Source organism: Mesoplodon bidens (assembly GCF_964165515.1).
Source record: "Mesoplodon bidens genome assembly, chromosome: 2".
Lineage (NCBI taxonomy): Eukaryota > Metazoa > Chordata > Mammalia > Artiodactyla > Ziphiidae > Mesoplodon > Mesoplodon bidens.
In genome coordinates, this window is record NC_138177.1 from 112,083,423 (window position 1) to 112,227,601 (window position 144,179).

At 38.6% G+C, this 144,179-nt stretch overlaps 5 protein-coding genes across 5 annotated transcripts; 2 read left to right on the forward strand and 3 right to left on the reverse strand.

Annotated features, from left to right (window-relative positions):
- Positions 1-29,156: 29,156 nt before the first annotated feature.
- LOC308628522 (dolichyl-diphosphooligosaccharide--protein glycosyltransferase subunit TMEM258-like) lies at positions 29,157-80,627 on the reverse strand. Its single transcript, XM_081255530.1, has 2 exons — positions 80,530-80,627; positions 29,157-32,236 (listed from the first exon to the last, which is right to left on the reverse strand). The coding sequence occupies exon 2, from the start codon at positions 32,111-32,113 to the stop codon at positions 31,874-31,876; it is 240 nt and encodes a 79-aa protein (XP_081111656.1). The 5' UTR covers positions 32,114-32,236; positions 80,530-80,627; the 3' UTR covers positions 29,157-31,873.
- Positions 37,875-49,079, forward strand: CTBS (chitobiase; the record flags this gene model as incomplete). The annotated part of the gene is given in 6 exon segments (XM_081258943.1): positions 37,875-38,030; positions 38,032-38,055; positions 40,842-41,019; positions 44,263-44,336; positions 45,822-45,993; positions 49,051-49,079. Coding segments are annotated over 6 exon segments (633 nt in total).
- On the reverse strand, positions 64,168-80,594 carry SPATA1 (spermatogenesis associated 1; the record flags this gene model as incomplete). The annotated part of the gene is given in 8 exon segments (XM_081258957.1): positions 64,168-64,965; positions 65,057-65,110; positions 67,995-68,109; positions 69,652-69,686; positions 69,688-69,765; positions 73,873-74,014; positions 80,215-80,307; positions 80,530-80,594. Coding segments are annotated over 8 exon segments (900 nt in total). The 3' UTR covers positions 64,168-64,647.
- A 138-nt stretch (positions 80,628-80,765) lies between the features above and the next one.
- On the forward strand, positions 80,766-88,633 carry GNG5 (G protein subunit gamma 5). Its single transcript, XM_081255543.1, has 3 exons — positions 80,766-80,970; positions 84,579-84,723; positions 88,422-88,633. The coding sequence occupies exons 1-2, from the start codon at positions 80,890-80,892 to the stop codon at positions 84,702-84,704; spliced, it is 207 nt and encodes a 68-aa protein (XP_081111669.1). The 5' UTR covers positions 80,766-80,889; the 3' UTR covers positions 84,705-84,723; positions 88,422-88,633.
- An 824-nt stretch (positions 88,634-89,457) lies between these two features.
- RPF1 (ribosome production factor 1 homolog) lies at positions 89,458-108,441 on the reverse strand. The gene is made up of 9 exons (XM_081255517.1): positions 108,164-108,441; positions 107,296-107,352; positions 105,151-105,231; positions 97,126-97,221; positions 96,391-96,544; positions 91,247-91,329; positions 90,683-90,864; positions 90,383-90,509; positions 89,458-89,685 (listed from the first exon to the last, which is right to left on the reverse strand). The coding sequence occupies exons 1-9, from the start codon at positions 108,389-108,391 to the stop codon at positions 89,644-89,646; spliced, it is 1,050 nt and encodes a 349-aa protein (XP_081111643.1). The 5' UTR covers positions 108,392-108,441; the 3' UTR covers positions 89,458-89,643.
- Positions 108,442-144,179: the final 35,738 nt, after the last annotated feature.

Sequence of the window (144,179 nt, forward strand, 5' to 3'; positions counted from 1 at the left end):
CAAATGTCCACTGTCCCAGGGTGACCTCATCTCCCCAGACCCTGCACCTGGGGTCACATGTCCCCTTGTTCAGGACACCATGGCTCTGCTGGTGGCTCCCCTACTGTGGAAACAAGCTGGGTCCCTGGGACTTCCTGGGATGGGAAAAAGTGTAAGGTGGGTCTCCTCTCCCCACACTTGTTCCAGAGAAGTCCTCCTCTTTTCACTTTGGTTCTGTTGATTTTACCTGTTTTTAAAGGTTTCATGCTAGACTTGAACACATGACCTTTGTTCTGGCAGGCTCAGTCCTTTCTCATCTCACTTACATGTTGAGAAAACTCACAGGACAGCAGGGCTGAAAGCCGAGGGGCAGCTCTGGACTCTGCTGAGTGGGGACGGTAGACTGGAAGGAGAGCTCAACAGCAGCTTCAGCTGTTACCCATCGGCCTCTTGCCCGATCTGCGTGCCCTGCAATCAATTCACCAGCTAAACCTGCCTCCCTACGCACCATGCATGTGCTGGTGAATTGGAATTATTGTCAGGTAGCCCTCCTGCGGATTCTCCATGAGCCCCAGGGAAGGTGAACCTTGCAGGGATTAAGACTAAGGCCCCGACAATAGCACTGACCCTTGGGAGGACCAGGTAACCACACTCAGAAGAGAGGCTGTTATGTAGACAAGCCCACCTCAGCTCCAGACCCCAGACATCTAAGCACTGACCTTCAGATGCAGGCATGGAGCTTCCCAGTCCTGAGGCCAGGCCGGGTTTCTACCCAGGTTCCCATAGTCCTAGCGTACACAGAATATGGCCAGGTCTAAATCTTCTTATTATAGACAACACATGGTCAGCTCTAAACATGATCAATAGACAGGACATGCAGAGGTCTAAATCTACCGTGTAGACAGAACTTGATCATGTTTAAACTAGCTTAGGGCTGATCTCATAGGAGGTACAGATCACACACATGTGTCTCTCATCTTTGGACACCCACACCAGGAAACTGAACCAAATCTTTCTCATTAAACATTTCAACAGGCAAAACCGAAATGTTACCAATATCTCTGGCCACCTGATGGTCAGGATCCACTGGTGAGACACGAACTTCTTAGAGTGCAGCCCCGTCTGCTGCCAGGACAGACAAGAAGTGGCCTGATTCCAGCCTCCCAGGCTTCCAGAAGGAGGCGGCCGCACTGGAAGCCCAGGCAGGACAGTCAGTCCTGCATGGTCTGGGCCGGGAGATCCTGTCTGTCCATTCCGCTGGCTGATTCCGGGGGTGGCGCTCAGGGCTGCTGAGAGCCCTGCACTCAGGTCCTGCTTCCCTGCAGTGTGTGCGTGTGTGTGTGCGTGTGCGTGTTTGTGTGTGTACAGGGGATGGTGGCTGACGGTTCCAATGGCTCTGGTCCCGGGCACTGCGCTGTCTTCGAGGGGAGGCACGGGGAGAGGTAGGGGCACAGAAGCCATTGGAGAGGAGAACCCACCGCGGAACTCCTTGCAAACTGGCTCCCCCTACCTGGTGACCCGCCTGCCCATCGCGGGCCGCATGTCACCACCCAGCCCCCACCCCCGAGGGCAGGGCACCTGCTCTTTCAAAAGCACAAGGTCTCACATGAAGGAGACCCAGTGGGGTCGGTCACGCCCCCACTCCTGATGCTGAGATTGGGAGAATGAGCCCCCTTGACTGGGCTATGGGACCCTGTGAGGAAAGAGGTGGTGGCCCCATCCAAGTGGGGGCCTGGCTGGAGATGGGAACACAGGAGCCAAGTGCAGGACCTGGAGGCCAGGCCAACAGGAGGAGCACCCCCAGCCTTGGCCGGGCTCTCCAACTGTGACATTGTAGATTTAGGGGACCTGGGGCAGGTGACTGAATGTAATGGGGGTTTAAACTGGACCCTGAATGGGGCTTAAAGAAGGTGTGAAGGATGTTACTGAGACAGTGACAGTCACTGGAAGACAGACTCTGTGTCAGGACATCCTGCTCCATCCATTTAAATCCCCGAGATCTGTGACCTTTATGTGGCTATGCAGGATTGTTAGAGCAGCTGCATGTGGATATATCTGCAAGTGGTTCCAGCAAACACACAGTTGTGCACACAGGCAGGCACAGCACACACACAAACATGTGCAGGTGCACAGCACAAATATATTCACACACTAGCATATGAACACACATGCACGCATATGCCCATGCACACACTAACATGACCAAGTACACACTAACTAACATGTGCAAGTGCACATACCTATGCACGAGAACACCTATGACTAATTTTCTCTGGACCCCTACCCAGAATGCACAGCATATGTATGCAAACAGGCACATACACACGCATATACATAGCACACACACAGGGAATAAAGTGAATCCATAAAGTGAATCTGTAAAGCATTGAGTCCTGAACACAAGTGAAGCTGACATGTATTTTTCCCTTTTCTTAGCTTTGAGGTTTTTCACAATAAAAAGCTTAAGAAAAAAGTTAATGGCAAATGACTTTTGATTCATAGGACTTTCTGATGTTATTCCACAAATATTATGACAGGAGAAATGAATGTAGATATTACATGTGTCCACTAATGGACAAATGGAGAAGAAAAACATGGTCCATCAATACAAGGGAATGTTATTCAGCCTAAAAAGGAAGGCAATTCTGACACAGGCTGCAGCAGGGATGAACCTTGAGGGCATTATTCTCAGTGATGTAAGCTAGACACAAAAAAACAAACAGTGCTTGATCCACTCATACAAGGCCCCTAGAGCAGTCGGAAACATAGAGACAGAATGTAAGATGTTGAGTGCCAGGGGCTGAGGGAGGGACAATGGGGACTGAGTGTTTAATGGGGACTGTTTCAATTTTGCAGGATGGAAAAGTTCTGGAGGACGATAGCGGTCAGGTTTGCACAACAGTGTGAATTACTTCTTGACCCTGAAATGTGCACTTAAAAATGGTTAAGATAGCAAAGTTTATGTTTTGTGTATTTGACCACAATTTTTAAAACTTTTTAAAAAACAACAGGAAGTAATCCATGGATACTTCACTAACAACCGATGGATTAAAACCATAAGAAAACTACTGTGCACACACCTACCAGAATGGCAGACATGAAGACACAGTACCAAATATGACCAGGATGTGGAGCAATGGAGAGCCTGGTGCGCAGCGGGTGGTGCAACCACTTCTGAAACAATCGGGCCTCAGAGAGCGAAGTCCGTGCACACAGACCCACACAGTTCCTCCCAGGTGAACACAAACCCCACAGCCCTGCACCAGGACACACGGACATGGACTCTGTAGCCACAGGAGCCAAACTTCAAAGAACCTGAAGGCCATCACAAGTGAATGCAGAAATGAACTATGCACACTCCTATGAAGAATATTCCACAGCAATGGAGTACATTTTGTTTAAAGGTAGTAAAACTATAAAAATTATTTTTTTAAAAAAACTATATTCACAAGATGAAAGAATCTATAATTCTGGCACCTAGGGATTGTCGAATGCTCCTAAAAATAGATTGTTGTGGAAATGTTTATTGTAAGGAAATTGACTTATTCTCTAGGAAGGACGGGGTGAATGGGCCTGCTACATTTTCTACATTGAAGACATATACAGGTTTTGATTCTACTTCTGTTAAGTCAAGTGGGGCTTCATTGGATTTCTGCTACTGCGGAGATCATCAAATTCTGGGTAGGGGTCCGGAGAAAATTAGTCATAGGTTTTCTCGTGTAATAATTACTGCTGAAAGTGTAAATGATCCATTTATCAGTAAGACTGAGAATAGAATAACTGCTACATTACTTCATATGAGATTGTGTGTGCTACTGTCCCTAGGGCTCCAGTGAGTGAGTATTTTGAATGTGAAGCTCATCCAGATCTGAGGGTGGAATAAATGGCTAGGTGTGATATGGCTAATATAAATAGTATGCCTACATTTATATGAATTCGTGGATAAGATATGGGAAGAGGAATTCATGTTGTGAGAGCCAGGGTTAAGGCTAGCATTGGGGCAATAATATATAAATTGATGATGTTGATGGACATAGTGGTTCTTTAATAAGAAATTTAAATGCCTCAGCAATGGGTTGCAATAATCCATGGGGGCTGATGATTTTTGGCCCTTTCTGGATTTGTATATAGCCTAGGATTTTCCATTAAGTTAATATGAGGAATGCTATAGTGAATTAAAATGGGTCACTTGTGAAAGAATGTTGATTATAAACATATTCTTAGGAAGAGGACTTGAACCAGTGCAGATAAAGGTTTCAGTTTTACATAATTACCGGGCACTGCCAGCGTAACAAACCTGGTTCTACAGTAGTGTATGTATAAATTAATTGAATGTAGATTATACCATCATTTAGTTTGCAGACATTTTGTAAAGTAAGCCATATTGCTCTTGTCCTTTCACACTGGAAGAAATCTGCAATAGACAGCAAGCAACCAGGATGACTCCAGTCTGAACTCAGATCACATGTGACTTTAACTGTTGAACAAACAGATAATTAATAGCAGTTATGCTATTGAAATGTCGTGATCCAGCATCAAGGTCATAAACTATATTGCCCAAATGAACTCCAGAATACAATTACACTGTTATCCCTCGTAAAACTTGTTCCATTGATCAGTGTTTTAGAAGAACAGGTGATAAAGCATTTTGACTAGCTGGTCTAAGTTTTAATCACTCAGAGGTGGTTTTATTCTCCAAAAACTAAATGGCACACGGGCTCAAGGCGCACCGGCTTCAGTAGTTTTGGCGCACAGGCTCAGTAGTTGTGGCCCACTGGCTTAGTTGCTCCGTGGCACGTGGGATCTTCCCAGACCGGGGATCGAACCCATGTCCCCTGCATTGGCAGGCGAATTCTTAACCACTGCATCACCAGGGAAGTCCCAGAATTGAAGTCTCCCCTTTAGTATACCTTAAGCCCAAAGATTCCATGGAAAATTGTTACAGAAAATAAGAAAATAAAATATTGTAAGGACTATAACAGAAGCGTATAGTACACAGTTCATATAGACACATCCCAAGCAGTTACAAAGTATATTAAAATGGAGGCCGCAATTTTATTATTTTTTAAATTATTTTCTTAACATCTTTATTGGAGTATAATTGCTTTATAATGATGTGTTATTTTCTGCTTTTTAACAAAGTGAATCAGTTATACATATGTATATGTTCCCATATTTCTTCCCGCTTGCATCTCCCTTCCTCCCACCCTCCCTATCCCCCCCTCTACGTGGTCACAAAGCACCAAGCTGCTCTCCCTGTGCTATGCGGATGAGGGAGGCTGCAATTTTAAAAGAATAAGACAAATTATACCCACAAACTCCCAATCTTTCCTGAAACATTGCAATCTGGAACCCTACTGTAGGAAGCAGAAGATTCCAGAAGACATTCTACAAATGAAGGACTCTAAACCCTGTGGTTGGATAAGGAATTCTGGAAGGAAGGTATCCTCACCCAAGGAGAGTAGGTTCCTATACTTCTCTAACATCACATTCCTGTACAATTTACACTGATCTTGGTCCAGGCATTCTCACTCCTCTTGAGAGAAGTCTACGGCCATATCCTGGAATGTGAGCAGTCCCTGAAATTAAAAGTACACATGCCATGTGGCCACGGGAAGAGTTCATAATGTGACCCAAGAAGAAAACAGCAAGTTAAGAGAACTGGTTTTAATTTAGAAAAGTGTCTTCAATTATCCACTAATAAATAAATAAATAAATAAATAAATAAATAAATAAATAAATATTACAAAGTAACTTTCTCTACCTTATTTCTAACTACAAGAAAAGAGTGTGGCATGTGATCCACAAAACCAGTATAGAGACTATACTTATCTGGAAAAGAAATGGTAAAATGATGGTTTCAACACAGGCATATGCATTTTTGAGTGTTTTATTTATATCAAATTGGATAAAATGTGCATACAGCTCAGACAGAAAATACATGTCGAGGTAGAAATGTACCTTTCAAATCTTCATGGGTACACAAGTACACTGGGAAGATTGTAAAAGTGCAGACTGTGATTCAGTAGGTCCTGTGGGACGGAGTTCTATTTTTTTAACAACTCATTTTAAACTAGTGATGCCACAGTCTCTGATTCATTAACGACAACTGTGAATAGCAGAGACATAATTAGAAAGGTAAAAATTCATATTTACTTTTGAACTTAAAGTGTTTTATGGATTTTACACCTTTAATAGGATAGTAAACACAGCAGCAACAATCATTTGTGAATATTTACTATAGACCGTGTATCTTTCTAACATTTTTGTGTAGGATTCCAGGAAACAGGCCTGGGCTGCGGTCAGAGTGGGCGGGGCCCCCAGGCCGGGCCGCCCCTCCAGGAACCCCGCTGGGGCCCTGCGCTCCTGGCGGCTCCCTCCACCGCCGCCCCCCTCCCTCCCGGGAGGCCTCGGTGCAGAGCCGACCCACCCCCTGCGCCCAGAACGGAGCCCGCGTTTCCGCAGAGCTGGAACCCTCGGCTCAGGGTCTCTTCCCTCCGCCGTCACGGAACTGCCCCGGAGCCCGAAGGGAGGGCGGCCTCACTGAGGCTGCCGGCTGTGGAGGGGCCCCGGCGACCGAAGCCGCGACAGTCGTGCGGACGGCGGGCCGGGTAAGTGGGCGCCTACCCTCCGCCTGGTCCGGTGGGAGGGCGGCAGCGCAAGACCAGCTTCTGAGGAGCAGGGGTTCGCTGCCACCTGCCGCTGCTGTGCAGAAAGAGCGGCCCCCAGTGTCTGGTCCCGGGGAACTTCGGTCCCTCCTCTTGCCCCTGCCCTCGGCCTGGCTCGCGGGGCCTGGGGGGCGTGGGGAGGGGGTCGGCCTGAGCGTCCTGAGGGGAAACGGGGCAAGGGAGGCGCAGGGTCCGGCTGCAGCGTCAGCGCCCCTCCTCCCGACTGCGGGGCAAGCGGCTGAAAACTCCTCCCGAGGCTCGCAGGCCCCTTATTCAGCCGAGTCCCTCTGCGCTCCTTCCTCCCTGAGCTAAAGTACCTGGGGGAGGGCACAGGGCAGGCGACTGGAGCAGGTAATGGGGAACATCAACAGGTGATTGTTAACTAAGGAAAACCAGCTCTCCGACCTGAGGAATGTAGTGCTTTTCTTTGTTTGCGAAGATGCCAGAGTCTGGGCTCACTGAATTCCTTCCTTTCATATGCACCTCAGCGCTCTGGGGCCTGCATTCTGTATTTGCATATCCTGAGTTCCTCAGGGCTCACAGCTCATACTGGAAGGCTGCAAGGACTGATGACTGTGACATCCTTTGTTTACTGAGATGGCAACAAATATTCCATTTCTCACAGGCTTGAGGGGCAGACAGTGAAAAAGAGTCGGAGAATCTCACTCAGCATATACTTTGGTTTACATATAGGTAATATTTACACTTAACTGTGCTAATAGAGGTTCTCAAGTGCAATCAACTTGTACTACTGCCCTCTATGTATTAATTTCATCAATATCATAAGATAAATGCCTATAGAATTGACTTAATCCACTTAAATAGGATAATGATTTTTAAGGGAAACATAATAGAAATATAACAACAAGACCTTTACCACTAAAGGCTGTGTGTGGAACAACCTAAATAAATGTTCCATTTTTAAAATATTGAAAGATGTATTCAATAGAAATATCAACAAAAATGACAAATAATAAGGGCGGCAGAATGTTGAAATGTTCTATCTTTATCATTAAAGTGGCAGAAAATCATGTATTAGTAGGCACTGGGGGCAGAAGATGCCTGATTTTATACCTTTGTCATATTTGTACAGTTGTTTCAACAAGTAACTTAAAGACAAAATGGGAAAAAAAGGAGGTTTGTGCCTGAGACCATGCTGATGTGAAACCAGGGATGGCCACCTTTTGCCAGGTGAGTTAAGTTTACCTGGCAGGTAGACCACAGAGCTCCTGAGAAGCAAGGGTTGGGATTTTTCTGCTCGGTGCCCCTTAGGTTCTGTGACTTGACTGATTGTGAGTCATGTTTCGGGAAAGACCTGATCACAGGAAAAGGGTGGGAATAGAGTGATTTGGGGAGCAGCTAACAACATTCATCACGGCTCATGGCCTGAATGAATTTTAAAGAAACAGGAAAACAAATGCTTCTTATGGAATCAGACAGTGTCCAGCCAGACAATCCCAGAAAATGAGGAACACCCATCCCATTTTCCAGATGAGAAAACAGAGGCCTAGCAAGGTGAAATCCCTCACCCAAGTTGCACCCGTTTCTCCTCCCCCCTACTTGGTTCATGAAAGCAGGACTCTTCCTGTCGTGATCACTGCTGAACCCCAAAAAGGGCCAGGCATTTAGCAGCTGCTCCAAAAATTTTGGTTGACTGTAGGAACAATGCTATTTCTTTCTTTCTCACTCTTATTCAGGATTGTGCCAAGTACTCCCCAGGTTGCAATGTAATTCGATAAATGTAAATATTAATTGAGTTTTGTTGTGATGAGGACTTAGGCTTTGAAGGTAACAGACTTGGTTCAGATCTTGGTTCTGCCACTCAATAGATGTTTGGCTTTGGGAAAATTACAAAACCTCTCTGAGCTTATTTCCTCCTTTGTAAAGTGGGGATAAATGTATCTGAGCCAGCAGAGCACCTGCATGAGAGATGTGCACTAAATATTGATCTTTCTCACTCTCCCACACCATCTCTCTGTTCTTCTCAGAGAAGTTGTACAGAAGGATATGGTACTTTTTAAAATTAATTAATTAATTAATTAATTAAATTGTGGCTGCGTTGGGTCTTCGTTGCTATGCGCGGACTTTCTCTAGCTGTGGCGAGCGGGGTCTACTCTTTGTTGCAGTGTGTGGGCTTCTCATTGCGGTGGCTTCTCTTGCTGCGCTTGTTGTGGAGCACCGGCTCTAGGTGCGCGGGCTTCAGTAGTTGTGGCCTGCAGGCTCAGTAGCTGTGGCGCATGGGCATAGCTACACCACGACATGTGGGATCTTCCCTGACCAGGGCTTGAACCCATGTCCCCTGCGTTGACAGGCATATTCTTAACTACTGCGCCACCAGGGAAGTCCGATATAGTACATTATAAAGAGGGGTTTTAATTTATTTCAGATAGTGTACATTTTTCTTGTAGAAAAGATTTTTCCACTGTAGAAGCATTAACACGCAATGCCACTACAAATGCAGTATTCTATGGGTTAGATATTATCAGTAAATTTTATAAGTAATTGGGCAAATGCCAAAGCACTAGGTACTGGGGAGTAAGAAGACTCAAATCTGGGGTGCCTCCCACCCCAATTTCAAGAGCAGGGTGTGTTTTTCAAATCCATATTTCATCTGGTCTTTGTTTCTCATCCATCCTCTGTGTCTGCCTTTCTCAAGAAGGCTCAGATCCTCCGCTTTCACACCCTCCCGGCTGGCTGTGCCCCAGCTCCCATCCTGGAACCTCTGCACGCATGGGTGTGCCTGCTCTCCCTGTGCATCACCAGCTTTGCCAGGGAGCTGCTGTATCGTGCACTGCTTGCTGTACCCCAGAGTGCCTAGACCCTTCTGGTACATGAAATACACTCTCATCAACATGAGTGAACGCCCATCCCCTTACCTTATATCCTTCCCCTAAGCCAGGTTTGGGGGTGACTACAGTGTGCATTTCAGCATTCTTTTAATTTGCTCCTACTTCTCATTGATTCACAGAGGTAAACATCACTTCATCCATGGATCTGAGTTTTCTCTGATTTCTCATGGTCATTCTCACTAATTCGTCTTGCCTCCTGAAATCTTTAGCAATCCCATTATTCCACAGAAGCAAAAACCTTCCTTGGGCCTTTTCTCTCAGAAGATTGACTATTCCCACATTTTAAATGGGAGATTGCAATAAGTTAGGAGAAAATGCCACAAGGGTCTCTCATTTTTTTTTTTCACATCTTGTATCAGCCTCTGCTTGCACTCTGTGTTCAAAGATTTTTGTACAACACATCAATGGAAGATGCCAGTTGTTTCTGTCCTTGGGGCAAAAGACAGATTAATTACCTGACAAATAAAATAAAGACAGTGTCTTGCTCTGTTCAAATGTTGGACAGGATTGCTTGCATCCTAATTTAAAAGTTGCAGGTGACTGAAGCTTAAGATTCCTAAGCTTTAATCCATACTTGCACCATGCACAGCACACAACAGGACTGCTTTACATAACCCCATGAGACTTTTGTGTGCAAGTGGAACAGATAAAAATATAAAACTCTTGCTGTCTTTTTGTGTCATAAAAATGATTTTTTGTCTCATTTAAAATATTTTTTTTCTAAAATCCAAAAACGTGTCAGGCTAAAATATTGGAATTTCAAATATGGTAAAATCTAAGACCCTTCAAATTTCTTTCCAGTTTTGTTGATGATGGGGTGCTGTCAGAGATATGACTTCATTAAACAAAATATGTAAGATTCCTTCATAGGCCTGATTGGGGAATATGAAAATAATCCCTGGAAAAATCTGGACATTTTCTATTTCTCAAGTATTGGTTAAGATGGTAGAAAGGGCCCTTCATTGTCCTTTGTGTGACTGCAGATCAATTGAGAGTGGTTGGGATAAAACAAGCAGGCTAAATATCCTTTATGTATGTTGTAGTACTAGTAGAAAGAGGAAGGGTCAACATGTCATCATGGTTGATATAGCAAATAAGCTGCTTGAAAGTACACAGAAATATACCTGCTTGTATTTTCTGTGCAGTTACCCTCTCTTTTGGTGTGCCCTGATACCTCCCTCAACTTATGTACCAACTCCATCATCATTAAGCAGAAACCCAAATAAATCTATTCTTTGGAATTATGAGGAAGGGAAGACTGGAAAATTTTATAGCATGCTCTATGCAAGTCTACATGTCACCATCCTTATCTCTGTCATGCCATGCATAGGGGGTCAGTAGGTTCAGGGGTTTCTGGAAGCACGAACATCTGTGGGGTTAATCACAGCGGCATTCATGGGCAGTAAAAGAGAAGGGCCTTATCTTGGTCACTTTCTCAATGCTAGTAGCTACAAAAAGAAGAGGACAGCAGACATCTTAGGGAGAAAAGCCAACATTAAATGAAATGTCCTAATTACTCTGGGCAAACTCTCATGATAGCCTCCCATAGCTCCTCGAATCCCTACATACTTGCACAAGGGATAGTGTAATATTACTGGAGCGTGTGACTGCAGATTAACATTATTTTTGTTGAAAAAAATAAAAGTAGCTTCAAGTGATAGGGTTTGAAAAGGGTTCACAGTGCGGGGGAAACTGTTGTAACAATGTGGACCGAATCTTTGGATGGATTCATCATGGTTTTTTTTGTTTGTTTTTTTGCTGCTTCAGAATCTGTAGTAGAGATTGGTGTGTTCCATGATGCATTCCCGCTTCTTATAAGTTTTAGATGGAATACCTCATTAGGAAGAAGTGCATGTAAGGAAGATTAGTGAGTCAAACTCCTCTGCCCTCTGTCAGCAGTGGGTGCAAAGGGATTTAGACCAAGTGCTTTCATCTTTTGATGTGCAAAGTTTTCACTATATGAATGATGTTTTGTTTGTTTGCAGGCCAGGAGACTTGGTCTCAATATTCCTGTTTGAAAAGTGTTATCACATGTCTGCCAGAAAGAATTGCTGATGATACTGGAAAAAATTGAGAGTTAGCCTTAACAATTAAGGGTTTTGTAGCAACATGGTTGGACCTAGAGATTGTTATACTGAATGAAGCAAGTCAGACACAGAAAGATAGGTATCATTTGATAGTACATATATGGGGAATCTAAAAAAGAAAAAAAAGGTAAAAATGAACTAATTTACACAACAGAAATAGAGTCATGGATATAGAAAACAAACTTATGGTTACCAGGGGATAAGTGGGGAAGGGATAAATTGGGAGATTGGGACTGACCTATACACACTAGTATGTATAAAATAGATAAGTATTGGTAAGGACCTGCTTTATAGCACAGGGAACAGTGGTGTGTACTGGCATATATAGGAAAAGAATCTTAAAAAAACAGCAACAAGGGTTTTGGGATTATAAAATAAATATAAATGTGCAAACCTTTAACATGAAAGGAAAATCAGTTAACTCTGTGGTCCCTGTTATGGTGTAAACGTTTTGTACCTCTAATTTTAAAATTTTGAAACAAAGCTCCCATGTTGATAGTATTAGGAGGTGGGGCTTTTGGGAGGTGATTAGGTCATGAGGCCAGAGACCTGAAACATGGGATTAGTGACCTAATAAATGTAGCACACAGAAGATCTCATGCCCATCACATGATTTCATTGCCGAGCGAGAAGACCCACATTATGAACCAGATATTGTTCCCTCACCAGACACTAAGTCAGCTGGCAACTTGTTCTTTTTTTAAAAAATTAACTAATTAATTAATTAATTAGTTAATTTTTGGCTGCATTGGCTCTTTGTTGCAGTGTGCGGGATTCTCATTGCGTGGCTTCTGTTGTTGCGGAGTATGGGCTCTAGGCATGCGGTTTTCAGTAGTTGTGGCACACGGGCTCAGTAGTTGTGGCCTGTGAGCTCTAGAGTACAGGCTCAGTATTTGTGGTGCATGGGCTTAGTTGTTCCTTGGCATGTGGGATCTTCCTGGACCAGGGCTCGAACCCATGTCCCCTTTATTGGTAGGCAGATTCTTAACCACTGTGCCACCAGGGAAGCCCCTGGTAACTTGTTCTTGAACTTTTCAGCCTCAGCAATTATGAGAAAGCAAAAAATATTCTGTTGTTTATAAAATACCAAGTTTCTTATATTTTGTTTTAGCAGTCAAAGAGCTGGCTGAGGAGAAATATCTGTGAGCTTGAAGACATATCAAGAGAAACCTTTAAATCTCAAAAGAAAAGAGAAAATGGGCAGGAAAGAAATCAACAGAACAGAGTAGTCAATAATTGTGGAACAATGAAAATGCTGTGACCTATACATAATGGGTATAGCAGGAGGAGAATAAAGATAACAAAGAACAGAAAATATTTTTTTAAAAATGACTGAGAATCTCCCCAAATGAATGTCTGACACTAAATCCACAACATCCCAACTTAGAGGAACATATGAATAGTAAAGAAAACTGACCAATATCTCTCAGGGACATCAATGCAAAAATCCTCAACAAAATATTAACAAATCGAATCCAACAATATTTTGAGAGAATTTTATATCATGAATGAGAGGGAATAATCCCAGGAATGCAAGGCTGATTCAACATTCTAAAATCAAATAATTATATCCATCATATCAACACCCTAAAGACAATCATTAGCATATCAATAGATTCAGAAGACCTTTGAAAAAATCTAACACCCATTCTTCATAAAAGCTCTCAGTTAAAGAAGTAGACTGGAACTTTCTCAAGTTGATAACAAAGATCTACAGGAAACTTTATCTTACATCATGATTAATAGTCAAAAACATGAAGCTTTTCCACTAAGTTCAGGTAAAAGCAAGGATGTCCCCTTTCATGACTCCTTTTCCATATTTTACTCCAAGTCCTTGCTAATGCAATAAGGCACAAAAATAAATAAAACAAACACAGATTAGGTAGAAAAAAATGAAAGCCGCCTAAATAAAATGTGGACCAATATACTTTAAGGACACCTCACCAAAGGAAATAGACACTATGCATATAAGTATACAGAAGAATAATCCAGATTATATGCTGCCATGAAAAATCAAATTAATGATACAATTACATATGATTTTAGCCATTAGAATGGCTAAAATGTGAACAATGACAAGAACAAATTCTGTAGGGGATCTGGCACAATAGGAAATGTCATTTGTTATTGGTGGAAATGAAAAATAATACAGCTACTTTGGTAATCTGATTGACACATGCTATAATATTGAACATTCCGTTACTGTACAATCTGGCAAGTGTTCTCATGGATATTTATTGAAAGTAGTTTAAAACATACTTCCAGATGAAAACTTGCATATGGATACTTATAGCACCTAATTCAATATTGCCAAAATGTGAATGAAACTAAGGTGTCTTCCAATAGGTGAATGAAATGATATAGTATTAATATATTCTGGGAATGGGATAATATTGAGCACTAAAAATGTAAGCTATCAAGCCATAAAAATATATGGGAATTCTTTTTTTCTTTTGAAATATAGGTGATTTTCTTTAGTTTGTAATTTAAATTTTATTGGAGTATAGTTGATTTACAATGTTGTGTTCATTTCAGCTGCACAGCAAGTGATTCAGTTACACATATGCATATATTCATTCTTTTTCAGATTCTTTTCTGATAAAGGTATTCCCACAATATTGAGTAGAGTTCACTGTGCTATACAGTAGGTCCTTGTTGCTTATCTATGTTATATAGAGTAGTATTCGTATGCTTACCCCAAGTTCCTGATTTATCCCTACCCCCACCTTTCCCCTTTGGTAACCATAAGTTTGTTTTCCAAGTCTGTGAGTCTGCCTCTGTTTTGTAAGTTAGTTCATTTGTATCAATTTTTAGCTTCCACCTAGAAGTGATATCGTACAATATTTGTCTTACTTTGTCTGACTTACTTCACTTAGTACAATCATCTCTAGATCCATCCATGTTACTGCAATTGGAATTATTTTCTTCTATTTTATGGCTGAGTCATATTCCATAATATATATATGTATCACATATTCTTTACCTATATTCATATGTTGATGGACATTTTGGTTGCTTCCATGTCTTTGCTATTGTAAAGAGTGTTGCAGTGAACATTGGGGAAGATGTGTCTTTTCGATTTATGCTTTCCTCCAGATATGCACACAGGAGTGAACTTGCTGCATCATCTGGTAGCTCTATTTTATTTTATTTTATTTTATTTCATTTCAATTTCAATTTTTTTGGAGTATAGTTGATTTACAATGGTGTGTTACTTTCTGCTGCATAGCAGAGTGAAGCAGCTGTACATATACCCAATCCTTTCTGGATTCCTTTCCCATACAGGTCATTACAGAGTATTGAGTTCCCTGTGCTATACAGCAGGCCATTATTTGTTATCTCTTTTATATATAGTGGTATGTATATGTCAATCCCAATTTCCAGTTTATCCCTCCCACTTCCGCTTACTCTGGTAACCTCCATTCTGTGCTCCACAGTGGCTGTTACCAATTGGCATTGCCACCAGTAACGTAGTATTGGTGGTGCAGTGGTTAAGAATCCGCCTGCTAGTGCAGGGTACACAGGTTCGAGCCCTGGCCCAGGAAGATCCCACACGCCGCAGAGCAACTAAGCCCGTGCACCACAACTACTGAGTCTGTGCTCTAGAGCCCACGAGCCACAACTACTGAGCTCACGTGCCACAACTACTGAAGCCTGTGTGCCTAGAGCCTGTGCTCCACAAGAGAAGCCACCACAAACAGAAGGCTGCGTACCACAACGATGAGTAGCCCCCGCTTGCTGCAACTATAGAAAAGCCGCACGCAGCAACGAAGACCCAACGCAGATTAAAAAATAATAATAATAATAAGTAGTAGGTTTCTCTTTTTTCCACACCCTCTGAAGCATTTATTGTTTCTAGACATTCTGAGGATGGCTATTCTGAGTGGTTCCAGGTGATACATCTTTGTACATCTGATTTGCGTTTGTCTAACATAAAGCAATGGTGAGCATCTTCATATGTGCTTTTTTTTTTTGAACAGTGTGAGTAAAATTTACCCCTTGAAAAAGGGTTATTGAAAGGTTGCCTTGTTTTGAAGTCTATTTCGATTACCTACGCCAAGACATTTTTTGAGGGCTGTTGTCATTTACAGCTCCCCAGGCATTGTGAATATGAAGTGCCTATAACGTCCAGTTTTAGAATTGTTGTTATGGGAAACAGAAGGCTGCAGGATTTCTACTGTCCCTGTCTGGTTACTGACACAACCTTAGATGTAGGGAAAGTCCTGTTCCTGGGTTTTAAATTAGAGTGGAATGTGCCCGACCAAACATGTAAGGGCTTCTGTCCCATTCCTTCTCCCCCCCTTACCCTTCATCCCCCGAACAAGTATAAACCCCTGCAAAATCACCTGTTGAGAGTGCTGTCTTGTAGAGTGGGATGACCCTAACGAAGGAGTCGGGAGGTCCGAACCCAAACATCAGGATATGTTGAGACCAGGTGATTTTCCAAATGTCATCCAGCCCAGAGAGTCCACCATCCTTTGGGTGTCAGAGGGTTGGTTTAGTAGTATGAGGGCACACTTAGATCTGGAGATTGTGATCCCATGCAGAGGGGACCAGGTACTACATGTTCAAGGGGTCGAATTAGCTGGCATATCCTCCCAAGGTCCTCAGGCCCACAACAGTCCAGCCTTGGGACCAAATTGGGTCTGTGTCCAGGGATGTGACACTAGCACGTTCACCATGACTAAACGAATTTAGTGATCATTTTTTTTTTCTATAATTTAATTTTAAATTTATAATGGAGTATAATTGATTTACTATGTTGTGTTCATTTTTGATACACACCAACATGATTCATTTATACAGAGAAGACTATATATTCTTTTTGGAATTATTTTCCCACTGAGGTTAGTAAAGGGTGTTGAGAAGAGTTCCAAGTGCTCTACAGCAGGTCCATGTTGATTACAAGTTTTCTCTCTGTAAATATGTATATACTAACTCCAACCTCATGATTTATGCCTCCAACACACCTTTCCAGTTTGGTAACCATAAGTTTGTGTTCTAAGTCTGGGACTCTGTTTCTGTGTTGTAAGATAGTACCTTTGTATCAATTGTTAGATTACACCAATAAGTAATATTATATGATATTTATCATTGTCTGACTTATGACACTTAGTATGAATGTATCTGTGTCCTTCCGAGGGGCTACAAATGGCCTTATTCCATTCATTTCATGGCTGAGTAATGTTCCGTTGTACATGTCTACCATAATTTCTTTATCCAGTCTTCCTTCCAAGGACGTTTAGGTAGCTTCCAAGTAGAGGCTCTTGTAAACAGGGCTGCATACATCTTGGAGTGCCTGGGTCCTATCAATTTACATTTATTTCCAAGATACAGGCCCAGGAGTGGAAGCGGCGTATGCTCTTAAGCTCTGTTTTTTAGATTTTTAAGGAATCACCACCCACTTCTCCACAGTGGCTGTTAGAAATTTACATTCCCACCATCAGCTTGTCAGGGTTCCCTTTTCTCCACACCCTGTCCTGCAATTCAGGTTTTACACTTTGTGAGCTTGGCCATTCTGACTGGTGCGAAGTGATACCTCTTTATAGTATTAATTTACATTGCCGCCTGTTTTATTGGCCAAAAATGGAGTAAGGGTTTTTTTCTGAATATATTAAGGAATAACGCATACGGCCTTTTTGGCAAACTGCATCATTGGCGATGTTCAGCAGCTTTGCAAGTGCTTTAATGGCGAGTGCAAACTACCTCTTGAAATCCCTTTCCTGCAATTCGGCCTTGCTTACAAGGCCTTTACGAATACTTGGCTCAAGAAATGACTCCATTAGAGTTGTCAATTACAACCCTGCATGTTTTTGAATTGCAGTGCCCCTGAGCACCAGTTTTCAACTTGTTTAGGGAAGCAGCCACAAAGGGGCAGGATTTCTCCAGACCCATTCCAGTTACTGGGGCACCTGAAGGATAGGGGAATTCTTCTTCCAGATTAGGAAACTAGAGTGGCATATGCCTGTCCAAACATCTAGGGCTTGTGTCTCAGTCCATCCCCCCATTCCCCTTCACACAGAAAATTCCAAGCTGTGCAAAACCGGCTGTTGAGTGTGCTGCCTTCCCAAAGTGAGGACACTCTAAGGAAAGGAGCTGGGGAACCCGAATACCAGGAGAAGTGGAGATGATGTGACTTTCCCAAACTCTTCCCGAACAGAAGGTGTACCACCCTCTGGATGTCCCATTCATATTTTAGCTGTAGGAAGGGTCCCTTGCACCTGGTGATATGGGACCCATGGAATGGGGGCCAGGCAGTATTACTCTAAAAGTGCAGCATTTGCTGTCCCATCCTCACCAAGCCTCTCAGACCCATGAGTGTAGAGCCTTAGGTCCCATCCAGCTGTGTGTCTAGATGTGTTCAGTCCAGGTTGCATCACAGCCCTTGAACAAATTTTTAAGAATTTCTCTCTCTCTCACTGTCTTTTTTTGTTGTTGTTGTTCTTGTTATTTAATTTTATAATGGGGTATAGCTGATTTTCAATACTGTGTTTCTTCCTGCTCTACATCTATCCACTTAATTCACTTAAAGAGAGACATCAATAAATTCTTTTACAGATTCTTACCAGTCTTATATATCCTTTTCCGGTGACAACAGTATGCTGAGTCCAGCTGTTTGAGCTATATAGTAGGTCCTGTTGATTACCTATTTTGTTTCTGGAACCGTATCTATGCTAATTCCAACCTCTTGGTTTATGCATCACCCCACCCCATGATTCTCCTTTAGCAGCCATAAGTGTGTTTTCTAGATGTTTCTGTTTCTGTTTTGTAATTGAGTTCATGTATAGCCATTTTTAGATAGCATCTATAAGTGGTACCTTATGATAAGTCTCTTTTTTATGTCTGACTTATGTCACTTAGAATGATCGTACCTCAGTTTCCACGAGTTGCTGCACCTGGCCTTATTTCACTGATTTAATTGCTCAGTAATATTCCATTGTACATAAATACCACATCTTCTTTATAAATTTTTTACTTCCAAGGACATGTAAGTTGTACCCAAGTCGAGGCATTTCTAAACAGAGCAGCACGAAACGTAGGGGTGCCTGTGTCCTGTCGATTTTTGGTTTTCCCATGATATACGCCCAAGAGTGGAAGTGCCATATGCTCTGTAGCTCTGTTTTTTAGATATTTTAGGAAACACCATACAATTCTCCAGAGTGGCCGTTGGCTATTTACATACCCCCACCCCCCCATCAGCGTAACAAGGCTCCTTTTTTTCCATGTCCTGTGCTGCATTTCTGGTTTTACACTTTTCGAGGATGGCCCCTTTGTCGAATGTGAAGAGAGAATTCTTTGTAGTGCTGATTTGCATTTCGCACTTGTTTGGATGGCCAAAAGGGCGTATGCGTTTTTCCTGAATATATTTATTTTTATGATGAGGTTTAGCTGATTTCCACTGCTGTGTTTATGCCGCTTTACACCCACTTGATTCACTTAAGAGAGATATCAATAAATACATTTTAAGATTCTTACTAGTCAGATATACTCTTCTGCGGTGAATACGGTGTGTTGAGTCCAGTTCATTGAGCAACGAGTAGCTCTTCACTCATATATTTGGTTTATGGAATGGTATCTGTGCTAATTTCAAACTCTAATTTTATGCATCACCCCACATCACCTTTCCCCTTAAGCAGGCATAAGTGTGTTTTCTAAATGTGTGAATCTGTTCTGTTTTGTAATTCAGTTCATGTGTAGCGATTTTTACGTTCCTTCTATAAGTGATACCTTATGATAAGTTTCTTTTTCTGTGTGACTCATTTCACTTAGAATCATCATACATAAATCCAGTCATTATGATGCTACTAGCCTTATGACATTATTTCATGGCTGAGTGATATTCCATTGTACATAAGTACCACAACTTCTTTATCCATTTTTCTCTTTCCTGGGATATGTAAGGTGTAGAGAAGTCGAGGTTCTTGTAAACAGAACAGCCATAAATTTTGGGGTGCCTGAGTCCTCTCCATTTTTGGTTTTCGGAAAATATACGCCCATGAGTGGAAGTGCCCTATGCGCTGTAGGTCTGTTTTTTTAGATGTTTTAGGAAACATCATACAGTTCTCCAGAGTGGCTGCTGGCAATTTACATCCTGCCCGTAAGCCTAACAAGGCTCCCTCTTCTCCATGGCCTGTCCTGCATTTCTGGTTTTTACACTTTTTCAGGATGGGCCTTTTGACCCATGCGAAGTGAGACTTCTTTTAGTGCTGATTTGCAGTGCCCGCTTGTTTGGTTGTCCAAAAAGAACGTATGCATTTTTTTCCTGAATATATTCAGGAAAAAATCGCATACGAAAATTTGGCCAACTGCATCATTGTTGAAGTTCTACCGCTTTTCATGTGATTTAAAGGCGAGTCCAATCTACCTCTTGAAAACTGATTCCTGCAATTCTGCATTGCATTCAAATCCTCTTTGTTGCCTTACCTCAATATATTTTTGGATGATAGTAATCATTTATAACCCTGCAGGTTTGTGAATTTCAGTGCCCCTGAGCTCCATTTTTCAAATCGCCTTTTAGGAGGCTGGCTACAAAACCGCAGGATTGCTTCAAATCCTATACTGGTTCCGGGGGGCAGGCTGAGCCTTTGGTTAATTCTTCTTCCTGATGGGAAATTAGACTGATATGTGCCTGTCCAAAAACCTACGGCTAGTCTGTCATTGGCTCCCCCTTTTCCCGTTCACCCTCCAGAGAAATTGCAAACTGTGCGAAACAGGAAGTTAAAGGTGCTGATTCTCCAAGTGGGTACGTTGTTAGTAAAGCGGCTTGAATGGCAAACCCGAGCACCAGGAGATGAAAAACAAGGTGCGTTTTAGAAACCTTTCCCGATCACACGGTGTACCATCCTCTGGGTCTCCCACGCATGTTTTAGCTGTAGTAGGATTCCCTTAAACCTGGGGAGTTGGGACCCATGGAATGGGTAGCGCTCAGTATTGCTTTAAAGGGTCTGCATTTGCTCACGCAACCTCACCAATCCTCTCAGCCCCAAGTGTCCAGCCTTATGTCTCATTCAGTTCTGGGTGTAGATGTCGTTAATCCAGGTTGCACCAGAGCCCCTGAACGAATTTTGTAAGAATTTTGCTGTGTTTGTGCTTTGTTTTTGAAATTTATTTTTATAATGTTGTTTAGCTGATTTTCACTGCTGTGTTTATGCCGCTCTACACACACTTGATTCCCTTACGGAGACATATCAATATATAGGTTTTAAGATTCTTACTAGTCAGATATCTTCCTCTGCGGTGAATAGGGGGTGTTGAGTCCAGTTCATTGAGCAAGGAGTAGGTTTTGTCTATTACATATTTGGTTTATGGAACAGTACCTGTGCTAATTTCAAACTCTGGTTTTATGCATCACCCCACCTCACCTTTCCACTTAAGCAGGCATAAGTGTATTTTCTAAATGTGAGACTCTGTCCTGTTTTGTAATTCAGTTCATGTGTAGCCATGTTTACATTCCCTTCATAAGGGATATCTTATGATAAGTTTCTTTTTCTGTGTGACTTATTTCATTTAGAATCATCGTACCTAAATCAACTCATTATGCTGCTACTGGGCTTATGACATTGATTTCATGGCTGAGGGATATTCCATCGTACGTAAGTACCACCAGTTCTTTATCCACTTTTCTGTTTCCTGGGATATTTAATGTGTACCGAAGTTGAGGTTCTTGTGAACAGATCAGCCCTAAATTTTGGGGTGGCTGTGTTTTGTTGATTTTCAGTTTTCCAAAGGTATACGCCCATGAGTGGACGTGCCCTAGGCTCTGTAGCTCTGTTGTTTAGATGTTTTAGGAAACACCATGCACTTCTCCAGAGTGGCTGTTAGCAATTTACATCGCGCCCATCAGCATAACAAGGCTCCCTGTTCTCCAAGGCCTGTCCTGCCTTTCTGGTTTTTACACTTTTTTCGGATGTCCCTTTTGACCAGTGGGAAGTGAGACTTCTTTGTAGTGCGGATTTGCATTGCCCGCTTGCTTGGCTGGCCAAAAAGGGCGTATGCGCTTTTTCCTGAATATATTCAGGAAAAAACTCATACGCCCTTTTTGGCCAAGTGCATCACTGTCGAAGTTCTGCCGCTTTTCATGTGCTTTAAAGGCGATTCCAATCTTCCTCTTGAAATCTGTTTCCTGCAATTCTGCCTCACTTTCAAGTCCTCCTCGTTGCCTTACCTCAATATATTTTTGGACGTTAGTTGTCCTTTATAACTCTGCAGGTTTGTGAATTGCAGTGTCCCTGAGCTCCATTTTTCAACTCGCTTTTTTGTGAGCTTGCCGCCAAACCGCAGGATTGCTTCTGGCCTTACTCTGGTTCCGGGGCGGCAGGCTGAGCCTTTGGTTAATTCTTCTTCCTGATGGGAATTAGAGTGACATGTGCCCGTGCCAGAGCCCTGACTACCAACCTCTGGAATTTTCTGCCAGAAATAAACTTCTAACGTGGTTAAGCCATTGTCATTTTGAGTCTCTGTCCTTTGATGCTGAAACTAAACATAGCTGACCTAGAATTTGGTACCTGATAGGGGATGCTGCAGGTAACTCCATGCTTATCTTTTTCTTTCTTTATGCTCCAGAGGGACTCAAGGAGCCAGCCAACACCCCAGTGTTTAAAGTCTTCACTCTCTTATTACCATAGCCGCTTGGCCTTCCAACCTTCTGGTTGCATAGATACTTTTTTCCCCAGGCGAGCACAGTGATAATTTCCGTAACTGTTCCGCTGCTGTATACCACACACTGGTAGGTTTTGCAAGTGCATCTATCTGGCAGAATCACATCCAGAACCATACCTTCAAGGCATTCTGGAAATATGGCTTTATTTCCAGTTCTGCAGAGCAGCCAGCACCCTGGGAAGGCATGTGGAGTGCATCAGTCCAGACTGTTCATTCTGCACGTGTCCCTCAATCCAGCCCCGCTTGACAGCTCTTCTTCAGCAGACTTGCCAGGACGTGCTTGCCTTCTTTCCATCATTTCTGCAATTCCTTCTGCCTTGAATCTTGCCTTTCCCCCTCCCTCACTCCTCTGCCCCTGTGAGTTTATGCTTATCTCTCAACCCCTGGCAGAGCAGATCCATCCTGCCTGCTTTGGGATCTGTGCAGCGCTTGGAATAATCCAGTCACTGTCCTTAAGTGAAATATATTATTGGCTCACAGATCCCTCTTCTCCACTAAAAGGTGAGCTTCTCAAGGACCGAATGATAAGGGACTGTCGCATCTGTGCCCTCTTCTGCCTCCTACTTCTATCCCAGTCTGGCAGACGCACTGAGGAAATGTTTGTTGAACTAGTGAACATTGACAATGGCTCCAAACTAAGCTACCTCCTCCCTCAGACTGCAGCGTTCAGAGTAGATTCCAGAACATGTATATGTACGGCTGAGTCCCTTTGCTGTGCACCTGAAACTATCACAGCATTGTTAATCAGCTATACTCCAATATAAAATAAAATGTTAAAAAAAAAAAGTGGACTCCAGAGTAGAACCAGCTGTGTGTGAATCTCAGCTCTGCCGGGTCCCAGCTGGGGCATCCCGGGCACACTATGTGACATCTCTGTGCGTTAGTTTCCTTCTCTGTGACATGAGTTCAATAACACCCACAGGGTTGTTGGGAGGATTAAACGACGGTGCCTGTGAAGCACGTGGTACAGCAGCCAGCACACACATGGAACTAAAACATCAGCTAGTATCATTTTGTGGGTGTCTCTCTCTTGCATGCTCTTCACTTTCCCTTTTTTTCTCCTCTCTCTGTACTTTGCTTATCAGTAACATTTCGACACAACGAACATTTTCCGAGCCCCAGCACTGTGCCAGGACAAACACAGCCTTGGGGAGCATGCTGGCTTTTAGGGAGGCAGACACAAACCATGAGCCCCAGCAAAGCATGGCACTTGAATAAGAGGAGTTTTCACCAGTTTCCATGGAAGCGCAGGGGAGAGAGGCAGTCGCCGCTGTGGATAGGGGGTCGGGGTCGGGGGAGGACTGGTCAGGAAATGATTTACAGAGGGGGATGGTGATTCTTGCGATGGCTTTTAAAAGAGGCATGGGAGGAAGAGGAGACTTCTGGGCAGAGAGAATAGCGTGTGTAAAGGCAGGGAGATGTCCAACACACAGTGTGGCTTAGAGGACTACCAGTAAAACTAGACCAATGGTTCTCACACTTGAGCTTCCATCGGAATCCCCAGGAAGCCTGGATAATATGCAGATTGCTGGGCTCCTCTCCCAGAGTTTCTGCTTCACTAAATCTGGGGTTGGGCCTGAGGTCTTTCATGTCTAGCAAATTCCCAGGTGGTATTCGTGTTGCTGGTCCAGGACCACACTCTGAGAGCACTGGGGGGCCAGAGCATGATGGGGGAGTGGGGAGCAGGGTATAGTGAAAAGGAGAGCTGGGCTTCACAAGCTAGCTCAGGCATGTAGATTTTATAAACAATGACAACAACACTTAAAGAGAAGAGTACACAGGCTTCCCTGGTGGCGCAGTGGTTGAGGGTCCGCCTGCCGATGCAGGGGACACGGGTTCGTGCCCCGGTCCGGGAAGATCCCGCATGCCGCGGAGAGGCTGGGCCCGTGAGCCATGGCCGCTGAGCCTGCGCCTCCGGAGCCTGTGCTCCACAACGGGAGAGGCCACAACAGTGAGAGGCCCACGTACCGCAAAAAAAAAAAAAAAAAAAAAAAAAAAGTACTGACTAAACGTAGTTCCAGGTCCATTTACTTGATTTGATTAGGGGCACAGAGCAGAAAGCCTGTGATCTTAACTCCCATGCTCCCCTTCCCCGAACCCCCCGGAGACTAACCCCCAGTGTGCAGGTAGAGCCGAGCCTGTGCCACATTCCTGAAGGAGCCCAAAATGCCCAGTGAGATGGAGCTGGGGGAGGGTCAGGAAAAGGAGAAGAGGAGGCCTCTCTGTACCCCCAACTCCAACAATCACCCCCAAGCCAAAAGAGAAAATTGGCTGTGTTATTTTTACACTTGAGGCAATTCAGTGAACTCCAGGCCTTTGTCTTACTGGTTTCGTTGCTTTCTCAAGTGCAAAATCTTTAGTGGTTATTTAAAAGCCACTGGAATATTTTCTCCTTAACACTGGTTCCTGCCAACTTGAAATTGGCTTTCTCAGTTCTCTCTTTTTCATCTGGGAGGAACCCAGTCGGATTTCTGCCTACAGATGATAAAACCCTGCCCCATGTCCACACCAGATCTGTCCTCCTAGTCCAGGTTGGGAGGCTGGCTGAAAGCAAGGGTGACTACGGGAACACGGGGATGATCCCAAAGAGCAATTAGGCTGCTGCCCGGGGCCTGGTGCTTCCTGAAGCTCATAGTTTTTCAGAACTTCAGTGGTAGGGAATTGGGGAGGAAACTATGGTAAGTGAAGACCTAAAATGACCTGAATGTCCTCAGGTATAACATGGAAATGTTCTCCAGCTCTCTGAGAGCTATCCCAAGGTTAGCACATTAGGGCCTGGTACCAGAGAGATACTGATAAATACTTATAGGATGAATGAATAGACACACTGCTAGAATGAACTAAACATAAATACTAGGGATGTTCTTTATATTTTCTTTCAAATGTTTTGATTTGAAAAATGTCTTAGCCATTTCCCCCATCTTGTTTCCAGATTCAGTCTCCCCAAGTTGATGAACATGACAGTTACTGGCCCAAAGACCCCTTCATACCATCAAAGCTTCATACCATCAAAGCTGACTGCTATGATGGCATCCCGTCTCTCTGCCCCTGTTAACTTTGAGCATACCAGTGGGAAGGTTGGAAATATTTATGCCCCTGAAAATATGTCGAACACTATAATATTCTCAGGGCTCTCTACCTGCTGCACGTGACCACCAAGAAAACAGTCTATGAACTACAGAGGTGGGTGTGAATGCTTCCCCATACTTGCTGACCTTCCTCCCAGCTGTGAGATGGAGATGATCAGATGACAGGACCTCAGCCTTTGCCAACAGAAGGTTGTGAAGACCAGTGGGACTGGAACATGGCTTCTCAGTCTACACTCCGGGGGTCCCAGGATAAGAGCTTCCCAGCACCTTCCCTGGACCAGCACCCCAGGGGGCATGGCACTCAGTGCCCACTCTCCTTAATCAATGTTGTACTGATTTGATCAGTGGTTTTCAAACTTTGTCCTACACAATCTGAGATGTTCTGCCCAAGAACCATGGTGAAGGATGGTGTGTGAGCAAAAATTCAAGCATTCCCTGTTCTAAATTGAACAGCCCTACTTTTTGTTTTTTAATTGATTTTGTATGTTAGCTTTCTACTGTTTTATGGGAAGGTAATGCTCCATTCTTCAAACAACAATGATAGCTCACGAGGCCAAAGATTAGGGTTCTAATGGTTCTAACATGGGACTCTCCTTCCTATAGGCACTTAACACATGCTCATTCAATTGAAGAGGCACTGCCTTCTCTGAACTTCATTTCCAAATTGAAACATTTGGGACTGAGTTTCCATTCCTGTGACTCACTGTAGGAAAACTGAAAAGAACCTGAAGTCAACCATGTCTTTCTGCTGTTGTTTACCCAAATCATCACCTGTTGTTTACCAAACACCTAGCTTATAGTAAGCACTCAATGCATGTTGTTGAATGGATAAATGACTAAATGAATGATGTGTGATCCTGCATAAGTTACTTGCCCTCAACTGTAAAATGAGCCTAAATCCACCTTTTTTTGCAGTGTATGGTGAAGATATAATGAAAAAAGATGGGTAAATTGTTTATCACACAGTAGGATCAACAAATATTCACTTTATTCTCTTCCCCTTCATGTAAACAGTAGACCTTATTCTCGCTCTATTTTTTTTTTTTTTTTTTTTTTTTCCGTACGCGGGCCTCTCACTGCTGTGGCCTCTCCCGTTGCGGAGCACAGGCTCCGGACTCGCAGGCTGAGCGGCCATGGCTCACGGGCCCAGCCACTCTGCGGCATGTGGGATCTTCCCGGACTGGGGCACGAAACCGTGTCCCCTGCATCGGCAGGTGGACTCTCAGCCACTGTGCCACCAGGGAAGCCCCGACCTTATTCTCTTTGACCCTCTTTTCCTGCCAGGAAATCACTTAATCTGATGGAAATAATTGATGGACCAATCACATCTGATTTCCATAAACAGGGTAGGAGGCCTAGCCTTCAGATTTCTGTCCATACAGAACTTGGCCAGATGCCAATGTAACTAATAAATATACTGAAATACTGTACAAGTTTGGGTTACATAAGATCTTTGAGTGATTACTTTGATGATGGAAAGTTATCATGTGATACCACAGCAATAAAGAAATTTAATTACTTTTCTTCATTTAAAAAAATAGATGGTGGAAACCTTACAACATTTAGATGAGAATAACCACCATGGAATCCATAAAGATGTTGTACATAATTACCTAGAATTGGTACTTCTCACTCACAGATCTACCTGGGAGACCTTAGATAATATTTAGAAGCAGTTTGGGGATAAGATTCAATATAGGTAAAACTAGATTAGGGTTATATCACTTGATCAGGGATTCTTGTAATGGACCATGATGGGATAAATTAACAGAATTCTACAGATGTGGAGGCATTGACAGCTGAGTGCACAGCTAATAGCAGGAATTGGGGACCCATTCAAAGCTCTGAAAGTTAAGCTACATGGTGGTAAACTTAACAACATGGAAACAAGTTTGCTCTTCTCCATGACCTACGATCTTGTCAAGGCTGACGATCAACTGCTACAAGTGGCCACAGTGGATAAATCCTAATTAGGCACCTTTTCAAAAAAGTATAGGCTAACAGGGAACCCAATAGTTCTTTTAGCTTTGAAATGGTTTTTAAATGAAAGTTCAAAGCCAAGTGGACAAAATATGTTTTCTAGCTAACTCTTTAAAATCATACTCTATTCCAAAGGACACTACATCTTTATGAGGATAAGTTATGCTGTGCTTTGAATTTTGGAGGTATTGAGGTTGCAATGTTGGGAGAAGATTATTGTTTGAAAAATTTTACGAAGAACTAAAGAGAGGGGACAGATGTAGAGTTGTTCAGACCAACCTTTCTCTGACACATTTACCTAATTGTGCTAACGTCTTTCCAGATTGTCCCTGTGAATATAAAAAACTGTCAAGTGCCTTGCTGAGAGCCAGGTGCACCCTGTGTGCTTCATCCTCCTGACTTAGAAACCCCATCAGAAGTGGAAATGAGCAGACCGCCTATGAACTGCAGCCAGTGGACCCCTGCTGGTTTTGAGTGATTATCTCTGAAATGCTCTGAAACCATAACCCAGATTTTTTGTGAGGGATGGATGTTGTGCTTGATGAAATAAATTCATATTTTAAAACAAGAGAAATCTAAACAGAAATTTTTTCTCCGCCCATTTGGGCCTCCTCCCTTCCCTACAGTGTGCATTGTTCATCTGCATTATTCATTAACCAGACTTCCCCAATGGCAGAAATACCTGCTCTGCCACAAAGATCAACTTTCTCCTTTCGCCAGCCATGTAACTCCTTAGAAGATAACATTCCTTTCTCAATCCTGTAAGGGGTCACGATGACCCAACACTCACCTTGTGCGTGCAGACTCTTTGGTGAACTTTATGTACAATGCCAACATCTCACTTCCCTTAAAGATAGTGATTGGTGCAGAACAGACGGGTCAGATGACCTGGGGAGACACGGGGCCACATCTTTTGGATGGTCTTAGCTTAAATACTTATGACCTTATTGATGTCACTAGCTATATTACTTGTATTCTGCCTATTTTGCAAGATTATTGCTCCTTGCATTATCAGCTGTGTGACTGAACCACCGATAAAAAAGTAATGACTAGAGGACTTGAAACAATTGACCAAATATAGAGTTCTATAAGATCAATGATTTTAACAGTGTACCTCTAGTTATGGGAAGAAGCAACAAGAGGGAAACATTTCCTGGACCAAAACAGGCTAGGAAAACAGGCTGTCCAGGGGCTTTTAGTTACTGTTAATAGGGCCTAGTCTAGTAACAGCACATTGAATGACCTATCAGTGAAATCCTCGCCTGACCTGGGAATAAGCATTCTTAGCACTGTGGGACAAACCTGTCATAAAATGTTTCCCAAGCCTTGATTGAAATTAAGACCGAAAAGGAAGAAACTGTAAAATAAAGACTATTGCCCACCATCCAGTTCTACAAGAATCAAGTCATTAGCCACTACAGTCACTGACCTACAGTATATCCTGAAAGAATTCAGAGCGAAGATCAGGACGAGGCAATTTGTGTTCTGGAAAAAATGGGAGAACTAGCCCTCACATAGATATATTCAGGAGAAAATTTTATGAACCCAGTTTCTTGCATCTTCCTATACTTAGAAAAGCACTAAAACCTTTAAAGAAGATATCTGTTCCTTGCGAATAGCAGTAACCTTCTACCAAGGGGTGTGCTTGATCGTACATACCCCTTCTCTGAAATCACATATATACTAGCCTCCCCCTTTACATCTTTGGAACAGTCCTCAGAGCTTTCTGAAAGATTGTCTCTTTGGTTATAATCCTCAGGTTGATGTGAATAAAATTTTCCATTTGTTTTTTAGATTGACTGTTGATTAATTTTTCATTGATCTGTTAAATCTCCCAAACTCTATCTTTTATTACTTAAAAATATTTGTGATATTTGCTGCCTCTGGCACAGCTTATGCTCCCGTGATTTCTTAAAAGCTCACCAACAGTGGTTCGTCATCCTTTACATAAGATCACTAACAATAGCTTAGTGCATATTGAGTTCTTAATAGAAGCCGAGTCCTGTTTTAAAAGCTTAATACACTATTAACATATTTAACCCTGTGAACTAGGTACTATTATTGTCCCCATTTTATAGATGAGTCACGTAGTGTATGAAGCACATAGTATATAAAACTTGCCCAAAGGCACACAGGTATCAATAATAAGTAAAGCAAATATTTGAACCCAGGCAATCTGGTGCTGGATCCTATAAGGTGAGCCTTTACACTACACCGTCTCTGTTCAGAAACCTGGGGCAATTGTTTGGCCCTTAACCTCTGTCATATCACCTCCTCCACTGTACTTGCTCGTCCAGCTTTCTTTCCCTCCACCTGAAGTTCGGTGTGAAGCCTTCCTGATGGATGTACCAGTGAATTTCCTTAGAAACACGTCCATTCAGTTGTCTTCTCAGATCCACCTTCTTGTCATTCGTGCTTTACCAAATGAGCCATCTGCAATTCAACCGAGTCTTTCTGGTTCTGACTGTACATTGCTAACTACCATGAAACAACAAAATAGTATCAGTTCATAGGCATCATTGTTAAGTATTGGTCGGAAAAGCTAGTGTTTCAATCAAATTATCTGTGTTATCTAGTTAAGAGTGACCATGAGTGAGCCACTCAAGGCCCTTCTTTCCACCACCCCACTCCCTCTTTGGTGGGAACTGGCGACTACCCCACTAATTTGGAAAGACTCCACTGGCTCTTGTAGGATATGGATCCTCTATATTCAAGTATTGTAAGGTGACTTCATCCTGTCCTAACACTATTCTTTGGGTGATTGGTATCATTCAGATATCAATCACAGATTTTTAAAAGTGGTTGTGAGCCTTCAGAAATCCAGATGTAGAGTCCAGAAATTGCTTCATCTCCAGGGTCTTTACTCTGAGTTTCCAGAGACTGGAAGCTCACAGAATGATCTCTGTACTACCAAATCTGTACAGTGCTCACCCTGTGTAGCCAAGGCACAGTCCCTGATTTTTAGCTAATTTTTGAGTCTATCTTTAGCTGTCCATGCCAAGAAGATCAGAGAAAGCAGGGTTTAGCCTAACATACTCATTCAGACTTTCTTGTTTATAAATGCAAATTCCTACAGACATCAAACAAAAGCAGGGCATTTGAAGGCTTTAAGATGATTTGTATTGCATCTATCCATATTTCTGCAATTTGTTCTATGGCTGCTCTAAATCTTTCCTAATGTTCCAAGTTATATTTTTTCCTTATATGTGCATTGAAGGGGAAGGGTGGATGTGTGTGCGCGCACACACACACACACTCACTTATAATTGCCACCTGGAGGTTTGGGGTTGGTCCTGGAGTAGGGCATCACTTGGTATTTGCTTCATGCCTCGTTGTGTCCCCAATACCCTTTTTATTCTTTCCTTCTCCAAAATCTAATCAAGCTCCTTCAGCGACCTAGAGACACCTGCTGGTAGATGCTGATAATATACAAATACTACTCAAGACAGATGACCCAAGACAAGTCATTCAAAATTAAGCCACAGAAGACCTCTAGAAATGGGGGACTGAGAGGTGGGGTGCTGTACCTAGGCTGTGGCTATGGAGATAAAATAAAAACCCCTGACTTGAGAAAGATTTGAATTGCTAACCCATCTGTCAGTTCACACCCTAAACACTGACTTGGTTTCCTTCCCTTAGAATTAACTAACAACTAGTGTCATCAGCACAGGCAAAGCCATATTTAATGGAGTGCAAATTAGGGCTAGCCGGAAGCTTATGACATTTATTTTGGATAAACTCTGATCCATGTATTACTTATGGGTATTTGGGGGGCCTTTTTAGAGAATTCTAATGGTGGATAATAATAGCATTACCACAAAAGGTAGTTTTGCTTTTGTTTTTGTTTGTTTTTTGTTTGTTTTTGTGTGGTATGCGGGCCTCTCACTGTTCTGGCCTCTCCCGTTGTGGAGCACAGGCTCCGGACGCGCTGGCTCAGCGGCCATGGCTCACGGGCCTAGCCGCTCCACGGCATGTGGGATCTTCCCGGACTGGGGCACGAACCCACGTCCCCTGCATCGGCAGGAGGACTCTCAACCACTGTGCCACCAGGGAAGCCCTGTTTTTGTTTTTTTTTAATGACTCAATCAACAGTGCCTGGCACATAGTAAGTGCTATTATGATTTTTAGTGCCTGATGATGGGCTTGCTTTGCAGGTTTCCATGACTTTGCAGCTGTGGCCCTGAGTAAATGCTATGAGGATGACATGGTCCTAGTTCTGAAGGTCAGGGGCAATGCTGAGCAGTTTACCAGCATCAAACTTATTCTGACGTTCCTATTCAGGATTTCTTTCCTTCCTTCTTCCTTCCTTCCTTCCTTCCTTCCTTCCTCCTTCCCTCCCTCCCTTCCTCCTCTTTCTTTCTTCTTTCTCTCTTTCTTTCTTTTTCTTTCTTTCTTCTTTCTTCTCCTTCTCCTTCTTCTTCTTCTTCTTCTTTCTTCTTTCTTTCTCTTTCCACATCTGCCTTTACTGTGAGCAGCAGATGGGACACTTACAGCAACAGTTAAAAAAATTAATTTACAAAAACCAAGATTCAATGATTCTACCTGGTTGGATCCCTTGGAGCTCATATGTAGATGCCAACCCAGAGTAACAGGAAGAGAACTCCAAAGTCAATGAATAGCAAGGCCACCAAGGAGATGAGAAGCTTTTTGTACATATCATGAGTGTGCTTGGTGGAGGTGGCTTCATAAACAAAGTACCAGCGAGTGAAGAACCAGCCAATAGCCAGCAACCCCATGGTCAGATAGGGGAAGACAGCCAGGTTCCCTGGGATGGTGTATCTGTTCGTGGCCTTGAGCTCCATTTTTCTGGACACAGAGTAATCCACCAGTTTGCCCTGTCTGGGTTTGCATCTGCTGCTTTGGACCTTCCTGTTGGGGTTCAGGCAGAGGCTGTGATGGCATCAGGAAGACTGCCCAGAATGATCCTGTAAAAAAAAAAAAGTGAGCTCTGAATGGGAAAGATGGTAGACAAGACAAAAGTTGTCTTTCAGCATACAGATGGCCAACAGGCACTTGAAAAGATACTGAACATCACTAATCATCAGAGAAATGCAAATCAAAATGATGATATCATCTCGCACATGTCAGAATGGCCATCATCAAAAAGACCACAAATAACAAGTGTTGGCAAGGAGGTAGAGAAAAGGGAACCCTTGTACATTGTTGGAGGAAATGTAAATTGGTACAGCCACTATGGAAAACAGTATGGAGGTTCCTCAAACAACTAAATATAGACCTACCATATGATCCAGCAATTCCACTCTTGGGTATATATCTGAAGAAAACAAAAACACTAATTCCAAAAGGTATAGGCACCCCAGTGTTCACAGCAGCACTATTTACGATAGCCAAGATATGGAAGCAACCCAAGTGTCTATCAACAGATGGATGGATAAAGAAGACATGGTATACACACACACACACACACACACACACACACAATGGAATACTACTCAGCCATATAAAAGAATGAAATTTTGCCATTTGTAACAACATGGATGGACCTGGAGGGTATTATGCTAAGTGAAATAAGTCAGACAGACTTATAACTAGTAACTCACTAGTGGTTACTAGAAAGAGGCAAGGGGGAGGGGCAAGGGGGAGGGGCAAGATAGAGGTAGAGGGTTAAGAGGTACAGCTAATATGTATAAAATAAATAAACTACAAGGATAATGTATAGCACAGGAAATACAGCCAATATTTTATAATAATTATAAATGAAGTATAATCTATAAAAATGCTGAATTACTATGTTGTATACCTAAAACTAATATAATGTAAATCAACTATACCGCCAAAAAATGTTGTCTTTCAGTGAGTTGTTTTTAAAATCTATAAATGTATTTCTGGGAACTTTGAGTGGAGGATTTGCTCAGCAATTTTTAAGAATCTGAATAAATATATGAACACATAAATAACCTGGTGTATGAACTCGCTGCAGACCCAGGGAAAAGCATGGAAGCCACAGAAAAGCAGAAAAAAGTGATCTCCCTTCTCGGTAGAAGCTTCTCCTTGCTCTGGACCCAGCCATTCTTCATGCTCGACCATATGATTTCTACGTTTCAGGGTTTCCCCTGCAGCAAAGCTTACACCCCCTCGTCATATTCTAGGTCTCAGCAACGGGTAAACAGAGATATTCACGAGAAACACAGCATTTCTTTGCTACTGAATGTTGCCACTTTTAGACAGTGTTTTTTTTCCTCAGTTAAACTTAAAACATTGCTCTTGATCAGCGAAAGCTTCTTCCTCTCAGGGCTGCTTTCATCTGCCTTGGATGTGCATTTTAATGTTACCTCATGGTGAGGAGAATTGGGGGCATTTTCCTCCTTGTCCTAAATGATTTCCTAAGAGTTTTAAGATCATTGTGCTTTATGCATAGACTCTACATCTAATCTGGATGTAAAAATTGCTATTATCTATGCATCATGACAACAAGTGGGTTTTTTATAATTTGAGAGGGCTAGATTAGCTTAAGCTACTGAGATAGAAGATGTTATGTATATTTGAGATACAACATAGGGATCTAATTGTTCAGTTTAAATTGGGTCAAAATGCCAGTGAAATGTAAATGACGTTCATATGATATTTTAACATGCCATCTTTTTTCTCTTTTGAAGATGATATTGGCACACCATTGTAATCATGTCTGTCAACAAAATGACCTTGAACTCCATTAAAAAATGGAAATAACTTTGCGCATAGAATTTGATGCCAAGATAAACATGCAAACAAAGAATTTCAGGTTATTATTTCCTGTACCTCAGGATCAGTGATGCACTGATAAATGGTTCTCAAAAAATACATAAAACAAAACACGAAAACAATGCTTATTGATTTGTAATATTTGCCATCTTCCATAATATAAATACTTCTGTTGTGGCCAATTTTGAGCTACCAACAGTTACTAGCTTACAAAATTCCTGAATACTTAACAGTTAGATCTGGTGAACTGGCATGAGCTGCTTCTGGGGCACCACTGTATCTATTTCTCTTTCATGCTCTTTTACCTCTGGGCCTTTGCACCTGCTGTTCTTTTTGCCTGTAATGCTCCAGTGACCTCTCTCCTCACTTTGCAAATTGGCTCTTCACTTAGCATCATTGGAATCCTTAAATGAATTAAACAGTGGTATAAAGCAATTGGAATGATGTCTGGCATACAGTGAACACTATTTAAGAGATGTTTATTAATATTCTTTTCCTTCACTGACCACCTAAGACTGAATTAGGTGTTCTTCTGAGTGCCCAGTCTGCTGTGCTTCTCCTGTGGTACCTCCCTGACTCTGTTGTACTGGCTCCCTTTCCAGCCCTTGTTGGATCAACCTCCATAATAGATGGACTGGCTTTGTTTACTGTTACATCCCTGACTAGCAGAGTGCCTGGAAAGTGGAAGACACTCAATATATATTTGTTAAATAATACAACACAAGAATAAATGAAGTCTCTCGTGATCAGTTTGGGAGTCAATTTACCACAATTTCTCTGGGTTAAAAAAAAATCACTTCTGTGTACCCAAATAACCTGACGTGATATGGAAGTTGTTAATTAGTTGAAAGCATAGGCCCCCTCTCAAAAATTATGTGTAACACTAAGCAATGTGTTCTTTAATTTTTCACCAGCACATAATAAAAAATTTGAATATTGTTTGATCTTCTCAGAATGTTAACTCTACAATATTCTATGACAAACATGTTACTAATAAGAATGCAAAAACATTGCATTACTAATAACGAGAATGCCAAGCATTTGCAAACACTACCAAAAGATGTTGATATTAACTGTCAGATTGTATCCTCCCAGCAACTTCGTGAGTTAAAACTTAGTGTCCTTAAACCGATCTGTAGGCAGAAAATGAGATACTAATCAGTGGAAAACTATATTGAGACTTCTAGTCTCAGTTTTGCACTCATTTCAGTTTGGCTTCCTGTTGAAAAGTAAAATCTCTAGGGAAAAAAAAATTAAGCCTGTGATGTTGGAAACCATCTTGGCACCATAAGGAGAAAATCTACCCGACAACAGAGCCAACTCAGAGAAAAGCAGAGCCAAGAACTGAAGAACTGGAGAATGAGACTGAGAACTAGTGATATGATTAATGTCTCCGGGTCCTGAAGATTTACCCATGAAAGTTCAGTTCCTTAAGATAATAAATTCCCACTTTTATTGCTCAAGTTGAGTTTTCTGTCATTGGTATCAAGTGTCATCCTGATTTGGTTCAGGAAAACTCGATACTTTTATATGCAGAGTTAGCAGCAGGAGTGACAAGATAGCAGTAGGTAAGGAGAATGGGAAGGACCTGAACTGAGGAGGTTTTAAAAATGGGGCATGAGTGAATTGTGGCAGTAAAAGAAATATGAATGCCACTCCAGGAATGTAAATGTAAAACATCACTTCTTAGCCTTATACCTAAGAGCAATCTAGTGGTCCACAGATAAACTAAAAACTGGTTCACAAAATTTGTATGAATATGTATATGCTGTTTTCTGGAGAGAGTTCATAGCTATTCACAGATCCTCAAAAACAAAACAAAACAAAACTGTGAGTTCCCATAATAAGAAATACTGCCCTACTAAATGGGGAAGGCTTCTGAAATAGTGGTGAAATGTAAAATCGAAAAGCTGTACTTTAGAGAGATTATAAAATCACTAATTATGGCAGTGACTCTCAGATTACATACCACAACCACCTGCATCACAGTCACCTGGGGCTCTTGTTTCAAATTCACATTCATAGCCCCCATCCAGACTCAGTGAACCAGAATCCCTGGGGGCAGGGCCTAGAACATTCCATTTGGAGTATATGATAGGTCAATATTTTGAAATTTTACATGACTTTCCCACTTGATTGATAATTCTGCAGAATTTTATGTGGAAAGCATATTCTTTCAGAATTTCAAACACATTGTTTCATTGTCTTTGAGCTTTAGATGTTGCTGTTGAGAAATCTGATGACATTCTGATTCTTAATACTTTGTGATTTTTTTTCTCTCTGGAAGCTCTTAGCATCTATTCTTTGCCCTTTCCTTCTGAAAACTCCTGTCCTTCATTCCTGGAATTTTTCTTGAATTACTTAATTGATGATTTCTTCCCATCTGGACTGCTCTTCCAATTTTCTTCCCGGTGCGGAGCACAGGCTCCAGACGCGCAGGCTCAGCGGCCATGGCTCACGGGCCCAGCCACTCCGCAGCATGTGGGATCTTCCCGGACCGGGGCACATACCCGTGTCCCCTGCATCAGCAGGCGGACTCTCAACCACTGTGCCACCAGGGAAGCCCTGATTTTCTTTCTTTTTGAAGAGTATTTTTGTGTTACTTTGCTCAAATCTTATGTGATTTTTTCCTCATTTCTGTGATCTTCTTTCTAATTTCCAAGAACTCTTTCTAGTCCCACCCTGCTTTTTAAAAAATTTCATCCTGTTGTGGCTTCACCTTCTCTTGCCTTTCTGGGGATATTACTGAGTTTTTTTTTTTTTTTTTTTTAATGTCCTCCCTACAATGTTTGTTTCCTCCATATTCCTTTTTCTGTTGTTCCTTTTATATTATTCAATTGTCTTGTTTGTGTCCATGATTAAAAGTAAGAGATAAAAAGTAGAGAGGGAGCTCTGAGTGGGTGCCTGGTGTTTCTGACTAAATTTTGTTATAGGATGACCTGCGGGCATGTTGTCAATATCTTTGGTTAGGCACAAAGTCAGTTATATCCTATTTTAGGTATGGTACCTGGGCAAGTACCAGATAATTCACCCTCCCCAGAGCATTAAACCTCCAAACTTCAGCCTGGGTGGGAGAGGGGCAGCTGCCCAGAGACATAAGGCTGGAGAAAGGATCTAGAGATTTCACTGCTTCTCAAGCAGCTTTCACCTATTCCTCTTTATTTTCGGACATCTTAACCTCCATCTCCCCTTCACCCCTAATTCCTGAGGCACCTCTTGTAGTTCCGGAACCTTTTGAAGATTCTGAGGTTTAAATTGCGTTGTTTCTCAAGTTTCCGCACCGTTGGGGCCTGGGGCACTTACCCCTCATACTTGTGCTTTCAAGCTTCCAAAATGTTGCTGTCATCTCCCTTCCCTTGAGGGTTGACGTTTTCACTGGAGTTTAAGCATGGGAGGAGGCGAAATTAGAGGCCGTATTCGAACCGCTGTCTTAATTCAACAGATATCTGTGTCTTCAAAATCTTTGGGCCATTCCAACCATGTAGCACAGTCATCCTTTCCAAGGCATCCTACTTCTCCATTTTGAGGACTCCCTCCAGTTTCGGACTCCACAAGGAGGACACAAACAACTATGACACAGAGCCAAAGAGAGGCACATAGATGGTAGGCGATATACACTTGAGTCAACTGTCTGCCGGGCACCGAGGCCCCGGCTCCCTGGGCTTGACGTGCTAGGGGCACCGCGGCCTCTGTCCCTCTCTCCCGCAGCCCCAGATTCCCCCGGACTTGGCGACCGCCCAGCTCCTCCCCTGCCCAGCCGGGGAGCTCGGCCCGGCCCCTCCCCTCCCCTCCATCTCCCCTCCATAAAGCAGGCGCCGCCCGGGAATCCTGGACAGCTCTGCTGATTGGTGAGCCGCTGGCATGCCCTGGCTGCAGCTCCGGAGCCGGCGCCTCGTTCCCACACTGCACGGGGCCCCGGGGCTCGCTCCTCTGCTGCTGCCGCTGCTCCTGGCAGTGCGCGTCTGGCTCGGGGCCGACTGCCAGTGCCAGGCCCCAGCGCTGTGCCGTCCCATCACCCATCGCCCATCGCCCCGACTTCGAGGTCAGTGGCCTCTCTCTCCCCTGACGCTCCAGGTCTGGTCCTCAAGGCCCTAAGAGGAGTTACAGTAGAATAACCGAGCCCGAGAAAGAGGTGTTGGGGGCGCAAAACCAGCTTTGACCACTCGCGGAGGGGCCTTTTTGTCCACGGATTTCCTTCAGCCTTAAAGATGAGGAAATTTTGGCTCAGAGAGATTGAGTAACTCCTCCCAGGTCTCACAGTATTCCAACCCAGATCTGACTCCAAGTGCAAGTTCCTTGCATTGCCCTGCTGTGCCTCTCCCCAGGCAGTCTGACCAGACAAGCAAGGAGGCTGGTAAGGAGATACTCCCTAAGTAGCAACACCCGTTGGTTTCCAAGAGAATCGAAGATGAGTTTGAAGGAATCTCAGCACTCCCACGGTCCAGTGGAAGACTGAATGTTCTGCTTACTTTGCTTTTCTATACCTGCCACACAAGAAGGGGATAAAAATAGGTCTTTAAGTAAAAATTCCATCTACCCACCTAAGAATTTATAAGGCCTTGAGCAGCTTTAAGCAAACACCCTTTCGGAGGTAATATGAAGACCATTTGTCTGCCTATAGAGTTTGATGACTGCACCAGGAACTGGACACATCAGGCAGGTGGAAAAGTTCAGTCCAAAAGAGCAATTCCTGTGTAAACATAGCGACAATTGCCAGTTCTTAATCACGCAGATTACGTTTGAGGCAGGGACATTTAAATGTCAGTTTAAAAAAGTAATATAAATTGCTTAGAAGGAGTAAAAATGGTGGAAGTGTTTATGGAGAACCTGCCTAGTGTGTAAGCCTAACATCTGAAAGACTTTCTGTAGCACCCAATAGCTCTTAGTCAGTTAGGTGGCATCTGGGGGCATTTAGAAAACCAATTATGCAAAGAAGCCAAATTTTGTTCATTTGTATGCTGGTGGTTAATGGTCTTTTCTCTCTACTGACCTATATTTTTCAAAGACAAAGACTAGACTGCATTACTTTTTCCCTTATGTATTCAATTGGTTCATCAAGCTATTTTTTAGTATTTCTTTTATATCACAAGCTCTCTGTATATTTTTAACATATTAAATCTTTGTTATCAGAATTGAAATAGGGGTAAGGTTTGTGACATAAATATGATTCTAAGAAGTCTAAAAACAATGGGTTGTTCAGTTTCACATTTTGTAATTTTTGTTATTTCAGTGGGTAACTGCCTAGTAGAAAAATGGGTTATGCATAGTTAATTCTGAACAATAAACAAAAAACCAAAAAGGAGACAGAAAATTAGGAAAAGCCTGGTTTAATTTTTATAGCTAGCTCTCCCCACCCTCACACATCTATTCTCCTCACAGTGGCCCAGTGATCATAGATATCACTCTCCCTTTCTCTCTCCCCCTCTCCCTGTGTGTCTGTCTGTCTCTCTCATTTTTTAATGCAAATCTTATGATCCTCTGCTTAAAATACTTTAATGCTTCCCATTCATCTCAGGAGAAAACAGAAACTCCTCAGTGGTCTACAAAGCCCTACTTGATCCTGCCACCACCTACCTCAGTAGTTTCATCAGTTTCATCTGTTTCCATGTACTTGCAGGAGTTCTGTGCTCCAGCCTCACTGACCTTCTTTTGGCTCCAGAAATTCAGAATTCTCCTGAGGTATTGAGACCTTTGCCCTTTTTCGTTCCCTCTTCTGAGAATGCTCTTTTTTGTGCATTGGTACCCCTCTGTCCTGTCTAGGTCATTGCCCAGATTTCAGTCCTCCCCTAAAGAGTGTAGTCCTCAGGGAAGTTTTTCTGCCCTACCAGGGTCACAGGTCCCCTTTATATGCTGTCATGGCGCCCTGCATTTCCATGTAGCCCTTAACACTATTGCATTAAATAACCAATGGACCTGGTCTGTGTCACTAATGCCTAACAATATACCCTGCCTATACCTTATTGGGATTCAATAAATATTTGCTAAATCAATGAATTAACACCTTATTTGGGATAAAGTAAAAGTGATCAGTGCTTCTAATATCATGTGGAGAAAAAAATACAGGAGAAACATAACATCAACCACCTTAGTATTTAACTTGAGTACTAGTCTAAGAAGTAAGGTTCACCAGAAATCATTCATAGTAAATGCAGTACCTATGAGTCCATCTGCAGCGGCCAGAAACTTGAGTATTTTCAACCTCCTCCCTTTCTCTTACCTTACTCACTCAGTGGGTCAGAGTCCTGTTAATTTTGCCTTCTTAGGATCTTCCAGATTTATTCATTTATCTCATAGTCTCCGCTGCTCCACAACTTTAGTTGAGGTCACCATCATCTCTTGCCTGCATTCTTCCAAAGCTTTCCTATTAGATATTCTGCCTCCAGTTTTGTCTCTTTAAACCATTTCCCACTTCAGCTGAAGGGATTTTTCTAAAATGCATACCTAAAATATGTATATTCTCTTTTTAAAACCCTTTCCCTTGGGATAATTTCTCAAGAAGGCTTCAAGTCCTTTCATGATTTAATCCTGCCTACCACCCTCAGGTTCTTCACTGTTGTCTCCCTCCAAATTTTAGGCATCAGCCATACAAACCTCCATGCTCTGCCTCAAGGCCTTGACACTTGCCCCTATTTCTTCCTAGCCTACCCTCTCCTACTTTCCAGGCCCCACTAATTTCCTCTGCCACCAATTACTTGGGACCCCTATGTCTTATTCACTGTTGTACTCTCAGTGCCTGGCATATGATCAACGTTTAATTGTTACTTTGGGTGGTCAGCATGATATTCTTCTTGGTTTAAGTGAGGGTGCTTATCCCTGTTGTTTTGGCAGGTCTTTGTGTTTGATGTTGGACATAAAACTTGGAAATATTATGACTGGTCACAGACTACAACTGTGGTACTTTTTTCAAATTATGACTCAGAACTTATGTGCTATGCTCATTCAAAAGGAGCCAGGGTAGTGCTAAAAGGTGAGTTACAGTTTTTACCAGATGTGTCTAAGCCAATTGGTAAGTTATACTTACATCATCTGTTATCTTGAATTTCCAAAAAATTCTTTTCATGTTTATATTTTTAGCATCCTAAAATTAATCTTAGGTACTGTTTAATTCATTTCTCGGGTAGAGATATTTTTAAAGAATTAAGTAAACTACTGTATGGTTTTGAGCAAAATATGAATCCTAATTAGCATGATGACCCTTAGCTAGCCATAGTCCATGATTTCTTCTTTTAATTTGAGAATATTACTAATTATTCATAATGGTTATTTAGAAGATTAATGACTAATGATTTTCTGTGATCTTGATATATTATTTCTTCATTTGGAAAACTTAAATTTTTCCAAATTAAGGTAGGGGGGAGATAAATTAGTAGTTTGGGATTAACATATACACACTACTATATACAAAACAGATAAACAAAAAGGACCTACTGTATGGCACAGGGAACTATATTCAATATCTTGTAATAACCTATAATGGAAAAGAATCTGAAAAAGAATAGGTATATATATATGTACAACTGAATCACTTCACTGTACACCTGAAACTAACACAACACTGTAAATTAACTATACGTCAATAAAAAAGTATATTATAGAAATTATAAAGGAACACATTAGGATGTTTCCTTCTTAAAAAAAAACTATACAATAATTTGTTAGTGGACACATAAAAAATGATGTAAATTTTGACATCCAAAACATAAGATGTCGGGTGGTGGAGTATAAAAATGTAGAGCTTTTGTATGTGGTCTAAGTTGTTAACAGTTTAAAATAGACTGTTGTAACTATAAGATGTTTTAAAAAATTATTTTTTCAGGTGTACAACATAATGATTTGATATTTGTATATATTGCAAAATGATCACCACAATAAGTCTAGTTAACATCCATCACCATACATAGTTACAAAATTTTTTTTTAATGTAAGCCACATGATAACCACAAAGCAAAAACCTACATTAGATATACAAAAGAAAATCAGAAAGGAATCAAGCATGCCACTACAGGGAATCACAAATCCCAAAGGAAGAGAGCAAGAAAAGAAGAAAGGAAAAAAGGAATTAGAAAATAGCCAGAAAACAATTAACAAAATGGCAATATTACATAGAAACCTATCAGTAATTACTTTAAATGGAAATGGACTAAATTCTTGAATCAAAAGACACAGAGTGGCTGAATGGATTAAAAAAAACAAGATCCAACTATACGCCGCCTATAAGAGACTCACTTCAGCTTTAAGGACACAAATAGACTAAAAATGAAAGGATTGAAAAACTAGTTCCAGGCAAATGGAAACCAAAAGTGAGCAGGGTTAGCTATATTTATATCAGACAAAATAGACTTTAAGCAAAAAATGGTAACAAGAGACAAAGTTCATTATATAATTATAAAAGGGTCAGTTCACCAAGAAGATGTAACAATTTCAAATATTTATTGTGGGTGCTCCACATCAGAGCACCCAAATGTATTAAATAAACACTAAGATATCTGAAGGGAGAAACGGACAGCAATATAATTAGTAGAGGACTTTAATACTCCACTTTCAGCAATGGACAGATTATTCAGACATAATCAATAGGGAAACATCAATAAGGAAACTGTAGTTAGATACAGTTAGGCTGGTAAAAGGTATAAACTTTATTGTGAGATGAATAAGGTCTGAGGATTTAGTGCATAACATGATGACTACAGTTGATTGTACTGTATTGTATAATTTGAAATTTGCTAAGAGTAGAATTTTAGTGTTATCACCAAAATAAATAAATAAATAAGGTGACGGCTATGTTAATTAACTTGATGGGAATACTTTTGCATATATATGAATATCATCATATTGTACACTTAAAATATATTACAATTTTACTTGTCTATTATACCTCAGTAAAGCTGAGAAAAAAATGCTAGGCTAGACAGTGAGTTTTTTGAAGGCAGGGACCAGTTCCTTGATGTCTAACACAATGTTTAAAAATTACTTATTGAATATATGAATGATACCTGCCTTTCAAAATTTTAAATCTAGTTAAGTAGGATATATATAATATAAACTAATGACTCTAAATCTATCTCAGAATCACCTGGGAGTGCTTGTTAAAAATATGCCCAGAAATTGATTCTGGCATAGATTCTAGGAACTGTATTTTTACCAACTGTGATAGGTGATTCTGGTGTAGTTGGTCAACATGAGTTTGAGAATCACTGGAAAAATAATAAATGATGTAACGATCAACATCTCTGTGGCTTTATACAAGTAGGGTAGGTTTGTCAGTGTGGAATTCAGCTTTTCAGATGAGTACAATCTAGATCAAGAATAGCAAATACCTGGTATGCAAGCCACCATACTCCTCTCCTCACACATTTTGGTCTCAGAAACTTTTCCTTCATTCTCTAGATTGCTGTTGTTAATAGGGTAGAATTAATGTATGGGAACTTACTTGCTAGTCCTGATTAAGCTATAGTGAAAGAACAAGGGGGAAGAGACTGAGCAAAGACTTTGCAGTAGGAATGTCTATTTCCATGTTTGAGGGGCAAGTAGAGCAATTTGGGCTACTATGTCAAGTTCATGTTAGTTAAGTTAGTGGGAAGTACAGTTGCCAAGATGAACCAGATTGTGGAAGATCCAGGATGTGACACTGAAGAGTATGCATTTTATTCTGTATGTAATGGGTAATGTGTATAGAAAGTATTTGGGGAAGATTATTTATGGTAGTACGTAAAAAAGTCTAGAGGAGAAAGAGAAACCTGTAAGGACTAACCCAGTAATCCAATAACTTGGAATTTATGGTTTGAATTGGGATGATGGCATAACCCTAACACTCAGCAAGTGTTCAGTATTCACTGAATTAATTAATTAATGGAAAGGAATGGGCAGAACAACTGTGAGAGGCCACCCAAAGGAAAATGTGAGATTAGTTATGGGGTGTGAGGGAAGAAGAGTCAGAAAATGGCCCAAAGGTTCTTAAACTGGTGACCAGAAAAAAATGACTAATATAGAGCCCCAGGAAGGAGAAATGAGTTTTTGGGAAAAGATTATAATTTAGGATTATAGAATTTGTGATCACAGAATTAAAGAGCTAGAAGTGCTCTTGAAGAATTCTTTCTACACCTTCATTGTTACATGTGGGAAAACAGATCAGATATTTAAAATGAAATAACCTAGTTATAAGAGAGCCAAGATAAGAACCAAAGTCTTTTGATTTCTTTTCTAATATACTAATGCTGCCTTCTCAAAAATATGAGATTAACCATGACAGGAAACCTAGATGAAAATATTCTCACTACTCAGGAGGAAACCCAGGTGAAAATATTCTCACTGCTCAGGAGAGAGGTAAGGACTTACAAAATGGATTTGAAATTTACCTGCTTAGAGGGAATCACTTTCTCTATTACCTTATTATACTTCCATTTTGTAAGAGGGCACAGCGATAAAATGAAGTCCAATATGTAAAAATTTCACTTTATAACCTATTTTGCTGGAGAGCTTTGGGGAAAGCCTATACTTACAAAGCAGAGCTTCCTTTAGTGTTAATAATGAAAGAATTAGAGAGAGAATTTTGAGAAAGTCCTAAAAAGAGTTAAAGTAGAATAAATTAGCCAAAGTGTAAAAATTTAACTAAAATACCTCAATTTTTTGTAATATTAATCAATACATTTATTGAGAGCCTAATTAAGAAGAAAACTTTTAATGAAGCTTTAGAATGTTTGCAGACCTATATTAATAAAATAAAGCTAATTAATATTCAGTTAAGGCAATAAATCTTTTTTCTTTTACATTAGGTGTCAGAACTTATTTATTTTATAACTGAAAGTCTGACCCTTTGACCAACATCTTAAGGCAATAAATCTTTTTTTTTTTTTTTTTTTTTTTTTTGCGGTACGCGGACCTCTCACTGTTGCGGCCTCTCCCGTTGCGGAGCACAGGCTCCGGACGCGCAGGCTCAGCGGCCATGGCTCACGGGCCCAGCCGCTCCGCGGCATGTGGGATCTTCCCGGACCGGGGCACGAACCCGTGTCCCCTGCATTGGTAGGCGGACTCTTAACCATTGCGCCACCAGAGAAGCCCGGCAATAAATCTTTTAAAGAGATTCATCCTTATTGAGGACTGGCTCACTATTCAAAATGAAAGATAATTTAACACTCAAGTTTTATTTGAATATTTCCATAAAATAAGACCATTTAAGTGATTTGTTCAACATTTTGAGTTGATTAATTTATACTTGTAGCCATAAAACACCACTACTCTTTAACTGTAATGTTGGACTAAACTTACCATGTAAAGTAATTGTAAATCAAGGGCTCAAACTGCCAACACAGTCCAGTAAGCTTGTGCCAAGAGATGACCTATTTAGCTTGCACAATATTTTAAAAAAACTTTTGTATTTGAATTCTTTTAGTGTGCTTTTACTCTCTAGTTGCTTATGGGCCCTACCACACCCTACTGTGATTATACCAGTTTCCTTCAGTCAGTCGAATTGCTAGTCTGTCCTTTGAAGGCATGTGACTTTAAAATTCCTCTTCTACACAGTGCCTTCTCCTGGTCATTGTATATGTCCAAATATGCCTGGGTCCAAATATATGTCCATTATCTAAATATATGTCCAAAACATTGTCCAAAATATATGTCAGTCTGTGTAGGCAAAAAATATATTTCTTAGAATTGTTCTAGTTCCATACATGTCAAAACTTATGTCAGACACATAAGTGGTTCTTTTTGAGGGGGGGGAGTAATATGAGGCAAGAGAATATATAATCAACAAAACATCTGCCATAATATGCATATTTGATCATGTTACATAAAATGGTTTTCCCACAGGTAACCTTTGATGTATCTTGGTCTCCAAACTGCGTAGGTAGGAGGTGCCATAATTATACTGGAATTGCAGATGCTTGTGACTTTCTCTTTGTGATGTCTTATGGTGAACGAAGTCTGGTCTGGTCACAATGTATTGCAGGAGCCAATTCTCCCTATACTAAGACATTAACTGGTAAGAATTCACAAAACAATCATTTATCAGCAATATTAATTCTATAACCTCAAACATTAAGATAATATTTTAGTATTTCTAAGTCATTTGTATACCTTTTCCATTTGTAATGCTTTCTTGAAACATATAAAAACCTCTTAATTTGAGAGCTTTAAAGTTTACAAAAAGTTTTAAAGTTCTGAAGTTTTCAATTACCTCTAAAAAATCTTGGGAGGTAGGTGTATTATATTAACCCTCTATTATAGATAAGATGAAGGGTGTTAAGTTCTCATGATTGCACAGCTATTAAGTATTATATGGTTGGAACTCAAGCAGGTGTTCTAACTTCAAGTCAACACTTGTCAGAAAGTTACACAAAGAAGATATTTGCTTACTTAGAATTTGATGGAATATTTTTGTTGAAATAACCAATGTTAAATAATTTAATAGTAAAGGTAGCTATAATGTGAGTACCTATTATACATGATTGATAGGATTGGCTTTATCTTATTTGGCATTTACTATTAGTACCCATGCTACATTAAAAATTATATTCCTATTAGAATTAAGAGTACTTCTGGGGCTTCCCTGGTGGCGCAGTGGTTGAGAGCCCGCCTGCCGATGCAGGGGACGCAGGTTTGTGCCCCGGTCCGGGAAGATCCCACATGCCACGGAGCGGCTGGGCCCGTGGGCCACGGCCGCTGAGCCTGTGCGTCTGGAGCCTGTGCTCCGCAGGGGGAGAGGCCGCAGCAGTGAGAGGCCTGCGTACCGCAAAAAAAAAAAAAAAAAAAAAAAGAGTAAAATGTTTATTGGATAATAAAAGGACTTGCTTATAAATATAGTAAAATACTGATAAATCCAGGAACCAAAATCAAGTTCTTCTTTAAGCTTGTAATTTGTTTAGAAGATCTTTCTTCAAAATACTACCTACAGCAAGAAGTGTATATTTTTTATTTCAATTACTTTTATCTATAATCTGATTTGAATCCACTATTTATATAATTAAAGCTATGAAAGAAAAGGCAAAATATATTTTTTCAGATTTTCCTTATTTTTCAGCCCCAAAATGACTTGTTTTGTGAAATCAGCTGATTCTGATTCATCATTTATCAACATTATTCCAGGTATATCCCCAAACTTCTGTAGGGCAGAATTTCTTAAACCTGAGACTTCTGGTTTAGAAAATTAGAAATTAAACTCTGCCAGTTTAGGGAATCACTTTGACACCAATGAGATTCTAAATATAAACTAAATATAAACTTAAACTAAATATAAACACAAACTGCATGCTAGTATACCAGAATATGCTTTTATTTCTTTTTTTAAGATTATCGAAGAAATGAAAACACCAAATTTTAAAATTCTATATTATAAAGTGATTTAATTAAAAATATAAAACTATATGGAACTTTTAACTCAAGATTTTAACTATTTTCCTCAGCCCTATATCCAATCCCTCTGCAAGTTTTACTGGTACAACTGCCAAAATACTTTGAGCATCTACCACATTCTCCCTTCTTCAATGCTACATTCCTAGGCAATCCACTATCATCTTTTGAAAGCTGTATTATCTTTCTAACGGTCTCTCTGCTTCCATTCTTGCCCCTCTACAGGCTATTCCATACCGCAGTCATCCTGATCTAAGATATTTTAAAAATCACATAAATCCTTAGTTTAAAAATCCTCTGATGTCTTCCGATATTACTTGTATTGATAATAAAACCCAAACTCCTTGACTTGGCCTATCTGTTCCTTGCTGATCTTTTGATTTTCTCCCTCTAAATTCCTCCTTATTTACCACACTCCAGCCGTACTGGTCTTAGTTCAGGTCCTTAATTCTGCAAGCTTATTTCTATCTCTGTACCTTGATTTTTAGTGTTCCTCCTGTTTGGACTCTTTTTACCCTGTCTCTTCACATGCTTACCATTTTATTAATCAAATCTTAGTGATATCTCCTCAAAGAAGCCTTCCTTGAAAACCGCAGCTAAACCATCTCTCCTGCCCCACCACTCTTTACTGTACTCTTTTAATTGACTTTTCAGCTCTAATCAGTAGCTGACATTGTCTTACTTATTTATTGTTGGTCTCCTCCCATTAGAGGCAAGCTCCTTAAGGGCAGGGCTATGTTTGTCTTGTTTACTGCTGTATCCTCAGCATTTAAAATAATGCTGAGAACTGAGGTATATAGTAGGCTCAATAAATATTTGACGGCTGATACATACCTTTTATCATGAAACATTCCTGTTGAAATAGAAAGTGACCGATGATTCTCATTTTATAAATAGAAGGAGTGAGGCAAAAAGAGGAGAAATAACTTGCCTAAGTATAAGATTATTCTAGTATTAGAATCCTTGTCCTGTGATTTCTAATCCATTGCTCAAATCTGTCTGATAAAATTGCTCTTTTAAACAGCACAACAAGGCCAAATCATTGCCACCACTTCTGGGACAACACTAATATTATGAGGTAGAACATTAAGAAATACCTCCTGACGCTGTCTATAACCTCTAGTCAGATCTAGTACTGAAGCAATAATTTTGCTGTAAACTGAGAATCCTAAAAGCAGTTAATTCCATATATACCTTTTAACCTTTTTATCCTCAAATACAACCCAAAATGCAGGCCTCTCAAATTATTTAACATCGCTCAAACCATTATCCTATACTTTCTCCACCCTGGCTCATTTTTCCATTTCTACCAGTTCTAACAACATTGTTTCTAATTCTATTGCAAGGAAACTGTCTATTTTTCCTACCTCATTTCTCTCATTCATTCACTCATCCAGTCAGTTTAGCAAAGCAGACACACACACATACCACAAAAATTGAGCACCTAGGGGACACTAAGGGACACAAAGAAGGCTTCAAGAGTGGTATCTTAGCTGAGATTGAATGACTGGTAGGAAATAACCAGGAACTGGGAAGAAGGGGGTAGAAGGAGAAGATAGGAAAAGAAGATTTAGGTGGCAGAGGGGAAAGAATGCCTGAAGGCCTACAGCCAAGAGGAGGCACACTTCAGATTCTAGTTCATCTACCACTTTTCCTGCAAGCCTTTCTTGACCTCTTTCATCTAATTTAGGTGTTCTTCCTCTGTACTCCTATGCATAGAATTTGTAATTCCTTTATCATAGCAGTCATCAGTACGTATCACTACTGCTTAACTTGATCATCATTTCCCCACTGGACCATAAGCACTTTGAAGGCAGAGACAAGATTATGTTGGCCTATTAGTATCACCTCAGCCCCTGGAACAGTGACTAAGATCAGTAGGCCCTTAATAAATACTTATTTAATAAATGAATGTTGAAATGAATAAACAAATGTCCATTTTAAAAAATAATTGAATTTTAATAAAAAGCATGGTGCATTTATTGTATAGAGTTGAACAATGATTTCATCTTTCCTATAGTGAATTTATATAAGTAGTGTACCACTTAAACTACAACAGTAAAATAGTAAATATTATCATTTTATCATTTATTCCAAAGGCATAAATTCTGTAAAACGAGTTTCCTTTATAGTGATAAAAGATATGTAATAAACTTTACCATGATATTGCTTTAATTTGCCTTGTTCCAATAGCCTTTCAACCTTTTTTATTAGTTCTTCTCTAATTCTTTCCAGATATCTTCTTTCTTCCTTTACTTGTTTCATTTTTTCAATAATATTCTCTCCTAGAAGATTATAACCCATACTCATCAATGTCTAAAAGCTAAAAGATGGCTCATATCCTAAAATATAGAGTATAAAACTAAAAAATGCTTACAACAGCAAGTATGAATTTTACCCCAAACTCTGGTTTTCTGGCTGCCGTACAGCATGTGCCACGATGGAAAACACTGAGGAGTCATTTCAGTATCTATAGGGGATTTATATATATGTAAACAATACAGTATGTCTCTTCTGCATTTATATACATGTATGGAAACTAGGCAAAGCTCATGTAGTTATACCTCTTGTTTTAATTCTTTAAGTATATTTATCTTGGGACCGAAGTTATTGTACTTAAATCTTACATGGAAAAATGTATATTTTAGAGTACATATTTAAAAAGCAGAAATAATATTAGTGACACACATATGCACTAATCAACATAACAGTCGTAGACTTTAAAATACTTTAACTTCTTGTGGTAAAACATACATAATTGACCATTTTAACCATATTTAAATGTACAGTTCAATGGCGCTGCATGCATTCATAATGTTCCACAACAACCACCACCCCTTTATCGCCAAAACTTTATCTTCCTAAACTGAAACTCTGTATGCATTAAACAATTAACTCCTCATTAACATTATTTAACTTTACCTCACAGAATCATCTGTACTTATATCTGTAATTATGGTATCATCATACTTACTCTCAATCTGTAATAACGACATATCAGTTATTCCTGGAGAAAGAGCAGGTTGACAAGGAACTGAAGGAAAATCAATAAGGTCTGGTAGGCTGATGTACTCTTTTTTAGCTAGCTGTAAGCAAACATGATAATCAGTAAGATCTGGTAGGGTTACACATTGTTTTTCACGTATTTATAAACATCTGGTAATGCACAACAGTAATGCATTTTTTTACTTGTATGGTGATGAACTCCCAAATCTGTCTTTATAACTATAGACCCTCTCTTGTGCTCTAGCTTCTCCATTCCACTGGACATTACTTGGACATTATACCACAGGAGCTTCAAACTTAAATTTCAAAAAGAAGAAAAAAAAAGAATCCATATTCCTTTCTAAACATGATTTTCTTCCAAGATTTCTGATTTCAGTTACTTGTTCTGGCAACTTTGAAATGTTTGTAAGATGGCTATTGAATTTTTTTCATTTTGAGCCAATTTTGATCATGTATATTTGCTTAGAAAATTGGAGATCCTAGCACATTTTTAAACTTTAGCATACGTTTTATTCTGATAAATTTTATCACCTCTGTATTTGTGTTATATTGCCTTAATCTCACCTAATTTTTGTGTTTCTACCCTTTTTTGATGAACTACCTCAAGCCTTACCAATGTTAATGTTTCTGCCACTACCACTTTATAGACCTTGAATTGTTTTCAATTCTACCAGGCTTATAACTTCTGTAACTTATTAGCTTCTACTTTTATCTTCATTAATCCCTTACCCCTACTTTGTTTTATTATTCTTTTTCTATTTTATTGCATTGACCTTAACTTACAAGGTCAGGTTCCCACAGGATAATGGCAGCCACTAAAATCTCTCCACGCATGCTCTCAACTACTATAAAAAGAAAGCAAATACAATCACCCATAATTTATGTCTGTAGAATAACTAGGACACAGAATCCTCTAATTTACATATACTTTAATTTACATGTAAGTGGGGGAAATAAACACCCTAGACCAGCAGAGTGTGCTTAGGAGCTCACACCTGAGCAGAGTCTGATGGGAACTATGCATTAAAGAGCACAATACACAGATAACACAGTAAACATCAACCACAATTTAGTCTTAAAGGAGAAGGTCCTGCATGTGGTGGAAGAATACTGAGTAAGTGTACCAAATGGTAAATCAAAGCTCTTTCTATGAGGAATCTAAAAGAAAGGGGCTTTTAAAATGTAGGGGGCCAGAGGTGGTAATTATGGGAAAACATAGCTACTGGGTGAGAGGAAAATTCTTTGGAAGCAAGAGATGTTCGTCAGGGCTAGGTGGTAAGAGAAAAGAAGGTGGTCAAGTTAAGAGCTCTGCTGAATTAAATTAGCAGGAAAGAATACAAAGAAAAAAGACCACTTCCCTTAAGGCCCCATTTATTTTAAATACATAAATAAATAACTGCATTTCACTATAACAACAGGAGATAGCTTTCCTAATCTATTGATACAAGCTAAAATAAACCACCAGAACACCTGTTTCTCTACAAGAACACCTGTTACTGATTCAGAAAAATCCAACACAAATAAACATACACAAAATCTACAACATAATATAGCATCCATACAAAGTTACTTTTTGAAAACCCTCAAAACTGAGAACTAAAACAAAACAAAACCAGCAGCCAGAAGCATAGAAAAAATTAACAATATTCCCAACACAGATTAAATTAAATTAAATCATATCATTTTAGGTATTAATGAACACCACAAATCACAAATTAAGAAACTCAGAATAAAAATGGAAAAATAACAGGAAGATGTAAAATGGAAATTGACCAAACTGAAGAAAGAAATTAAAGAAAAAACAAAACTGTATCAGAAATGAACAACAGGTATCCACAAAGGAACAGATATGACCAAAAATATAGTAAGCATAATAGAGAACAGAAATAAAAGGAGTAAAGAAAATTAAAGATAAATAAAATAGTACACTAGATCAGAGAGAAAGTAGTAGAGATAAAAGGTAAAGAAGAACTAGGATAAGATCAGTTGAGGTCTTTGAAAAAAAAAAACAACAAAAAAAACCATGGAATGGACCTGCTATTTATATTGTTTTCTAGAGTTATAATTTCTTGAAATAAAAGAAGTCCTGATTTCCATACTGAAAGGGCCCACTGGGTACCCATAAAAACCAGACCTAGAACTCTCAACTGAAATATAGCCTGATAAAACTACTACATATTAAAGGAATCCTCTGGCCTTCCAGACAAAAATAACCAAGCCAATTTACAAAGAAAAGAAAATCAGTTTGGCATCATACTTCTTAACAGTAACATATAAAACAAAACATCAGTAGAGCAACATTTTAATAAACTCAAGGAAAAATTGTGTAAGCCAAGGATGTTACAGCCAATCAAGCTATCCTTCAAGTATCAAGGCTCTAAAGCAGGGATGAGCAAACTTCTTCTGTAAAAGGCCTCAGAGTAAATAATTGAGGTTTTGTGGGCCACATATGGTATTTGTCATAATTCTTTTTTTCAACTTTTTAAAAATGTAAAAAACATTTTTAGGTCCCATGCTTCACAAAACAAGCTGTGGGCCTTGTCTGCCTATTCCTGCTCTAGACAAAATTTTAAATATGTAAGACGTAAGGGAATATTGTACCTGGGAGCTTTTTTTTTTTTATAAGTAGAGCTTTACCCAACGAAGAAATGATTGAAAAATCTTGTGTAAAAGAACTGGCAGTAAGTGTTGAACATATTTAATTATAGATCTAAGACTAAAACAAAGGTGAGGAGGATAAGACAAGAAGCACAGCCCATAAATGTTCTGTTCTTTAACAAAGTAGAAATAACACAACTAAAAGTATATGAGAGGAGAAAGGAGGGGGAAAGATGACTTTTTAATTGCCTTGAATTTAAAGATAGGAGTCAGAGGATAATTTTAGAGGTAACAAATCAAAATCAGAAGCATAAATTTTAAAAAAAGGAAAAAGGAGGGTTAGGAATACTAGCATAAATTTGTATCAGTATAAAGGTAAACACTAGAATGAGATTCAGATTTCCTAAATACCAGGAGTGGGGGGGGAGTGCAAATAAACCACATAGTAACACATAGTAACTATAACATAAAGTAAAATGAGAAATCTGAGGTCAAATATATCAGTCCTATCAAAAACATAAGTGGACATAACTCATCTACTAAATGAAAACGACTTTCAGACTGGCTTACAAAGGGAAACCCAACTCTAGCGTGTCTGTTAAAGACATACCTAAAACAAAGCAATTCAGAAAAGTTGGGAAAAAAAGTAGGGGAGGAGTATAGGGGTATACCAAATAAATGTAAACAAAAAGAAAGGAGAGGTTAGTATCTTGATATGCAGTAAGGGAGAATTCAGGTCAAAAAAGCATTTAATGAGTCAAAGAAGGGCACTTCATAATGCAAAAGTGATAATATTACTATTTGCATGAGAACAACTTTGTGCCAAATAATACATAGAAATCTAAATAAATCAAAAACCACAGGAGATGTAAGGATAAACAGTAACATACTAATAACAGAAGATTCTAATATACTATTCTCAGTCCAAGACATAGAAAGAAAAATGTAGAAAAAAAATAAGGATATGGAACACTTAAACAACATATTAAACAATGTAGATTATGGACAAGGCACAGAGTAGGGGAAGATATTTGCAATGCACATAAGCATCAAAGGACTACCCTCCAAAGTGTATTAAGAACCCCTACTAATCAGAAATATATGGCAGGCAACACAATAGAAATACTTGAAAAGGTAGTTCTCCAACAAGTTATCAAAATGGAGTCTATAAAATATAAAAATATGATCAACTGTATGGGTAATCTGGGAAATGAAAATTCAAGCCACAGTGAAATAGCATTAAGCTCCCACCAGCTGGAAAAATTTTAAAGTGTGAAGACAGCATATTTTATTAATATCTAGCATCAATAAAACAATTATTTGCTGAATATGGCATGCTTCTGCTCCAAAACTCAAAGGCTCTGAGCTGTGATTCTCCTCTCAGGACTTGTCTCAGACTCCATTCAGCATTCCAACCAACATATCATATATAACCAACAACCAACATATGTATTCTAACATATCAAGCATCACTGGACCAGATGGATATTAGCACACAACTGGCAGCACTGCTTGCTGTGCCTCTTGGATCACCTTGTGAGCCTTCTCTTGCTCTGGGCCCACTCAAAGTTGGCAGTCTTTTAGATTACTTGATTAAAAAAAAAAAAAGATTGGAGCCATGCATCCGAATGCAGTAAATCTCCAAATTCCAAACAGGTCCATCAAGTGACTCATTCTTCATGGTAGCTGGGGCAAGATACAAAAACCTGGTTTTTACTTTAAAGGGCATACCTCAACATGTCCCAGATCATGAAACTCCCAGAAATTTCACTGAATTGGCAGGGTCCTGAATTTTGAGGTTTATCTCCCCTACTCTAACATTTAAGGTTAGAAAATTTAAGACATTTTAATCTGCAGTTCCATTTCAATTTCAGTATAAATATTATGGTGCAATACCACATCTAAAAAAATTCAGCACTATTTACAATAGCCAGGTCATGGAAGCAACCTAAATGCCCATCAACAGACGAATGGATAAAGAAGATGTGGTACATGTATACAATGGAATATTACTCAGCCATAAAAAGGAATGAAAATTGGATCATTTGTAGAGATATGGATGGACCTAGAGACTGTCATACAGAGTGAAGTAAGTCAGAAAGAGAAAAAAAACAAATACCATATATTAATGCATATATGTGGAATCTAGAAAAATGGTACAGATGAACTGGTTTGTAAGGCAGAAATAGAGACATAGATGTAGAGAACAAACGTATGGACACAAAAGGAGGAAAGTGGCGTGGGTGATGGTGGTGGTGGGATGAATTGGGAGATTGGGATTGACATATATACACTAACATGTATAAAATAGCTAACTAATAGAACCTGCTGTATAAAAAAATTAAAAAATTTTTTTAAGTTTAAAAATCATACCTGATTGTCCTCTCTTCTAATGATATTAGTTCTATCATCTTCATTTTTCCAAAGAAACTGACTTAAAGGGGAATCACAGATTTGAAAGTCATATTAAAAAATGATTCCATGAATATTAACTTTTCATATTTTTTATTTGATATTCTATAAACACAAATATAACATTAAAAATTTTAAAAGTCTGCTTGAAACCATTATATTATCTTTCAAACTTGTTAATGATCAACATAAACTACATTTAGCATGAGTTATAAAATAATATTTCATTATATTATAGCTAAATTCAAATCATAGTCCAATGTCTATAGCAAGGTAAAATAACTGGAAATTTTGTAAATATACTTTGCTTATAGTTCTTTTGTGAATAATTGTTTATAAAATTCATTATCTTAATTTCAGAAGACTATATGCAAAACTGTTGTCTAAGTACTATAATTTTGAATGAAATGATACCAATGTGAAACTCAAGCATGATTAGTTTACTCAAAACCAGGAATATAAAAGAGGCAGAAAAATTAATTCTAAGAAAGGCAAATGAAGACAGAAATTTTTGTCATTAGGTTGCCCCTGATGACAAAAGGATTATAACAGAATAAATTTAAGCAATAAATTATCCCTCATTATGTTGGAAGGGAATATTAGTATATAACAGTAAACATCAGAATCAAGGTAATTTTAATTAAAAATGTCACTAACTTCACTCATGTCTTTGTTCTAATTAGAAGTCTTTATAATAGTACCCTGGATATCTCACTCTTTTTCTTATAGTCTAGATTATGACACGTAGAATCAACATCCATATTAATTACCTTTTTTGCCACTAAAATAATTATTATCTGAATCTTCCTGTGATCCTGGCAATTCAGAATTTCCAATTTGATTATTTCCAGTCTGATTTTCATTTGGAGTGGCTTTTCCCCCAGCTGATGTTGATGCCCATCCATAGCAAAGAAAGTTCATAATATTAATACTAGAATAAAATTTTGTTTTTTTATGTATATACTATATACTCTTGTCCCATGTTTCAGAATCTCTATGAACTTTACTCTTCCAAACTGAATTTCATGAAACTTTAGTTTATGCAAAAGGAGAATTCTTTGGTAAATTCAGTTTGGGAAAAATTGGATTAAGCAATCCTAACAGAACACAAATTCCCCCCCCCCCCACACACACACCTCTATGGCAGGACTTCTCTGTTTTTATGTACAATATGAATCTGCAAGAGGGGGTAAGTTGGGTTTTATTCAAACTTTGATGTCTTCATAAAGCTTTTGCCAAAAGCATCTTTTAAGAGTATTCTGAGGATCCTTCTCTGGAAAGTGCTGGGTATAAATACAGAGCATATAATGCCATTTGTTATTTCACATACATTTTCATTTATAAAATCTCCCTTCATTTTAACAGAATTTCTCCATATCAGAAAGCCACACAATGTCTTTAAAACATTAACACTAATGTTCCACATGATCTACATGAACAAGAGATCCGTGAACCTGGTAGTATTAATGCAGATTTTTTCCCTTGGGGAAATCAATTTTTTTTAATTTAGTAAAAATTGCAGTCATATTAGTGTTTGAAAAGTCATTTTTACAAGAGTTGCCACAGTATTTTGCAACCTGAAGCCCATATTGGTTTAGTTTTAGTCAGGTTGCTACCACTTATTTCCTATCTGGCACTGGACTTAGTCATATAAAGACAACAAATAGGGATTTTCTAAAAGATATATTCAAGGCAAAGGAACAAAAAATAGATATATCAGCTGTTTAAAACTGATAGTAAAATACCACTCCCCGACCTGCCCCCCAAAAGAAGCAACAACGGAAAACTCAGTAGATTCTGAGTGACATTTTGATAGGAATATATGACATGTATCTCTTATTCCTAATAAGTTTAGAGAATGATGCAATGCACCATTCAATACCTATGCAACTTAATAAGAAAGCAGGTCTATTTACTTTTGAAAAAAATACAGTGTTTTGAGAGCTAGAGTAGATATACATATAAAATGTTATAGATTCACAGAAGAAGGAGTGATAACTGTGAAACTATGTTTTTAACTGTGAGATGTTTGCCTGGCAAAGAAGAGAGAAAGAGGAATTTAAGCAAAGAAAATGGCATTTGCAAGACAAAGTATTGTACTAATGTATATAGCATTTTTGACAATAGTGAAAAGTTCAGTATTACTCTAGAACAGTGTTGTAAAGTATGGGCTTCAGTCAAACACACAAGAGTTCAGGTCCTGGCATTACCACAGTGGGTGTGATCTCAGGTAAGTTATTTCTCTCGCTTCAGTTTCCTTATCTCTAAAATGGCATAGTGCATGTAAAACGCTTTCAGCACAGTACCCAATCCTTAGAAGTCTCTAGACTTCAAGTTCTGATTTCCATTCCATTGCATTTCCTAATTCAGGTCTTTATTACCTCAGTCTAGTCTCCATATTGTCACCTACATTGTTTCTCTAGAACTGAAATCCAATCAAGCCACTCCTGTTAAAAACTTCAGATGGCTTCCCACTGCCTACATTTTAGCTTTGCAAACAAGGATCTTGCAGTTAAATCCCTACCTACCTCCAGTTGTACTACCTGGTACTTCTTCCTCCCCCTCCTACCACCAAACTATAATAATAATACTACTCTTACTAATAACAGCTAGAAATTATTGAACCAGCTACCACATTGAGCAAATCCTGAAAGCTCCATTCATATCATAATCTATGTGAAGAAAGTCTTCTGGAGTTAGGCAGTGAACAACATACATGTCCCAACATTTGCAACTCTGGGTTTGAAGTCAGAGTATGAAGAGCTCTCTATGCCATCTTAAGGATGTGGGCTTTAAGTAGTAATCAGTGAATCTTTCAAGGGTTTTTAAGTAGGGAGATAAATAATCTAACTCGTAACAAGAAGAATGATGCTGACGGCATTCTAGAGGACAGATTAGAAAAAATATAAGCAAGGAGGCTACTTGAGGTGGTTTTTAAGGTTCTTTTAACCTAAGAATCTATCATTCTATTATACAATAAGGAAAGTTTCAAAGCTTGAAGTCTGAACACCAGGAAGAATGATGAAACCAAAGAAATAAGTCAAGAAAGTATACTGGTTTGGAGGCAACAACAGAGTCAAGGATTAAACATGTTAAAGTTGAGGCATGTCAAAAATGTAGAGATGCGTAGCACTGGGAAAGAACAAAAGATAACTAATGAAAGGGACTATCAATTTTAATACATAAAAATAAGTAACACAATACTTCTTTTCTTCTTCATTAAAGGACCTGTAAAACATATTGTGCATATTTTTACCAGTCATATTTGATAATACCACAATGTTAGAGCTCAGATATTTTGTATTTTCATGCACTACTAAAGAGCAATCTGACAATTTTAAGAAACTGCACAACTGTCATCAATAAATGGTAGTGTACATATGGAAAAAATTAAGTAACTCTATCTCACATCACATATAAAAATTAATTCCTGGTATATTAATGAACTAAATGTGAAAAGCTAACCATAACATATTTTTTTTTTTTTTTTTTTTTTTTTTTTTGCGTTATGCGGGCCTCTCACTGTTGCGGCCTCTCCCCTTGCGGAGCACAGGCTCCGGACGTGCAGGCTCAGCGGCCATGGCCCACGGGCCCAGCCGCTCCGCGGCATGTGGGATCCTCCCAGACCGGGGCACGAACCCGTGTCCCCTGCATCTGCAGGCGGACTCTCAACCACTGCGCCACCAGGGAAGCCCCATAACATATTTTTAATATAATACAGGGCCCTATTTTCATGATCTCAGGGTAGAAAAGGGATTTTTAAAGAAGACATAAATAGCACTAACCATAAAAGAAAATGCCAGCAAACTTGACAATATTAAAGAATTGCAGTTCTACTTTTGCTGAGGATGTAGAAAGACAAAACAGTGCACCCACCCAAACAAAGAGAAAAACATAAATATTCTATAAAATAATAATAATTCTTGAACTCATCAGAGAGTTGAGGTTACAAGGAATCAGATACCAATTCCCTTCAAGGAGAAAATAAATTAATTGTTTCATCTTCGGCAGAGCATAGGAGGAAGAGGTAACTCCATTAAAAGAAGAACAAAACACCTAAAATTTTAAGGAATTCTAAAGGCTAATGTGGGCTACCAAGATAGTCTGGAATCTCTAGGATCCCCAGACACAAAAGGCAGTCAATACTTAACAGCAAGCTCCTTTCCATGTACCTGTATCATATGCTCTCAAGAAAGACTGGGGACAGGGCAGGAGACTCAAAAGAACCATCAATGACACGCAGGTATGAAACCCCATCCTTCTTAACACTCTCTCACACAAAGCAAGAGTTTTAAGCCAATGGGGAAGGAGCAGGAAACTCTCCCATTGCAGGGCCCAGACAAAAATCCACTGGCTTTGAAGGAGGAATAGAAGCAAAAGCCATCAAAAAAGCAGGTAACTCCCTTCCCACCAATCTTAGCCTTGTAAAGTCTTACTATTGAGGAGGGGGTTAGGAAACCCTCCCACCGCCAGTCTTAGGCAAAGGCTAAGGAAGGGTAGAAACAAAAGCTGGCAGGATCATTGTGAGCCCAGGATCACAAACGTATACATCATGGGTTTACAACCATTGGGTTAGGGGAAAGAAATTCTCTCCTAAATATAAAAAAGTCATTTTTCCCTTTTTAAAATTTTAATTAAAATTTTTTTTTGGCTGCGTTGGGTCTTCATTGCTGCACGTGGGCTTTCTCTAGCTGCAGTAAGCAGGGGCTACTCTTCGTTGCAGGGCACAGGCTTCTCATTGCAATGGCTTCTCGTTGTGAAGCATGGGCTCTAGGTATGCAGGCTTCAGTAGTTGCAGCACGCAGGCTCAGTAGTTGTGGCACATGGGCCCTAGAGAGCAGGCTCAGTAGTTGTGGCACACGGGCTTAACTGCTCCATGGCATGCGGGACCTTCCCAGACCAGGGATCGAACCCGTGTCCCCTGCATTGGCAGGTGGATTCTTAACCACTGTGTCACCAGGGAAGTCCATGTTTCCCTTATTTTTAATTCCTTTAAAAGATAACTCACAGTATAAAGTAAAAATGGTAAAAATGTATTATGGAGTTTATAACATATATAGAGGTAAGATGTAGAACAACAGTAGCACAAAAGGTTTGAGGAGAAATTAGAAGTATACTGCTGTAATGTTCTTATACTATATATGAAGTTGTATATAATTTGAAAGTGTACTTCAAATTAAAGTTGTATAATGTATATCCTGGAGAAACTTTTTCTTAAAGGGCTAGACAGTAAATATTTCAGGCTTGTAGACCATTACAGTCTTTGTCACAACTACTCAACTCTGCCATTGTAGTGCAAAAGCAGTCACTGACAATATGTAAGTGAAAGTGCATGCATGGCTGTGTTCCAGTAAAAGTTTATTTATAAAAAACAAGCCATAGGGTATGGATTAAAATAAAGCAAAAAAAAAAAAAAAAAGGTGTTTGCTGACCTCCGCCCTATGGTAACCACTAAATGCTTTTTAAAATGAGGAATAACTAATGAGCCAATGGGGGAGATAAAATTGAATCATAAAAAACTACTCAATCAAAAAAAAAAGCCAAGAAAAACAGAGAAAATAGAAGAGATGAGACAAATAGAAAACAAATAATAAAATGGTAGATTTAAAACCAATAATTACGTTAAATGTAAATGGTCTAAAGACTCCTATTAAAAGGCATAGATTATCAAACTGGATTAAAAATTAAGATCTAAAAACATGCTGTCTACAGGAAACCCATTTTGAATATAAAGTCAGACAAAAGTGAAAGAATGGAGAAAGATATACCATGCAAACACCAATCAAAAGAAGACTAGAATGACTATATTAATATCAGACTAAGTGAACTTCAAAATAAAGACCATTACCAGAGATAAAGAGAAACATTACATAACAATATAGGGGTCAATTCATCAAGAAAACATAATAATCCTAAATGTGCATACATCTCATAACAGATCTTCAAAATACATAAAACAAAACTGATAGTTGAAAATGTCAACACTCTTATCTCTGTAAGTGTTAGAGCATGTTGACAAAATTTAAGAATTCCTTTCAGGGCTTCCCTGGTGGCACAGTGGTTGAGAGTCCGCCTGCCGATGCAGGGGATACGGGTTCGTGCCCTGGTCCGGGAGGATCCCACATGCCGCGGAGCGGCTGGGCCCGTGAGCCATGGCCGCTGGGTCTGCGCATCCAGAGCCTGTGCTCCACAACGGGAGAGGCCACAGCAGTGAGAGGCCCGCCTATCGCAAAAAAAAAAAAAAAAAAAAAAAAAGAATTCCTTTCATCAAAATAATCATAATGAGAATAAAAAGACAAGCCACATAGAAACTAACACAACATTATAAAAAACTATACCCCAATTAAAAAAAAAGACAAGCCACAAACTAAAATCTAGAGTGAATTATAAACAAATACACACACACACACACACACACTAGAAAAAACATCTGTACATAAAATGAATCAATATTTAAAAGAATATAAAATGGGCAAAACACGTGAATGAAAATAAATCCAAATGGCCATGAAATGTATGAAAAAATGTTCCAGCAAAGAGAACCACTAGAAAAGAAAAATAAAATATTTGGAATTAAAAATTCAGTGTAAGCGTTTAATAGCAGATTAGACACAGCTAAAGAGAGAATGAGTAAGGTAGGTTTGGAAGAAAGATCTGAACAAATTATCCAGAATGTAGTCTGATACAATGGCGAGATTATGGTTCAAAAGGAACATTCAGACATTGCTGCTGGGTACAACCACTTTGGAAAACACATGGAAATTATACATGTGCATACAATGCTAATCCTAGGTACACTCTCTTGAGACCCTCTTGCACGTGTACATTTAGGAGTCATGTATAAGAATGTAGTAAATAGCGTATTCGTAATATCCCCAAATTGGAAACCAACTGTCCATTAGCAAAATAGGTAAATAAATTATGATACAGTCATACAATAAAATGTTATACAACAGTAAAAAGAAATGAAATAGTATCATACATGACAACATGATTGAATCTTACAATTACAGTATCAAGTAAAAGAAACAAGTCTCAAATAAAATGCTTTCAATATGATTCTGTCTAAATAAAATTCAAAAGAGACAAAACTAAATTATTGTTAAGGAATACATATCCAGGTTGTAAAACTATAAAGAAAAGTAAGAAAATAATTATCTCAGCGAATCAAAGTGGTAGTTATCTCTATTGGGGAAGGAGGAGGATGTGACCAGAAAGAGCCACACAAGGTTGGAAAGTTCTTATAAGAAGCGTAGTGAAATATGCCAGTCAGAGAAAGACAAATACTGTATGTTGTCATTTATATGTGGAATTTAAAAAATAAAACCAATGAATATAAGAATAACAAACAAACAAACACATTACATTAGAAACAGCCACTAAACTTCTAAAAAAAATAACAGGATAAATGCATGAAGCTGTATTTAGAAAAATGTTGCTGCAGCACTATTCATAATAGCAAGAACATTAATACAAGGTTATATAAACAAATATACCACAGGGAATTCTATAATGATGTAGATCTATATTTATTGGTATGAAATGTTTATGATATATTCCAAAATAAGAGGATTTAAAAGAGTTTGTATGTGTCCCCATTTTTTTTTTTTTTTTGCGGTACACGGGCCTCTCACTGTTGTGGCCTCTCCCGTTGCGGAGCGCAGGCTCAGCGGCCATGGCTCACGGACCCAGCTGCTCCACGGCATGTGGGATCTTCCCGGACCGGGGCACGAACCTGTGTCCCCTGCATCGGCAGGTGGACTCTCAACCACTGCGCCACCAGGGAAGCCCTGTGTCCCCATTTTTAAAAAATTAAAAAATAGTTATATGAGCAAGAACTGAAAAAAATTGGAAAAATATACACCAAAATACTAACAGATACTAACAGCTATCTCTGGATGGTGGAATTATTGTTAATCCTTACTTTCTTCTTAATACTCATTGATCATTCTAGAACTTTTAAAAATGAGCATACACTAGGCTCTCACTTAAATTATACTTTTTTTTGGTGTGAAGCACCAAGAAATTAATACTATTTAAAAATTACACTTACACAAAATTCATAGGATTAAATACTCTCAACCAAATATTTTGGGGGGTTTTGTGCAAGTATCAATAGCATAGTTCAAGGACTTGGCCAGTAGCCCCGGGTATAAAATATGATACTACTCACAACTTTATGTAGGGTAACTGCCTACTTCATTAGCTACCTCATCTTGTACTTTTCAGGACTAGTGGGATTCTACTCTGAATTTTTTCCCAGGTGTTTTTTCATTTAATCTCTAATTGATACCATGACTAGAAAGCCATATTTAACATTGCAGGGACATACCTAGATAAAGAAGGAGGTAAAGACTCTCACTGAGCGTATTAAATATACATAAGGTTAAAGAAGGGGTAGGTTTGGAATATCACTAGGTATAGTATAAACTTAGAATGTAATAATTTATAATTGAAGATGAAGAAAAATGCAACTGGTTAAGAATAAGTGTAGTTTGCATCTGTAATGAATGTTGTCATTATTTTGGGGGAGAATTCACTTAATTCATAAATGTTTAGTATATTTGCTTTTCCATCACAATTTATTTGCTGTATGCAGTAAGGTAAAAAAATTCAGCTAACTTTTTTTCAATCGATTCTTAGAGTGTAGTTCCAGCTTTATTTATATGTTTATAAGTTTAATTTTGATTTCTTTAATTACCTACCACTTTTCAAGAACTGAATTATCAGTAAATTGGTGGGTGTAACCATATAAAAAAATTTAAAGTCTTTGAAATACAAATGTCTCCCAACATTAAAGTTGTTTTGCTTTAGTTTGATACTGTTTTCCTGGTTAAGATACTTCTGAACTATAATAATACCAAGATTTTATGAAACAATAACTTCTTCTCTCCTTTAGCCTTAAGTTTATCTGAAACTATTATAAAAGGTGGTAGACTTTATTTAAGTGCTGTAAGTATTTTGACTTTACTTGATTTTTAAATTTTATTTATTTATTTTTGCAGGCTCTAGAGCACAGGGTCAGTAGTTGTGGCGCATGGGCTTGGTTGCTCCGCGGCATGTGGGATCTTCCCAGAACAGGGCTTGAACCTGTGTCCCCTGCATTGGCAGGCGGATTCTTAACCACTGCGCCACTAGGGAAGCCCTGATTTTATTTTTATTTTCGAACAATACTTAAATTGTCTTTTTTTCCTCCCAACTGGTGAAACTATTTTTTAAAATCCCCATATTGAATTGTAGCTTTCCTTTTATACTGCCTATATTCGTAAGGCTAGATTTGCCCAGAATTTGCCCAGACCTGACTGTTAAAATGTACTATAACAACCTCTTTGTCTTTCCCATTCCAGTTGAAATCACCTTCTTCCTGATCCTTGTTAAGAAGCTTTTTCAAAGTGTTTTCTAAACAACTGGGATCTGTTCCAGGTTCTTCCTTTGACAAAGTTACACTAAGTGGTCTGTGTATTATTCCATCAGCCTCAGCAACACCATTATTAGTCTGCTGCACATCTAAAGAAACTGCTGATGATGCTGAATAAATATTTCCTAAATGATCCATTATAGGAAGCAAATATAATTCTGATTGAAGAGCCTAAAACATACAGGAAATTTAAAAAAATTAGTTTATACTTTAAAAAATAAGTTAAAAAATTAGTATAAGTTTAAAATGTCACATTACATACATATGGAGGAGCAAATGATTTGAGTTTCAGTTCTGATTCTTGCTTTGCCTTCACCTGGAAATAAATGAGGAGATAATTAAAGCTTATGTAACGTTTTTCAATTACTTTTACCCTCACTTTTTTGCAGACGGCATACTTCTGTGACATAAAAATCCAGTTAAAAAGCTAGTAACTAAGGCTATATTCTAGAAAATGTAGAATATAATCCTATTTCTATTCACTGTACTAAACATAATAGAAATTCTATGTCATTTAATAATAATAATTATGGCTATCACTTGCATGGACTTACTATGTGCCAGGCATTATTCTAAATGCTTTACATATAAAGCTCAGTTAATCCTCACAATTCCATGTGATAGGCACACATATTGTCCGTAGTTCACAGACAAGAATGAGGCAAAGAGAGGTTAAGCATCTTGCCCAAGATTTTATAAATAGGAAGTTTTCAAGTTGGGATTCAAAACCACATAATCTGGTTCTAGAATCCAACTTTGTAAACTTTATTTCCTAAATATTCAGCCCATAGAGGTAATTTGTTATTCATTCATTCTTTCAACAAATATTGAGGTATACTATGTGTCAGGTAGTGTTCTACATGGTGGGGATACAACTGTAAACAGTGCAAAGTCCCTGCTCTCATGTAGCTTATATTCTACTTGGGAGAGCAGATGTTAAATAAATGTGATTTAAGATAGTGATATGTGGTCTTCCCTGGTGGTGCAGTGGTTGAGAGTCCGTCTCCGATGCAGGGGACACGGGTTCATGCCCCGGTTTGGGAAGATCCCACATGCCGCGGAGCGGCTGGGACCGTGAGCCATGGCTGCTGAGCCTGCGCGTCCGGAGCCTGTGCTCCGCAACGGGAGAGGCCACAACAGTGAGAGGCCCGCATACCACAAAAAAAAGCAAAAAAAAAAAAAAAAAAAAAGATAGTGATATATGATTTATGAAAATAAAACAGAGTGATGTAATAGAGAGGAATTCAGAGAAAGAATATCTGAAAACTAGGTGGTCAGAGAAGGCCATTTTTGAAAGATAGTAATTGGGCTGAGAACTGAATTATGAAAACAAGAAGCAAGCTATTTGAAAATCGGGGGAAGTGATTTCCAGGCAAGTACAAAGATGATAAAATAGAAATGAGTTTGCTGTATGTGAGGACCAAAGGAAGATTTTTGTGGCTAAAGTGTAGAACCAAGGAGAAAATAGTAGTAGATGAAATCTGAGAGGCAGCCTGTTCCTGAGACTCTCCTTATCTCTTGCCAAACCACTGCAAAAGTCTCCTGGTTACAATTCCTGTCTCTAGTTTCTTAAGGCTCTCATCATGTCATCTTTTGCTCAAAAACTCCAAAGCTTCAGAAAAAAAAAAAAATCCAAATTCATTAATCTGGCATTCAAGACCTTCAATAAACAACTTTTACAACTTGTTGTCTACTATTCCCTTTCACACAGTCAATGCTCTAGTAAAAACCGAACCACTCACTTTTCCCTAGAGTTGCCTCCTTTGCGACTTCTGTGCTCATTCTATTTTCTCTGCTCAGAAAGCTTCTCCCACCCAACATCTTTGCAAGATCAAACATTTATCTGTCAAAATCTAAACTGATGATCAGTTTTTCCTTAAAGTTCTCCATCTCCCTTCTTGTCCTGCTGGAAGCAGTCTCTTTTTCTTCTAAATATACAGAATATGCTATTTTAATTATTTATGTATTTTATCTTCACCACTATACTGAATATTCTTTAAGAGCAGGATCCCTAGTCAATTCTTTTTTCTCATTTTGTATACAGAAAAACATCAATAAATATTTGTTGAAAATATTATAATAAAATATTGATATTAGAAGCATTTTAGAAGTTGGCTTAAATTGCCATTAGGTCCCTTCCAATCTGGAATTCTGTGATTGGTATTTTGCAAGTTTACTTATCATGAAAAAGAACAAAAAGTTATGAGGGTTGTTCCTTTCCTTCCCTGATTAAGGAAAACTAACTTAATGATCAGTAAATTAATATTCTGCTATACTAAACAGAACTCTAACGACAAAAACTTTAAATCTACCTACTGAGCCCAAGAATTCCACATAGCAAGTTCCTTTATAGTTCTACTTTGGGGGGAAATTTTTTTTTCCCATTGTCATTCATTATTTAATTTTTTCAATAAACATTTAAATGTCTCTAAGTGCTAAACACCTTGTTAGGCACTGGTTGTAAATACAGTAGTGAATAACATAAAGTCCCTGCTCACAGGGAGCTACAGTCCAATGGCAGAGTTATGTTAAACAAATAATCGCATAAGCAAATACCTAATAATGATATGTTAACTAGCATAGAATAGGAACATACTGCATTTTAAAGGGTTTAAATATGGAAAATCTTGATTAAAGAAATAAACCTTATATAAATATGAAAAACCAGAATCTTTGAGATCTAATGGTTTGCTGGATTGAGAATTTCAGCTTGGAAAACTCTCTATTTAGAGAATCCTGCCACTCAAGCTACAAATAGGAGTATTCAATAGAGAATAGCTGGTTCCCACCCCCTCAAATACAGTATGTTGGAGTCATATCATTTCATATCAAATAAGGCTAGTTGTGACCTCAATGAGAATCCATTTTTTTCCACAACCTAAGTACTTGTTTAAAAAGTTTTTAAACGCTATTATTTAAATTTAAAAATACATGATCACATTTAAAATTAGTCTTTCTTTTCTTCCCAAGGAAATTCACACAAAAAAATACTCCCATATTTTAGTGCCCCATAATATGCCAGAAAGGACCATCTTTTCTTTGATGACCTGTGTGCTTAATGATATTTCCATTTCATTATGATTGAGATCACATATTGCACAGTATGTTAAAGAGTTGAGTTGATAAGCATTTAAGAAATAAAATTTGTTAAGGTATGCTTTTCTTTAATCAAAAGGAAAAAAATTAAGAAAACTTCCTACAGCTAGATTATTTCCAATGCATTTCAGAAATAAAAATTTTTCTGCAACAGGATCTTCACCAAGGAACTCACCAAGTTGCTCCCTCAGCGCTTGTAAAGTAAGGTGAGGAGATACTCTGAAATATCATGACATTGCCTTATAATGTAAAATGAAATATATTTCAGCTGTACTAAAGATTTAATAACTTTAGTCACTTATTGTGAACTAAGACTAATTTTATGTATCATATATAACTTAATATATTGTGTTTCTACATTGCCTGGTACTTTGTAGGCCTGAAGCCTGTAAATATTTTTTTAAATAAATGACTAAAAGTCATTTAATCAATAAAATCATTGTTTTAAAATTATACAAATGAACAGTTTATAAAAGTCCTTTTTGTACTAAAAAGGAAAATGCTTGTCTACTTTTCTCATCTACCTTCATATTTTTTGTTAAAATAAGACTTGGCAATAAAATTTACATAATTTTATACATATATTAAAGGAGGATTTAGCCACAGATATTTTGGAAGTTTGACAGGATTAGCTAGTGCTTAAAATTTTCTTTGATGATCAAATGTTGTCAGATTCCACATCTTTGCTCACTGGGGATACGTCATTCCTCAACCTCTAAAATTTAAAGCCATCACTTATGCTCTTGTTATGAGTTCTTATTTTTCTATGATCTTATGGGAATATTATATAATTAATTCATTCAATTAACAAATATATATTGAGCCCCTCTTTGTGTCAGACATTGTTCTAAGGGCTGGGGATAAGGCAATCAACAAAACAAATATCTTTGCCCTTACAGACCGTACAATCTAATGGTGGGAGTGAAAAATTAACAAAATAAGTAAGAAAAAATTTAATTCATAAGACACTGCTAAGTACTATAGAGAAACATAAAGCAGGGAAGGGAGAGTACCCGCAATTTAAAATACACTGATCAGAGAAGATATACACAAAAAAGTAATATTGGAGCAAAGACGTGAAGGAGATGAGATAGCATATGTAAAGGCAAAAAAAGCATTTTAGACAAAATAAACAGGAAGTACAAGGGTTCTGAGGTAGGATCATGTCTAATGTGTTCCAGAACAGAAAGGAGGTTAGTGTGCTTGAAGAAAATGATGGGGAAAATTAGGAAGATTGAGGTGTCCTCAAGAAAAATAACAACAGGCAGTTAGATCACACAGTATCATGTGTGTTTCTGTGAATGTGAAAAAAAAATGTATATATATATATATATATATATATACATATATATACACACACACGTGTGTGTGTGTGTGTGTGTATTCTGTTTCTATTTTTAAATAGTTCAGTGAAACAGTCATGGTAGATATACTGGTTTAATCGCTATTCACAGCTCTTCAACAGGTTTCTAATTTCAGATAATTTCTCTCTTAATTCTCTTTGGGTATAGCCATAGTAATACACAGGTTATACTCTGTTTTCTAGGTGGCAGTACTATGGCTAAGTGACATCTGTTCCTATAGTACTTTTTAACTGTTATATAGCACTACCTATTTATAGTATTCATTAAGTCAGGGACTGGATCCATCATATGAATAAGATATTTTTCACTTAGAATTTTTGAATTTCCAGAAAGCATTTTTCTCTGCAGAAAAAAAAAAAAAAAGATTGCTTTTTCAGGCACATTGTAACATGACTACAAAATATTTGCCTTATAAATCCAGCTAAAATTAGTTAACAACTTCTATTGAAATGGTATTTAACTGATAGTTCCAAGATCCTTCAGGGACATAAAAAACATGAAGTTCCACCAACTGAATAAATTGAGAATAAAATCAGTTAAAATATTTTTAAAGTGAAAAAAATCAACTGATGTCCTCTAGAATTTTAAGTTTAATAAACATACTTGAAATAAACATGGAATACATGTATCCTTCTGAACAAACACAAAAAAAACAAAATGAAGAGCCAAAAATTTGTTAGGTTGGCTACTTGGCACTTGGAGCACATTTTCCCTTGGAAACAATGTCATAGCTGTGGTTCTAGAGTTCCTTAACATACTGACATACAATGCTTGTTTTGTGGCTTGCAGTAAGGATACCAGATTGCCAAGATCAGTTTTCTTATTACCAACCTTTCCTTCTCCCTGACCTCTACCTATACAGTTTCATTGGTGTTATCTTGTGGAATCCTTATCCTTTACATATTGTCCCCCTAACACAGCTGTGATGAGTGCTAGTTCTCAGCACCTGCTAAAGTGTGAATACTAGGGCTTGGGGAATATTTCTGTTTCCCAGAATTCAAGGAAGGACCTATTCCTGACCAGTGATGGGGAAAGGAATGGTTGTTTTCACATAGGGCATGTCTGTAAGCTTAGCTTGTCTGTGCTTATATGTACTATCTTTTTTTCCTATTAGTGTTTTATGACCTCAATTAGAATTCATCTATTGAGAAGAATATTTAGATTACTACAACAGAACAATTACAGCAAATAAAGGCTTATCTTTTAGTCTAATGAAAGTTTGCTATTCATGTATATTAAAAGTCAAAGCATTGAAATGATTATACTCTATGATATTAAATGAGAAAAATTTTTTAAATTTTAAGTAAATATGACCTTATATTAGTATTAGTAATTTTTATGGGAAATGACTATGGCTCTTAACATCTTTTTTTTTTTTTTTTTTTTTTTTTGCGGGACGTGGGTGGGCCTCTCACTGTTGTGGCCTCTCCCGTTGCGGAGCACAGGCTATATACATGTTTTTTTAAAAAAATACATTTCTTAATGGTTAACTTTTCCAGAACAACATAGTTGAAAAAATATTGAAAATTCTGAAAGCCTGTATTAAAACTCACAACATCATTTTAAGGTTAAACATTCTATTTATATCAAAACCCAACTTTATCCTGGCTTTAATGGAAGTAAATCCATCAATAATATTCTTATTAAAACTATTATTTTAAAAATACATTAAACAGGACAGGGAACTATAGTCAATATTATGCAATAACCTATAAGAGAAAAGAATCTGAAAAAGAATATATATATATCTATATTCATATATATATATCTCTCTGAATCGCTGTGCTGTATACCTGAAACTTACATGATATTGTAAATTAACTATACTTTGATTAAAAATTTTTTTTAAATAAGTAAAAATAAAATAACTATTTTACAATAAATAAATAATAAAAATACATTAAAAGGTATACAGACGGGCACATATTTTGCCTTTTGCCTCAGGCTCCAAAATGGCTAGGCATAGCATTATTAGATCCTGTTTCTATTTAAAATGCTGATATCTTGTTTGTCACAGGTTTTTGCATTAATTTTTCATTTTAAAAATCTTTTATTAAAATATTTATCTTAATTACTTAAGTTTTTGGTGCCTGCTTAAGTTTTGCACCAAAGGCAAGTGACTCATTTTCCTCAGACTATTCTCAGTCCTGTGAGGGACACAGACAATAAACATTAAATATAAAACACTGGTAAGTGATATAGCAAATCAGAAAGTGGGCAGTACTGGGAAAAGAGAATAAATAGAGCAGAGCAAGGAAATCAGGAAGATAAAAGAGGGAGTAGTTTTCAGTTTTAAGTGGAATAGTCCGGATACAAATCTAAGAAAATTAACAATTCCTTAATGTCAACTAATATCTAGTCCATATACAAATTTTGCCAACTGTCCAACTGTTCTCAGAATGTTTTTTCAATCTAGAATTCAATCAAGGATAACATATTGCATTTGGTTGTTAGGTCTTTTTTTTAATTGAAGTATAGTTGATTTACAATTTGTGTTAGTTTCAGGTATACAGCAAAGTGATTCAGTTATTTTTTTTCCGATTATATTCCATTATAGGCTATTATAAGACATTGAATATAATTCCCTGTGCTATACAGTAATCCTTGTTGCTTATTTATCTTATGTATACTAGTGTGTATCTATTAATCCCGTACTCCTAATTTGTCCTTCCCTCTCTCCTTCTCCCCTTTGTCACAACTTTTAAAAAGCTTAATTTGGAAGAGTTTTCCAGACTTACTTTTTTTTCTCTTCATGGCACTTTTTAAAGAGACTGGACCAATTGTTTAACAGGCTGTTCTGCATTCTGAATTTACCTTATTAACTCCTAAGGTGTCATTTAACTTATTTCTCCAATCCTTCTCTCTCTTGTAAACAGTTGACTTTATAGCCCTCAATTGACACGTGTTAATCAACTGGGGTAAGAACACTTCATAATACCCTGTATTACATATTACTTCACATTTGGGCATACATAATGCTCTACTTCCAAATATCTGTATATTTAATAATTATTAAAGGGATAATAGAACAGACTATAAGGGACAAGAAAATGGAACCTGTTATAGAGTTATTTGAATAATTAAAGTGTGAGGTGATAGTGGCTCAGACTAACATGCTAGCAATATAGGTGATGGGAAGTGGTCAGATTTTGTATATAACTTGAAGCTAGAGTCCAAGAAGTGAAGTTTGAGTAAGGTGTGATGTGTTTGGCCTTAGATATCGAAAGGATGGATTTGCCATCAACTGAGATGGGTAAGGTCATGGTTAGTACGGGTTTGGGCTGGGGGGAGAACTGTAGTTCAGTTTCAGACATACTGAGTTTCAGCTGTCTATTGGTTATCCAAGCAGAGATTTCAAGTAGGCAGCTGAAAATATCAATCTGGAGTTTGGGAAAGAGGGCTGGGATGGGGATATAAATTTGAGAATACTTAGCATAAAGTTGGTATTTAAAGCTCCTAGACTGGATGAGATCACAATGAGTGCAAACAGAGAAGAGAACAAAGAGCTGACCCATGAAATTCACCAGTATCAAGAGATCAAGAAAAAGACACAAAAAAGAAGACTGAAAATGAATAACAAGGAATGTAGAAGGAAAACCAAGATAATGTGTATGCTAAAAGCCAAGTGAAGGAATTATGTCAAGGAAGACAGAGTGATCAACAGTGTCAACTACTGTGCACACACAGATCAAGCATATGTGGAATAAGAATTAAGCAATAGATTTAGTAATGTAAAGGTGAATTTAACAGAGCAGTTTTGGTGGAATAGTAGAGTGAAAGCTTTGACTGGCGTTGATTTAAAGTGAAAATGAGAAGAAGGTATTGGGGGTTTGAGAAGGTATGAAATAGATATCTAGAATAGTGGAAGAGTGAACGAGTGAGTGGGAGACAGTCTTATTGCCTACTAGCAAAAAGTTCCACTTGAGATTCATGGTCATTAATTTAAAATGAGAATAGTCCTATACTGGTATATTTTTCTCCAGCCATGCTCCACTGTAGGTATATGTGAAGAACAGGTGAAGAAAATTAAGCAGGGTTTTTGTTTTGTCAAGGAGTACAATGAAATGAGAGAGGGCAAGGAGTTAAAAGTATGTGCAAGAGAGTGATCAAGAATGCTCCGTGAGTTTGCAGGGCAGAAATAGAGACAAAGATGTAGAGAACAAACGTATGGACACCAAGGGGGGAAAGTGGCAGGGGGTGGGAGTGGGGGTGGGATGAACTGGGAGATTGGGATTGACATGTATACACTAATATGTATAAAATAGATAACTAATAAGAACCTGCTGTATAAAAAAATAAAATAAAATTCAAAAATTCAAAAAAAAAAAAGAGTGCTCCGTGATATTTAAGCCAGCCATGGAAGGCATCCTGAGAAAAGGAATAAACAAACAAACAAACAAAAAAAGGTGATAGGATCAATGCATTGGAGGTCCCAGTATAATTGGGCTCCTTAGAGATACAAGAACTGTAATCAAGTACTGGGATACACAAAGTTGGGTTCACAGTGGAGTTGGTATCTAATACTTTATATAATCCATAGTTTTGCTTTATCAAAACTTTTCAAAACCAATGATAAGCAGGTTTTTCTTATATTTTAGTGTAAAAAAGATTTTCTTACCTCTGATGAGGAAGGTCGACTTGGACTGAGGGACGTATTCACCAAAGTTTGAATGGGGTAATTGTCAGTTGGAATTTTGTAGGGTTTTTTTGATCTTTCTTCATTGAAGTAGTATTTAAAAAAGGTTATAACAGATTTTTGGCTTGTTTAAGATAGTATTCCACTCATTTCTGGTCTTTGATTCATTCAAAAAATAAACAGAAAAACACAAAAGGCTTTAGACTCAAAATGAAAGCTTGATAAGTATACAATCTCATTATAATAATTCAAAAAGATATACTATAGCAAGTAGGGCTGGTAACTGCAATGAAATGAACATATATCCCATACAACTAAGTAAAGTGGTAAATTATAATAGACTTGTGACTAGAACATTTTTTACTATTCTAAACAATTCATTTTCTCTTGGTCAAAAATTAAGGTTAAATATATATAGTATTTTACACAAAGTAGAAATATACTTTTGGAAGTAGAAAGACCAAACTTATACAAAAGGCTGTAGAATGATGAAAATTGTTTTACCCTTTACATTTCTTCCTGGCCTTGGATACTCAATAATAATAAATGTGAACAATTATTCCAGATGAAGATATCAGTCTTTAAGTATATCAGGTTTATGTACCTATGTTTGTGTATTATTTCTTGTGTTTTCCCTCAGAAAATGTATGACAGTTTACAAGAATACACAATAAAATTTAAAGTATATAAATATATAATAAAGGTTAAAAAATAAGGTAGCAGAATTATTACTCTAAAAAAGAATTATCAAAGTGACACAATCCTTAGGGATATACTATAATACCAATAGTAGAGAAGTTTTTTCAAGATTCCAAAGCTTTGCTTTATATTAAGATAGTGATTTAAATCTGACAAAACTTAAAATTCAAGCTGAGGGTGCCTGCAGGATAGGAATGGAATGGAGAAAAAAAAGAAAATTGTCTGGCTACCTTTAAAAAATGAGATCACATGAGGCTGTAGGCAAGCCTCCTCCCTCAAAGGCCTGACTGAGGGCTATAATTAAAAATTTTCTAAAACCTAGGGAGGATCCCCAAAAGTGTTGTAAATAGCATACCAAAATGGGAAGCCACTGGTCTAAGCTAACCATACCTGACAGAAATTTTGGGGGAGGCGTTCTCCCCTAAGCTAAATGAGGAAAGTAAAACATTCCAACATAGGTTAATAGGTGTATCAGTCCTTCAGTATCATTGAGGTAGCCACCCAATTATTTAAAAAAAGAAAAAAAAACCCCAAAACTATCCTTGTTTTACAAATCTGGTTTCTACAGGATCAGAGGTATGGCTCCAAAAATAATCCAAAGCCCACCAATCCTTTTATCACTCCCCAAAGCTTCCCTATTTATCTTAAGAGACTTGTAAGTATTAAAGGGGAAACAGAGTCATCCTAGGAGGAATTTGCCTGTGCCTTTGAGATGCAAATATCTGACCTGGTTTTCTCCAGGAACCCTAATCTCCGCCATCGTCTTAAAATGCAGATTTTGAAAAAGGGGGTAAATTAGAACTTGTCAAGGACAAATAAAAACCTTAAGCATCTTTTCCATAAATATTATTAACAAGGGTTTAGCCATCTAGACAAGTGAGCTTGATTTGTTACATCTGCCAGAAACCCAATTTTAATCCAACCTCTTTTGCAGACTGATGGGTTTTACATTGCTGTACCTGGCTCATGGCTGAAATTGTGGAATGGGAACAATAAGGCCTCTGTGTTTGTTTGTGTGTTCGTACGTATCTATGTGTGTCGTAGATGTATGGTATTGCCGAAAAGTAATTAGTAAAAGAGCTCTATTTCACTGACTTAAAGGAAATTAGCGCTTATATACTCAGAAATAGAAAATAATCTGGCCAGAATGAATCTCACCTGGTGGGGCAGTGGTTATGAATCCGTCTGCCAATGCAGGGAACACAAGTTTGAGCCCTGGTCTGGGAAGATACCACACGCCGAGGAGCAACTAAGCCCGTGCGCCACAACTACTGAGCCTGCGCTCTAGAGCCCACGCGCCGCAACTACTGAAGCCCGCGCACCTAGAGCCCGTGCTCTGCAACAAGAAAAGCCACCGCAATGAGAAGCCCGCGCACTGCAACAAAGAGTAGCCCCAGTAGTACTGGAAAATATTCAGTGCTAAACTGATATCTGGTATTGAAGGTGGCTTAAGCTTGTTGGCTTCATTAATATGGACACGTCTTTAGAGTCATCAGTGTTAAGTATAATATTGTACAATATTTCTGTTGTACTTAGGTTTACTAGACTTTATTATATCTATTGCAAATTTGTCAGTAAGAAAAGTAATCCAATGTGGAAATTTTTTAAAGCAAAGTTAGATATGTGTCTTCAGTAAAAGAAGGCATGAGGGGGCTTCCCTGGTGGCGCAGTGGTTGAGAATCTGCCTGCTAATGCAGGGGACACGGGTTCCAGCCCTGGTCTGGGAGGACCCCACATGCCACGGAGCAACTAGGCCAGTGAGCCACAACTACTGAGCCTGCGCGTCTGGAGCCTGTGCTCCACAACAAGAGAGGCCGCGATAGTTAGAGGCCCGCACACTGCGATGAAGAGCGGCCCCCCTTTGCCACAACTAGAGAAAGCCCTGGCACAGAAACGAAGACCCAACACAGCAAAAATAAATAAAATAAATTTTTTAAAAAAGGCGTGAGGATGAAAAAATACTGAAGAGTTATGCATGATCAGGATTTTCTAAGATTGGATTGAATTTAGGTGGGTAAATGGATTTTGTTGGGAGTAAGCTAAGGTAAGACTTGGATTTGGTTTCTCTTTCCGTTAAGAGAACAAGGTTTTCCTTTTTAAAACAATTTTATTTATTTATTTATTTATTTTGGGTTGCATTGGGTCTTCATTGCTGCACGTGGGCTTTCTCTAGTTGCATTGAGCCGCGGCTACTTTTTGTTGTGGTGCACGGGCTTCTCTAGCTGCGGAGCATGGGCTCTAGGCACACGGGCTCAGTAGTTGTGGCTTAGTTGCTCCGCGGCATGTGGGATCTTCCCAGACCAGGGAATTGGACCCATGTCCCCTGCGTTGGCAGGCGGATTCTCAACAACTGAGCCACCAGGGAAGTCCCAAGAACAAGGTTTTCTTGGAATACTGTTTTTTTTTTAAATAAATTTATTTATTTTATGTATTTATTTTTGGCTGCACTGGGTCTTCCTTGCTGCGCGCGGGCTTTCTCTAGTTGCAGAGAGCGGGGGCTAGTCTTTGTTGCAGTGCGCAGGCTTCTCATTGCGGTGGCTTCTCTTGTTGCGGAGCACGGGCTGTGGGTGCACGGGCTTTAGTAGTTGCAGTGTATGGACTCAGTAGTTGTGGCTCGTGGGCTCTAGAGCGCAGGCTCAGTAGTTGTGGCGCATGAGCTTAGCAGGCTCAGTAGTTGTGGTGCATGAGCTTAGTTGATCCGCGGCATGTGGGATCTTCCCGAACCAGGGCTCAAACTTGTGTCCCCTGCATTGGCAGACGGATTCTTAACCACTGTGCCACCAGGGAAGTCCCTGGTATGCCGTTTCTGATAACATATTGTGTGAGTTTCTTTGCCTTTAAGTGATCTGTATTTGCTTTTGAGATCTCTTGTAACTTTGGTTAACAAATAAGTATTGTCTCACAGTGACCAATGACCTTATTTCATCAAGTGTTGAAACTTTTTGAGAAACTTCCCAAATATCAAATTTTAATCAAAGTTCTTTTGACTTTCAGCTAACTTTGGGATGTTTTGGAGGGCCCCTGAGGCATCTCAGAGAGAAATATTTAACCAGTATTATTTGGTATGTTAAATTACATAGAGAGCATTATCACATGAACGATTAACCTACTTAAGATATACTGTATAGATGAATGTTATTAACATCGACATTCTAAAAATTATATAGTTTCTGGAATTTGGATATGTCCTGGTATAATGCTATAGTTCTAGTTGTCATATTAAAATGTTGTCTGTCACTTCTTTATGGATTACACTGTAATCAGATGTTTAACAATGCCTTTTAAGTCTTGTCATTTATAGACAGTTATCCTTGTACTCTGACGCTGTTACAAAAGTACTTCCTCTTCAAGAAGATTGGGTCAGGCTTCCCTGGTGGCGCAGTGGTTGAGAGTCCGCCTGCCAATGCAGAGGACACGGGTTCGTGCCCCGGTCCGGGAAGATCCCACATGCCGCGGAGCAGCTGGGCCCGTGAGCCATGGCCGCTGAGCCTGCACGTCCGGAGCCTGTGCTCCGCAACGGGAGAGGCCACAACAGTGAGAGGCCTGCGTACCGCAAAAAAGAAGATTGGGTCATTTGTAGAGACGTGGATGAATCTATAGAGACTGTCATACAGAGTGAAGTAAGTCAGAAAGAGAAAAACAAATACTGTATATTAACGCATATATGTGGAACCTAGAAAAATGGTACAGAGGAACCAGTTTGCAGGGCAGAAATTGAGACACAGATGTAGAGAACAAACGTATGGACACCAAGGGGGGAAAGCGGCAGGGGGTGGGGGTTGTGATGAATTGGGAGATTGGGATTGACATGTATACGCTGATGTGCATAAAATGGATGACTAATAAGAACCTGCTGTATGAAAAAATAAATAGAATAAAATTCAAAAATTCAAAAAAAGAAGATTTACAGGAAGGCTACAGAAGTAGTTACAATAGTCCCACATAAGATGACTATGCAAGGATTCCAGTCCATACCAACTCAAAACAAGAAGCTGTCCTGCCCCCTGAGGTCTCTAGATCAGGCATCCAGAGATTTTTTACTCCCTGACAGGCAGGGTTGACGCCCCTACTCAGCCCTGAAGCAGCTACAGAAGACAGACCATCACCCATCTGCTTCCCATAAGATTATGGGAGTAAAATCTCTGAGCGGGGAATGAGACAGGAAGGGGGCAGGGCACAACGTTTAAAAAGAATGACATAACTGGAGGACACGACATAAACTCATTAGAACCAAATAGGTCCAAGATGGTGGATGAGTTGACTTCCAGTGTAACACATCAGCAAGCTAAATGACACACCCACAGGCACCATGACAGTTCCTAGGCTGACCATAAAGCTCAAAAAGTGGGCCATGGCCCAATTCCTGGAAATCCTCACCCCTCCCCCAAAACAGCTAGAATACTCCTCCCACTCATTAGCCTATGAAATTACCCACCCCTATAAAAACTGACAAGCCCCATACCCTGGTGCCTTTCACCTTCTGAGATGGCCCACACTGTCTACGGAGTGTTTATCTCCCTGAATAAACCTTCTTTCTCTTAAAAAAAAAAGATTTCCCTGAATAAACCTTCTTTCTCTTAAAAAAAAAAGATTCCAAAGCTTTGCTTTATGTTAAGATAGTGATTTAAATCTGACAGAACTTAAAATGTCTGTGATCTAGTACTGATTATATCTCTATGAAATCCTATCAGACTCCACTAATTGTTCTAATGGTATCAAAATTAAAAGATTATATTCTGGGACACACAATCTTTCAAATCAAATTATTTCCACATATTACTTCCTATATAAATTTTTTACAACAATTAAAACAAAATGTGATTTGTCATTTTAACCATCTCAAACGCTATTTTAAATACATTAGTACTTTAAGGAAACATTAAGATATTTCTATTTCTGTATCTATCCAAAGGCTCTTTCTGACATTGTACTACTATTAGTCTCAATTATGAACCTAACAAAGCACAACTCAACTTCTTTATTAGATAAGAATTAATGGTAATAATCTATATTAAATACAGCATAATGGCATTCATTAACTAGTATGCCAACTGGGAGACTACAACTTTCAATTTTTCTGGATGCATTAAAAACTGGATATTCTAACTGAGAACAAATTTTTCATTAAGTGAACTCAAGATAGAGCAATCAAGACCTGCTTTACTATTACCCTGAGTTAAACTGCCCCGCCTATAGTATTCCTTCTAAAGGAACAGCAAACAAGCCGTGTTTTGAGCTAAAATTCCCTCTGTGATTACCGACTGTGTCAATACTAAAGACCAAATCCTGGCTGGCCAGAGACAAAGTGGCCTGGCATGAAAAGATGAGCCCTTAGGAATTAGAATTGGGAGAAGAACTCAAGATTCAAGTATGTAGTTAGTAGAGACTGAAGCAAAATGAATGTATAAAGGGAAGTCATGAAGCAGTATCATATCCATGAAGCAAGCCCATGTTATGAGAAAGCTGTAATTATTTGTAAACCACAATAGAAAAAGAGATAAAGACTAGAGAGAATGACTGATTGAACCAGTAGTGAGATGCCAGCTGAGATACATAGGTAATTCATGTTTATAGCTAAGCACTAGAGAGAAGAGTCAAATTTTTTTTGCTGTTGAGGTCCCTAACCTTGCATCTACTCCTATTGGGGTCCGACGATGGGGAAGCGGGCTGCGGATGGGCCGCCCGTTGGACAAACTCGGGTCACTTAGGGATGCGTCTCTAAGGGGACAGGGTACCAGTGACTCAAGCCCGTATTTCTAGCTCTTACGCCTCGGTAAGGATCTCCCCTTCCCTTCCCTCAACCTCTGCCGCCAACTCCGTCAGGAAAACAGGAACCGCCTCGTCGCCCCGCCACCAGGCCTTTTACAAAGTCCCTCAATATCTGACTTCTCTCACCGGTCCCCTCGGGTCTTGGAGGATAACGACAAGCTCTTTCCTTACCTCTCCCAAATCGTCCTCTCCACAGAGGGAGAGCGGAGAGGATGGGTGTCTGGTCGCGTTAGCATCCCGCAGCTGGCGCGCCCACCATCCGCTCCGCCCCTTCTCGCTCCCAGCTCTCCCCTCACCCCCCTGAGGCTCGGGCTCTCGCCCGAGTGAGGAGCTGAAACAGAAGGCGGAGGAGGGCGCGCATGCGCGCCGCGGGTGGAGCCACGGGGCAAAGAACCGGAAACTTAGAGACAAAGTTCCGAGCCCCGCCCCCCGCTCCGCAGACCCGCCGCTCCGCCGTCCCGCCGTCTGGCTCTGCGGACCCACCACCGATCCACCGACGGATTGCCGATCTGCCCAGCTCTCGCGTGCGCCATGTCTGGTTCCTCCAGCGTCGCCGCTATGAAGAAAGTGGTTCAACAACTCCGGCTGGAGGCCGGGCTCAACCGCGTGAAGGTGAGCGGGGGCGGGCGGCTGAGGGGGAGGGGAGGGCGGGGTAGGTGGCGGGGGGGGGATCCGGCAGGCGAGCTGGCGCGGCGGGCGAGGCTCGCGTCCGGCTCTCGCCACCCCTAGGGAGGACGCGCTCTCGGCGTCGGCGGCGGCGATCTCGGCGGCCAGCTTTAGAAAAGTAGAGGCGCGGGTCGGCGCTGTGGTTTGGGGGGCAGGTTAGTGTGCCCTTCCGCCCCAAGACTTTCCAAGGCGAGCTGGCCCTGGCTTGAACAGCGGCTTTCCGCATTCCGGTCCTCCTCCCCGTCTCCCTCCCTCCGTAGTGACTCCTCGGCCGTGCTCGCTAACAGCTGTTCCTCCGCGCGCAGTCCGCACCCTTCCCGGCCCTCTCGACCAGCTCCTCTGTTTTTTGTCACCCGACGGGGTTTTATCCGACTTTTGATTCAGAAGTATTTTGTCTTTGCATTTCAGAACTTGCCCAAATCCACTCCCTTTAGTAGTAGAGTCTTACTTCCAGCTCCTCTCATTCACCGATCACACACTTGAAAACGAATTCTTGCATAACTTTAACTGTAGGTTCAAGAAGCCTGTTTTGGAAACGTTCGCAATGTCTAAGGTTACCACTGGTGCCCTGTACAACCTCGTACAAAGCGTGCATTTCGTATCTGTTTGGCACCGTTTGCTGTGTTGTGACTTTGGGTATATCTACCGGTCCGCGCGTACCCGAAAAAGTAATTAGGGTTGACCAGTGTTATTTATTTTGGCATCTGGTTAGCATTGATCTTGTCCTGGGGTATTTACTTTGGGGAAAAAGCCTTTTGTGTGTGGTGATATGACAGCCTGACGTTCAAGTGCTATTTCGAGTTTCCTGATTTTTTAAATCCTGCGTGGATTGGCTTTTTTCTGGTGCAGGTCATTTTACGTGTGAAACACTTGTAATTAAAAAAGAAACAGAGAAGAGTATAAAGCATGCACTCTGTTGAAAGAAAAAGCCAGTTTCCAAGATGATTTGATTCTGTACTCATTAGGCTAGTTTTTACTTCCCCCTGAAATGTTTTGTGGAGTAAGATGGTCTCCTATTTACCCATTTCCTTAAGTAGAAATGTCAGGGACCTAGTTTACTCAGTTGTGGTCATCTCGGGAGGGAAGGGAAATTGCCATCAGTCTTGGGGTGGGATTCTCCTCTCTTCCTGTCCTTTAAGTGTCGTAAACTCCATTGCTGTTTCGAATCCATTTCTCTAATCTCCAGATTCTTACCTCATCCCAGTGATTTATAGTTAGTCTTGGCTGGATTTAACTTTGAAATCACTATCTTATCATTCAGGCGTGTCTTTATCATAGATTGGAGTGGCCCGGGAAAGAAAAAAATTGGGGGAGGGGAAAAATGCTGGTTGAAAGCAGAAAGTGTTAAGTGGGGGTATTTAGCCCTAATCGCCAAAGAAAATGAGTTGAAGTCCTCAGGCTCAAGTACTCTGAGGGCTTTACCATGAAAACTCTAGCCCCTCCAATAACTCCCCAGCATGATGCCTTCCTCCTATTCTTAGGAGGGTTTTCGTCGGAATCATTAAAGGCACCACAAGTGATTTGGTTTTAGAAATCTCAGTTTGTCTCATGCCAGGGCTGTGTGTAGCAAGGAGAGGAGGCATCACACCTTGGGACTTTAAATGAGCTTTTCATTAGACATGTTGCAAAATGTGGTTAGTTCGATTTCATTTTGTGCTTCTGTTTTACCCATGACTCTATGCTAGATGTTTTTGTAGTGATATTTTACTTTTGAATTACCACAGCTTTACTTTTTAAACCTTTATGTTTGAGTAGTTGATAGAAATTATCACAAATGCTTGACAGACTCTCCCACTGTTGGGTAACCATACACTTAACCCAGGGCACTTTTGAAAGGGGGCGCTGATTATTATGCCAGGATTATAGGGTTTCGGCCTCCTGGATGGTGATTATTACAGCGCCATAGGGGCTAGAAGCTTGTTAGAGTTTTAAGCCTTTGTGTCCATTTTCCCCACTGATTGGAATTCTCACTGATCATTTTCTCACTGATGGTCACTTGGCTGGATCTCTTGTCACTGAGATCTCAATTTAAATGTCACCTTCTCAAAGACACTTTCTCTTAGGTCCTGATCTAAAAAAACCACTCTTTTTTCTGCAGAGCACCTTGTCTCTTTTCATCTGAACTGTTAGCTCCATAACAGCAGGGATCTGGCTGTTCTTACATATTCTCAGTGCCTAAAATTATATTTGGCACATAGAGGTGATGAGAAGTCTGTGAAAGGGAGTTAAGCTGGAGCCTACCTACACTTTAGGCAGATAATTAACACATTCTTTACTGCTGGTTAATGTGAATGAATGAAACCATGTTATACGACAGTGAAAAATTATACCACCATTCCCCCACTGTAGCTACACCTTTTAGGGGAGCAGGGTACCCATTTGTTATAGTACTTGGTACCAGATATTTATAAACTGTTTACTCACACAGTTGCTAAATAAATTTATGGAACTCATTACCCTGGATTGGTATATAAGCCAAACATATAAATTAGATTCCAAGAAGAGTTTAGATTTATCTCATGGTGATGGATCCTTTTATCAGGTTAATGTCTGGGGTACAGCTGTCATGTGCAGAAATTCTTTGTAGAGAGCATTTGTGATGCCCTAAGCTCCCTTTCAAAGGCTAAATATTACCCAGCCAGACTGGACACCTGTTCTCACCCTCCTTAAGGGAAGTTAAAACAATAAAATAAATGATTATCTTCTCCATCTTCTTAAACCTCAATTCAAGAGTTAGGATATTGTATGTATTTGAGGCATCCTTTAGTCATTCATGTTATATATCTGAACTATTCAATTTATTGTTTTGGTGTCCTGTATCACACCTTACCAGAATATATACAAATAGTAGATGTTTAAGTGATACATGATATAATAAAGTTATTTTAACTATGAAGCCACAGAAGTTCCTTAAGTCCTGTTTAAATGGCTTTGCATACATATATGAAAATTATTAAATCACATTTAAGGCATACACAGTTTCTTAAAGGCAGGCTGCTTGGTAAAGTTGTTAAAATAAACTGAAGTTTGCTAATCAGCCTTTCAGTCACATGACACTGAGCAGAAACTGTCACTGTCCAGTTTTGTAACATTAAACAGCTGATGGTACATATACCAAAATAATAAACTGAATGGTTCAGATTTTGAACATGATCTTCACTCAGAGTAGCATTTTCCCATTTCCCATACTGCTTTCAAGACAGAGTGATAGTTTACTAGCATTTAACACTTTTTAACCTATAATATCCTGTGTACTGCTTTTAATAAAAGACAAGATGTTGAGTACCCTCAAGGTTGCACTAGAACAACCTATTTATTAATAAACTAGCAGGATGTGCTATGCTTTACAAATAAACAGAACTGTACTGTTCATACTTATTTACATGCAGTGTTTTAAGTGTAAAAGCTCAGTATATGACTGTTGAGCTTCCATTAGTATATATCTTTTTTGAGTTAAGTGTTTATTGGCAGGTATTTTTGAAGATTTGAGAAAAACTTCATTAAAACATTGTCACCACCTCCCACCCACTTCCCCCACCCTTTGTTATATACAGGTTTCCCAGGCAGCTGCAGACTTGAAACAATTCTGTCTGCAGAATGCTCAACATGACCCCCTGCTGACTGGAGTATCTTCAAGTACAAATCCCTTCAGACCTCAGAAAGTCTGTTCCTTTTTGTAGTAAAATGAATCTTTGCAAGGTAAGTTTCCTTAAATTAAAACAAAGCCCCACACAGTAGGGATAACTAGTCAAGTTTCTTTCTTTGCAGCACTTATAAGTTGAGCAAAATCATCCCATACACTTTGTTTGTTTGTTTGCGGTATGTGGGCCTCTCACTGTCGTGGCCTCTCCCATTGCGGGGCACAGGCTCTGGATGCGCAGGCTCAAAGGCCATGGCTCAGGGGCCCAGCCGCTCTGCGGCATGTGGGATCTTCCCAGACCGGGGCACGAACCCGTGTCCCTCGCATGGGCAGGCGGACTCTCAACCACTGCGCCACCAGGGAAGCCCCCATCCCATACACTTTTGTTTGGCACTTAGAGTTTCCAGCCTTTGTTTTGTGAGGATTGATGAAATTTGCTGATTTAGTAGTCATAAAGACTAGTTGTTTCTATTTTACCGTAGAGGGTTAAGTAGAGGATTTAATAACCATAAAAAGGATATAGGAGTTACTAGAAAATTTCACTGCTGTGACAAGTCATGTTACCTTTTATAGCATTGGCCTAATGGTGTATTCTGGTGTCCCCAAACACTAGTTTAGTTTTATTTTTGTGTATCTAGCAAATATTTAGACATTGGACTACCCTGGCTGGTCCAGTGGTTAAGACTCCGTGCTTCCAACGCAGGGGGCACTAGTTTGATCCCTGGTCTGGAAACTAAGATCCCACATGCTGTGCGGGCAAAAAACAAAAAAGAGGATAAATCAGTAAATAACAGCACATTATTAAAAAAAAATTTAAACATTAAAAAAAATCTGCAGTGTTCATGGTGGTGGCTTTTGAAGTACTATCAACTGATTTGGATTAATGATCTAATAGAACAGCATAGAAAGTAATTGGGAGTTGTGAATGCAAGAGAAACTGAAGAGATAGCCGAATAAGCTGACACGGTGTTGGCGTTTGGAATGGGGAACAACAGGTTTTAATTTTATTGTTGTTAGGTAAAGATAAAATGAGAGAAATGAAGTAAATATGTTCATGGTGGCAGACAGTGGATTGGTTTTCAGAGGATTAAGAAACTAAATTTTGGGCTGGTTTAAAGCATACTTTTATATGTTAACTTGTAACTTACAGAACAAATGTCAGTGTATGCAAAAACATAAGTTAATCCAAAAGAGATGTGACAAGAAAACATGATGTGGATAACTGAAAATGTAATCCAAGGGTACTCCCTTCATAAATCCATAGGACTTTTGTCAGAGCATTTATTCATATTGACCTATGAGAAGCAAACTTAAATAGTGCTTCAGAAAAAAAAAAAGACTGTGTATGGCACACACCATCTACAGACATTCTGACTCCTCCAAGTGCTGCTTCCTAAAATACCATGTTACATAGTTGTGCCCTCCCTAATTAAACTTTGTAGACTTGGGAGTGTCCAGGAAGTTTCTGTAAGTACATGTTTCCAGTAAATACAATGATTGGTTGAATTGGTTAAGATTTTCGAAACACAGGAAAAAAAAAAAAAAACCCGCCTTTGAGTTTAAGGGAAGTAATTCTTTTTAAGAGTCTAGCACCCTTCATATTTAACAGGTTAAAAGTCGTTTGCTCCTGGCAGTATTAATTCTTCATGGCAGTTTTGGGAAATTTCATATTTTTACGGTTCCTCTTATATTCTCTTCACAAAGTGTTTATTTTCATTTCAAATACTGTTAAGCCTGGCTTCTTAATTGCCTGTTAATAGTTTCATTTCATAGGAGTCTGCAGACAAGTGTTTAATGAGTTGCTCAAGGTTAAAATATGGTTGGGATAAGAATCCAGATTTCAAAGTAAAATAATGGCTGTTAATTCTGGCAGTGTAATAAGCCCTTAGCTTTGTGGATATTATGATTTGAAACACTTTTGGCTAGGAAAAGAATATTTGGATGCAAAAGCATTTCTTCTTAAACTTGAAAGTAGGTCTGGGATGTTATGCTGATGTTGGTTGTTCTAGGCACACTGAGTGGCATGGATGCAAAGAGTCTGTATTTAAGTCTTTATACTCATAGCTTTTAAAAAAATATATATATTTATATAATTTTTTTAAAAGCATAGATAATTTAGCAACAGATAGTACAAGGTATTAAAATAGAAGTTACCATGATCCACATACCTAGATATAACCACTGTTAACAGATACTTCCTTTTAAGAGAAAAAACAATCATTGAAAAATAGTGATCATAGTATGCACAGTTTTTTTCTACACTTGAATTTTCTTATTTCATTTAATAGTCTTTGTAAGTTCCCTGGTGGTCTAGAGGTTAGGATTTGGTGCTCTCATTTAATAGTCCTTGTAAATGTGGTTGTACTATAACTTAAATTATACTTCATCGAATATTGAGGTTTCCAAATTTGAGGATACACTGAGGTGAAGATCTTGGTACCCATTGTATACTTTACCCATTTCTTTAAGATAAATTCCCAGAAGTAACAATAAGGAATGACATTTAAAATGTAATAACCTTGAAAACTCCCAAATTAAACTTTGCTATTCCACCTGGAGCTTAAGAGTACTTTTTTGCTGAGCCCTTGCCAGACAGATCTCAAATTCTTTGCTACTTTCTTCTGCTTATCTCATTTTTGTAATTTACACTGATTAACTAAGGCTAAACATTGTTTTTTCCACCACTGATTTTGTTTATGCTTCTTGAACATTTTTGTAATGAAGTAACAAATTTTTAAATAAGTATAAAAAACCAGGTGTCTACTCTCCTGAATTAAATGGTTTATTTACTTTTTTTTTTTTTTTGGTTGCACTGTGTGGCTTGTGGGATCTTAGTTCCCAGATCAGGGATTGAACCCTGGCCCTTGGCAGTGAAAGTGCCACGTCCTAACCACTGGACTGCCAGGGAATTCCCAACTTTCAAGAAATAAAAGATACTTTTCCTACCTTTCCATATAGATGACTTATCCTGAAATTGTAATGCCCCTGTTTTTACTTTTTATATATATTTATTGTTTTATAGTTTTAAAACATAGCTATTATTTTTAAGGAACAACTATTACTGCATTACTTTTGAGATGTGTTAATCCACAGATTGTTTAGTCATTTTAATTGCTGTATAGTATTCTGTCATGTGTGTGAACCTTAGTTTATTTATCCATTGCCTTATTGAGTTGCATTTAGGCTACTTCCAGTCCTCTGCTGTTAAACTATTACTATAGTCAATATCCATGTACACATTTCTCTTTGTATATAGGCTTATGTGGGTAAATAGAAGGGATTGCATCTTGCTCTCCTTGATACTATTGCTCATTTCCTAGAGGTGTTCAGATTTTCCTCAACTTAAGAGATTTTTATATTAACCTTTTTTAACGTTAGGATCCAGAGTGTATTCTGGCAATGATATTGGCAAGTCAAACTTTAAGTCTGTTTATTTCTAAACCCTAAGTTATATATACTTGAGATTGGTTATAAATCATAAGTTATATATACTTGAGAGTGGTTAAGAGAAAGTTACATTTTACACCACAGGCATTTTCTATCCTGTTTCTCACTTTTTTCCCTAGAAACCCTGTGATGTCTGTTTTTTTTTTTTTTCTTTTTTAAACAGGCTTAGTTTAATTGAAAGCATTTTATAAGCTGACACTCAGATGAATGCCTTAAATGTAATGTAAGATGTACTGCTATTCGGAAAGAAAGCTTGTTCTTATGATACTTTACCCTAATTTACTGTTTTTTTTTTGTTTTTTCATTTCAGGTTTTTAAACCACTTTTCATAAACCGGTGAATATTCAAAGGAAAGCTAAATCTGAAGCCTGTACAAAAGCCTGTGTCTATAACATGTGCCATACTATACAAACTTCTACTTTTGTCAGTCTACCTCTCTGAATATTCATGAATTTCTGTTTCACAAGGGTAATTATTTTATATACACTGGTGGCAGCATACAATAAAATACTTAGTATAAAAGTTTTTGGATTAATTACTGGTATTAAATATACTATGTATAATATTAATTTGTTTTGAACATCTAAGAACAAAATGACAATTTTCCCATCATCTTTAAGGGGTTAAAATTTTTAGTGTTTGTTCCAGCAACTCATCTCACATAACTTTAGGCCATACATTTGCAAGACTGTTAGAGAATTAAAGTTAAGTGGCAAATTTGTTCTTTTAAGGTCAGGAGGAGGCTGCTAATAATACTAGTTTCTATTGATGAGGTATTTACAGGGTCAACTTTGTTTTCTAATGAACTACTTTGTGGGGTATTACCATTACACCTAGAAGTTATTTACTTCATAACAGATGGCTCTCCTTACGTAAGGATAGTAAAGACTAGATATATAAGAATTCCATTACAAGATGGAAGAGAAAAATTTGAGAGCCCGAGGTAATTCCTGAGTGGAGCACTACAGTACAATGTAATGAGGTAAAGAAGTACCAAGGAAAGGGGAACCAAAGATTAGCATCAATAATTTGCAACTTCTGCTTTAAGTCCTTGGCAAACCACTTTGTTTTAAAAATGTCTACCCTTCTTGAAAGGCTTAAGGAAATGTTAAAACATCCTAGAAACCTCACCCCCAAATATATGTATTTTCGGGAAACAATTAAAACTATGAAGAACAGTCTGATAGAAAACAGTGGGCTACACAGTATCTACCAAGCACTGTATTTCTCTCCAGCCCACAGGTTCCATGCAAGTACAAACAGGAATGTTAGTTTGAATGCTGATCCCAATTTCAACTATTAACAATTACCTAAAAATAAGAGAATTAAGCTTTAGGAAACTTGAATTTATAAACTCTTACCAAAATGACCTTTTATTTGCTACATAAATAGTGAGTGGCAATTCATGGCACTTGGTACTTTATCCAGACATGACAGAAGGCTTATGAAATCAGTAAATGCCATTTTGAAAAGGGTCTTCTTTCATAAATTCAATCCTGTTCAGCACAATCCAATACTATCCCCTCAGTACTTTATAAATGGAATTTTCTTCTACTTGTATCCATTTCCCGGGGCTGAAAATTAGAAAAAACAACAACAACAAAAGTAAACAATCTGTAACAGTGCTATAAAAAACGGACCTCTAGGTTTGTCTCTGAGACAATTTAAGTCTTTAGCTCTAATATAAAAAGTATTGGAAATTACTGCTCCAGTATGTGTGTGTATAATATATATAAAATTTTAGTCATACTTAAGTGAAATATTTCTTATTAGGTTGAAAAATTATGTGTTTTAAAGTATTAAAGTTTTCATTTATGATTTAAAATCGTCTCCAAACTTCTATAAAACCCTCTATAAAATAATTTTAACTTTAATATAACTTCTATATAACTTTTATATAACTTCTATAAAATAATTTCCAAGCATGCTGCAGAATCATTATAACACAGGCTCATAAACAGACTGCTGGCCCACTCCCTAAGTTACTGATTCAGCAGGTCTGTAGCCCAACAGTCTGCCTTCGTAACAGGTTCTTAGGTGATGCTACTGGTCCCACTTTGAGAACCACTGATCTTTAGGGATATTTCAGATGAACCAGGGTTAATCTCTAGACCAGAACACTGTATCAGAGACTGGTTATTGCTAGCTCCTGGGAAGAAATTCAGAAGCCTAACTTAAGGTATAAACACCCAAAGCTTAAAGTACGTGGTTTTATTCTCATTCCATCCTTTTAAAATTATCTAAATGGCTTTTCATAGAGTAAGCACATACCTTATGGACCCATTCATATTCTCCATATTTAGAATCAAAGGTTCCTTTCTGAAGAGATCTTAATTTTAAGGTAAAACGTGGTCCAAGTTCCTGAATTCCCACTTTCTTTTCACTCTTGAATATGTATCTTCAAAGATAAAATAGAGTTAAGGAAATTAGTGTGAATGAACCCAAACTGTTATTTCTTTAGTATGACAGTTTGAAAGATAATTTCTCATCTACAATACTTGTCACAATACATTAGAAAACAGGTTTGTGTGTAAAATGTATTTCATCATTGAAGTCCAAGGAGTTTCTCACCTGTGAAATCTGAAGAAGATATAATCCCGTTGATTGTGGAATGTGGCAACCTGCCTTCCAATGAATTGAGGATTATGGGGAAAGAGAGATGCAAACATACGTCCAACAGAATGACCCAGCCGTGTTGTAAAATTGTTTAAAATTATTTCAGGTATGTGTTCTGTGGGGTCCTTGCCTCTTCTCTAGAAGAATGAAAAGTCACAATAACGATCTCACTGCAATTTCAAGTTTTGGAATTTACATGACGTTGAAACATTCTAGTTATCTTAATGGCTTAGTCAAACCCATGAAATAAGATTTATCTAAAATTATTTAATATGCAGTGAATGCACCAAAAAGAAAGTTCTACTAAAAAGTGACATGTTTCATAGTAACGAAGGCTATTGCTTGTCTGCCGTAACTCAGTTATAATCTCACAAGAAAACGGTCAGTACACAAAACTATCCCTTTAACCAGAAGAGCAAATACCATTATTAAAATCAATTAGATCTATATAGGTTATAGCATTTACTGATCAAATACTGTGAGGAGACGAATGCCAATCAAGGAATGCATAAAACTTACCTTAATTTCTTTACGCAGACGAACACTGCTCATTTTAAAATGAGCAGTTGGGCCATTTGGCAAGTGACTCAGAATTAATCCATCTGTTCACAAAGCTAAGAACACATTTAGATTACATTCTGTAATCTAAGTCTTAAATTGTTTAAATAACTAGTCCTTTGTATGCCCAAAGCCTCCTAAAATCTGTAGCTAGGTAAACAGGTGGGTGCATGTATTCCTCTGGCTTAACATTTTCTTACCATACCCAAAACTCAAGACACAGAAGTCAACCTAAATCTTTCAGAAAAATAGACTAACCTATAGCAGTCCTACTTTTTCTCTTCACAATATGGTAAATAGCTATAGGATATGTTCGGCATTCAACTGAAGTAGGTGAAAAGAGCTAAAATCCACTACTCTAATACTCTCAAAGGATGAGATTCTAGCATAATTGTAGCACTGCAAATGGAATATAAGTTTACCTCTATGTTCAGAGGCTTTATAACCCTTAAAAGGCACACTTTCATACATATATATATGTCTTACACATTTGTTAAGGTCAGGATATGCAGTTTTGAATATCATCCTACAAGACCAGAGACAAACTGTCTTCTGGAAATCAAAGTTATTAGTGTTCTCAAGAGACATGGTCTTAATTCTTGGGATTACTGTACCATAATTTAAAATCAACCAATTAATTAACCACTTACTGACCCTACCACAAACAGAATTAGGCTAGACACTCTAAACTACAAATGAAGTATAAGACAACTACCTACAATCAGCAGGATTAGCAGCCCAAGAGCTTTAAAAGTTTGGAATGCGGCTAAACTACACAACACACCTCAAGTCTTTGTAGCACAACTTGATTCTTTCAAATACTTAACCTTAAAAGGAGGTCAGAATTAAACTGTTTTAAGTCTGTCTGCACACAATATGAGTTTTATAAAACATGTTGCCATATTTAAAAGCCATCAACATGATGAATTGGGAGATTGGGATTGACATGTATACACTGATGTGTATAAAATGGATGACTAATAACCTGCTGTATAAAAAAATAAAATTCAAGATTAAAAAAAAAAGCCATCGACATTATCCCATTCATCTACTGAAAAACTATGGTGGTTATCATCATCACCTTCCTCCTCCCATCAAATCCTATCTACTGCTTTTACCTTCCTAAATTCCTCACTTCTATAGCTTCCTCTTTACCCCAGTTGTTACTGTCTTAATTGAGGTCCTTGAGATTTCCCACCCAGATTAGGAAAACAGTATTTTGCTTGGTTTGACCTCTCTCACCATTTCAAGTACATCTTCTAATATAGACTAAATCAAGATGGATTCAGGCCTTGGTTCTACAGTTACTAAGCTATGGGACTCTGGCTGTGTCACTGTATCTGTACCATAGCTCCTCGTGTGCTATGTGAAAAACTGGATACTGTTGAGAGTTTGACAGCTGTAGCTAATTTCAAACTACTCTCACCCCAGACTCATCTATAGATTTAAGACAGCGTCATAGCAGTCATACTGTGGCTCCAAACTACCTTTCTAACCTGTTGTCTCCCCATATTGCTTCCCAGCTGGTAGACACTGACACAGTCTCTCACACACCATACACATTAATCCTATCATGGGATTTTTGCTCATGCTATTTCAAATAGCTACAATATTTTACTCATCCATTAAGATCCACTTCAGGGCTTCCCTGGTGGCACAGTGGTTGAGAGTCCGCCTGCCAATGCAGGGGACACAGGTTCGTGCCCCGGTCCGGGAAGATCCCACATGCCGCGGAGCGGCTGGGCCCGTGAGCCATGGCCGCTGAGCCTGCGCGTCCGGAGCCTGTGCTCTGCAACGGGAGAGGCCACAACAGTGAGAGGCCCACGTAAAGCAAAAAAAAAAAAAAAAAAAAAAAATCCACTTCAAATGCCACCTCTTTACAGTCAAAATTAAGCTCTAAATAGTCTCGATCTCACTGTTACTTACTACAGCACTTGTCATTTGAGTTAACAGTCATGTAAAATGCCTTTCTTCCCAACAAATCTAATAACTAATTTCTGACAGATCCTAGTGCCTACTACATAGCAGATTATTAGTAAATGTTTGAATTCTTTCCTTCCCTTCAAGGACTCACCAAAAGTTCAACCTCACGAGGTACAGGCAAAAGTATTTCTGTATCATTTGCACATTGAAAAAATCATAAAATCTTGAGGGGGTTAAGAGAGGTAGAAGTCATTTCTTTCAACCTAAATCAAGGCATGAATCCTTTCCAGAACATTCCCACTAAATTGTGGTTTGTGTCAAAAGAAACTACAGAATCCAGACGTATCAATTCCTGAGTACCTGCATTGTACAAAAGGCTTTATTTATGTTATTGCTAATCTCCAACCCAAACCATGTAAAATAGGAGTCATACTGATTTTAGCAATGAGGAAGAGTTTGAGAAGGGTCAGGTAGATTCAACCCAAGTTTCAGTGCTACATGGCAGTAGATCTCAACTGGGGTGGTGTTACACCTGAGCCCAAACTCTTGACTGGTAATTTCCATTTAGAAATGTATAGAGGCATTTTGTTACGATTGATACAAAGGCCAAGAATGTAAAACACCCTATAAGCTGCCAAAAGCACAAAGACTTATCCTACCTCAAATTTCCATTTAGAAATAATGAACAGAGGAAGTCTGTCTCTCTCCAGAAAAAGCCTTCATGCTTCCCACTTCATCACAATTAATAAAATGCCTAGTACAGGCCAGGCACTATGCCCCTGAAACATAATACATTTAATGTGATCCTTGTGGGAACCCCAAAGATAGGTATTATTTCCTACATTTAAAATATGAGGAAACTAAGAAACTTGACTAAATTCACAAAAATAGCAAGTAATGAACTCTGAATTTGATATCACATCTGCCTGACCCAAAGCCACAAGGCTACTGGTAGGATAACAAAGTTCTTTTCTAGAATAAGTCAAAAATGTATACCCCTATAAATTTCCACCATATGGCACACAGTAGCCCTTCCTACTGTCAATATATTTTTAGACAGCTGTCATGTTCCCACTTTCTTATTTCCAGGCTGGATATCTTCAATTCTTTCAACTTTTCTCCAAGTGCCATCATTAGGAGTCATGATTTGTTATTTGTGAGCCCATGTTAAGTCTCCAGGAATCACCATTTCTATTAGGTGCTTACAAATTATTCTCCCTTTAATTCTACATTTTTGGGGGGGGGATCATGGCAAAGATTAGCCACTGTCCTTCCTCCATTTACCTGTCTCATATCTTCCTCAGAGCAAGTCTCATTTACAAGTTTCTGCAGATATTCTTTGCCTTATCTTACAATCTTTTATCCAAGATAGACTTCCAGTCCGGCTTACCAATGTGCATTAGTCTGAAGATCATTCTATGTGATCAAGCAAATCAAGAGATTTGTTTTCCTAGTGTCTTTCACTGATACTCTGACATCAGCTGCATTACTAGATGTTAATCAGACAAGAAAATGAAACATCTTTGAAATTATAAAAATTAACATCCAGGCAGGATTATACTTATAAAACTTCCAGTCATGAGGACTTTTAGAAACTGCTGCATGATTCTGTATCTAAAAATTAAAGTCTTGGGTAATTTTCCCTCAGTATCTGTGGGGAACTGGTTCTGGGACCCACCATGGAGGGCAGATCCAAAGATGCTCAAGTCCCTTATATAAATTGGCATAGTAGAGTAAGCCCTCCAACTTTCAATATGGTTGGTTGAATCCGCAGATGCAGAACCCGTGGACAGGGAGGGCAGACTGTATATATATGTTTATATGAATAGGAGTAAGCAGTTTCACATTTGGATTACTTAAGTAGCCTAATTATTTCCTTAAATCAGGTCTGTGTACTGATGGTACCTTAATTACCTGATGGTTAACTTACCCTCTAGGGTGTCCAATATGGTAAACAGAAAAATATTAATACATTTTGGGTAAAAAGACAACACAGTATTATAAAGTAAAGAGAATATAAGCTTTCTAAAGGCAAGAGATGGATAGAATGTTTATTGAATTGATAAATGCTTGCTTCTTAGCAAAGAGTTACTAGCAGGCTTGCTAGTAATGAAATGATGATGGGTTTTTAACTGCCAAAAATATAGGAACGCAGACCTTGCCACCTTATGCTGGGAGGGTAGTTTTAAAAAGGCAACAACTAGCTTAAAACAGATCTCTTCTGGAATAGTTAAGTATTCAAGAGATTTTTGTTACTTTGTTACAGTAACTCACGATCCGGCCAAATTATAAAATGACCAACAATGTACCACAATACAAAGCTAGTTTTAGTCTTAAAAGTCTCTGAAAAGCAACCTGTACAAGTGGGTAAAGTCTTTAACTTATATTGAAAACAATAAAAGCCATAAAAATTATTTAGATAAAAAAAAAGCTTGTAAACCATTATTTTTTAAAAAGTGTTCATTGATTTAAGAAAAAAAAATGTTACCCTGGCAGCAGAGAACTACTGTCCCCATTGTTCATAAGTCCTCAATAATCTTGTTTTAATAATTTTGACTCATTCAACTGGCCATCTTTAAAGTTACTGAGTTCACAGGCCACCATGAGGTGAGTAAGTAAAACAACAGCAATGACAAAAAATCTAGGCATCCTTTATATGATCTCTTACCTCACAACAGGAAGGAACACCTAGGGTTTAGGGAACACATTCACCTCAGATCTGTGATTCATGGTAAAAGGATAGATTATTCTTGACATCTGATATACTAGTTAATACATAACATGGGCCCAAATACCTACTTCAAAAATGCAATCCTGTGATACCACCTCTGGCACCATAAAATCTAGTCATATCAAATGACAGTTACAGATCCCCAGCTGGGTCAGCACCTTCACGCCTCTCTCTTTCCAAATGGTTATTTCTGCAGTGGGTACTCTTCCTCTTCCTTACCTCATCCACCCTGATGGGGTTTAAGCATTTTTTTCTATCAAGTACTTCCTCCCTGATATCCCCAGGGCAGATTTTACCAGAGTTTGCACTGTCTCCTGTATTTCTCTTTTAATTGTACTATCCACACTATATTTTTGTTTGTTTACATGTTTCTTTTCTCCTACTAGATTATGAATTCCCTGAAGCTGTCTCTTGTTTAGACAGGAAAACTTCCATAAAAAACAAAGGATACTTGGCATTTTACGATCTTCATTAATAACAATCAGGTCTGTGAAATCTCTTGAGATGCACTGTGGAATAATTTTTTTCAGAGCCAGTCCTCTTCTGTAATAAACATGTGAGTTTGGTATAACTGTGGAGAGCTGTTCACAGAGTCGTACTGTTCTCTATAAAACAAAACAAAAATCCTCAAAAGTGAAAAAGAATACAAATCTGTGTAGCATATATTTATAAGCAAAGAAGTAATTATTATAAGATAATGTTATTAAAAGAGAGCAAGGCTAGGGAAAGAGTGAAACCTAAACAATGTTTCATCCATCAAAGGCTGATCAACCTAAAGCAGTGGTTCTCAACTAGGGACAATTTTGCCATCAAGGGATGTTTGGCAACATCTGGAAGCATTCTTGGTGGTTATGACTGGTGGTAGTGTGGGGTTTGGCTGCTACTGATACCTAGTGCATAGAGACCAGAGATGCTGCTGAACATCCTATAATGAACAGGACAATCTGCATAATAAAAAATTATCCAGCCTAAAATACTAACAGTGCTGAGGCTGAGAAAGCCTATCCTGAAGAATCATGCTTAGTGAACCTATATCACATCACCATTACATTTTATTTAGCTTATTTACAGGCATAATCTAAGGCAATTACTAATAATTTAACTCTTCTGAACACAGTTCTTTTAAATACTCTAAGTAATGTAAGAAAATTAAGAATCCAAGAGCTAAACTAATTGATATGTTTACCCCATGAGGTCTATCTGAGGTAGTGATGAGAATCTTGGGAGAAGTTTGTCTGTTGAAGTAAGAAGCAAATTCATCCGTAGCTTCATCATAAGCAACCTGAAAACAGAAAGAGAGAAAATTTTACATCAAACATTCTACTGGGCCAGCATTTTAAAAGTAGTTACAGTAGGGATTCTATAACACTGACTACCTAGCTGACTGGTGATTTAAAGAGGGCCCAGGAGGGACTTAGGTTAATTAATGGCAACATGAAGAGGTTGGGTAATTTTCTATCTGAAGAATACTAATATAAAACTGGAAAAAAACTGTCAAAAACAATTTCAAGACACACACTGAGATGCGTTTATTCTTGAAAAATGGATACATCTGTGGGCAAGAACGTCAAGAATCTTGCCTAGAGCTATTCCATTTCCTCTATCAACCTGGTTGGTGAAAACAGTAACTTTGCCAACTTCAGGACTGATAGTAGGCGAGAACCAGCAATCCTGAATCCAGAGGTGGTGGACCAGATTCAAGGAGGGGCAGGTGTGAAGACCCTAGCTTTGCCAACCCAAGGTTACAGGCCCAGTTCAGGGTAGATGTGGACCAGCCAAAAATTTAATGAGAGCTCTGGAAGTAAAAATCATAGAGGGACTGACATAATCTCTCCCCAAATCTCTGACTGACAGCTAAACTACACGAGAGAGACCTGAGAATCCAGTGCACCTGAAAGGCAAGGGAGACTTGAGAAATGGCTCCAACTCTGAATGCATTCCTCAATCCACACACAGCTCAGCTGGCAGAGGGTATGTATGTCTTAGGGGTTCATGGTGTCACACCACAACCTCTACCCAAATCACTGGCTGACCATTAAGCCACACAAACACAGGGACAGTCCCTAGGGAGGCATGTTAAAAATAACAAACTGAGTAGTAACATAATGCTACTGTCAGACAGATTCCAGTTTAAGTCCAGACAAGTTACTAAAACAAAAAGAATCAATAACCCTTAAAAAAATAAAACAATCCAGAGTTATTGCAATGTTTTCTAAAATGTCCAATTTTCAACCAAAATATCAGATATACAAAGAAACAGAAAAGTATGACTTACAATTAGGAAAAGAGAAGTCAATAAAAACTGACTGAGTGGGCCCAGATGTTGAATTTAGTGAAAATTTCAAAGCAGCTATAACAGATATACTCAAGGAATTAAGGAAAAATACAGGCTTAACAGCAGATCTAAGATACAGAATAATCAATAAACTTGAAAATAGATTAATAAGTATCCAATCCGAAGAATGGAGAACACAATCATTGCAAAAGGAGCAAAGCTGCAGAAACTTTTAGAACACTCTTAACCATTTCAACAGTGTGTGTGAAAAGGAAGTCCCTGAAGGACAGAAGAGCGCAGAAAAAAAATATTCGAAGAAATAAAGGATGAAAAACTGTAACTTAAGGTCCAAACTCAGAAAACCTTAAGTAGAATAAAAAGAAAGAACACCTAAACACATCAGTGTCAAACTGGTAAGAGCCAAAAAACAGGAAATTTTGAAAGAAGAAAAAAATAAATCATGTACACGGGAACAATGATTATTAATGGCTGCTTTCTCAAGAGAAATAATGAAGGTCAAAATGCAATGGAACAAGTTCAAAGTACCAGAAGAAAGAAAAAGTCAACCAAGGATTCTATATCCCATAAAATTCTTTCAAAAATGAAGGCAAAATAAGCACACTTTCAGGTAAACAAAAACTGAGATAATTAGCCATCAGGCCTGCTATAAAAACAAAGGCTTAAGAAAGTCCTAGAAGCTGAAAGAGAATGATACCAGATGGTAACTCTGATCCAGAGGCAGGAAAGAAGAGGTAAATAGGTAACGATGAAGGTAAACATAAAAGACTTTGTGGGTGTGCTGTGTGTGTATGCTCTTAATTTCTTTAAAAAAACAGGATGTTTAAAGCAGTAATTACAACACTGGGTTTATAACACAGGCAGATGTAATCTATAACAACATGTGCTGACAATAATAGCATGAGTAAGAGTGGAGGGTCATGAACCTATACTGGTGCAAACTTGCTGTATTTTACCAGAATCGTGTCAGTATTTACTTGAAGTAGATTGTGATAAATCATTCTTCAGAATAGATCTTATTTATGCTAGGACATAAATGCTAGGACATTTCTTTAATTGAAGAGGACTGAAATCAAACAAAATATGTCCCAAACCACAATAAAATTGAATTAGAAATCAACAGCAGAAAGGAATCTGGGAAATCCTCAAATATTTGGAAATTAAACAGGACACTTCTTGAAAATCATAAGCCAAAGAAGAAATCACAAGAGAAATTAGAAAATATCTTGAACAGAATGAAAATGAAAACACAACAAGCATACCAAAATGTATGGGATGTGGCTAAAGCAGTACTTAGGGGAAAACCAGAGCTTTATATGCTTATACTAGGAAAAAACTATAAAATCAATAATCTAAGCTTCCATCTTAGGAAGCTAGAAAAAGAACAAATGGAAGAGCTTTCATTTGCTCTTCCAGGTAAGCAGAAGGAAAGAAATAACAAGGATCAGGGGAAAACTAATGAAATTTAAAAATACAGCAAGCAAGAAGAAATCATCTTTCATTAAAAGAGGTACTCAGATTTAAACAATAATGAAAGAAATGCATCTTAAAACTTGGGGGCTATAGCAAAAGTGAATTTTATGACCTTAGTTGCTCATAATAAAAAAGATGAAAATAAGCTAATCAAAAAAATAAAAACAATAAACTCAGAGTGTAAAAGAAATAAAGGTAAGAGTAGATATAAATGAATTAGAAAACAAAGATTCAATAGAGAAGATTAAAGAAAACAGTAGTTTGAAAAGAAAAACAAAACAGATACATCTCTGGTGAAAAGCCCAAATAAATAAAATTAGAAATGAAAATAGGACATTACTGTAGTCTCACTCATGAACACATATATACATGTTCTAAACAAAGTATTAACAAACCAAAACAATATGTTAAGAAGATAAAACATCTTTTTTTTAAAAACATCTTTATTGGAGTATAATTGCTTTACAATGGTGTGTTAGTTTCTGCTTTATAACAAAGTGAATCAGTTATACATATACATATGTCCCCATATCTCTTCCCTCTTGCGTCTCCCTCCCTCCCACCCTCCCGATCCGACCCCTCGAGGTGGTCACAAAGCACCGAGCTGATCTCCCTGTGCTATGTGGCTGCTTCCCACTAGCTATCTATTTTATGTTTGGTTGTGTAAACATGTCCATGCCACTCTCTCACTTTGTCCCAGCTTCCCCTTCCCCCTCCCCATATCCTCAAGTCCATTCTCTAGTAGGTCTGTGTCATCTTAACTAAACTGGATTTATCCCATGAATACAAGAGGTTTAAGATTAGAAAATCTATTTCATTTACTACATTAGTGCGATAAAGGAGAAAACTGCACATTCATCTCAATATCTGCAGAAAAAGTGCATAAATTATCTTAATATTTGCAGGAAAAGCATCTAACTTTCTACATTCATTCATTAAACAAAAAATCCAGCAAAAAAAGAATAAATGGAATTTCCATAACTCATAAGGAGAATCTACCATTAATGACACAAACATTAATAACGACATACGAAGTATTCTCTTTAAAATCAGTAACATGGCACAGATGCTAATATTGCTTTTTCAATTTATTTGACATGCTGGAGGTTCTAAGTAAGAACAAAAGAAACTGTTAATGGATTGAAAGTAAGAAACAAAAACTTATTTGCAGAAATGATTAAACATGAAATGAAAACAACATTCAGACAAATTATTAGAAATGAATTTAGGTAAGCTACTTGTTAGAAGATCACGATCCAAAAATCAATTGCAGGGACTTCCCTGGTGGTGCAGTGGTTAAGAATCCGCCTGCCAATGCAGGGGACATAGGTTCGATCCCTGGTCCAGGAAGATCCCGCATGCCGTGGAGCAACTAAGTTCGTGCGCCACAACTACTGAGCCTGCACTCTGGAGCCCACAAGCCACAACTACTGAGCCTGCGTGCCACAACTACTAAAGCCTGCAGGCCTAGAACCTGTGCTCCACAGCAAGAGAAGCCACCGTGATGAGAAGCCTGTGCACTACAACGAAGAGTAGCCTCCGCTTGCAGCAACTAGAGAAAGCCCATGCACAGCAACTAGAGAAAGCCCACACGCAGCAACAAAGACCCAACAGAGCCAAAGATAGATAGGTATTTTTTTTAATGTATTAAAAAAATCAACTGCATTTTTGTAAATCAGCAATTTAAACAGTTTTCAAAGAGATGTGCTTTACACTAATAAGAAAAAATGTAAGATACCCAGGAATAGCTCTAACAAGATTCATGTGTACAACTTGTATTAAGAAAACAATGAAATTCACTGAAATACATTTTCAGTATTTAAACAAGACCTAATTAAGCAATATATATATATATATATATATATATATATATATATATATATATCCTCAAACTGATCTGATTTAATACGATTTATAATTTTATATGGAAGACCAAAGGTCCAGGAAGAGAACACTCCTGAACAGAGGGATTTGAGGATGGTAATGGGGAGGGGCATCTTGCTCTAACAGGTATCAAAACTTATCATGAAGCTAAATAATTAGGAAAGTAAAGAACTGATCCAGCAACAAACTATCAAAAAAATAGCCCAGAAAAAGACTAAGCATATATGGATACCTAATATATGACACAGCACTACAATTTACTATGGGAAAAGGTTGTACTGCTCCAAAAATGGTGCTGGGGAAACTGGTTACGTATGAGGGGGAAGGATGGAGCAGTGGAAGAAAGAAATTGGTTTCCTTTCTCACACCAAACAGAGAAATCCATTCCTGATAATTAAGTACATAAATGTGAAAAGTAGCTCTCCAGTTCTTTTAGGAAAAAAAATGATATCATATGATTACAGGATAGAGACAGATTTCTTAAAAATGACAAAAAAGCATTCACTACAAAAAAAAAATTAAACCCAACTATATTAAGGACTTTTGTTCATCAAAAGACACCAAAGAAGAAAGTAAAAAGAGAATCCATAAATTGGAAGATACTTGTAATACATGTAAAGGATTAGTAGAAATTAGAGAAATTCTACAAATCAGTAAAATACACTACAGGTAAGAAAATAGGGCAAAAGACATGAGCTGGCTTATCTCTACCAAAACCACAGTACATGCACAAAAAGATGCTCAACCACTTTAGGAATCAGGGAAGTGCAAACTCAAGCCACAATGAGATAGCCCTTTATCACTAACCTGAATATACCAAGCAATAGTCAGAACGTGGATGACCAGGAATATTGCTCTTACACCATGGGAGTGCAAAATGATACAACCACTACTTTGGAAAACATTTTGGCACTTTCATGTAAAGTTGAACATTTATACACCCCATGACCTAACAAATTCTCCCCTATGTAAATATTTAGGGAAACTTTTACATTACATGTCTTTAATCCCCAATTTATCTCCAGCCAAGGCCTGTTCCATACCTTGTCAATGATAATTCCATCATTCTATCCTTCTAATTGCTCAGGCTAAAAACCTCAATGCCATCTTTGAATACTCTTTCTCTAACACCTCATATCAAGAAATTCTTAGTGGCTCTAATTTCAAAATACACCAAAGCCAAAAACTCAAACCTCAGAATCAGACTGATTCTCAACATTCACTGTAACCACTGTGGTCTCAATCATCATCATCATCATCATCACCAACACCATCATTATCATCATCTCTTTCCTAGATTAGCTTCCTAACTAGTCTGTTTACCTCTCTGACTGCTATCTCAGTAAAGCAACCAATTACTTAAAGAAAATCACATCATTCCCCTGTTCAAAACCATCCAATGGCTCTTCATTTCACTAAGTATAAAAGCCAAAGTCCTCACAATGGCCGGCAAAGTCACTGATCTGGCCTTTTCCCTTCCCTGTATTTTCCTGGCACCTCTTCTACAACCCTCCCTCTTGCTCACTTAATTTCAGCATACTGGCTTCCTTATTGATTCTCAAAAATAAACTAAGCATGTTCCTGCCTTAGAGCTTTTGCACTGGCCGTGTCCCCTTATCCTGGATTACTTTCTGCCCAAAGATGGCTAATTTCTTCACATCCTTCAAGTCTTTGCTAAAAGGTCATCTCCTCAATGAAGCCTACCCTAACCATTGTATAAAAATTGCAACCCTAACCAACAGAAAACTGGGCAAGAGACATGAACAAACAATTGATTAGGAAGAAAACATGAAAAGATGTCCAACCTCATTCATAACGAAAGAACAGCAAATTAAAACTACATGGAAATACAATTTCTCACCTATCAGACTGGAAAAAATTATTTATAATTGCAAAACCTTGAGTGAGAGTTTAAAGAGTAACATATATTTATTTATATAATCTCAAAGTATCTCCCTCCCAAAATATTTATTAAATTCAAAGGGGAAAATAGTAGTTATAGTAGAGAAACCTGACAGACAGCATTTTAATCATGTGATGAAAGTTAATATAACCAGTAATGGGAAAATCAACAATATGTGACTCCTGCTAAGAGCACTGAAAAGAACATAACGTCACAACTGTGGTACTCCTGTCAAAAGTACATAAGCTGAATATAATCATGAGCAAACATCAAACTCATATTAAGTGACATTCTACAAGTATACCTGGTCTGTACTCTTCAAAAATGTCAATGTCATTAAAAGCAAATTCTGAGGAACTGTTCCAAACTAAAGAAGGTTAGAGTCATTGTAATGGGATGAAATGCAAGAACTGGGATTTTTCTTTTATGAAAAATGACATCATTGTGACATCTGAGTAAGCTGTACAGATCAGATAATAATGTATATCAATGTTAATTGTCTAATTTTGGAAACTACACTGTGCTTAATAAAAAAATCAGTTTATAGGTAAAACACACTAAGCATGTATGAGTAAAGGGGCTTATGTCTGCCACTTACTCTCAAGCATTTCAGAGAGAACATAAATGAAAATGAAGTGTGATACAATATAACATTTAGGAAATCCAGGTGAAGTGTATACATGAATTCTTACTTTTCTATTAAGTCTGAAATTATGTCACAATAAATAAAATGCAGGCACACACACACACACAGAGATACTCTCTCTCATGTACACCCCCTATATGTAAAATTGCAAACTTGCTCTACACCAAGTTGTCCTGAATCTCCTTTACCCTATTTAACTTTAGTAACCTACCATCTGCTAACCTATGATAATTTATTTTATTATGTTCATTGTTTGTCTCTCTTCCTAGAAAGTAAGCTCTGGGTGGGCAGAAATTTTGTGTGTATATGTGTATTTTGTGCACTGATAAATCCCATGTCCCTAAAACAGATCTCCATACATAGCAGGCAATCAAGAAGCATTTGCTGGAAAACTGACTGACAAACTGAATGAATGAATGGCTATACCAGGAAATATGTGAAAGAATGTTGGTAACAGCATTGTTTGAAAGCAAATAAATATAACAAAAACAAGTTTCCCATACACAAATCAAAGAATACATATATATACAAAGTTTTAAAACCTTGATTCTCTCACTGTACTGTTGCAAACTATTTAAAGGGAAAATGTGAAAAGTGGAAGATTATCTTGAAACCAAGAGTTTTATGAGGACCCAAAAATACCATCAAATGTTATCCTTAGGTGTCAAAATGTATAACAAATACTACAAAAATCTATAGTATGAGGAATGCTTTTCAAATGACATTAAAAAACACTGGAACTATTATAGAGATTAAATGACAAATAAGTTTACCTAGGCATAAAATACAGTACCTTTCTAGAAAATAAATAATTACTCCCTTTTTCTACAGCATTGTTGGGAAACTCAATTATGAAATAATCTACAATAAATAATGATAATATGCCAACATTACAGTTGAATCAGTCCATTATACATCTTCACCAGCTAGTACTTTACTTTAAACACTGACATACGAATAGACAATTTATCAAGTGTGGTCATCCAAATTCATTTAAGACTTCTAACATTACCTCTTCATCATTAGGGTCTACTGTGGTTTCATCATACACTCGCTGGTTGTCAATGGTCTTCGGTATAGGCTTTGGTGGAGCCTAAATAAAAGAAAAAGGGTTAAGTCTTAGGAGCATTTTACATTAATAATTTTGAATTGTGATTGGGAAGAATAACAGAAATCTGCAAATAATCCAAAAACTCAATCTGTTCCTCATTTCAACCCACTGCTACATCAATCCTAATAACAGTATTGAATAAGAGGCTTTTTAATTCTCTGAGCAGACACACGCACATACTGGAAGAATTGCTGACACTAAATAAAATGGCTTAAAACCAGGCAGAAGTAGCAGAGAGAAGAAACTGGAATCAAAATAATTATTCATGAAGAAGAAAAATATCAAATGGGAAAAAATTACAAAGGTACCTATATATGTAGCTTTGTTTCAATACTTTCAGAAAGCTATTCAGAAATATATAAGAAAAGCTATAAATCTGTTTCCATCTGCTGAACTAGTAATTCTAGTTTGGGGGATTTATGGTAAGGAATGAAAAGGGGGAGCAATTTATACAAAGAAATATGTATTATCACTATGGTTAGTGGAAATGAACGATAAATAGGGCAGATGTCCAACAACAGGATAATGACTACAGCATTTCCAGCATAATGGAATACCATGAGAATCAGCAATCATGCACAGTATTGTTTGCTTAGACCAAAATATTGTGTAAATGGAATTTTAAGGAGCAGGAACACAGAACTGTAACCATATACTGACTAAAACTAATCCAAAATATATGTACACTAACAGAGATGAATATGAACTGACAAACTAGGATTTTTTTATTATTCTATGAAATGAATATTAAATTTTAAGTAATTTTTTTAAAAGAGGCAGTTCTAGGAAGTCATCTTTCAATCCAAAAAACAAGAAAGGTGATATTTTCAAATGGTGATCAGCATATTAATTTGCTATACCTGACTGATTATTGAGAGTTTAAAAAAGACTAACATTGCTTGATAGGATTTCGCAGGTCAAAACAGTCTAATATTGGCAACTTCCTGTGATTTAACCTAATACTATAAAGAGAATTCATGAAAAAGAAGTATTTAGTTTGTATATATATATATGTATATAGTCTATTATTTTTCCCTTTCTAAAAAATGCTTATCATTTCTTGGTCCCTCATCTTAAGAGATGGGAGGGGGGAAAAGCTGAACATTTTTAAAATTTTGCAAGTATAAATTGTAACCTAGAACTAACTACAAATAAAATGAAACTAAAATGAAAATAACTTAGCTGTGCAATAATGCAGAAGTATTTAGTAGTTCTTTTAAAAGTTTTCAATAGAAAGATTTCACTTTTTGTTAATATCACAAAAATAGCCAAATCCTTTCTTGATGCATTATCTCTGCTCTCTTCTTTGCCATAATCCACTCAGGTATCTCACCTTCCTCCCACTCCCCATTCTCACTCTTCGCAGGTTCCTAACCTCAGAGTCAGCTCTCATTCTTACAGGCCCCAACCCTACAACAGAAGAGGCTGTGCCCAGCCATTCCCCAGCCTTGTATAACAAAGTGCATCAAGTCAGAAGAGCTCCCCATTCCCAGTCAGGGAGATGTGTCTCTGCCTTTCAAACACATAAAGTTTAGTAAAATAAGCAAGTTGAAGTAGACACACCATTTTGAAATTTTGAAAACATGCAAAACACCACTACTGGGTTTACTGTTTAGGGACACAAACATAGTAAAGGTAATAAAGAAGTGCATGGGAACAATAAAGAGAAATTTCATGAGTGCTTATCTTTTTTTTTGGCCATACTACATGTCAAGAGGGATCTAAGTTCGAAACCGGTGCCCCCTGCAGTGGAAGCACGGTGTCTTAACCCTCTTAACCACGGGACCACCAGGGAAGTCCAAATGAGTGTTTCTTTGGAGGGGAAAGCAATCAGAAAAAAGTACACAAGAACTTGAACACTATCTACTAATGCATAATTTCTTAAGCTGAGTAAAAGACAGAAAGGGGTATGCTGCATTATTTTTATAGCATTTTATATATTCAAAATATTTCATAATAAATTTTAAAAGAAAGTGATTCAATGTAAGTATCAGGGAGCACTCCTTAATACCAGACAGAAAGCAGAGGACTAAAAGTCTCATTTACCTTATCACCAAGAGCCTCTCTCTCTTTTTTAAGTTTTTTCTTAGCTGCCAACTTTTCCTAAAGGATTTGAAAAAGAGAAGAACAATATTGAGAAACCACCAGTTATATCACAAACACATACTGAAGCTACGAATTACTAATGCTATGAATATTTAAACTGAGCAATCTTAGAAATATATAAAATAAACATCCTTAGATTTTCATAGCTGTTATTGTAAACCAAATGAGCTAGCCAATCAATAAGATTTCTCTAACAAAGATTCTGCTCCTTCGAAACACTAATCTAAATTGACAAGTTTAAATGTTTCAAATTTCACTAGCTTTATCTTTTACTATAAAGCCTCAAATTAAGTGGAAGTGCAAAATGTACATCTAAACAAGTTAAATAGTTTTTGTTGTTTTGTTTTGCATTCCTAGCAAGTTGCATCCTAAAGAAAACCGTGGCCATGCTGGTTGCTTGTTTTGAAAAGTACTAAAAATAAATGGTAATGAGAGAGGAGTTTTCAGGTTGTTTCCAATAAAACCATCACTAGTTACTCAAATATTTTATAAACAAAGTATGCTTTTAAAATGATCAAGAACCGGCAAGATGTACCGCAAATCTGTAACTTCTGGCGACTTCTGAACAGAATGCTTAACACACAATATAAAATAGCTTTTTTTTACCCCAGCGCCTGTTGACCCTCAATCCATCAGATCTCGGATTAGAAATTATAGTCCCAAGAAGTCTTCTAGGACACCCTTCCCCCATACTTGCACACCAGAATGGGTTAGATGCTCCTTCTACATCCCCTCCACCCCCCAACTTCCACCCCAAGGGAGCTAAAGGGACATCGCTCATGCGCTCTGGCGCTTCCGCGCCTGATACCTTCCGCTGCTGCTGTTTCCACCGCGTGAACATTAAGTGTCGCCGCTGTTTGTTCTTAATCTCCGAAACGCTGAAGCCTGGAGGAAAGGCAGCCGCCTTCGAGGGTTGGACCCCACTTTCCGTCGTCCCATCCTCAGCGACTGCAGCCTCCTGAGGTTCTTCAGTGGCGGCTTTGCGTTTCAAGCCTTTGTTTCCGCTGCCGCCGCTCTTATGCCCGGCCTTCGCCATGGTATTTCTGCTCCTTGTGGTCTGTACGGAAACGGAAGTAGCTTTCTCCTCCGACCCCCGTCCTTAAGGTATTACTTCCGGGGTCGGAAAGTTCTTAAAGGAAAATGTATAGTTTCGTGAGTTTAGCGGCTTAAGAAGGTGCTGAAATTTAGGGTTAAGGAGAGTTTAGGGAGCTTGCCCAGCCGTGTGAACAATGAAATTATGAGTTGGTGGAATCCGTTATTGAGCGTTTTCCATGTGCTGAGCCCCTAAAACCTAAGAACAAAACAATATTTGAAGTATATAGAGTTTACATTCTACTAGAGACTAAAATGAGCTCCCAAATAATTAGTGTGGTAAGCTATTAATATTAAGTAGTGCACGGTGTGGAAAGAATAGAACAGGATAAAAGAAGATGAGGGGATAGAGGGGCAGATTACAACTCTTAAATAGGATTCTCAGAGTGGGCTTCATTATTGAGCAGAGATTTGAAGGAGGTAAGGGGGCATACTATGCAGTTAACTGGGAGAAGATCTGTTAATCTGAGAAAAGCTGTCCAGGCAAAAGGAACTTACAGCTCCAAGGCTCCTAGTCAGTAGCAAGCCTAGCTTGTTCAGGAAACACCGCGGAAGGCAGGAGTCAAAAGAGAAAGGAGGAGAGTAAGTGCTGGCGGGGGTGGGGTGGGGGTTAGGGTGCCAGATTGTGTAGGGTTTTGTAAGGACTTTGGCTTTTATGTGACGTGAAGATTTCTTGGAGGATTTTGAGAAAAGGAATGGCGTGACCTGACGCATTTTAAAAGCATCACTCAGACTCTTCTCTTGAGAAAGGACTGTAGGGGAGGGAAAGTGACAGGAGGGGCGAAATGAATGTCATGAACCAGGGTGGTTCTAGTGGAGGTGGTAAGAAGTGATCAGATTCTTCCTACGATTGAATAAAAGGCATGAGAGAAAGAGAAGAATATTGGATGATTCCAAGATTTTTTAACTGAGTGACTGGAAGGATGGAGTTACCATCGGTTGAGATGGGAGAGACATCAGGTGGAGCAAGTTTGAAGGGTAAGATCAAGACTTCAGTAACGGAATGTTAAGTTTGAGATGCTTACTCGTCATCATGTTTCAGTTGGGATGTGTGATTCTGCAGCAGGAGAGAGAGCTGTGGGCTAGAGAGCAAAACTAGGAAGTCATCAGCAAACGGATAGTATTTCAAACCATTATAATGAGTGTAGATAAAGAACTGAAAAATAGAAGAGGATGAAGGACTGAACCCTGGAGCAGTCCCACATGAAGAGCTGGAGAGAAAAGGAGGACCTAGTAAAGGAGAATGAGAAGGGAAAAACAAGAGAGTAGAGTGTCATGGAAGCCAAGTGAAGAAAGTGTTTCCCCAGTGGTTAAATTTTGCTGTATTTCTCATTTTAATTTTTTATGAAAATGCCCTCCAAACAGAATTCCTTTTGGTTTACGGTCAGCACTTGATTTTCCAGAAATTGTCTTAATTTCAAGTTATATATTTCAATATTGACATTGGGTGTTTTGATAATCCAACATTTTGGTGTCTATACTGCATTTTTCATCTTTTTAAATTCTTTTAAACAGGACATTAAAAACACCAAAACTGTCTTTTAGAATACGAGTCCCATCAAAACTTACTACCAAGCCACAACTGCAAAATTGTGATTAGAAGACAAAACCTATCATGTTTAGATCCAAAACTGGATTTGAATTGTACAATACAATAGAAAGGAACAAATAGTGTTGAGCTAAAAAATCACTGACATACAGGTTTGGCTGCAATAATTTATAAAATATTATGCAGTTTATTTAAAGAGGAAAAATCAGATCAAAAGCAAGGAGTTGGAGGAGGAGGAGGAGGAGGAGGAGGAGGGGCAGCAGGAGGAGACAAACCAACCTTTATCTAAAAAACATAGACTGAAAAAATATTTTGGAAGTCTCTTCTAGCCTTAATATTTTATCTCCCTACATATAATACATTCTTTCCTTATAAGAATAGAAAATAATCCTGAACTAGATAACTGTCTTAAATTTATTCAGTGGTGCCATACAAATGAGACCAAAAACTGTTTATAGAGACTGCCTTCATGGCTTACTGGTAATAATAGTTGTGTGGGTTGAATAAGATGATTTCTATGATCAGAATAAAATTCTTATTCAGAAGAAATCACAAAAGCATTGATCAATTCAGCAAATGTGTATTTAATGCTACTCAATAAATGAATAGGGTAAGTATGATGGAAACAGTGGGCTCTATATTCAGATATGTGTTCAGATTTTGACTCAGATGCTATAAAATCTCAGTTAAATCACATAATCTCTGTGAGCCTCATTTTCTTCATCTGTAAACTGGGCTAATTATATTACCACATAGGTTGTTGAGATAATGTACATTAAAGAAATACACACACCTCTGGCTATAGAATTAAAAAACAAACAAACCTAACTCCCTGCCTTCAAAGAACTCCAGTGGGGAGAGCCCAAGTAAGGAAGCAAATCCCAAAAGTATGAGAGGTTCTATAACCACTACCTTGTTTTATAATGAAGACCAAGTTTCTTCTCATGTCTTCTTCAAAGAGCCAGATTACGTGTGTTTGTAAGTCCCTTGTTGGTAGCTCAGGATGTATTTCCCATCGATATTAACCTGCATGCAGTGATTAGATCACTCAGACCAGAGACACAGATACTCATTCATTTATTTGTTTTCAACCGATACTGTTTATTTTCCCCATATTTGTCTTAATTTTCCATAATCATAGAAAGAATTACTATGTGAAATAAAATATTCTCTACCATATCATTTCATGAGCATAAAATATAGCAAACATTCTGTACAATTATCAGAGACACAATATTAAAAATGAAAGCTAATGAAGCATGGTCCTTAGCTTAGGCTAGCAGTTTTCAAACTTTTTGTTTTAGAACTTTATGTCCTTAAAAATTATTGGGGGGCTTCCCTGGTGGCGCAGTGGTTGAGAGTCCGCCTGCCGATGCAGGGGACATGGGTTCGTGCCCCAGTCCGGGAAGATCCCACATGCCGCAGAGCGGCTAGGCCCGTGAGCCATGGCCACTGAGCCTACGCGTCCGGAGACTGTGCTCCGCAACGGGAGAGGCCACAACAGTGAGAGGCCCGCGTACCACAAAAAAAAAAAAAAAAAAAAAAAAAAAAAAAAATTATTGGGGACCCCAAAGAACTTTCATTTATGTGGTTTCTATCTATCAATATTTACCATGTAGAAATTAAAACTGAGAAAAAATTATATTTTACTTAAAAATAATCACAATAAACCCATTATGTGATAACATACACACTTTATGAAAATGACTGTAATTTTCCAAACAAAAAAGCTAATGAGAAGAGTGACATTATTTTACATGCTTTGCAAATCCCTTTTATGTCTGGCTTAATAGGAGATAGCTGGGTTTATATCTACTTCTGTGTTTAACCTGTTGTGACATACCATTTTGGTTGAAGTATATAAAGAAAAATCTGGCCTCAAACAGGTACGTGGTTGGAAAAGGGAGGAGTATTTAAGAACTTCTTCAGATAGCCATGGATGTTCGTCTTTGATATTACATTAAAATTTGACTAGTTGTAAGTTTTTTAAAGATTAGTTGCAGTGTACAATCTGAATTCATATTAAGCAGCTCTTTATGCTCTGTTACATTAAAATCTAATAGTCCATTTTGCATTTTTAATGGATCTTTTACCCACACATGATTTTTGTAATATCATGCATTCATTGGTCATCTGGAAAATATTGGTTCACTGAGTTATGCATTTCTTCTAAAAGTTGACACACTATATTTTACAATATCAAAAAATCACATTTGTTAAAATCACTACTAGTCTCATCAGAAAAGTCTTCAGGTACTAGTAAGCTGCCAAGCTTACAATGGGGGATAGAAGTTTTCTGAAATTCTGATTTTCTTGAATAGGGACTTCCTTTGGCTCCAGGTCACTGATGGTAGTACCTATAATGCAATGCAGGGGATGGAAGCAGGGAATTAGGAGATTTGTGAGTAGTGAGGGCCTCTTGTTGGTATATATTTTCCATGGCTATTTCTCAGGCTAGGCCATCTCACTGTTACCTTTTTCATCTATGGACCCCTGAAAATTGCCTGACTTTTCCATTGCCACCATTAGTTAGCTAGAGCCACCTTATCATTAACTTGAAAATATTTGGGGAGTCTACTTATAGAGACAGTCTGAAGGGTGCTTTGTGGGGGTCCTTCTACCCTGTTCATTTGTGCAAGATGCACGCCACCATCCCGCCCTATGATGCATCATTAGGCAGCATCTTGGGAGGGCCAAAGTTTATACTATTAGTGGTTTCTGACTAAGGTTTTTCTTCTTTTCCAACCCACGATGGAAAAGAATGCATTCTCATAGCCACTCTTCTTCTTGAGGCAATCAACAAACCTTTTCAATTTTTCTGAAGTTTCCTTTTTTTTTTCTTATAGCAACCAGTTGAAATAGAGATAAAAGACTCCTTATCTTTTATCCCTTTACACTCTAATAGGGATGATAAGGTCTTACATAATGTTGGCCTTTGGCTCCACAAAAATTGAAAGAAAGCTAAGCTTCATTTAGGGGAAATAACAAAAGTCAGTAGCTTTCCTGGAATTTCTATCATAAGAGCCAGTAGGACCTCTGGGACAGAGAGGTAAGGAGATGGAAGAACAGTTTGAGGAACTGAAGACGTGTTCATAAGATCAGCATTCACAGCAGTGATGTGGGCAGAAACTGCAGAACTGGATTATACTCTTCTCTATATTTTCACTAGGTCACTCCTACTTACTAGATTAACTAGGGTAAAAAAGTGGAGATTAGAGATAAAAGACCCCTCAGTAAGTGACCAGGTTCCAAAAGTTTCCACCATGTACCAGTACCCTCCAGGAAGATTTTGTTGATTTAGTTTCCCTACAATTATCCCTTCATTATTCTAAAGTCTAGAGTTCAGAGGCAGATTAGTATATTCCAAAATTTGCCTTAGTCAAAGGCACTATTCCTATGACAGAGACATGCTAGGAAGTTCCAGGGTTCTCCAGGGAGCACTAGATGCTAGAATATCTTGTATTTGCTAAAACCTTCAGAAGGCATATAGAGCTAACTTGAAGTATGATCCATGGCCCCGTAGCAGTGGCATTATCTGGAAGCTCGACAGAAATGCAGAATCTCGGGTCCACACCCAGGCCAACCGAAAGATCCCCAGGTGATCCGTAAACACATTAAAGTCTGAGAAACACTTTAGAAACACTGAGAAGATGTGCGTTACATCCCCCACCCATATTAATTTCCATTGATCAGTCAGAGGCCTTGTTTCAGGCCAAAAATTTATGGTTGGTTTATAATATTATTGTTAAAAACAATATTATTTTTTAAATGATTACATTGCTTGAAAGGAAGACAGACTGGTGGAACTACTGCGGAAAGCTAATATATTTGTTTTATTTTTCTAACTTAGTCCTTGCACAGACATGAAATGAGATTTAATAGACCCCTTATCTGACTGGTAGGCAACAGATAAATCCAGGGACCTATGATTATACCTCGTCAGAACAAAATAGCTTTATTTTTCTTTCATGCAACTATCAACAAAAGTGATTCCCAAAGTTTAGTACCAGGACCAGCAGCATCACATCACCTGGGAACTTGTTAGAAGTGCGAATGCCTGGGCTAGCCAAGACCCTCTGAGTCAGGCTCTGGGGATGGAACTCAGAAATCTGTATTTTAATAAGCCCTCTAGGTGATCCTGATGCATGCCCAAACTGGAGACCCACTGGTCTTGATCCATAATTATCTTCTGATACATATAAGCCGACCATTTAAGGTTTTTTTTCTCTAGTGTCTAAGGTAAGCTTCCTTAACTGAGAACCAAATCAGCCTCTTCCCATGTCTTCGTTTGGAAAATCTAGGTGCCTACACTAGGTGATACCAAAAGAATGATCACATCAAAATGTTCTCATGGATATACTAAAAAAAAAAAAAAAAAAAAAAAAAAAAGCCCCCAGGACAAAAAACAAGCAAAAAAACCCCCTCTAGAAATGAAGATAGAGCTTGTATTGATACAATCGACACCTTTAGGTAAATAAAAGAGATTAATGACTGCCTACAAAATCATATTTATTTTTTTCCAAAGTTATTTAAGAATCTGATACTATGGTGTGCCCAGGTGGCTCTTGGACACTCAATTCATTTTTATTAATGCTCACATTAATATTTTGACTGATTAGCCTCATTGTCCAGAAATGGCTGATTTTTTAAATCGCAGCAGCAAGACATTAGACACTCCTGCTAAATGCAATGCAATATATGGATTGAATCCTGAAACAGAAAAAGACATTAGTGGAAAATGAATGAAATTAGAATAAATTCCAAAGTTTAGTCAATAGTAATGTACCAATGTTGGTTCCAAGTTTTGAAAAATGTACTATGGCAATGCAAAATGTTAACATTAGGGGAAACTGGGTAAGGGTATATAGGAACTCTGTATTATTTTTGCAACATTTCTGTAAATCTAAAATTATTCCAAAACAAAAAGTTTCTTTAAAAAATCTCTCCCTGACCCTTCACTTAACAAAACTGTTGCAGTATTACCAGGTTAAATAAATTAAAGAACTGCTCTGCACCAACCCAGGCTGCCCATTTGTAAGTAGACCAACATTGTTTAATTTGTTTTCTTGGGATGCCAGCAAATCTACTAGCAGTCACAAAACACATTTACTAAATATATAGGACAGGCAGTTAAAGCAGGAAAGGTGCTTCCTTTATTCTCCATTTCTTGAACTTTTGTGTATACAGTTTCCACTTGAGTACTTTGTACTTGGTGATATGTTGTGTTAATAATAATCCTTAAATCATTTCATGATGACTGTTCCCATCTACCGCCACCCTCCTCCAGAGCACTTAATGCAGTGTGCTGCAGGAAGTCGGCATTCAGAGCTCAGATTTCTCTGACTGACTGACTCAATGTGCTACCTGTAATTATATTTTAAAATTTAATCAAGGCAGTTCTAGGAACTCAAGGGGATAAAGTCAGAATCAACTATTCAAGTTAGGTTTGTATTAATTGTCTAGAGTGAATAGACTGCATCAAAACTTGTCAAAATGCAGAATTCATCAGTGGAAACCAGAATATCAGAAATTTAAATCATCCCTATGAAATACACTTAAGACTGAAGGTGAATAGTTCATGGTGAAGTTAGCATTTCTAAAATAAATTTTGAGCTGAATAGAAAGTTACCAGTCTTACTTCTTTCGTGCTTTTTAAAAACTGTATTTTGTTTTTTAAAGTAATCAAGGATCACAAATATTATTTTGCTCTGGTTGTTGATATGTGTTGAGAAATTCTGAAAAAGGCCTGAAATAGAAGGAACCATTTATCTCTCCAGTCTTCCTCAGTAGTATCTATGTAAAATAAAGCCAAAGCTACTTAAAAATACCAAGAATTATGATACAGCTAACCTTAGATATTCTCAAAGTGTTTCTGATATATCATCTCAGTCCTCCTAAAATTCCTATAAGTAGATGCAAGGCAGGAATTTCACCATTTTTCCAGTGGGAAAACGGAAATTCAAAGAGACTTAGAACAGCATCCAGATTGAACTACAAATTGTAGTTCTTAGGCCATTGCTCGTTTAACTTACAGTGTGTCATGCCCTTAGGTCCATATTACTTAGAGTAAATGACTAAGTGAACACAACCTCATATAGCTGCATATAACTCATTTTCTTTTCTTGACTCTGCAGTGAATGTTCAGAAGCAAAGCACTTGATGAAGTAAAGTGTGGATCCTTTAAAAGAAGCAGATGCATGAAGTTTGAAACAGTGAATGTGAGAGCAGTATTTGTTTTTCATTTAATTATTTCAACCCATGTTCCCTATTGTGGAGATGATAGAGCTTCATACAATTTTGGCAAAATGAATTTAAGCAAGAATATATATATTTGATGTATAGTTTCCCATATCTATGACTAAATGGGGAGACTTACCTCAGGGGTTCCCAGTTGTAGTAAGTGGGAAAGAATTATCTTTATGATTTCCTGATGTGAGGTAATAAATTGAAAATTATTTGGTTGACACAATTACAGAATTGTTGGTCAGAAGCCAGGAGAATTATCGATTTCTCTTCCAGGTTTCTTTCTCAGTAACAAAATAGTTTTCAAATACCTGAATAAGATTTTACATTCACACCATTCATGGGGAGATTTAATAATTGAGCAGGTTTACTATCTGAATGGTGCCTTCTAGCCTTATACAAAATGAAGATGCACCTAATGTACTTTACATAGCTGATAAAAGGTATTGTCTATTTAATATTTTATCTCAAATTAACATAAACATTTCTGCAATTGTTTTGAAACTAACATCTAACAAAGTGGTCAGGTTTGATGTTCTAGATAAGAAAATACGGTGTGTTAACTTTTCCGGAGGAACATTATATTGTTATATCAAACACTTAAATAGGAGTCATGGCATTGATCCATAGGCATCTTTATTAAAAATATGTCTCCCAAAACTTGGAATTGTGTTTAATGAACATAGCACATTTAGTCCATATAAACTATTAAGTAAGGTGGTTCCAGTATTCATTTATTCATTCATTCTATATAAATATTTCTCAGCCCTCACAACCAAGCATGGGCCATATGAGGAAGGCAGAGAAGCAAAACACAATAAAAGGCCCCTCTCTGCCAGTAACTTAAAATTTAATGAAAAATCAAAACATAGAAACATGAAGTCTTATATCTCAATCCAGGTGTTAAATAGCACTGGAAAAGAACAGTACTGTAAGGATTAGAAGATTATATCTCCAGATACATTCTCAAATATTAAATGAGGGGAAAGCCCTGTGTTTTGGAAACAATGTATTACAGTGGTTAGGAACATAAATTTCTAAAAAATTTTTTTGGAAAACATTATTACCTAAAATCATTCTACTGTGCTTAGATCTCTGAGGCTTATTTACTACTCATTGTAAGTTTGTACCCTTGAACACCATCTCTCTTAACAGCAGCTCCTCCCCCCATGCCCTGGTAACCACCATTTTACTCTCTGTTTTTAACAGGTGTAACTTTTTTAGATTCCACAAACAAGTGGTACCATACAGTACTTGTCTTTCTTTCTGACTTATCTCCCATAGCATAATGTGCTCAAGGTCTATCCATGTTGTCATAAATGGGAGGATATCCTCCTTTCTCATGGCTGAATAATATTCCATAGTGTATATGTACCACACCTTTTTTTTTAACATCTTTATTGGAGTATAATTGCTTTACAATGGTGTGTTAGTTTCTGCTTTATAACAAAGTGAATCAGCTATATATATATATATATATATATATATATATATATATATATCCCCATATCTCTTCCCTCTTGCATCTCCCTCCCTCCCACCCTCCCTCCCTATGCCACCCCTCTAGTTGGTCACAAAGCACCAAACTGATCTCCCTGTGCTATGCGGCTGCTTCCCACTAGCTATCTATTTTACGTTTGGTAGTGTATATATGTCCATGCGACTCTCTTACTTTCTCCCAGCTTACTCTTCCCCCTTAACATATCCTCAAGTCCATTCGCTAGTAGGTCTGTGTCTTTATTCCTATCGTGCCCCTAGGTTCTTCATGACCATTTTTTTCTTTTTTTTTTTTTAGATTCCATATATATGTGTTAGCATATGGTATTTGTTTTTCTCTTTCCGACTTACTTCACTCTGTATGACAGACTCTATGTCCATCCACCTCACTACAAATAACTCAATTTCATTTCTTTTTATGGCTGAGTAATATTCCATTGTATATATGTGCCACATCTTCTTTATCCATTCATCTGTTGATGGACACTTAGGTTGTTTCCATGTCCTGGCTATTGTAAATACAGCTGCAATGAACATTGTGGTACATGACTCTTTTTGAATTATGGTTTTCTCAGGGTATATGCCCAGTAGTGGGATTGCTGGGTCATATGGTAGTTCTATTTTTACTTTTTTAAGGAACCTCCATACTGTTCTGCATAGTGGCTGTATCAATGTACATTCCCACCAACAGTGCAAGAGGGTTCCCTTTTCTCCACACCCTCTCCAGCATTTATTGTTTCTAGATTTTTTGACGTTGGCCATTCTGACTGGTGTGAGATGATATCTCATTGTAGTTTTGATTTGCATTTCTCTAATGATTAATGATGTTGAGCATGCTTTCATGAGTTTGCTGGCGATCTGTGTATCTTCTTTGGAGAAATGTCTATTTAGTCTTCTACCCATTTTTGGATTGGGTTGTTTGTTTCTCTGATATTGAGCTGCATGAGCTGCTTGTAAATTTTGCAGATTAATCCTTTGTCACTTGCTTCATTTGCAAATATTTTCTCCCATTCTGAGGGTCGTCTTTTCATCTTGTTTATGGTTTCCTTTGCTGTGCAAAAGCTTTTAAGTTTCATTAGGTCCCATTTGTTTATTTTTGTTTTTATTGTTGATTCTTCCAATCCAAGAACATGGTATATCTCTCTATCTATTTGTATCATCTTTGATTTCTTTCATCAGTGTCTTATAATTTTCTGCATACAGGTCTTTTGTCTCCTTAGGTATGTTTATTCCTAGAAGTTTTATTCTTTTTGTTGTAGTGGTAAATGGGAGTGTTTTCTTAATTTCACTTTCAGATTTTTCATCATTAGTGTATAGGAATGCAAGGATTTCTGTTCATTAATTTTGTATCCTGCTACTTTACCAAATTCATTGATTAGCTCTAGTAGTTTTCTGGTAGCATCTTTAGGATTCTCTGTATATAGTATGTCATCTGCAAACAGTGACAGCTTTACTTCTTCTTTTCCGATTTGGATTCTTTTTTTTCTTTTTCTTCTCTGATTGGTGTGGCTAACAATTCCAAAATTATGTTGAATAATAGTGGTGAGAGTGGGCAACCTTGTCTTGTTCCTGATTTTAGTGGAAATGGTTTCAGTTTTTCACCATTGAGGACGATGATAGCTGTGGGTTGGTCATATATGGCCTTTATTATGTTGAGGTAAGTTCCCTCTATGCCTACTTTCTGGAGGGTTTTTATCATAAATAAGTGTTGAATTTTGTCAAAAGCTTTCTCTGCATCTGTTGAGATGATCATATGGTTTTTCTCCTTCAGTTTGTTAATATGGTGTATCACATTGATTGATTTGTGTATATTGAAGAATCCTTGCAATCTGGGATAAACCCCACTTGATCATGGTGTATGATCCTTTTAATGTGCTGTTGGATTCTGTTTGCTAGTATTTTGTTAAGGATTTTTGCGTCTGTGTTCCTCAGTGATGTAGGCCTGTAGTTGTCTTTCTTTGTGAAATTTTTGTCTGTTTGGTAGCCAGGGTGATGGTGGCCTTGTACAATGAGTTTGGGAGTGTTCCTCCCTCTGCTATATTTTGGAAGAGTTTGAGAAGGATAGGTGTTAGCTCTTCTCTAAATGTTTGATAGAATTCGCCTGTGAAGCCATCTGGTCCTGGGCTTTTGTCTGTTGGAAGATTTTTTTTTTTTTTTTTTTTTTGTGGTACATGGGCCTCTCACTGTTGTGGCCTCTCCCGTTGCAGAGCACAGGCTCCAGACGCGCAGGATCAGCGGCCATGGCGCATGGGCCCAGTTGCTCCGCGGCATGTGGGATCTTCCCAGACCGGGGCACGAACCCATGTCCCCTGCATCAACAGGCAGACTCTCAACCACTGCACCACCAGGGAGGCCCTGTTGGAAGATTTTTAATCACAGTTTCAATTTCAGTGCTTGTGATCGGTCTGTTTATATTTTCTATTTCTTCCTGGTTCAGTTTCGGAATGTTGTGCATTTTAAAGAATTTGTCCATTTCTTCCAGGTTGTCCATTTTATTGGCATAGAGTTGCTTGTAGTAATCTCTCATGATCTTTTGTATTTCTGTAGTGTCAGTTGTTACTTCACGTTTTTCATTTCTAATTCTATTGATTTGAGTCTTCTCCCTTTTTTTCTTGATGAGTCTGGCTAATGGTTTATCAGTTTTGTTTATCTTCTCAAAGAACCAGCTTTTAGTTTTATTGATCTTTGCTATCATTTCCTCCATTTCTTTTTCATTTATTTCTGATATGATCTTTATGATTTCTTTCCCTCTGCTAACTTTGGGCCTCTTTTGTTCTTCTCTCTCTAATTGCTTTAGGTGTAAGGTTAGGTTGTTTATTTGAGATGTTTCTTATTTCTTAAGGTAGGATTGTATTGCTATAAACTTCCACCTTAGAACTGCTTTTGCTGCATACCATAGGTTTTGTGTCATCGTATTTTCATTGTCATTTGTTCCTAGGTATTTTATCATTTCCTCTTTGAGTCTTTTAGTGATCTCTTGGTTATTAAGTATTGTATTGTTCAGCCTCAATGTGTTTGTATTTTTTACAGATTTTTTCCTGTAATTGATATCTAGTCTCATAGCGTTGTGGTCAGAAAAGATACTTGATACGATCTCAATTTTCTTAAATTTTCCAAGGCTAGATTTGTGACCCAAGATATGATCTATCCTGGAGAATGTTCCATAAGCACTTGAGAAGAAAGTGTATTCTGTAGTTTTTGGATGGAATGTCCTATAAATATCAATTAAGTCTATCTTGTTTAATGTATCATTTAAAGCTTGTGTTTCCTTATTTATTTTCATTTTGGATGATCTGTCCATTGGTGAAAGTGGGGTGTTAAAGTCCCCGACTATGATTGTGTTACTGTCGATTTCCCCTTTTGGCTCTTAGCATTTGCCTTACATAGTGAGGTGCTCCTATATTGGGTGCATAAATATTTACCATTGTTATATCTTCTTCTTGGATTGATCCCTTGGTCATTATGTAGTGCCCTTCTTTGTCTCTTGTAATAGTCTTTATTTTAAAGTCTATTTTGTCTGATATGAGAATTGCTACTCCAGCTATCTTTTGATTTCCGTTTGCATGGAATATCTTTTTCCATCCCCTCACTTTCAGTTTGTATGTGTCCCTATGGCTGAAATTAGTCTCTTGTAGATAGCATATATACGTGTCTTGTTTTTGTATCCATTCAGCCAGTCTATGTCTTTTGTTTGGAGCCTTTAATCCATTTACATTTAAGGTAATTATCAATATGTATGTTCCTATTACCATTTTCTTAATTGTTTTGGGTTTGTTATCGGAGGTCTTTTCCTTCTCTTGTGTTGCCTGCCTAGAGAAGTGCCTTTAGCATTTGTTGCAAAGGTTGTTTGGTGGTGCTGAATTCTCTTAGCTTTTGCTTATTTGTAAAGGTTTTAATTTATCTGTCAAATCTGAATGAGATCCTTGCTGGGTAGAGTAATCTTGGTTTTATGTTTTTCCCTTTCATCACTTTAAATATGTCCTGCCACTCCCTTCTGGCTTGCAGAGTTTCTGCTGAAAGGTCAACTGTTAAACTTATGGGGATTCCCTTGTATGTTATGTACTGTTTTTCCCTTGCTGCTTTTAATATTTTTTCTTTGTATTTAATTTTGGATAGTTTGATTAATATGTGTCTTGGCGTGTTTCTCCTTGGATTTATCCTGTATGGGACGCTCTGGGCTTCCTGGACTTGATTAACTGTTTCCTTTCCCATATTAGGGAAGTTTTCAACTATAATCTCTTCAAATATTTCCTCAGCCCCTTTTTATTTCTCTTCTTCTTCTGGGACCCCTATAATTTGAATGTTGGTGTAGTTAATATTGTCCCAGAGGTCTCCGAGACTGTCCTCTGTTCTTTTCATTGTTTTTTCTTTATTCTGCTCTGCAGTAGTTATTTCCACTATTTTATCTTCCAGTCAGTTATCCATTTTTCTGCCTGAGTTATTCTGCTATTGATCCCTTCTGGAGAATTTTTAATTTCATTTATTGTGTTGTTCATCATTGTTTGTTTGCTCTTTAGTTCTTCTAGGTCCTTGTTAAACGTTTCTTGTATTTTCTCCATTCTATTTCCAAGATTTTGGATCATCTTTACTATCATTATTCTGAATTCTTTTTCAGGTAAACTGCCTAGTTCCTCTTCATTTGTTAGGTCTGGTGAGTTTTTACCTTGCTCCTTCATCTGCTGTGTGTTTCTCTGTCTTCTTATTTTGCTTAACTTACTGTGTTTGGGGTCTCTTTTTTGCAGGCTGCATGTTCGTAGTTCCCGTTTTTTTTGGTGTTTCTCCCCAGTGGGTAAGGTTGGTGCAGTGGGTTGTGTAGGCTTCCTGGTGGAGGGAACTAGTGCCTGTGTTTGGTGGATGAGGCTGCATCTTGTCTTTCTGGTAGGCAGGTCCACGTCTGGTGGTGTGTTTTGGGGTGTCTGTGACCTTATTATGCTTTTAGGCAGCCTCTCTGCTAATGGGTGGGGTTGTGTTCCTGTCTTGCCAGTTGTTTGGCATAGGGTGTAGCTTGCTGGTCACTGAGTGGAGCTGGATCTTGGCATTGAGATGGATATCTTTGGGAGATTTTCACTGTTTGATATTATGTGGAGTTGGGAGGTCTCTGGTGGACAAATTTCCTGAACTTGGCTCTCCCATCTCAGAGGTACTGCCCTGATGCCTGGCCAGAGCACCAAGAGCCTGTTATCCACATGGCTCAGAATAAAAGGGAGAAAGAAAGAAAGAAAGAAAGAAAGAAAGAAAGAAAGAAAGAAAGAGATACAAGAAAATAAAATAAAATAATGTTATTTAAAATAAATAATAATTATTAAAACAATTTTTAAGTAATAAAAAAAGAAGGAAAGAAAGAAGAAAGCAACCAAACCAAAAAAACAAATCCACCAATGATAACAAGCGCCAGAAGGTATACTAAAAAAAATGAAAAACAAAAAAAAGGACTGATCGTACCCTAGGACAAATGGCAGAATCAAAGCTATACAGACAAAGTCACACACAGAAACATACACATACACAATCATAAAAAGAGAAAAACGGAAAAAAAAACATATATATATTGTTGCTCCCAAAGTGCACCTCCTCAAATTGGGATGGTTTGTTGTCTATTAAGGCATTCAACAGATGCAGGGTACATCAAATTGATTGTGGAGATATAATCCACTGCTCCTGAGGCTGCTGGGAGAGATTTCCCTTTCTCTTCTTTGTTAGCACAGCTCCTGGGGTTTAGCTTTGCATTTGGCCCCGCCTCTGCGTGTAGGTAGCCTGAGGGTGTCTGTTCTTTGCTCAGACAGGACGGGGTTAAAGGAGCAGCTGATTCGGGGTCTCTGGCTCACTCAGGCTGGAGGGAGGGAGGGGTACGGAGTGCGGGGCGAGCCTGCGGCAGCAGAGGTCGGCGTGACGTTGCACCAGCCTGAGGCACACCGTGTGTTCTCCCAGGGATGTTGTCCCTGGATCACGGGACCCTGGCAATGGCGGGCTGCACAGGCTCCCGGGAGGGGTGGTGTGGAGAGTGACCTGTGCTTGCACACAGGCTTCTTGGTGGCTGCTGCAGCAGCCTTAGTGTCTCATGCCCGTCTCTGCGGTCTGCGCTGATAGCCACGGCTCGCGCCCGTCTCTGGAGCTCCTTTAAGTGGTGCCCTTAAACCCCCCTCCTCGCGCACCGCAAAACAAGGGGACAAGAAAAAGTCTCTTGCGTCTTCGGCAGCTCCAGACTTTCTCCCAGACTCCCTCCCGGCTAGCCGTGGTGCACTAGCCCCCTTCAGGCTGTGTTCACGGATCCTCAGCTCCCAGCCCCCACCCGCCCTGGCGGGTGAGCAGACATGCCTCTCGGGCTGGTGAGTGCTGGTCGGCACCGATCCTCTGTGTGGGAATCTCTCCGCTTTGCCCTCCGCACCCCTGTTGCTCTCCTCTGTGGCTCCGAAGCTTTCCCCCTCCGCCACCCGCAGTCTCTGCCCGCGAAGGGGCTCCTAGTGTGTGGAAACCTTTCCTCCTTAACAGCTCCCTCCCACTGGTGCAGGTCCTGTCCCTATTCTTTTGTCTGTGTTTTTTCTTTTTTCTTTTGCCCTACCCAGGTACGTGGGGGAGTTTCTTGCCTTTTGGGAGGTGTGAGGTCTTCTGCCAGTGTTCAGTAGCTATTCTGTAGGAGTTGTTCCACATGTAGTTGTGTTTCTGATGTATTTGTTGGGCGGAAGTTGATCTCCACGCCTTGCTGTTCTGCCATCTTGAAGCTCCTTCTGCATCTTTTTTTAATGCATTCATCTATTGGTGGGCATTTGGATTGTTTCCATATCTTGACTATTGAGGAACATAGGTCTTAGAGTCAGCCATATCTGGGTTCCAGTCCCATCTTAATGCACATTAGCTGTGTGGTTTGGGGCAAGTCCCTTAACTTCTCTAAGCCTCTATTTCCTTCTCTTTTAAAAAAAAGTGGATAATAAAAGCAACTAGCCCATGGTATTTTTGTGATGATTAGATAAGATCGATAAAGAAACTTTAACACAATCTATCTAGCACTCAGTGTGCTCTCACTAAGTACCTCATATTACTACTAGTAGTCTATTATTGTAATCAGAGAAGATTTCCCAGAGAGGACTAGAGCTAAGGTGGACTTGCTCAATGTTTGTGTTGAGGGTAAGCCCACCTCATTTGTTACTGTTACTGAGGATAAAATATGATCAGTGATGACTAGTTGGAGATGTACTCAATGACATTGGTAAATGCATGGAAATTCATTCATTCATTCACTCATTCATTCATTTATTCATCAAATATTTCTTGTGTGCCTTCTCATTGCTAGCTACTGTGCTAAGTGTCAGGAGTACAAAGGTAAATAAAACTACTCAGGCTCTTTTTTCATTGAACAAATACATAAATATATGTAATTATTACAGTAAGTGTTATGAAGATGTATACTGTGCTCTGAGAATGTGTAACAAGGGAATACCTGCCTAGTTTAAGGAAAAGTTTCCTGAGGAAGCGACAAATGAATGGAACTCTAGACAAGTGGCAAGTGGGAAAGGAGGGGTGGGGAAGGGTGTTTGGGCCAGAGGAACAGCATATGTGAAGGCTGATCTTGGTGTGCCTTAGGCCTGGACAGACCAGAGTGGGTGGATTACAGAGCAGGGAGGTGGGGCAGGTGAGACTGGAATCAGGGCTTTGTGGGCAGTGTTAAGGAGTTAGTTAGATCTTTATCCCAAGTGTGTTAATGATAAGCCACTAAAGAGTTTAACCAGGAGTGTTATGTGACCAGATCTGTGTTTTGTGAGAGCACTGTGGCTGCTCTGTGGAGAGGGCCAAGAGTGCTGGAAACAGAGAGGAGTCTCTATGATTGCTTGTGTACCAGGTGATTGAAGGGACTGAATTCAGTGGGATATAAACATGAAAAGATTCTACTTTTGTTGCTAACCACTGTCTTCACATGTGCTGATCCCGTTTCCTTTCAAATTCCTTAATGACATCTCTAGCAGATTATCATAGTTTGCAGATCATTTACTGTTATTAAAAGTCCTGGGGCTTCCCTTGTGGTGCAGTGGTTGAGAGTCTGCCTGCCAATGCAGGGGACACGGGTTTGTGCCCCAGTCCGGGAAGATCCCACATGCCACGGAGCAGCTAGGCCTGTGAGCCATGGCTGCTGGGCCCGCGCATCCAGAGCCTGTGCTCCGCAATGGGAGAGGCCACAACAGTGAGAGGCCCGCGCTCCGCAAAAAAAAAAAAAAAAAAAAAAGTCCTGTCTGGCCTAGTCCAATCTTATACCCAATTCAAACCTTTCTCTACCCACCCCCACTCAGTCCAGTTATAACCCAAGGACTGAGAGATGTCTCTGGAAGTTGTGTTGCCATGTGGTCTGTTTTCTTACCTTCTCTATTATTGGTTTTCTCTGTTCCCTGGCCTATGGGGCCTGAGTGTAGAGCTGGGGAAAGGTTACAAATGTCTCCCACTTAATTGGAGCTGCTGATGATATACTCTGTTTGGTAGGCATTCAATGCTGCCTCTGTCTGATGAGGCATTCTTCACAGGGTTCTGCAAGGTCCTCTGCATAGATCTCTGATGTGGGAGGGGCCACCTCTTTTGCCACCCTACTTTAGCAATGTACACCACAACCTCTTGGTGTTGGGGCACGCTCACTTGGGCTGTGGCCCTTTTGGACACCTACCACCAATTCCCTTCAAGTATGGCTTTCTTCTTCAGTGTATTCTGGGAAATCCAACCACTGTGCCACTCGAACTGATGTCACCTTCCTTTATTCTCCAGTTTTGTTTTTCTGCTGCTCAGGGTGGTGCTGAGAGCAAATTAACGAGTCCACTGCCTAAGTAGATGTCCAACCCAGCAAGAAGATGCTTGTATTTCCTTCTTCCACACGTTTCTTGTCTTTACAAGAAATTTGATTGGTTTTCTTACCTCTGCATATGGGGAGGGAAAGAGACATATAATTTATCCCAAGGGACTCTCTTTATGTTACTCTAGTGTGTGTGTGTGTATAAAATGCAAAGGGAGGGTGGGGGAGACTGATGCTTACATTTGCAAAGCTAGTTATGCTGCTTCTCATTAACCCACTCTTTAGATGATAGGGGTTCCTTGGAGCCTGTTGTTGTTAGCTTTGGAGCTTTGGTGGCAATTCTGAGAATACAGGGAGAGAACAATTTACCAGCCCAAAATATTGAATATGGGAAGTCAGAGGGAAAAGAGTCAAGGATGATTCCCCATTTCTGACCTAGAAAATGGATGGATGGTGAGACAGGGAAAGGTTAAAGCAAAAAAAAGACCAAGTAGTCAGGGTAGAGGGCAGGCCCTGAGTTTGATTTTGCACATTTCAAGTGTGAGGTGCCTTTTGAACATCTAACTGGAGTTTTCAAGTAGGCAGTTAGACATATGGCCTGGACCTCAGAAGTCTGAGCTGGAGGTATAAATTTTGGAGTCATTTGTGTATAGATAATAACTGAAAGCATTCATATGCATGTAAACAAGTAGGGAGGTTATAGTATAAGAAGAATGGTAGGTCTAAGATTGATTTTGAGGAACACCAACAGTAAAGGGTGAATAGAGGAGGACAAAAAAAAAGTTTGGCAAAAGAGACTGAAAAAGAATAGTAGAATTAAAAAAAGGAATATGCGACTGTAGATTGGTTCAAGATAATGGAGTAGAAAGACGTGCTCTCGCTCCCTCCTGCAAGAACATCAGAATCACAACTAACTGCTGAGCAGTCATCGACAGGAAGACACTGGAACTCACCAAAAAAGATACCCCACATCCAAAGACAAAGGAGAAGCCACAATGAGAAGGTAAGAGGGGCAAAATCACAATAAAATCAAATCCCATAACTGTTGGGTGGGTAACTCACAAACTTGAGAACACTTATACCACAGAAGTCCACCCACTGGAGTGAAGGTTCTGAGCCACATGTCAGGCTTCCCAACCTGGGGGTCCAGCAACGGGAGGAGGAATTCCAAGAGAATCAGTCTTTGAAGGCTAGTGGGATTTGATTGCAGGATTTCGACAGGACTGAGGGAAACAGAGACTGAACACTTGGAGGGCACACACAAAGTTCTGTGCATATCAGGACCTGGGGGAAGGAGCAGTGACCCCATAGGAGACTGAACCAGACCTACCTGCGAGTGTTGGAAGGTCTCCGGCAGATGCAGGGGGTGGCTCTGGCTCACCATGAGGACAAGGACACTGGCAACAGAAGTTTTGGGAACTATTCCTTGGCGTGAGCCTTCCCAGAGTCAGCCATTAGCCCCACCAAAGATCCCAGGTAGGCTCCAGTGTTGGGTCGCCTCAGACCAAACAACCAACAGGGAGGGAACACAGCCCCACCCATCAGCAGTCAAGTGAATTAAAGTTTTACTGAGCTCTGCCCACCAGGGCAACAGCCAGCTCTACCCACCACCAGTCCCTCCCATCAGGAAACTTGCACAAGCCTCGTAGAGAGCCTCATCCACCAGAGGGCAGACAGCAGAAGCAAGAAACTCCTGCAGCCTGTGGAACAAAAATCACATTCACAGAAAGATAGACAAGATGAAAAGGCAGAGAGATATGTACCAGATGAAGGAACAAGATAAAACTCCAGAAAAACAACTAAATGAAGTGGAGATAGGCAACCTTCCAGAAAAAGAATTCAGAATAATGATAGTGAAGATGATCCAGGACCTCAGAAAAAGAATGGAGGCAGGGCTTCCCTGGTGGTGCAGTGGTTGAGAGTCCACCTGCCGATGCAGGGGACACGGGTTCGTGCCCCGGTCCGGGAAGATCCCACATGCCGTGGAGCGGCTGGGCCCGTGAGCCATGGCCGCTGGGCCTGCACGTCCGGAGCCTGTGCTCCACAACGGGAGAGGCCACAACAGTGAGAGGCCTGCGTACTGCAAAAAAAAAAAAAAAAAAAAAGAATGGAGGCAAAGATCGAGAAGATGCAAGAAATGTTCAGCAAAGACCTAGAAGAATTAAAGAACAAACAAACAGAGATGAACAGTACAATAACTGAAATTAAAAACACACTAGAAGGAATCAATAGCAGAATGACTGAGGCAGAAGAACGGATAAGTGACCTGGAAGACAGAATGGTGGAATTCACTGCTGCGGAACAGAATAAAGAAAAAAGAATGAAAAGAAATGAAGACAGCCTAAGAGACCTCTGGGACAACATTAAACGCAAAAATATTCACATTATAGGAGTCCCAGAAGGAGAAGAGGGAGAGCAAGGACCCAAGAAAATATTTGAAGACATTATAGTCGAAAACTTGCCTAACATGAGAAAGGAAATAGCCACCCAAGTCCAGGAAGCATAGAAAGTCCCATACAGGATAAACCCAAGGAGAAACATGCCGAGACACATAGTAATGAAATTAGCCAAAATTAAAGACAAAGAAAAATTATTGAAAGCAGCAAGGGAAAAATGACCAATAACATGCAAGGGAACTCCCATAAAGTTAACAGCTGATTTCTCAGCAGAACCTCTACAAGCCAAAAGGGAGTGGCATGATATACTTAAAGTGATGAAAGGGAAGAACCTACAACCAAGATTACTCTACCCAGCAAGGATCTCATTCAGATTCATGGAGAAATCAAAAGCTTTACAGACAAGCAAAAGCTAAGAGAATTAAACACCACCAAACCAGCTCTACAACAAATGCTAAAGGAACTTCTCTAAGTGCAAAACACAAGAGAAGAAAAGGACCTACAAAAACAAATCCAAAACAATTCAGAAAATGGTCATAGGAAGATACATATCGATAATTACCTTAAACGTGAATGGATTAAATGCTCCAATGAAAAGACACAGGCTTTCTGAATGGATACAAAAACAAGCCCCATATATATGCTGTCTACAAGAAACCCACTTCAGACCTAGGGACACACTCTGACTGAAAATGAGGGGATGGAAAAAGATATTCCATGCAAATGGAAATCAAAAGAAAGCTGGAGTAGCAATACTCATATCAGATAAAATAGACTTTAAAATAAAGAATGCCACAAGAGACAAGGAAGGACACTACATAATGATCAAGGGATCAATCCAAGAAGAAGATATAACAATTATAAATATATATGCATCCAACATAGGACAGCTCAATACATAAGGCAACTGCTAACACCTATAAAAGAGGAAATTGACAGTAACACAATAATAGTGGGGACTTTAACACCTCACTTGCACCAATCGATAGATCATACGAACAGAAAATTAATAAGGAAACACGAGCTTTAAATGACACAATAGACCAGATAGATTTAATTGATATTTGTAGGACATTCCATCCAAACACAGTTGATTACACTTTCTTCTCAAGTGTGCACAGAACATTCTCCAGGATAGATCACATCTTGGGTCACAAATCAAGACTCAGTAAATTTGAGAAAATTGAAATCATATCAAGCATCTTTTCTGACCACAACGCTATGAGATTAGAAATTAATTACAGGGAAAAAATGTAAAAAACACAAACACATAGAGGCTAAACAATATGTTACTAAATAACCAAGAGATCACTGAAGAAATCAAAAAGGAAATCAACAAATACCTAGATACAAATGACAGTGAAAACATGATGATCCAAAACCTATGGGATGCAGCAAAAGCAATTCTAAGAGGTAAGTTTATAGCTATACAAGCCTACCTCAAGAAACAAGGAAAATCTCAAATAAACAATCTAACCTTACACCTAAAGGAACTAGAGAAAAAAGAACAAACAAAACCCACAGTTAGCAGAAGGAAAGAAATCTTAAAGATCAGAGCAGTAATAAATGAAATAGAAACAAAGAAGACAGTAGCACAGACTAATAAAACTAAAAGCTGGTTGTTTGCGAAGATAAACAAAATTGATAAACCATTAGCCAGACGCATCAAGAAAAAGAGGGAGAGGAGTCAATTCAATAAAATTAGAAATGAAAAAGGAGAAGTTACAACAGACACTGCAGAAATACAAAGCATCCTAAGAGACTACTACAAGCAAATCTATGCCAATAAAATGGACAACCTGGAAGAAATGGACAAATTCTTAGAAAGGTGTAACCTTCCAAGACTGAACCAGGAAGACAGAAGATATGAACAGACCAATCACAAGTAATGAAATTGAAACTGTGATTAAAAATCTTCCAACAGGGCTTCCCTGGTGGCGCAGTGGTTGAGAGTCCGCCTGCCGATGCAGGGAACGCAGATTCGTGCCCTGGTCCGGGAAGATCCCACATGCTGTGGAGCGGCTGGGCCCGTGAGCCATGGCCAATGAGCCTGTGCGTCTGGAGCCTGTGCTCCACAACGGGAGAGGCCACAACAGTGAGAGGCCCATGTACCGCAAAAAAAAAAAAAAAAAAAAAAAAAAAAATCTTCCAACAAACAAAAGCCCAGGACCAGATGGCTTCACAGGTGAATTCTATCAAACATTTAGAGAAGAGCTGACACCCATCCTTCTCAAACTCTTCCAAAAAACCACAGAGGAAGGAACACTCCCAAACTCATTCTATGAGGCCACCATCACCCTGATACCAAAACAAGACAAGATACTACAAAAAAAGAAAATTACAGACCAATATCACTGATGAATATAGATGCAGAAATCCTCAGCAAAATACTAGCAAAAAGAATCCAAAAAGATATTAAAAGGATTGTACACCATGATCAAATGGGATTTATCCTAGGGTTGCAAGGATTCTTCAGTATACGGAAATCAATCACTGTGATACACCATGTTAACTAATTGAAGAAGAAAAACCATATGATCATCTGAATAGATGCAGAAAAAGCTTTAGACAAAATTCAACACCCATTTATGATAAAAACTCTCCAGAAAGTGGGCATAACATAATAAAGGCCACATACGACAAACCCACAGCAAACATCATTCTCAATGGTGAAAAACTGAAAGCATTTCCTCTAAGATCAGGCAGAAGACAAAGATGTCCACTCTCACCACTACTATTCAACATAGTTTTGGAAGTCCCAGCCCTGGCCATCAGAGAAGAAAAAAATAAAAGGAATACAGATTGAAAAAGAAGAAGTAAAACTGTCACTGTTTGCAGATAACATGATACTATACATAGAGAATCCTAAAGATGCCACCAGAAAACTACTAGAGCTAATCAATGAATTTGGTAAAGTTGAAGGATACAAAATTAATGCACAGAAATCTCTTGCATTCCTATACACTAATGATGAAACATCTGAAAGAGAAATTATGGAAACACTCTCATTTACCATTGCAACAAAACAAATAAAATACCTAGGAATAAACCTACCTAGGGAGACAAAAGACCTGTATGCAGAAAACTATAAGACACTGATGAAAGAAATTAAAGGTGATACAAACAGATGGAGAGATATACCATGTTCTTGGATTGGAAGAATCAATACTGTGAAAATGACTATACTACCCAAAGCAATCTACAGATTCACTGCAAACCCTGTCAAGTTACTAATGGCATTGTTTACACAGCTAGAACAAAAAATTTGTATGGAGACACAAAAGACCCCGAATAACCAAAGCAGTCTTTAGGGAAAAAAGCAGAGTTGGAGGAATCAGACTCCCTGACTTCAGACTATAGTACAAACCTACAGTAATCAAGACAATATGGTACTGGCACAAAAACAAAAATATAGATCAATGGAACAAGGTAGAAAGCTCAGAGATAAACCCACACACCTATGGTCAACTAGTCTATGACAAAGGAGGCAAGGATATACAATGGAGAAAAGACAGTCTCTTCAATAAATGCTGGTGGGAAAACTGGACAGCCACATGTAAAAGAATTAAATTAGAACACTCCCTAACACCATACACAAAAATAAACTCAAAATGGATTAGAGATCTAAGTGTAAGAATGGACACTATAAAAATCTTAGAGGAAAACATAGGAAGAACACTCTTTGACATAAATCACAGCAAGATCTTTTTTGATTCACCTCCTAGAGTAATGGAAATAAAAGCAAAAATAAACAAATAGTACCTAATGAAACTTAAAAGCTTTTGCACAGCAAAGGAAACCGTAAACAAAATGAAAAAACAACCCTCAGCCTGAGAGAAAATTTTTGCAGATGAATCAACGGACAAAGGATTGATCTCCAAAATATATAATATAAACAGCTCGTGCAGCTCAGTATTAAAAAAACAAACAACCCAATCCAAAAATGGGCAGAAGACCGAAATAGACATTTGTCCAAAGAAGACATACAGATGACCAAGAAGTACATGAAAAGCTTCTCAACATTACTAATTATTAGAGAAATGCAAATCAAAACTACAATGAGGTATCACCTCACACCGTTAGAATGGGCATCATCAGAAAATCTACAAACAACAAGTGCTGGAAAGGGTGTGGAGAAAAGGGTACCCTCTTGCCCTGTTGGTGGGAATGTAAACTGATACAGCCACTATGGCGAACAGTATGGAGGTTTCTTAAAAAACTAAAAATAGAACTGCCATACAACCCAGCAATCCCACTACTGGGTATATACGCAGAGAAAACCATAATTCTAAAAGACACATGCACCCCAATGTTCATTGCAGCACTATTTACAATAGGCAGGTCATGGAAGCAACGTAAATGCTCATCGACAGACGAATGGATAAAGAAGATGTGGTACACAGATACAATGGAGTATTACTTAGCCATAAGAAGGAGTGATATTGGGTCATTTGTAGAGACGTGGATGGATCTAGAGACGGTCATACAGAGTGAAGTAAGTCAGAGAAAAACAAATATCGTATATTAACGCATATATGTGGAACCTAGAAAAATAGTACAGATGAACTGGTTTGCATGGCAGAAGTAGAGACACAGATGTAGAGAACAAACATGGGCACAAAGTGGGGAAAGCGGCAGTGGGGGTGGTGGTGGTGTGATGAATTGGGAGATTGGGATTGACATGTATACACTGATGTGTATAAAATGGATGACTAATAAGAACCTGCTATATAAAAAAATAAATTAAATTAAATTAAAAAATTCCAAAACAAACAAGCAAAAAGATTATGCGGTGGAATAGAATCCAAGAGAAGAGAGTGTTTCAAAGAGGAGAGAGTCATCAACATGTTGAATGCTCCTGTGAGATCAGGTACACTGAGGACTAAAATGTCCATTGGATTTAACAACCTAGAGAACATTGGTGACCTTAGTGACTGTCATTTCAGGGGAGTGAAAATGGAAGGTAGGTCATAGAAGTTTAAAAAGGAGTGTGTAGTGAGAAAAGGAAGACAGAGAGTAGACAGATCTTTTATCAGTCTGTGGGGGGCAGGACAGTGATAGGGTGGTATAGAGTAGAGGAGGTGGGATTGAGGGAGGATTTTTTAGAGGTAAAGAGACAGTGTATTTGAAAGCTGATGGAAAAGAGCGAGTACACAGGGGCGTTAGGAAATGAACATACAAGAGAGAAGGCATTTCAGGTGGGATCCAGAGCTCAGGAAGAGCAATGGCCTTAGGAAAAATGAAAGTAAGAAAGGATTGGTATAATTTTTTGTAGATGTGTAGGCTTCAGTTTGGGAAAATTGAGGGAGTTTTTGACCGTTTTGAGTAGTAGAAGTAAGGTCATAGGGGGAGATTTTAGCTAAACTGAAAACGAGTATTCATTATTACTGCTTTACCATCATCTGTAGGAGCCCTTAGGTTCCAAATTCCATTTGACTTAAGACATTTTCCAAGGTAACATATCTCTCTCACCCGCCAAGGCATCCTCACATATTGTTCCAAACATGCTGAAACAGCACAGTTATTTTTCTCTAGCCAGTAATCTGATTTTACTCATTAATACACATCCCATCAAAAGCTAAGCCATAAGAGATTAGGGAGGAGGAAAGGTAATATTTTAGGATTTCAGTAGTCTTAAGGCTTGATTATCATTAAAATCAATAGGCTTTGACCCTGGACTTTAGGGCCAATGCTTATTTTCATAACTACCAAAACATACAATGTCCTTAGTCAACTTGTAATAAGCACACACTACAGAAATAAGTTTGGATTTCCGAGCATCTTCCCATATAAACAATTTGGAAACTCCTGAACAAACTTACAGTATATTTTATTATATAACTTTTACTGAGTGTCCCAAATGCTTAGAAAATCAGGAAAGCCAGTTTTATATGGAACCAACTTCATTTCAACTGGACTTACAGTGAGTGGATAAGTTATTTAAATTTCCTTTAACAAAAGTCAGCTTCAGAGTAAATGAGTTGGGATTCTCTGATACATGACTACAGGTTAGTAAACTTTGTAGCTCTGATCTAGGAAACAAGACTGACTGAAAATATAAATACTGACTCATGAATTGACTAGATTCATTAATTAGTTCTAGTTCCCTATGCTAAATTGGACAAAATTGTTTTTCACAAAGTTCAAGATTTTTTAAACTCCTGCCTTTTTCCCAAATTAAAAGGCAATGCCCCTCCTCTCTCAGCCACTTCAAATTAAATAACCTCATTGGACTCATATTTGGTTATTTCCCAGTTACTAAGCTCTTGCGTGAGAAAGTATGTTCAAGTGTCCCTGGGTGGATTTGGATTTGTGTTTACCCTATTTCCTCCATTCATTTATCAGTTCCTTAAGGGTCATTCACAGTGGTTTTGAATTGTTTGTTATGTCCTGATGATTACTTCGCCAAAGAATCTGAATCCTACTATCATAGAAACAAACTCATGTTTTCATGCACTTTTTATTATACTTCTCATTTACTGTATTATTTTAATGGCCAAAAAAATTGTGGTTATACGTTAGGGTGTACATTTTATTGCAATAAGAATGGTGGCTAATCGCATAGCATAGGGAGATCAGCTCGGTGGTTTGTGACCACCTAGAGGGGTGGGATAGGGAGGGTGGGAGGAAGGGAGACACAAGAGGGAAGAGATATGGGAATATATGTATAACTGATTCACTTTGTTATAAAGCAGAAACTAACACACCATTGTAAAGCAATCATACTCCAATAAAGATGTTAAAAAAAATGGTAGCTAACATTTATTTAGCACTTTTTACGTGCTAAGCAGAGTTCTAAGTACTTTACATCTGTGACCCATTTATCCTCTCAACTATTCAATGCGTCGGGTACTATTATGGACCTCACTTTTATAGATTAGGTGTCTGAGGCACAGAGAAGTTAAAATATTCTTGCCCAGAGTCACCTGACCAGGACCAGGATCCACACCCAGACAATCTGGCTCCTGTACCCACATTCTTAGGGACACTGCTATAAAATGATCCACCATATAAAACCAATGTTTCACTAGTAATTAAAAATATATAAATAATTTGAATTCTGAACTTTCCCACTACAGAAATGAAGACAAATAAAATTTACAGAAGTAATATCAGCAAGTAAACTAGGCAGAAAATGGTGCATTGTGCTTGCAAGTGGATATGGGGATTAAGGAAGAGTGAATATTCAGAGATTCTAGTGAAAACCTGTGTCCTACCTAGAACATTTTTCCTTCCCCACTGGTAGTCTGCATACCCCTAATGGAGAATTAATGTGGTAGTAAACATTCTGTGTGACTCCCTACTACACCTCCCGTATGTGACTACAAACAGAGTGGGCCCTGGGTGAATTTTGTTGTCTGATTGGGAAGTTCATTTGCTCATTCAATGACCATTTATTCAGAATCTACCCCCGCCAAAAGCTCACTTATCTGTAGGGGAGTCAAACATATAAACAAATAATTACAACAGTAAAATAAAGTTATCTGGGGATACCAAGATGAAGAAGAGAAGTGGTGGGGAAAGGATGATAGGGAGAAGAAGGTATCCCTAAAGAGGAAGTTTTCAGATTGGGTGAATGGACTCTGCAGGCAGACAAGGGATAGGGAAGGCCTTTCCAAACACAGGGAGTGGCACGTGTAAAGACTCGTGGATATGAATAAGATAATGTATTCAAGGAAAGACAAGTTCCTTGCAGTGTTATGGGAACGTATGGTGCCCTGAAGGAAAGGAATTGAAGGTGAAGGGATAGGCAAGGGCTAGAGAAATATAAAGGAATTTAGAGCTTTATTGGAGAGAATGAAGAGTCAATGAATAGTTGTAAGCAGGGGAGTGACACGATGAAGTTAGTACTCAGACAAATTGAACTTCAACTTCTTCCAGCTGATTGCCACACATGAACAATGTCTTAAAAAGTAACCATGTATATGAGATTTATATATATATATATATATATATATATATATATATATACACATACATATAAAGTGGCCATCTGTAGTTGGCAAATATTGTTTATACCTGCCCAGCATCCATTCTTTCTTTCTGTCATTTTCTGTAATAGCATTTGATTTTCCTTTCAGCGGTTAACCCTTCCAATGCCTCCCACTTCCTGCAATTATCAGACAAGTTATTCTACCTTCCTTAGCTGAAAGTTGAGCAAGGGATCTGAGTAAGTTTCCTCCAACTCCTCCAGGAATTTAAATTTTGTGAGGAGTGACTCAGGATGGGAAAAGATTGTAGCTGTTGTATTTGGTGTCAGCACCCTGAAGGAAGCCTGTACTTCCTGTTACTCAGGTCATCAAAATCACCACAATCTTCCCCTTTCTGAAGCTAGATCTTCCCAGATTGCTTTTGGTTCCTTAAACTTCCCTATAACCTTCCAGTAAATTCCACTTTTGAGATAATACATTCTTTTCTTGCTCAAACCAGGTGCAGTTTGCTTCCAAGCTAAAAACCTTAGTTTATACATACATCACCTGCAGGGATGATATGCTTTACCTTTACCTGCTGACATTAGCTGGAAATTTTGTACTTAGGTTGTTGTGCTCTTCCCAGCCTAGACACAGCAAGCAGCCCTTTTCTCTCTGGGTCTCGCTGCTGCATTAGTATGCTGGCAGGACGTGGGCTCAGGTTTGCTTTGCTCTCAGTACCTGCAGAGCTCTCTCTCTCTTCTCCCCTCAGCCACCAACCTAGAACAGAGGAAATCTCTGTATGTGACAGTCTTCTTCCCTTTTTATTTCTGGCCAAAACACTTTTTCTATGTTTAGCACAGAAACATTCATCCCCTTCACAAAGCCATTGTGTTCTCTTAAGATCCTGAAAGAATAATGAAAAAGATTTGCAGACCTCTTCTGCTTTCCATCTTGTCCCAAAGCTACTAGGATGCAATAAATGCGTCATTTTCTACGTGCCTGAATTGGGAAGCAGGTTGAAGGTAAAAGAAAAATGAAAAGACACAAAGGAGGAAAAGAAAAGAAAGGAGGAAAAGAAAAGAAATTAACACTTTGAAATATTCCAGTAGTTTCACAATAAAAACAATGGTACCTTTCAAGATAGCTTCATTATTCTTTATTATTTTTTTCTGTTTGTGTATTTTGCTTCATTTTATATTTTATTCATGGATGGAGATTGTAGATTTATTACTAGGTGGATCGGGTTGTTTTCCTGGGTACATAGTGACTCTTTTTAGTCACTGTACTGCCAGCAATGATTATGTCTGTGTCACAAGATGAACAATATTCATGCATTTTCCAAATCATTGGAAAGAGCTCTGGGAAGCCACACTTCTTGTCATAATGTATGGGGCACAGCCTGTCCACCTTAAAGACTGGCTTTTGGCAAGGTGTTGTTCTTAGTCAGATCCTTCATGCACACCTTCTGGCATTCAAAGCTTCATGTATGCTTTTATGTAATATCAAATCCAGATGGTGGAATGTACGGATATGCAACAAATGACTGTGAGTGTTCCTTAACATTTTTCATGATTGGTCTTTATAATGGTGGACTTTCTTTCCTAAGTCTCTATCTCTGCCACATTCTGTGATATTTTTTACCAGGTTATATAGACATTCTCATAGAAGCAAGGCTCAAGGGCGATAAATTGTTCAGCCTTTAATCCTAGTCACACTCTTAGTCTCTCTTCTCGTATCATTCCTTTCCTAGCCACAGAAACTTGGAGCTTTGCAATATGTAGAGGATGGAGACAAAGTAGAAGGAAAAGGCACCAAAAGGAAAAAAAGACAATAAAGAAAGCTGGAGAGAAGAATGAAAACTTGAAAGAGAAGAAGAAGAGAACCAATACTCAAAATATTTTGAAAGTTTTAAAAAGCAAAAGATTAGAGTTCGTCAACAAAAAATTTTACCAGCGTCACTTATGCCTCCTCTCATCCTTTTATCCTCTCCTCTCATCTACACCCTCCCCCATCTTTCTCCCCCTCCCCAAGCCTTTCTGATACAGGACATTTCAGTGGACACAGGACATTTCACAAAAGTAATGATGGTTTTGTACATGTTCTTTAAATATATATATATTAGATCTATAGCTCATCAGTACTTGGGATCTTCTAATTAAACAAGAACTGCTTCTAGCTACTATATCATTACTGGTAATGAAATTATCCTTCTTGCCAGGGACTGCCTGAGAGGATGACCCAAGGTGGGAATCAGGATTTGAACCCACCTCTTACTACTCTCCTCAGGATGGAGGTAGCTGGTAATCTGGACCTCATAAAGTCATTTTCTAGTCTTGTTCATGTTTATATTTTGTTTTATTAGGATTTTTTTTACCTGCATGTCCTTGGTATTATTTGAAAACTTTTGTTTGGCTTTAGCTCTTTTCTTGGATATGAATGTAGCCAATAGTAATATAAATGGTATTTTGTTCAAGAGTGATGGCAAAGAAAGCCTAGTTCATTCCTTTTACTATAGGTTTGCCTTCTAAGGAGAGGCTACCATGAGATGAAGGTAGCATTATTTATGCTAGCAAATGTTATGTGCTTTGGTGTTCCTGTAGTTCTTTATATATATATATATATATATATATATATATATATATATATATATATACATATACATATTTATCTTAGGTTTATATAGCTCACAGCCCATCTTTATACTGTAATTCATCTAATTCTCATAGGTTATCCCCAATACTATTTATCATTCATTTATTCAACAAACATCTATCAAATTGGGCATTTTGAAAATAAAGTGGGAGAAATTTCAACCAGAATATAAACTCCATGACCGCAGGATTTTAGTCTATTTCGTTCACTGCTATATCCCTAGCACCCAAAACAGTGCCTGGCACATTGGAGGCACTCATAAATATTTGTTGGTGAATGAATAAATGAATATTAGTGTGATTTTTTTGAAAAATTCATTTTAGGGTAAGGGATATACTAAGTATATTGGATCTGGGATTGTGAACAGCATAAAGACCATCATTAAGAAAAGGACCCCTTAGAAGACTTGAAGCACCCAAGTGCCAGAGGAGGAATATTCCTTTGTGTTCAGAGTGGGCAGCTATTTTATGTTCCAGATTGTTTTTACCTGAAAGGAGATATGTAGTTAATTTCATCTTTTCATCTTCACTCTTGTTTAGAAGATAAAAAGACTCTCATCTATAAAAACAATGAATTAGTTTTATTAGTCTTTTCTGTGCTCATTTAGTGCCTATCTCTAAGGAATTCCAACGTGTCCACCAGATGGTTGTATTAAGCCTCACAGCTCAGCACAGAGGTTGTGAGCAGAGCTAGCCCTTGGGGCAGGCAGCATGTACTTCTGCAGACAGCTCCTTAGCCAGTGCCAGCTGACTCTCACTAGAGTTTCCATTTTTGAATTTTCTATTTGCTGTTCCTCTATTTCTGTATGCTTCTTAGGGTCAGCAGTAAAGAAAGAGGGAATTGAAGATGGGGATCTGGTGGAGGACTTGGCTGGCACCTTCTGTCACCCACTTTCTTTCCTGTCTGCCTAGCTCAGAACATCTTTTTTTTTTCTCGTTTGCTTTTCCAGCAGCAAAGTCAAAGTGGGAACCAACTGCAGATTTGGCTGTGGGCACTCTGAGGTAGAGAGGTACCATCTCTTTCCTTTTGTAGTCACAGGAGCTGAGACTTCAGTGCAACTTTTCCGAGGTTATGCAATGCCTGCAGCAGTGAGACCAGGAGTTCTGTCTGAGGCCTTTGCCATTTTACTCCACCAAAAAACCTTGCATAACACAGTCTAATACTTTTATGTCTCAGTCGAAGTGTTATGAGATTTCATTTTATAAGAACTTTAAGTCCTACACATAAACCTCTCTCTGGTCAGTGAGGCTTTGCGTTTTTTTGTGTGTTGTTTGTTTTTTTCCCAGTAACTTACTCTGAGTTCATCCAAGGCAAATATTTCTCAACCAGCCGGTTAGAAAGGACACGGTGGTGTAGTGGGAAAAGCACAAGACTGCGAATCAGGATCTCATTTCTAAAGTGGACTTTGTTGCTGACCAGCTGAATCAAGACCCTGTGTCTCATTTTTTTGGTTTATAAACTGAGGGAATTGCATGAAATGAACAGTAGCAGTACTTTGAGCTTTAATGTTCTATTTAGGCTCAAGACCTCTGGTCCCTCCTTTCTACCTTTTTTGAACAACGGAATATAAAGCATTGGAAAGAACTGTAGCATCAGTTCAGTAAAAGTTAAGTCTGAGCTAAATAGAATCTAGACAACCTACCTAGTCTACAGAGGAGGGAACTAGGTGAGCACAGAAAAGTCAAGTTACTTGCCTAGGTCAACAACTAATTAAGAGCAGAAACCTGACATTTTTATCAATCATGAATTTTTTTCTCAGAAAAATTCCCCTCATTATCTTGTGGTGGTGGTGCTGGTGCTGGTGGTCGTGGTGTTGGTGGGTGTAGAAGAAACAGAAGTTTTCACAAAAAAGTGGAACTTCTATTTCTGCTGTGGTGGCACTGCCCATTTTGATATTCCCTGCATATCTCTTGCCAAAGTATTGGTAGCTGTTGTGCAGAAGCATGTGTTAGTTGCTTTAGGATTGAACACAGACCGGAGACTCCTCGAGAAAAAGGCTACCCTGTTCCTTAAGAAATTAACACCTTTCTTTAATTTCTTTTCCTTCTGACCACTTTTAAAATCATGCTTATTGTTCAAATGGTAAAGGAGGTTAGAAAAATCTGTTCAGTCAAGAAGCAGGAGTTCCAGTCCTGCCTCTGCATGGGTTTTTGGAAAATCTGATGGATGAGTAATATAACCTAATGTGAAAATAATAACACTGTGCTCTACACACTGTTTTCCTGCTCTGGAAGCAGTGTTGTCTAAGTATGAACTCATCCTGCTGTCAGAGGCCGGCTCTTCCTGACTTTCCATTCTCTTTGAACACTGTCCCTATTCTCTATGTTACTCACACTTCAAACTTGAGTCATCTTTGACTTCCCTCCCCACACTTCTCTGATACATTGGAGCAGTTGCTAAACTCCATGGATTCCTTCTTTGCAATATATCTTACATCAGTGTTCCTTCTTCACTCCTGTTTTTCATATATGTCACATAAAGTCATATTTTGTGAGCAGTTAAGAACACAGGTTTGGAGTCAGGCAAAACTGGTTTGAGTCCTAGCTCTGCCACTTAGTATCTATGTGTCATTGCTTAATCTCCCTGACTCTTAGTTACCTTATCTGTAAAATGGGAATCATAATTTTACTGGCCCCAAAGATTTGTTGTGAAAATTAAATGACAGAATGTATATAAAATACACAGTAGAGTGCCTAGCATATAGGTATTCAACACATAATAGTAATTATTACTGTTTACCCCTTCCTGTCCATCCTACTTCCTGCTAGCAGATTAATCCTCTTAAAGCCCGGCTGTGACATTCTCTCTTCCTTACTCCTGAAGAGCGGCCTCACCTGCAGCTGGACTGCCTGAGTAACCATTTACTAGCTGTGTGCTCTTGAGCATGTTTACTAACTTCTCTCTGCCTCAGTTTCCTTATCTGTGAAATAGGGATAATAGAATCTACCTCAAAGGGTTATTATAAAGTTTATATTATTTAATATTAATAGTTAATATTTTAAAGTACTGGTGTACAAGTTAATATTAATTTTGATAAATAAAACCTATGCTGTCTTTTATTTACTATTTTATAAACATGCTCTGTATTCCTTTTTTTTTTGCCTTTGATAAATTTACTTATTTATTTATTTTTTAAACATCTTTATTGGAGTATAATTGCTTTCCAATGGTGTGTTAGTTTCTGCTTTATAACAAAGTGAACCAGCTATACATATACATATATCCCCATATCTCTTCCCTCTTGCATCTCCCTCCCTCTCACCCTCCCTATCCCACCCTCCAGGTGGTCACAAAGCACCGAGCTGATCTCCCTGTGCTATGCGGCTGCTTCCCACTAGCTATCTATTTTACGTTTGGTAGTGTATATATGTCCATGCCACTCTCTCACTTTGTCACAGCTTACCCTTCCCCCTCCCCATATCCTCAAGTCCATTCTCTAATAGGTCTGTATCTTTATTCTCGCCTTGCCCCTTGCCTCTAGGTTCTTCATGACTTTTTTTTCTTAGATTCCATATATACGTGTTAGCATATGGTATTTGTTTTTCTCTTTCTGACTTACTTCACTCTGTATGACAGACTCTAGATCCATCCACCTTACTACAAATAACTCAATTTCATTTCTTTTTATGGCTGAGTAATATTCCATTGTATATATGTGCCACATCTTCTTTTTCCATTCATCTGATGATGGACACTTAGGTTGCTTCCATGTCCTAGCTACTGTAAATACAGCTGCAATGAACATTGTGGTACATGACTCTTTTTGATTTATGGTTTTCTCAGGGTATATGCCCAGTAGTGGGATTGCTGGGTCGTATGATAGTTCTATTTTTAGTTTTTTAAGGAACCTCCATACTGTTCTCCATAGTGGCTGTATCAATTTACATTCCCACCAACAGTGCAAGAGGGTTCCCTTTTCTCCACACCCTCTCCAGCATTTATTGTTTGTAGACTTTTTGACATTGGACATTCTGACTGGTGTGAGATGATATCTCATTGTAGTTTTGATCTGCATTTCTCTAATGATTAATGATGTTGACCATTCTTTCATGTGTTTGTTGGCAATCTGTATATTGCCAACATTTGGAGAAATGTCTATTTAGTCTTCTACCCATTTTTGGATTGGGTTGTTTGTTTCTCTGATATTGAGCTACATGAGCTGCTTGTAAATTTTGCAGATTAATCCTTTGTCACTTGCTTCATTTGCAAATATTTTCTCCCATTCTGAGGGTCGTCTTTTCATCTTGTTTATGGTTTCCTTTGCTGTGCAAAAGCTTTTAAGTTTCATTAGGTCCCATTTGTTTATTTTTGTTTTTATTGTTGATTTTTCCAATCCAAGAACACGGTATATCTCTCTATCTATTTGTATCATCTTTGATTTCTTTCATCAGTGTCTTATAATTTTCTGCATACAGGTCTTTTGTCTCCTTAGGTATGTTTATTCCTAGAAGTTTTATTCTTTTTGTTGTAGTGGTAAATGGGAGTGTTTTCTTAATTTCACTTTCAGATTTTTCATCATTAGTGTATAGGAATGCAAGGATTTCTGTTCATTAATTTTGTATCCTGCTACTTTACCAAATTCATTGATTAGCTCTAGTAGTTTTCTGGTAGCATCTTTAGGATTCTCTATGTACAGTATCATGTCATCTGCAAACAGTGACAGCTTTACTTCTTCTTTTCCGATTTGGATTCTTTTTTTTCTTTTTCTTCTCTGA

Bases quoted from the DNA above. Each gene is read 5' to 3' on its own strand.
- LOC308628522 (XM_081255530.1), bottom strand. From the start codon at position 32,113: ATGGAGCTCAAGGCCACGAACAGATACACCATCCCAGGGAACCTGGCT.
- GNG5 (XM_081255543.1), top strand. From the start codon at position 80,890: ATGTCTGGTTCCTCCAGCGTCGCCGCTATGAAGAAAGTGGTTCAACAA. The intron at 80,971-84,578 runs GTGAGCGGGGGC...TGTTATATACAG, and splicing joins CCGGGCTCAACCGCGTGAAG to GTTTCCCAGGCAGCTGCAGA.
- RPF1 (XM_081255517.1), bottom strand. From the start codon at position 108,391: ATGGCGAAGGCCGGGCATAAGAGCGGCGGCAGCGGAAACAAAGGCTTG. The intron at 97,222-105,150 runs GTAATGTTAGAA...TTCTGTTTTCAG, and splicing joins TAGACCCTAATGATGAAGAG to GTTGCTTATGATGAAGCTAC. The intron at 91,330-96,390 runs GTATCCTTTGTT...CTTTGTGAACAG, and splicing joins TGAAGATCGTAAAATGCCAA to ATGGATTAATTCTGAGTCAC.